Raw genomic sequence first — 122,590 nt, forward strand, 5'->3', positions numbered from 1 at the left:
TTTTCCATGTAGGAATGTTAATAGTTCAACTTTGATAAGTTCCTTATGATTTCTTTTCCCTGTTTACTTTCTCATGCTTCTCTTGCTTCTTGTATCTGAATGTCACATTTTCTATTCAACTCTGGTTTCTTCATCAGGAATGCTTGAAAGTCCTCTATTCCACCGAATGACCATCTTTTCCGCTGAAACATGGTACTCAGTTTTGCTTGGTAGGTGATTCTTGGTTTTAATCCCAGCTCCTTTGCCCTCCAGAATATCATATTCCAAGCCCTTCGATCCCTCAGTGTAGAAGCTGCCAGATCCTGAATTATCCTGATTGTGTTTCCACAATATTCAAATTGTTTCTTCCTGACTGCTTGTAATATTCTCTCCTTGATCTGGGAATTCCAGAACCTGGCTATAATATTCCTAGGAGTTTTCTTTTTGGGATCTTTTTCAGGAGGAGATCTGTGGATTCTCTCAACCTCTATTTTGGCCTCTGGTTCTAAAACATCAGGGCAGTTTTCCTTGAGAATTTCTTGGAGGATGATTTCTAGGTTCTTTCTTTGATCATGGCTTTCAGGTAGTCCAATAATTTTTAAATGATCTCTCCTGGATCTATTTTCCAGGTCAGTGGATTTTCCCATGAGATATTTCACATTGCCTTCTATTCTTTCATTTGTTTGGATCTGTTTAACAGCATCTTGATTTCTCATAAAGTCATTAGCTTTCATTTGCTCCATTCTAATTCTGAAGGAATGATTCTCCTCAGTGAGCTTTTGAGATTCTTTTTCCATCTGGCAAATTTGGCTTTTTAAGGCATTCTTCTCCTCATTGCCTTTTTGAGCCTCTTCTGCCATTTGAGTTAGTCTGTTTTGTAAGGTGTTATTTTCCTCAGTCAGGCTGTTGACTCTCATTTTGTAGTTTTCTTGCATCGTTCTCATTTTTCTTCCCAATTTTTCCTCCACTTCTCTTATCTGCTTCTTAAAGTCCTCTATGGCCTGTAACCAGCTCGTATTTTCCTTTGAAGCTTTTGGTGCAGGAGTTCTGACTTCACTGTCTTCCTCCTGTTCCATGCTTTGATCCTTTTTGTCCCCAAAATAGGAGTCTAATGTTTTATTCTTCTGTTTGCTTTGCTTCCTTTGCCTGGTCATGTTGCCACTCAATTACTTGCCTTTTGGGCTTTTTGCCACAGTAGGACTCTGCCACCAGACAGGGGAGCTTTCATACCAAACGTTGGGGTTTTCTCAGCTGCTGGAGGTATTAGTTGGGTGCCCTCTCTGAAACCTCCACATGCTCTGGCAAGCTGGTCACATACCCCAGGACCTCTACCCTAGACTGCAATCCAGATCCAAGCAATTTAAAGCAAGAGCGATTACCCCTCAGACTGGTGCTTGGTCCCCCTACATTCTGCAGGCTAGGAGCTGAAGCTGCCAGGCAGCGGCTGGGCCCCCTGAGCGGCTTCTCTCCCTGGGGGCAAAAGCCAACACTCTCCCAACTACTGGATCCCAAAGTCCACACTGCACTTACCTCTCACTCTGTCCTTAGCATCTATGTGTTGATAATTCTGGACCGCCACAGCAGCTGGTGATCTGGAGTCCCTCCAACTGGTGGTTGGTCAGACCCTCCCTGGGGCTAAAACCTCTGGCTTCCTGGGCTTGGCTCCCAGAGTGCTGCGCTGGCTGATTCCTGCCGGCCTGTTGGTCTGTCCTCAGCAGGAGGTTAGCTTCTCTGTGTCATTTTGTGGGTTCTGTAGCTCCAAAGTTTGTTCAGAATCCTGTTTTACATGGATTGGAGGTGGTGAGAGCTGGAGCCACGTGGAGATCCTGTTTCTACTCTGCCATCTTGACTCTGCCCCAGGGAGGAATATATTTAGAAGGGATGAAAGAAAATATTATTTATGACTCATTCTTTGAGTCTATGAGATAGAAGTTTTGTACAGTGAACATTTATGAAGTACCCAAAACGTGTTATTTGAACAAGATACTCATCCTCATTTTCTCTGGCTGTCCCCAATGCCTAGAATGTTTTCTCTTCTCATCTCTGCCTCTTGGCTCCCTTCAAGTCTTGGCTTCTCACCTTCTACTAGAAGCCTTTCCTAATCCCCCTTAATTTTTGCACCTTTTCTCTGTTGATATCTCCAATTTATATAGATTGTATATACCTAGTTGTTTGCATGGTATCTCCACTATTAGACTGTGAATGGACTATACTGTCCATAGGGCTTTCTTGGCAGAGACACTGGAGTGGTTTGCCATTTTCTGTCATGTAGTAGACCCTAAATATTAATGTTTATTGACTGACTGACTGATAGGGTTCTGTGCTAGGTTCTGGGGGAGATACAAAACCCAGTCCCTGCCCTAATGAAGCTTAAAGTAGACAGAAGCAAGGAAGGGAAAAGATGAGGAGATAGAGCTAAATCAGGCTAAACTCCATTGACATTCCCAGAAACATAAGGAGACCTCTCTTTATAAGACTTCTCTTTTCCTCTTAAAACACACACACGCTCACTTATTGATATTTTTGTCTTTCTATCACCGTGATTTCCAACTATATCCCTTCCTCAAGCTCTACTCAGAGAGTTATTTCATGTAACAGACAATGAGAGTGAGAGACAGAGAGAAGGGGAGAGACAGAAAGAAGGGGAGAGACAGAGGTGGGGGAATAGTTGAGCAAAACTAACCAAAAATCTGGGCAGCTAGGTGGTGCAGTGCTCTGGAGTCAGGAGGACCTGAGTTCATATCCAGCCTCAGACACTTGACACACTTACTAGCCATGTGACCTTGGGCAAGTCACTTACCCCCAATTGCCCTGCCTTTCCCCATCTAAAAATAAAAAAAACTAGCCAAAAATTGAACTGAATCTGATAATATTTGCAATTTTCCACAGTAATAGTTCCCCATCTGTAATGGAAATGCAAATTTAAAGATCTTCCCTGCCCCGAGGCTAAAGTGCACCTGGAGCCTGGGGTGGGAGGCTTGTTTTTCAGTAGATACTTCTTGATTGGCCAGTGGGTCCAGAAGGTTGTTACATTCTCTGAGCCAGGAGAAGGCTATATAAGGCCTGATGTGTAGCTTTGTTTTGGGAGCTCACTTTGAGAAGTGTTCTGTGATTTGATCTGAATTCTGGGAAGCCGTTGTTCAGAGTCCCCCAGCTTTGAAAAACCCAGATGTGGAAAGCCAGATGTTTATTTGGTATGGATGTAATGGCTGGACAGTTTGGAAATCTGTCTACTTGATCTGTCTCTGTCTTGATAATTATGCCTGTATACTTTGAGGTTCAGGGTGCTGACCTTTTCTCCTGAACAAGGTAAACGATATATGTCTGACTGATTAAAGTAAGCTTGTTAACCCATTTTGAGTTGCTTTCCTTTAACAAAGCAGATCCAAGAACCTGTGGTGGCGGCCACCCTGGGGACGCGCTCGGGGTGCTCGCCGCCACACCATCGCAGGATAAAAAGAAGAGAGATGAGTTTTTTCATCTTGTATTCAGCGGCTAAGTTTGGTCTTTGTAATTAATGGCGTATTCAGTTTTGTTTTTCAAAGTTATTTTCATTTAAATGTTGGAATCATTTTTTTTAACGCAATCGGGGTTAAGTAACTTGCTCAAGGTGACATGGCCAGGTGTTTCTGGGTGGGTGCTAAGTGTCTGAGCCCGGATTTGATCCCAGGCCATCCCGACGCTGGGGCCTGTGCGCTTACTCGCTGAGCCACCTGGCCACCCCTAAGCAATTGGGGTTAAGTAACTTGCTCAAGGTTACACGGCCAGTTATTTCTGGGTGTGGTGCTGAGTGTCTGAGCCCGGGATTCGATCCCCAGGTCATCCTGACACTGGAGCCGGTGCTCTTACTCACTGAACCACCTGGCCGCCCCTAAGCAATCGGGGTTAAGTAACTTGCTCAAGGCTACACGGCTAGGTGTTTCTGGGTGTGGTGTTGAGTGTCTGAGCCCGGATTTGATCCCAGGCCATCCCGACGCTGGGGCCGGTGAGCTTACTCGCTGTGCTTACTACCCGGCCGCCCCAGGATGTTGGAAGCATTGCATATATTGTTTTTCTGATTCTGCTTATTTCATTTTGCATCAGTTCATATAAGACAAATCTTCCTATATTCCTATTTTTCATAATTGTCTTTGTTTTTAATGGAGCATGATTTGTTCCCCCATTACCCCAACCATATGCTCCAAGGAGGGAACCCACTTTGTGGCCTGCTTTTACACTTGCATATAGGACATTTAAGACCTGGAACTTATAACTTTCCTCAGGGAAGTTACTTGAGCCTGTTTTCTGTTTTTCTGCCTAGCAGTCAGAGGGAGGACTCATGGTGCAAAGGAAAGAATGTTGGCCTTGGAGTCAGCATCCCTGGGCTCAAGTATCCACTCCTCCATGTTTTAAGCACTCATGTAATTCTGGGCAAGTCATTTAATTTCCCTGTTTCCCCATCCATAAAGTAAGGATAATATCACTTGTACTACCTCTTTCCTAGGTTTTAATTAGTCAATCAGCAAACATTTATAAAGTTTCTATTATGTGCCAGATGCTGTGGGAGATGCTGAGGATAAAAATGTGAAGCAGTGCCTGCCCTCATGGAGTTCACTGTTTAGTTTGGGGAAACAACATGTATAATTATACACACAATACACAGAGTTCATATGAAGCAATGAGGGTGGGATGGAAGCACCAGTAGCCAGGGCGATCAGGACAGGCCTCAAGTAGGAGGTGACCCTGGACTTGAACTTTGAAGAAATGTAGGGGGTCTAAGAGCTGAGAGGAGGAGGGGGTGAATTCCAGTCCCAGGAACAGCCTGTGAGGGGCACCAGAAGGGACTGTTACACAGATCCAGTGAGCTAAGGTATCTGAAATCTTAGAATGCGAAAGTACTTGATAGATGTATCATTATTGGGAAAAAGGTGCCAGAATATGAGGTTTTGTAGGGGATTAGACAAGGGGATCAAACTTGCTGGATGCACCCTGGACTCCAGAGTGATTCTGTAAAAGTTTGTACCATTTGGGGGCCCCTGGGGAATCCCCTACAGGGAAACCTGGGTTGCCAGAGGACAGAAGCAGGACCCTGGATGCTAGGAGGGAAAAGAACACCCCAAGTGGAGCAAATGAGCATTTATTAAGCATCTGCTGTACACCAAGCACTGTGCAGACTCTGGGAGTACAAAAGAACCTTAGGAACCCTCAATAGCCTGCATTCCCTTGGTGTGTATAAAAATGACTTGTGCTCAGAAAATAAATATAGAAAATATATACCAAGTGATTGTGGAGGGGGGAGCTATACCCAAGTAAATTAGGTTAGGCTTCCTGTAAAAGGTGACACTTAGTTCAACTATGGAGGAAGCTGGGGATTCTACAAGACAGGGAGGAGGGGGAGGGCATTCTAGCTAGGCACCAGAGCCACCCTATACAAGGCCTAGGAAAGGGGTTGGAGGGGTCTGTCCAGGTGACGACCAACTGCCCAGCATTGTTGGAGCCAAGAGCCAGTAAAGAAGAGTGGGAAGTAATAATTTCCAGGTAGAATGGCAACATATTTCAGAAGGCTTTATAAAAAGGCAGACAGAAGAGTTTTTAGCGTATCCTAAAGACTTGTGGAGTCAGAGTTAGAATGGTTTTGTGACTGATGGATTTACATAATTTGGTCGTTTACAATGGAATTAGAACAACTAGATATAAGGACAGCTGAACAAGTCCAATATGGCCCTTAAAAATTATTTATTTTTAATCGACAAATATTGAATTTTCTGTCCTTTCTGCCTTTAAAAAAGAGAGAGAAAACTCTTGTAACAAATACGCATAAACATGGACACATCAGCCATGTAAAAAAAATGTCCAAAAAAAAGTCAGACAACTTTGAAGGTACAAGATGGCTGAGGTGTGGTTAGATAGCAACTGACCTGAAAAAACATCCTGAGGTTTCAGTGGACCACAAGCAGAATGTGAGTCAGCAAATATGGCAGCCCCAAAAAGGCATATGCTATCTCAAACTGCATTTGGAGAGGCACAGCTTCTAGGAAGAGAGAGGTGATACTCTTGTTTTATTTCTTCCTTGACAGGCCTCCTCTGGAGTATGGTGTTCAGCTTTGGGTCCCCCAGTTTAAGAGGGACATTGAAGAATTGGAAAGTGTCCAGAAGAGGGAAACAAAGATGAGGTAGGGCCTTGAGTCCATGTTGTATGAGGATTAGCTATTACTGTTATTATGGTTATTAATACTCTTGTAATATAAGAAAAAAGAAGGTATAGTTTCAGAGAAACCTGGGAAGATTTTTGTGAACTGATACAGAGTGAAGTGAGCAGACACAGGAGAACAATTTATATAATAATAACATTATAAAGACAGCTTTGGAAAACTTAAGGACTCTGACCAATTCAGTGACCAACTATGATGACAGAGGACAAATAACAAAGCATGTTAGCCACCTCTGGATGGAGAGATGATGGTCTCAGGCTGTCAGCTGTTTGTCTAATATCTCTAGTAGGGAAGAAACCAAAAGAATAGATAAAAATCACAGAAGTCTTTACTACCCCAAAGAGGGAGTTGAGATGATATCAATAATGGCCAATTTATATGCTGCCTTTTTCATTTTTATGAACCTTTATAATAATTGTGTACAAATTTAATGAAAAGATTCTTAATGAAAATATGAGATAGAAGCAGGCCAGTTTTCATAATCCATTTTCTATAGCAGACCACATCTACGTAGCCACACAATTGACTGAAAGGTGCAGAAAATAGATGATCCCGCTGTCTATATTGTTTGTTGATTTTTTAAAAAATGTACCCTAAATGGCTTTATTCCAACAGAGGAGTCTTTTGTACAAGACCAAAGAAGATTCCTTAGTATATGAAGTGCTTAAGATGACTCTATTCAATGACCTTCTGATCTTTTTTTAACTTTTTCTATTTTTTTGCTTTTTGGAGGGGGGGAAGTAGGGCAATTGGGGTTAAGTGACTTGCCCAAGGTCACACAGCTAGTTTTTGTGTTAAGTGTCTGAGGCTGGATTTGAACTCAGGTCCTCCTGACTCCAGGGCCAGTGCTCTATTCATTCCACCACCTAACTGCCCCTATGACCGTCTGATTATTAATGCCAAATGAGTTAAAAACAGTAATGTGTGCTCACCAGAGGTATTGACCACTGTGATGGAGGGTGGCCTGTACAGAATCCAAATCCAAGAGAGATTCTTTATATCTAGGGAAGCTCTCTGGATGTTCCTGTTTGCTGATGATATTATACTGATTCCATGGAGCTCCAGAACATCAAAGGACCTACTCAAGGAGATTCCTGGTCATGACCAAACAATGTCTACAGGAAAAACTAAATGGATGAAAAATGTCTATTTTCTAGACTCTGGCATGCAGGAAGGTCAGTCCATTGAATGTCCACTAGTGTGAAAGCCACAATTGCCAGTCATGCACATTACAAGCTGTCTTGAAACCATCACAGACCACCACAGATGTTCTACAGAAAAAAGCCCTTGTTTTTTTGAGAAACAATATTTATATTATTGAGGCTGTTTTTCATTTTAAACTAAGTTCTCTATTGATGTTGCTATGATTCTCTTTGGCAGATTTTTAATGAGCTGGATGGCAACACTTTCTATGGAGAGTAGCCCAGGTGTCAGCAACAGAAGAGAAGAAGACACATCTGAAGAGATTCTTTCCTCACAAAAGTTGTTTATGTATAATAATTGTTGTTCAAAACCCAAATAAACATGTAGTATATGAAATTGAACTTTAAATATATTTGTCATTTAATACAGTGCTTGTCACTAACCAGTAGAAAAGTAAGTATTTTATATCATAACTAGCTTGCCATTTTCATTCATTGTTTAGGTGGCTAAAAATTTCTAAATGAATTTCTACCTTTCAGCCAGAGCTTATAAAATTCTCCTCTCTTTTTCCATCACATGTTTGTGTAAGCAAGCATTTTCACTTTGTTCTTGTTTTTAATCAAAATACAAGAAGAAATTCAATATGAAACCATATTTAATTCTGTAGTTGATGTTGAGCCAAATTACAAATATTTGTTCAAATAAAAAAGTACAAAATTGAAATTGGTTTTATGTGATTATTATATTATATTAAACATCTTCCAAATTGTATCCTGTTTCATCAAAATGTTATTTATGTTCAACAAAATCTGTAAGATAGGGTTAACTAGGTGGCAGAGTGAATAGAGCACTGGCCCTGTAGTCAGGAGAACCTGAGATCAAATCTGGCCTCAGACGCAACACAAAAACTAGCTGTGTGACCTTGGGCAAGTCACTTAACCCCAATTGCCCTAACTGCCCCCTCCAGAAAACAAAACAAAACAAAAATTTATAAGATATAGAAATGTAATATGAAGACTTGGAGATAATAGTAAACATATGAGGTCTTGCTAGATTGCTTTTTAAAATTCTTACAAAATGTCCCACATAAAATATTCATAATTATTTTATAAGTAGAGTTCTAGAATTTTATAGTTAACAGTTTTAATAATTCTGAGGTAGAATGACATTTTATATTGTATAATTAAAGTTATATAATATAAATTTTAATTCAGGGCTTCTGGAGGCAAAAATTATCATTGTAGTTATTGCAAGTGTAATAGGATTTGCTTTGCTCACGTCCAGAAAACCTAACATGGGAGAAGGCAAGGACCTATTACTCTGAAAGGAGACATACTGTGTTCCCCTTGTGGGTGGGAACCACTTCTTTCTATTGTCTGTGTAGCTGGAGCTAGCTCCATCTTTGAGCTGACCAGACTGGCCCGATTTCTCTTTTTCCAGCTGCATCCGGGGGGTATGAAGGGCCTGTTCACGCACGGACTGAGCGCCTTAAGCTAACCTGGGTGAGGAGGACTAGCTTCCTCTCCCACTGTGTCAGGCCCTGTGACCCTGAGAAGCAGGTCCTGAGTTTTGTTCTTTGTTGTTTGTCCTTCTCAGCACTAGAGGCAGGTAGTAGAGCCCCTGGCCCAAGAGCTTAAGCTGTGGGGACCTTGGAGGCAGAATTCTAGGCCAGCTCCCTGTTGTGGCCAGTCTGTCAGGGAAGTCCTGAGGGACCAGGGTATCTGGGAAATGAGTCTCCTGGGGGCTTTGGACTTGGAACTTGGTGGGAACTATATAGGAAGTGAGCTAAACTGTGAGCCTAACTCTTCTCTCCTTCTAGACATGGAGGAAATGTGGAGGTGGGGAATTAAGCCCCCCAGTTGTTGGGGGATGATCTTTGTATGTTTGTTCTTGCTATATCTTTGAAGTAAACATTCCTTTGTAAGAGCTAATCTGACTGTCAAGTGGTTACATGGGTTGGGGTGCAGTGGACCCCCTAAAAATATGGGAACACAGTTGGTGGGGCCTGGAGTCAATGGTAAAGGGGCTGGTACCAGAGATTCCTGAGGGGGAGGCAAAATGTAGCACACCTGGTCTTCAGGCAGTGGGGACCAGGGTGCCTACTGTTACATAAGGACTTCATGAATAAATCTTCGAGATTATTATGAGTAGCATATTAAATTACCTTGGGGAGTCACAACACCTTTTTTGTTGTTGTTGAAAGAGGTTCTTGGAACAAAAAAATTGGGAACCACTGACCTAGAACGATGCCTGGCACATAGTAGGTACTTTTAAAAATGCTTGATTGATGGACCCTTTCCAGTTTTATTTCCTATTACTCCCATATATACTTTGTACACTTCACCTAACCTACACCACTTTTTGTTCCTTGAATACCACTGTGGCTTCCCACCTCAGCACCTTTGCTCAGGCCATTTCCTATGCCTGGGATGCTCTCCCCCCTCCCTACTGAGTCTCTCCTCATCCTTTAAAACCGAACTTAAAGGCCGTCTCCTCCAGGAAGTCTGCCCTGATCATGCTATAGGTCACTTCCCAGGCTTCCTAGAGCATTCAGTGTTGCTGTCTTAGCCTCCTTCTACATTGCCAGCTCTTGAAGGGCAGGGACCTGTCTTATCTCAATTTTATGTCTTTCCATTCACCACCCACTTTGGTGGTGATTGTTGTTGAGTCATTTCAGTCCAGTCCAACTCTTTGTGACCTCATTTGGGGTTTTCTTGGCATAGATACTGGAGTGCTTAGCCATTTCCTTCTATAGCTCATTTTACAGATGAAGAAATTGAGGCAAATGAGGTTAAGTGACTTGCCCAGGGTCATACAGCTAGTAAGTGTCTGAGGCCAAATTTGAACTCAGTTCTTCTGGTCTCCAGGCCTGGTCTTCTATCCTCTGTACCACCTACTTGCCCCTATATTGACAGTAGGTGAGGATAAGTATTTAAAAGCTAAAGATCCAACTTCATTTATTTCCAGCCATTACTCCTGGTTCTACCTTCGCTGATCAAGTCTGATTCATAGCAGCCCTTCATGCATTTAAAGACCAGGAACAGGTCTCCTTCCTTTTAGTCTTCTTTTTTCAAGATTCAACATGACAGATTGGGGTGGCCAGGTAGCACAGCGAGTAAGAGCACCGGCTCCAGTGTTGGGATGACCTGGAGATCGAATCCCGGGCTCAGACACTTAGCACCCACCCAGAAACACCTGGCCGTGTAACCTTGAGCAAGTTACTTAACCCCAATTGCTTAGGGGCTCAGCGGGTAAGAGCACCAGCTTCAGTGTCAGGATGACCTGGGGATCAAATCTGGGCTCAGATACTCAGTACCACACCCAGAAATAACTGGCCATGTAACCTTGAGCAAGTTACTTAACCCCGATTGCTTTAAAAAAAAAAAAAACATGACAGATTCACATTATCTGAGAGAATAGATCTGGGAGGGACCATAAAGATCATGTCCTTCAATGCTCGATTTTGCAGATGAGAGCATTGAGGCCCCTAGAGATGAAGGAACTTGCCCAAGGGTCTCACAAGCAAGTAAGTGGCAAATTTCAAACCCAGCTCCTCTGACTTCCAGTCCAGAACTATTCCTCTTCACCACTGAAAGTGTGACTTCTTTGGTGGGACCTTAATTCTCTGAGGCTCAGATTCCTTGGAAATAATCAGTCAATAAGCCTTTCTTAAGTGCCTGCTGTGTGTCTCTGTGCACTAAGCACTGGACTACCTCCCTCCCAAGGATATTAGCAGAAGAGCTTTAGAGAAGTGTGAGCAAGGAACTGGGGACTTCACTGGGGAGGGGACATAGGAGGGAGGTGGAGGAGTATTTGTGTTTGTAAGATGTACTACGGCTTTATGGTGAAGGCTGGAATGCCAGCTGAAGCTTGACCTTCTGTCTCTTCCTCCATCCCTTAACCCACTTCTTCCCAGGGTGTCTGACTCCTTCTAAGTGATTATCAAAATTCCCCTTAGACATATTAAAGAGAAGCCTGGGAGGGTCAATACCAAAAAATTAATCCCTAATAGTAGATTTTCAGACATGGGAATTCTTTGAGGGCAGGGGATCCTTAAAGGTTCCCTGCAATCACATCATCTAGGCTGTTGTCTAAGGAACCACTAGTAGATGAGTGGACCCCATGCCTCTCCCCAAGCCCAATCTCCCTCCTCCTCCTCAGGGCATCTGAACTTGGTGTGAGCATAAACCACAGATCTGTGGGACGCAAGTGGAAGGCTGGTAGAAGGGGAAACCCCCTCCTTTTGTTTTAAAGTTTCAGACTGAATCGAAAACATGAAAGGTGACCGAATAAGTAGGTGTTGGGGAAGACCAAGAGGTCCCCACCTTTTAGTTCATGGAAATCCCTTAGTGTCTTCTCAACATCCTCCTCCCCTTCCCTGATCTCACTCCCACCCCTGCCCTCCCATTCTTCACTCCCCATAGGTATTCTGCCCCATAAAGGTGCTTGGTAAAAATTGGGATGCTGCTTTCAATCTATTATTCAACCAATCAGGAATCAATCTATTATTCAATCAAATAGTAAGCACCTACTATGGGTCAGGTGAATCGCTGGGGGGGTGAGTACAAAGAAGGAAACAATCCCTACCTGAAAAGAGCTTACATTCAAATGCCCTGAAGAGAGGCATCTCTCAAGGCTTTTGGATGGAGGAGGGGGACCAGCTAAGAAGGAGTCATCCCTGTCAGGGAGCAATGTGAAGAAAAGCATGGGGAACAGTGAAGCAGGGTGCAGGATCAGCCTGTGGGCTCCACGAAGTCAGGAACCATGCCTCCCTCCATACTCTCTGCACCTGGCAAGAGAGCCTACGGCCTGGGGACACCCGGGTGCACACAAGCCACAGGCACAGCAGGAACTCAATGACATTCGGTGAGTAAAGGACAGCAGGCCCGGATGAGTGGGAGGAGGCCCTTTCGCACTTCGTTTCATCAGTCGTGTTTCTGTTCTGTAGGGGAAGACTCTCATTCAGAGTCTCCCTGCACTGTGGTCTGCAGACTTTTAGGGTAAGACAGAAAGGCCAAGTCGAGTCAGCCAGCCTTTCTTTCCTTTTCTTTTTAACTCACAGAGGTCTTATTTCTCGATTTTAGTTGCTGCTGCCTCCTGGAAGACTCTAGTACTTTCTTCTGATTCCTCTGAGTCAGGGGGAACTCCCAACAACAGCGGAGTTAGTTACAGGGGAGGGAGATCTCAGCTCGGCCCAAGTAAAGAATTTCCCAACGACAGCGTTGTCACCCACAGAGCAGTCTACCAGAGCGGGCCACCAGAAGCTCCTTAAGTGTTTAAGCCTGTGTGGCTGGTTGTAGGGTGAGGGAGGGGATGTTTGGAGGGTGGGCTAGGGGACCTCTGAGCCCCCTTTCAGTTCTCAGATTCTACAGTTGTTTGAAAGGAGAACAAACTATCAGGCATGTTTGGACACGTGGGCTGGCCAAGACTGGATGGGTTGATTAGTCTCTTCCCTCAGGAGGCTGGGGGTAAGACGAGGGGTGTGGTGATCACTGGGTAATAGACTGAGAGTTGGAAGGGTCCTTAGAGGTCCTGGATGAGGCTTCTAGACCAACCCCTTCCTTTTACACATGAGAACTGAGTCACGGGGTGTTTAAGTGATTTGCCCAAGGTCACACAAGTGGAAAATGTCAGATACAACACCTCGGATTCTTCCCATCAGAACATGCTGACACTTGAGTGAGAAGCAAATGGACCTGATGCTCAATAAGTCAATCAACAAGCATTTATTAATCACATCCTCTGTGCTGGGCCCTGGAGATACAAAGTTACAGCCCCTGTGGACAAGTGTAGACTTCTCGAGGGCAGGGCTAAGTCACTTCACTCAGCTGGGCCTCCTATCATGCGTTAGGAACAAAGACAGGACTGCATCTCCGAAATGGGGGAAATAAGACAAGAGGAGTGAGTGAGCATTCATGCTCCAACCCAGATTCTTAGGAAACTGACTCACGACAGGGAGGCACTGGGGAGAACTGGCCTCGGGCTCGTTTTTCCCAGTGAGTTTCTGCATATATTCTGTATATAGTGGGGAACAAAGCCTAAACTCCCTGAGTCTCTGCTATCTGAGGCCAGTGCTCCTGCCAAGAGAGCAGAACTCCTGACCCAACTGAACAAAAATCTCTTGTCCTAGTGATAATCCCTATGTGCTCTCCTGGGTAGGGTAGTTGGAAAGCTCTGTCAGAGGTAGGAAGAATGTCAGGACCTGTAGTATTGGAATACAGGATGTCAGAGCTGGGAGGGCCCTCGGAACCCAGGATGTCAGAGCTGGGAGGGCCCTCGGAACCCAGGATGTCAGAGCTGGCACACAGGAAGCACTTAATTAATGCTTGATCTGTCTGTTTTTCTATCTGTCTTGTCTATCCAGTCCATCTCTCTCTATCTCTCTATCTGGTGTCTATTGCTTAGATGTATTATGCATGCTGACATGGGACATCTGAATTCAATCTGAGGCAGGCATGAACATCTCTGTAATCTTGCCCACCCCTGTCTAAGGAAAACCGTAATCCCTAGTTGCTCTGTTCTTCTTCTAAAGAGAGGATTCAGGACAAGAAGTACTGAATCTCTCAGACCCCTCCCCCATCCTGCTGATTTAGAGGCATGGGGTTTCTTTTAGATTCATGATGTTTTCCTAACTGATATCCCTCAGAGGGAGAAGGGGTGACTCTGAGTATGTACTCCTTCCCACTAAATGCTAGTTACACAAAAGACTTGTTGCTCAGTCATGTCTGACTCTTCGTGACCCTGTTTAGGGTTTTCTTGGCAAAGATACTGGAGTGGTTCACCATTTCCTTCTCCGGTTCATTTTGCAGATGAGGAAACTGAGGCAAATGGGTAAAGTGACTGACCCAGGGTCACCCAGTTAGTAAGTATCTGAGACTGGATTTGAACACAGGTTTTCCTGACTCCAGGCCCTACCCTCTGTCCACTGCACCACCTAGTTGCCCTCATAAGATGCCATATGACAAATAGTAACCAAATCTATTTATCTAAGATGGTAGCAAACAGAAATCAGAAAAATGACATAGAATACACCGGAAACTACACCAGGTGAATGAGATCTGGGAATGAACCATTTCAGCTCAACCAGGAGATACTTACTCCCTGATCTCACCCAAGGAGAAATTCTTCAGCGTCTCCAGGGGAGCATGACAAGGTGCCAACTCCTCTTCCCAAAGTCCTTTTTCAGTTTCCATGGGTATCTTTCTCCCTGAAGAAAGCAGGAACCACATGTGTCTCTGGAGACAGGAATGAGCAGTGGCTTTTCTCTCCAAAGCACCAGCTCCTCCCCTCATGAATTCCGGCACGATGTCATGTGTTTGAAGAAGAGCTTTGTGCTTGAAGCTCGGGTTGCATGACTTGGAACAGAGAGTGTCAGTCTGGAGGAACCTTACAACATGGAATGTGGAGCTAGGAAGGGTCTTAGGACAGAGAATGTTGGTGCTGGGAGGGACCTTTGAGCATAGTGAGGGTGTCTGCTGGCAACCTCTCCTGTACAGCCTTGTCAACTTTGGTGACCCTCATGTCTCTGCCCATTATGGCCTCCAGCTTCTTTCAAGGCTTGGCTCAAGTGCTGCCTCCTCCAGGAAACCTTTCGATTTCCCCCAGTCATTAGTGTTCTTCCCCCACAAAATCAGAATTGAGGGGGTTCTGAGAACATAGAGCATGAAGAAAATACGTCTCCAGACTTTTTTCTCCACCACATCCTCTTCCTCTTCAAGCTTTGGTTTCTAAGCCATCTTCATTCATTAGAATGTAAGCCTCTTGGGACAGCTAAGTGGTGAAGTAAATAGAGCACTGGCCCTGGAGTCAGGAGGACTTGAGTTTAAATTGGGCCTCAGACACTTGACAAACTTACTAACTCTGTGACCTTGGGCAAGTCACTTAACCCCAATTGCCTTGCCCTCCCTCCTCAAAAAAAAAATGTAAGCCCCTTGAGGGCAGGGACTGCCTTTCTTTTGCCTTCTATTTGCATCCTCAGCATCAGTGCTTGGCACATAGTAAAGCACTTGATAAATGCTTCTTGATGATGATGAACTGGGAGGGACCTTAAAGGTTGTTGTGTCCATGCCCCTCATTTTACAGAAATGGAAACTGAGCCTGAGAGAGGTGACTCATTTGAAAGAGTGAAGCCAGTTTGTGGACGAATCAAGACTAGACTCTAGCTCTCCAAACTCACAGTCCAGGGGACTCTCCATGGCCCCTCAGCTCCCTTTTAAATGGTCCGAGTAACTCACGTAGTCCTCCCTCTGCAATAGAGGACAGATGGTCAGGACAGCTGGGAGAGCAAAGAAGATCTCTGCTTATTGTTTGCACAGCAAAAACCTGTGAGTCCTGCCAGCTAATGACAACTCACACATTTCTGCAGACTTATGTGGTTAGACAAGGGCTGGGCCTGTGATTTCACCAGTGTAGGGAAGTCCCATGTGAGGAAACCCCTTCTCCCTGGGCACAAAGGGACCGTCTCTAGGGTTTGTAGTCTTGGAGCTAGTCTGGATGCCCTCAGATGTTGTGACTTGCCCAAGGTCACACAGCCACTAGAGGCTGCAACCCAGGTCTTGGTTTTGAGACTGATACTCTGTCCTCTACAGCTAGGCGGCACAGAGGATAGAGTGCTAGGCTGGGAGCCAGGATAGTGATATGTATTAGCTCTGTGGCCAGGGGCAGGCCACTTCACTTCTCAGACTCAGTCTCCTCATCGGTAAAATGGAGACTACAATGGCAACTGTCTCACAGAGGAGTGAGAATTGTGTGAGAGGACATAGAAAGTGCCCTGCAGGCCTTAATGCACCATATAAATGCTGGATGTTATTATTATTCTTGGAGCAGGAAGCTGTAGCATGTGCAGTGGCCATACCTCAATAAACCATGGGGGCAGATGGGCTAAACTAAGTTGAGGGTAACCAGCAGGCCTCCAGCCCTTGGTGAGTGAGAGGGATGTCTACCCCAAGCATGGGAAGACTTTTCCTGGTAGAAGGAAAGCAATTTGTTCTAAGGGCTACAAAGGGGCTGCAGCAGGTGCTGTGAAGAGCTCAGAGCTTGGTCAGGGCCATCCCTGAACCCCGGGCCATCCCAGTCCTCCTGACTTTTGTCCTGCCGCTGGACTTCCATGACTCTGGAGGAGACAGTGAGGCTGACGCCCTTGTGCCTCTCTGCCTCACTTAAATCCATTTCACAAACAAGTCAAGACATCACCCCATGATGTCATTAGTCCTTTTCAAAAACGAAGGACAAACAACAATTATTATTATTACATCATGCTGCTCCTCCTGTGGTTGCCAAGCACATCTCCATTATCTTCCCTGATCCCCAAACCGGTGTGTTTGAGGTAGCTGTGCCAATGTTTTTATTACCGTCTTGTAGATGAGGGACCTGAAACTCAGACGCTGTGATGTGCCTGGTCCCAGAACTAGTAAATGGTGTAGCAGGCGCTCCCCTGACTCCAAGTCTGGTGCTCTTTCCTTCTATCAGATCACTTTGACTCTTGATGAAGGTTTGGGACCAATCAGTATCTTATTCACTTGTTTTCCCGTGGCCAAAACAAAACAAAAAGCTGGAGTAAGACTAAAAAGAGAATTTTATTTATTTTTATTTTATTTATTTTATATTACTTTTATTTTATTTATTATATTTATTTTATATTCTTTTTAAGGGCTAGTATCTTGGGTGGGAATTTCCTGGGTTACCTCCCCAGTGTAGACTACTTAGAGCTTTTGCAAGCCCTTCCACATCTAGTCTTACTTTCAATCTTCACAACAGCAGGTATATTATCCTCCTTTGACAGATGGAGAAACTGAGGCCTTTCAGCAGCACCCTTAAAAACATCTCTACCTCTTTCCTACATTGGTGCACTGCTTTTTCCCACTCAAGGCCCTTACCTAATCACTCTGGGAGGGACTCAGAGTAGGGATTTTTACTTCATTTCCCCAATGAAGAAACAGACACAGTTTGGGTCATATACTTTAGGAGCTTGCAAAGAGGAGTGGTTATTTGGGATGAGGGAAGAGGACATGGGACAGGGCTCTCTCCTTTCCTGCAGGAGTTGGGGCCCTTCATAAATTCTCTGTAAACCTTCACTGGATGCTTTTCCTCTAGCAATGACTACAGAAATGGAATTATAATATATGGAGGACAAGGAGGGGAGTGGGAAGGAGAAGAGCAGCTCCCTGGCCCCATAGTGCACAGAGCGCTGGACGTGGAGTCAGGAAGACTCATCTTTCTGAGTTCAAATCTGGCCCCCATACACTTGATGTAAGGTGTGTGACTCTGGGCAAGTCACTTCACCCTCTTTGCCTCGGTTTCATCTGTAAAATGAGCTGGAGAAGGAAACAGCAAACCACTCCAGTATCTGTGCCAAGAAAACCCCAAATGGGGTCATGAAGAGTCAGACACAACTGAAAAACTACCGAACAACAATGCATCTAATAAATGCTTGTTGACTGACTGATATCCAGTCTAAATCTTATGAGACTCATTGGCCATGTGACTATGGACAAGTCATTTCCTAAAGTGCAGATCTGACCATCCCCCTACTCAACAAACTTCGGGATCATTTCTAAAGCCCTCCTGGCTTGCACTCAAAGCCCTTTACAACCCTCCTCCCCATCTTTTCAGTCTTCTCACACCTCACACCCTCCCTCACTCTCCAGTCTAGTGATAGCTGACTGATCCACAAACAAGACCTCCCGTCTCCGGACTCCAGGCATTTTCCCTGTCTGCCTCCCATACTTGGAATGCTCTCCCTCCTCATCTCTGCCTCCCAGCTCCCCTAGTCTCCTTCAAGTCCCAGCTAACATCCCACAGCCTTTCCCCAGTCTCTCCTGATTCTAGCCTTCTTTCTGTTGTTTATTTCCAATCCATTCTGTCTGTAGAGCATTTTTACCTACTTGTTTGCATGTGTCCCCCGTGAGATTGTCAGCTCCTTGGGGGCAGGGCCTGTCTTTTGCTTTTCTTCTTCTTCTTTTTATTTTTGGAGGAGAGAAGGCAAAACAATTGGAGTTAAGTGACTTGCCCAAGGTCACACAGCCAGTGTGTCAAGTGTCTGAGGCTGAATTTGAACTCAGGTCCTTCTGATTCCAGGGCCAGTTCACTATTCACTATGCCCTGTTGTCTTTTACTTTTCTTCGTCTCCTCAGCCCTTAGCATAATTCCTGATCCATAGTAGGCATTTAATAAATGTTTATGAACTGACCAAGTGACCCCTCAGCAAACTCCAATGGTTCCTTATGGCCTCCAGGATCAAATAGAAGCTTCCCTGTTTAGCTTTTAAAGCCCTTTACAACTTGTCCCATAGTCTGCCTTTCTATCTTGATTATATAGGGTTTGTTGTTTTTTTTTAAAGCAATTGGGGTTAAGTAACTTGCTCAAGGTTACATGGCCAGCTATTTCTGGGTGTGGTGCTAAGTATCTGAGCCCAGATTCGATCCCCAGGTCATCCCGACACTGGGGCCAGTGCTTTTACTCGCTGAGCCACCTGGCCGCCCCTATATAGGGTTTTAAACTTGGGGATACCCCATACATTACTTCTCTGCCTGCACCCTGTTTATGACTAAACTCCTTGTTTATTGTTATCATTCTTCATACACAACCTTCCACCTTCCCCTCCCTGGGCTTTCCATCTGGCTGTGTCAGGGGTGGGGAACCTGCAGCCTCGAAGCCATATGTGGCCTTCTAGGTCCTCAAGTGTGGCCCTTTGACTGAATCCTAACTTCATGGAACAAATCCCCTTAATAAAAGGATTTGTTCTGTGAAACTTGGACTCGGTCAAAGTGCCACACCCAAGGACCTAGAAGTCTACATGTGGCCTTGAGGTTGAAGGCTCCCCACCCCTGCATCTAACCTCTGTCTCTTAAGAAGAACTCTGCTCAAATGGTTCCTTCTATGAGGAGCTATTGCAGTCTTCCCTTCTCCCTGAATTTACCTCATATTTATTTTGCATATAACTCATATACATGAGGCCTCTTCTAATAGAATAGAAGCTCTCCCGGCATACAGGAGACATTTAATAAATGCTTGTGGTTTTGGGTTTTGGGGGGAGGCACTCGGGGTTAAGTGACTTGCCCAAGGTCACACAGCTTGTAAGTGTCTGAGGCCAGATTTGAACTCAGGAAGATAAGTCTTCCCGACTCCAGGTCCAGCACTATGACACCGCCTAGCAGCACTGCTTATCACAGGTCCTCTGGAATTGTGGTTCATCATTGTGTTGATTAGAGTTCCTAAGTCTTTTGAAGTTGTTTGTCTTCAAAATAATGCTGCTGTTTTATACATTGTTCTCCTTGTTCTGCTCACTTCACTTTGCATCAGTTCATACAAGTCTTCCCAGGTTTCTCTGAAACCATCCCCTTTATTACTTCATACAGCACAAAAGTATCCTGTCACATTCATACATCTTAACGTTTTAAGCCATTATTCAATGCTGTACACTTTTTTGATTTCCAGTTCTTTGTCACCATGAAAATAGACACTAGAAATACATGTGTCCTTTCCCTCTTTCTTTGATTTCTTGGGAGTGCAGACATAGTAGCAGTATCACTGGGTCAAAGGTTTTGCACAATTTGTTTTGAGGGTATAATTCCAAATTGCTTCCCAGAATGGTTGGACCAGTTTACAACTCCACCAACAATGCATTAATGTATCTGCTTTCCCACAGCTCTTCCAGTATTTGCTATTAATCAAAAGGTCAATTTTGCCAATATGATGGGTAAGAAGTGGTACCTTAGAGTTGTTTCAATTTGCACTTCCCTAATTACTAATGATTTAGAGCATTTTAAAAATATGATTTCTTGGTCATTTGAATTTCTTCCTCTGAAAACTATCAAGTCGTATTTCTGACACACACACACACAAAGCCTAGACATCCTATTTCAAGAAATCTTAAAAGATGGGGAGGCTAGGTGGTGCAGTGAATAGAGCACCAGCCCTGGAGTCAGGAGGACCTAAGTTCAAATCCGGCCTCAGACACTTGACATACTTAATAGCTGTGTGACTTTGGGCAAGTCACTTAACCCCAATTGCCCTCCAAAAAAAAAATCTTAAAAGAAAACTACCTAGATATCTTTAAAAACAGAAGTCACTGGAAATAGAATCCTCTGGTTTCCTGTTGACATAAACCCCAAAGCGAAAACTCCCAGGAACATCATAGGTAAACTCTAGAGCTTCTGAATCAAAGAAAAAATATTGCAAGCAGTCAGAAAGAGAGAATTCATGGTTAGGATCACACCCGATTTACCTCCCTCTCCATTCTTGAGATCATCAAGATGTAACAGAACCACTCCCAGGCCTTGTCTCAGTCTCCCTCTATGATGGCCAATGATAATGGGAATAATAGGGGACACATGTATCATTTCTCCATATTTGAATGGAAGCGGTTTATTCCTGTTTAGACCCCAATGATGATTTATTCATCTTTACATTATTATGTTTCTCTTAACTCCTGTTTTTGAATTTTAAAGTTTCTATTTAGCTCTGGTTAGGAGAAGGCTCGGAAATTCTATTCATTAAATATCCATCTTTTCCCCCTGCAGGATTATACTTGGTTTTGCTGGGTAAGTTATTCTTGGCCTTGAGCCTAGATCCCTTGCCTTCCAGAATACTGTATTCCTGGCTCTGTTTCTTCATAATAATAGTACTTTAAGGTTTGAAAAGTATCTTATATGTGTTCTCTCATCTGACCCTCATAACAATCCTGCAAAGTACGTGGTAGTATTATCTTCATTTTACAGTTGAGAAAACTGAGGGAGAAAGAGGTTAAGTGACTTGCCCGGGGTAATACAACTAGTGTTTGTGGCAGGTTGAACTCAGGTTTTCCTGACTTCAAGTCCAATATTCTTTATCAATTGTGCCTTTTCTCTTCTTCCTTTCACCCAATGGGGATAGGGGAGGTGAGAGGGAAAAAAAAATACTTGTTAAATGAAAAATAATTTTTAAAAAAGCACCACCACAGGGGCAGCTAGGTGGCACAGTGAATAGAGCACTGGCCCTGGAGTCAGAAGGACCCAAGTTCAAATTTGACCTCAGACACTTAACACTTAATAGCTGTGTGACCTTGGGCAAGTCACTTAACCCCAATTGCCCTGCCTTCCCCCCCTCCAAAAAAATAAAAAAGCACCTCCACAGAACACCAGTTACTTTAGATACCACACCTCAGGCTCATTTCTAAAAGCATCACTGGTATAGAGAATTCAAAATCTAATGACATTCATGAAGAGAATGAAGTTGTTGGCTAGCACAGAAGAGGGACCTGTTTGTGGAGTCATGGGAGGAAGTGTCAGAGAGAGATTCTCTCAATTCAGAAATAAGTTTATTAGAAAGCTTACAGACAGTTGAACCCTGAGTAACCAGCCAAGGAACAAATTTTTAAAAACAAAGGCAAAAACAAACCCCAAACTTTCTCTCTCCCCCCTTCCATAAGCTCAATATATACTCAAAATTACATTCGGCTCTAGGGAGTTCTGTCCAGTGATGAATCTCAAGTCATTCAAAAAGTGCTTTCATGACCCTGGCACCCCTGGTCTAGCAGGTGGTGGGGCGGGGCGGGTGGAGGGCTTAAGCCTTCGTTTTAATTGTTCAGCTGGGATAAAGCCAGCCATAAGCCGAGTTGCTTCTGGCTCCACTGGCCACAGAAAGCAGCTCAGTAACCTTTCTTGAAGCTAGGCCCAAGAGGATCCTGGGGAAAGAATCCCTTTATTGCAAGGCCAAGGGCACTGAAGTGAAGACGGGCAGCTGAAAGCCCTTTGCCTCTGGAGTGGAGGCGGAGTCTGGAAGGGGCATCCAGGGAGCAGGGACCCTCAAATCTCAGAAGCACCAGAGACAGACGTCCATGCCCCAGTCTAGTCTGACAAGTCTGAGACCCAGAAACAGAGCCCAAGCCCTCCCTAGAGATGAAGGGTCCCTTCGTCTTGTTTTGTGGCCTTCTGTCTGTTGTTAAGATTTCTCCTTTTGACAAACAGAGCCTAGAAAAAAGAATTGATCACCCCCCCTCCCCCTTTCTTTCTTTTTAAAAAAAGAAGAGTTTGTACAGTGATTGATTCCAGTCAGGAAAGTCCCTGCCAAGAATGGTCCGTGCTTTGGGAGCAGAAAGGCACTTTGCAATCCTCCCTCCCCCATCCTCCAGGGGAGCCCATCCAAGCTGGCTGCTTGCCGGGAGCTCCCACCTGGCTGGCTCCCGGTTCCCTGCCCAGGCGGATTAAGTGCAGATTTCCCCAGGGAAACATGCAGAGTCTGTGGTGATGGCGCAGCCCCGTGGCCTGTGACATGCTCCCGAACCCTTCACAGTGTGGTGGAAGGCAGCTTCTTCACACGTCGCTGGGCCAGGATAGATGTCTCGATAGGCTTGAGCTGTGGGGTGGGCTTGGAACTGCTCAGTGCCGAGTAGGTGGCAGCCATAGCGCCCTGAGGGGGGAAGGACCAGGAGACAACGTTAATCCAGATCCATTAATCGATTAATAATCAATTATCAAGCCTTTAGAATGTGCGGGACACTGCAGATACAATAACAGAAATGAAAGTGCCTGCCCTCAGGGGGCTTACATTCTATCAAGGGATGGCTCTAACTCCTCATGACAAGGCCATCTCAGATGAGCTTGTACCAGGACTCAGGGCTCCATGCAATCCTGCTTCACTCTGAGACCCTTGGCCTCCCAGAGTGAGAATGTCCCTGGTGGATCAACGTGTCCTCTATGACTGATCAGACATGTACTATGTAGGATGACGTGTCCAAAGTCATCTGGGCAGGGTCAGAGGCTGGATCTGAATTCAGGTCTTCCTGGCCTTCACTAGCCACTGTACTACACTGCCCCTATGGCCCCCTCTTCTCATGGCTGGAGGTGGGAGGCCCCAGTCAGCCCTTGGAGTCTGGGCTGTAGAGCTGGGCCCACTCTTGAGAGGCACCAAAAACCTGGGTTCAAATGCTGACTCAGCCACTTACAGTCAACTCTTTCTTCCTCCCCTGCACAATGAAAGAACTGGACCAGGCCACCTTGGAGGCCTATCATGCTCTGACCGCATGTTTTCTGGCTGTAATTCATGCAGCACTTCAGAGGCAGCTAGGTGGCGCCATAGTGCACAGCATGCACAATTTGGAGTTAGGAAGACCTGAGTTCAAATTTCCCTTCAGATACTTATCAACTATATGACCCTGGGCAAGTCACTTAACCCTGTTTGCCTCAGTTTTTCCCCACTGCAAAGTGGGGATAATAACAGCACCTACTCCCCAGGGTTGTTGTGGGGATCAAATAATATTTGTAAAGTCCTTAGCACAGAACTCAGCACTAGGCTAAATAAATCCTCCCTTCCTTTTCCGTCTTGTCTAATATTTAAATTCCCCTTTATATCCTTAGACGAGGCACCCTCAAGGGCAGAGCTACACCTCTCCTTCAATTGGAAACTCCTCAAAGATGGAGGTGGTAATCTTCTATTTCTCCTGTATCCTACCCACGGCCTGGTATAGGAGATATGGAGTCAGCCTCATGGTTGGGAAGGCCTGGGTTCAAGCCCTGCTTCTGACTCCAACTGTGTGACCCTGGAGAAGTCACTTACACTCTCATAGCCCTAGACAGCTCTTTCAGACAAAGCTTCAGGTGACTGCACGTGTAAAATTGATAGTATATTGCTTCCTTCTTAAGGGGTTTGGGAGGGGAGGAAGGGAGGGAGAGAATGTGGAACTCAAAATGTTTAAAAATGAATGTTAAGAATTTTTTACATGTAATTGGGAAATAGTCAACAAAGTAAATTAAAATATATATATATATTTTTTAAAGACTTAAGTTGGAGAGAAAATGCCAAACCGAACTGGCTGAGGGATTTTCCCTGGGAGGCTGGAGAGCTGGCCTGGTTGGGGGAAGGCAGTTCCCAGGCTGACAAGCACGTGTGAGAACACAGCACTGTTTGCTGTCATCCAGGCTGGGGGCACTGTGGGGGAGCCAGGACTGAATAGAAAAGTGGCAGTAGCAGAAGCTCATTTCTCTGCATTGATGGGATCACAGGCCCAGCTCCCATGCTTGCCCACAATGCTCAGGTCTTTGTACCGACCAGGGACCAGGGATGAGGTGGGCTCTGCCCCTACCCCTCGGGCTCTCTGGTGCCCCAGATCAGGGAGGAGGATACAGATGCAGGAGCATCTTGGGACGCAGCCTCACCTTCACTAGCTGCACATCCTGATGGGACAGCTGGCTCTGGGGAAGCTTGTCCCTCTGCATGACCCACGGGTGCCGGAGAACCTGCTTGGCAGTCAGGCGCCGGTGGGGGTCCACATGGAGCATCTTGGACACCAGATCCTGGAGGGGACAGAAGGAGAAAGAGCTGGTGTGAGCAGGGAAAGTCTAGCAGCCACACCCAGGACTAGCTCCCCCAAGGGAGGCAGGGTCAGGGACTAAGCATAACAGGGGGAACAATTGGGAATGACTTGGAAACTCCCCCAATCCAAGGGGCAGCTGCTGCCACATAGCCACAATTTCAGCAGGGCAGCCCTGAAAGGAAGAGGGGGGACAGAAATGGGATGTCTGGCTTGTCACCGTGATGGGAGAAATAAGATAGGCAAGGCTCTTCCTGAAAAGACCCTGCTGCTAGGGCCTTCCCCTCTGAGACCACCTTCCATCTACTCAGAATATATTGTGTATGAACCTAATTATTTACACGTTGTTTCAACCGTTAGAATGGGGACTCTAAGTGAAGAGACCTGCTTTGCCTTTCTTTGTATTTCCAGGGACTGGCACTATGCCTGGCACTGAGGAGGGCTTAATACATGCTTTTCAGCTGATGCCTGATTGACTAGCACCATGCCTCCCCTAGGTCATAGTGAATGCTGCTTCGGGCCCCACAGCCTCACCTTGGCTGTTTCTGAAATCATGTTCCAGTTTCCACCACTGAGAGTGAATTTTCCTCCTCCGATCCGGGACAGGATCTCCTCCGGTGTATCACTGGGCCCATTTGCAAAGGGAGTGTATCTGGAGGAAAAAAGGTCAGTATTCTCTTATCATTCTGTCTCTTGTTTCTAAGACAGAAGGTCCTGAGACCCCTGTGGTCTAGGGAGAAAAGGCCCTTGTAGACCAAGGGCCAGACCTGCTGGGAAGATCTGGCTGATGGACTTGGTTCCAAGAAGCCTAGGCAGACTTGAGGGTTGGCTCAAGGGGAGAGGGGAAGGAAGGGTGGGGTAGAGCACAAGGATGTCCAGAGAAGGGGGAGGAAGAGTCAAGGCCTGAAATCCCAGAGACAAGAATTCTAAGCACCAGCTAGGCAAGGAGAGTCTTTCTCTAGGTACTAGGGTAGGGAGGAAAGTGTGAGCAGCAGATAGGTTCCCTTAAGAAGGCAAGCAATAAGATATCAATTATACACATGAACTCCTCTGCAGCTTAGTCTGAAAGAACTGCCCAGGACACTGAGAATGTGTGTGACTTTCCCAGGGTCGTACACTCCAGTCTGTGTCAGAGGAGGGGATGCAATCTTGAGAATAATCTCAGGAGAGGGAGGGAAGGGGCAGGATTTTGAAGATGGAAGGATTTGTCCTCCCTTCCAACTAACTTGGAATCATTTTGTATATACTGTACACACACACACACACACACACACACACACACACACACACACACACAAAAGCCTTTGTTCTAAAAGCCTTTGTGAAGTTTTAAGATACTAAAGCTTAATATGTACATGTAATATTAATACATATGATCTAAGCTATTAAAGAATAATATTTAAACTTTTAAAACTGCACTAAGACTTTTGGGACTCTGTGTGTGTGTGTGTGTGTGTGTGTGTGTGTGTGTGTGTGTGTGTGGTGTTGTAAACACACACATAAGCATAAACATGTGTTTTATGTTAGAATGTAAGCACCTTGGGGGCAGGTTCTGTTCCACCTTTGCCTCTGTACCCCCAGCACTAAGCCCAGTGCCTGGCACACAACAGAAACTTCATAAATGGTTGATCGATTGAGACTTGTGTTCCCCAAGAATAAGTATAAGTGAATTTTTCCTTGAAGTGATAAAAATCATTTACCTAAAACCATCAGCAAGCATTATTTGCAATAGGGATAAGCTAGAAGCCTTCCCAGTAAGATCAGGTGTGAAAAAAGGATGCCCACTGTCACCAGTATTATTCAATATTGCATTGGAAATCCTAGCAATAGCAGTAAGAGAAGAAAGAGAATAGAGGAATCAGAATAGGGAATAAGGTAATAAGACTTATCTCTTTTTGCTGATGATACACTTTGAAAATCCTAAAGATTCAACTAAGAAGTTAGTTGAAACAATTAATTTTAACAAAGTAGCAGGATATAAAGTAAAACCACAGAGTTTTCCTATATATCACCAACAAAACCCTGCAAGAAGAGATACCTCATAAGTCTAGTCTAGATGGCCTAAAATATCTGCTAAAACAAACCCAGGAACTATACGAACAAAATTATAAAAACTTTTTGTACAAATAAAATCAGATCCAAATAGCTGAAGAAATGTGAATTGTTCAAGGGTAGGCAAGGCCAATAGAATGAAGATAATCTTACCTAAATTCACGGGCTTATTCATCAATGCAATCCCAATCAAATTACCAGAAAAATTATTTTAGTGAGTTGGAGAAAAATAATAAAATTAATTTGGAAGAACAAAAGATCAAGAACGTCAAAGGAACTAATAAAAAATGTAAAGGAAGGAGGTTTAGCAGTATCAGACCTTAAACTATATCATAAGGCAGTCATTATCAAAATTATCTGCTACTGGATAAGAAATAGAAAGATAGATCAGTAGAACAGAGTAGACATACAATATATAGCAGTAAATTATTATTAGTAATCTTGAATCTGACAAGTATAAAGACAGGTTTTGGGGATAAGAATTCATTACTTGGTAAAAATGGTCAGGTAAGCAGGAAGGCAGCCTTTCAAAAAGTGAGCATAGAACAATATTTTACACCATTTACCAAGATAAGGTCAAAATGGATACAAGACTTAGATATAAAAGGAGTTATTAGAAGAAAATTAGAAAAACATGGAACATATTACATATCAGACTTAATGGATGGGTGAGCAACTTATGAATAAACAAGAGATAGAGAACATTAGGAAGTACAAAATGGATAATTTTGATTACATTAAATTAAAAAGATTTTATATAAAACCAATGTAGCCAAGATCAAAAGGAAGCAGAAAATTTGGGGAAACAATTTTATAGACAAATTCCCAGCTAAATATACCTCAAATATATAAAATGTATATTTCACTATATCTCAATATATATATCTCAAATACATAAAAAACTCTGTCAAGTCTATAAGAATACGAGTCATTGCCCAACTGACAAATGGTCAAAGGATATGAACAGTTTTCCAGTGAAGAAATCAAAACAATTTGTAGTCATATAAAAAAATGCTCTAGATCATTATTGATTAGAGAAATACAAATTAAAACAACTCTGAGGAATCACTTCATACCTATCAGAGTGGCTAAAATGATAGTAGGGAAAACGGCAAATGTCAGAGGAGATGTGGATAAATTGGGACACTAGTTCACTGTTGATGGAACTATGAGCTAATCCAACAATTTTGGAGAGCAATCTGGAATCATGCCCAAAGAGTTATTAAACTGTGCATGTGCTTTTACCTACCAAAACCTCTATTAGATTTGTTTCCCAAGATGATACAACCTCTGTGTTGTAAAATATTTATTGCAGCTCTTTGTGGTGGCAAAGAATTGGAAATCAAGGGGATGCCCATCAATTGGGGAACGGCGAAATAAGCTGTGGAATAAGATTGTGATGGAATCCTACTGTGCTATAAGAAATGGGGAGCAAGGTGATTTTAGAAAAAAACATGGAAAGACTTGCATGGAATAATGAAGAGTGAAATGAGTAGAACCAAGAGAATGCTGTATACAGTAATAGCAATGTTATTTTAAGAACAACTGAGTGGCTAAATCATTTTGAGTACTGTAAATACCCAAATTAACTACAAAGGACCTTCCTACAAAGGAAGATGCTCTCTGCCTCCAGAGAGAGAAGTGTGTATAGTATGGTTTTCTATATATACATATTTGTGTCTAATGATAACCATCTCTAGGGCAGAGGGTGGGGGGAGGAAAGGAAAAATTATAATAAGCGCATAGCAGAGGAGAAAAGAAAATGTAGAAGGAAGCATAGTAGCTTTGAAAATGACAAGAACTACTTACATAGCTTTTTTTTTAAAAGTAAACAGTGGGGCAGGTAGGTGGTGCAGTGAATAGAGCAGAATAGGAGAAGGACCTGGGTTCAAATCTAGCCTCAGACACTTGACACTTAACTAGCTGTGTGACCTTGGGCAAGTTACTTAACCCCAATTGCCTTGCCTTCTCCCCTCAAAAAAAAAAATCAAAACTGTGAAACGTAAATTTAACATTTAACATTAAACCTCTTTCTAGGTTGTGCTGTGTAAATGGAATCTTTTTTTATCTTTATGTATTTGTGAGAAATGATGAATACCCAATATCTTGGGGGAGATTCAGAGCTGTCCCCTTCTTCCAAATTGCTGATTTTAAAAATTCCACTCTCTTTGGGCGGCTAGGTGGCGCAGTGAATAAAGCTCACTGGAGTCAGGAGGACCTGAGTTTGGTTCCAGCCTCAGACACTTGACACCCACACAAAAAACTAGCAGTGTAACCTTGGGCAAGTTACTTAACCCCAACTGCCCTCCAAAAAATAAAAAGGCATACCACACAAAAAATTTCACTCTCTTGAAGGACCTTACTGATAATGAGATTGAATTAACTCTCCTGGTCTCATCAGACCCCACCTAACTTTAATCTAAGGTGGGGGAAACCCATTGTGTTCTACTCAAGCTTGGGTGGAGGCAGAACCTTTCTGTCCAAGGGTGACTGATGTCCCTCTCAGCCCCTCATCGAACACCTACAATATAAACTGTGAATCCTGCCGCAATGATGATCTTTGCTTTAAGAGAGATGGACGAATGACCATCCTTTTATTAATAACTTGCTGGCCTTATCAGAAACTATGTCTCTTGAACCTTTTTAATCATTATATGTTTAAGTTCAAAATGAATTAAATAAAAAAAAAAAAGACAGGCTCCCATACCCTTAACTACAGGACTGAGTTGAAGCAGCGCATTTTCCCCAAGGGCTGAGACAAGAGCAAGTCCATAGCAAGATAACTGAGTGAATACGGAGGGCAGGTCCAGGTTGGTGCAATCACCAACGGCCCAAAGACCAAGGACTGCTGAAAGGCTGGGAGAGCGAGATAAGGGCCAGGATCAAGTTAAAAAGACATTTGCAACTTGTGAAGATCAGAGACCTTTAGAGCCAAAGGGACCTTTGGAGTGTCTGGTCCAATCCCCTAATTTTACAGATGAGGAAACTGAGGCTAAGGGACCAGACATGGCATGCCCAAGTGGTAAGTGTCAGAACGGAGAGCTGCCCCCCGGCTTCCCCTGATGCCAAATCCAGGCCTCCTCACACCTCTCTTGCCTGGATCATTTCAACAATCCAACAAATTATCCCATCTCCACTCCTTGCCCCCTTTGATCCATTCTGTGTGTTGCTGCCCATGTAAGTTTTCTTATTCTTACCATCTCTGGAAAGATGACAACGGCGATAGCTAACATTTTAACATGTATACACATTATTTATATGTGCGTGTATCCGTGTGTGTGTGTGTGTGTGTGTGTGTGTATGTATGGCAGCTGGGTAGCTCAGTGGATGGAGCACTGAGCCTGGAGTCAGGAAGATCTCAGTTCAAATCTGCCTTGAGACACATACTAGCTGTGTGACCCTGGACAAGTCACTTAATCCTGTTTGCCTTAATACAGTGGAGAAGGAAATGCCAAACCACTCCAAGAAAACCCCATGGATAGTATGGTCCACAGGGTTACAAAGAATCAGACACTACTGAACATATACATACACACACACAGACACTCTCTCTATATACACACACATACATACATTATATACATATATACATACACACATACTATATATACATGTGCACACTATGCCTACTATTTCTTTTGGAGGCTTTCATGTGGGGCTTTTTGAGTTCACAAAGACCTTCTATTCCTAGCAGACTCACTGGGTTGTTGTAAGGATTTCTATCCCCATTTTACAGATGAGGAAACTGAGGCCTAGAGAGAGCTGTAACAGTCCCATGAGTTTTAACTGGCAGAGAGAGAACTTCAACCTTGCCCTTCTGAGTCCTGATCCTGGGCTCTGCCCACTCTACTACCTCTCCAGCGATCAAAGAACCTGCTCCTTTCCATTACCTACATTTCCCCGGGGGTAAATAAACACTTGAAAGGTCCATGGGCCCTTCTGAGGGAGAAGCTGCTGGGAGCTCAGCCCCTCAGGGGTCTTGGGAAGAGGGAATCCAGGAGAGATCCCACCCCGTCCTCTAGGGTAGTGACAGGCCACTTACCCAGCCAGCATGGTATAGAGAAGGATGCCCAGGCTCCAGATGTCACAGCCTTCATCATATCCCTGGCGCCTCAGGACCTGGGGAGAAGAGTAATATTCACAAATGATCACTGGCATCTGGGAGGTGTGTGAAGCAGTGTAGAGGCATAATTTCATTTGCTTCTCATTACAACCCTGTGAGGCAGCAAGAGGAGTCCTCTTGGAGCCTGGGATACCATGCCCTATGCTGCTGTGCTTGCTTCCAGCTGACGTGGGGCTCCTGCCTCCTGGTGTCACAGGGCATGTGGCCCAGTGCATGATGGGGGAGGAAGGATTCCCTCTTTGGGGGATGTCAGGTACAAGCAGGGGCATCAGCCTGCCTTTTCCTGGGTTTAATTCATAGCATCATAGATTTAGAGCCAGAACAGACCTTTAGCCATGAAACTCAATCCTCTCATTCCACATTTGAGGAAACTGGGCCAAGAGGCTAAAGGACTAGCCCAAAGTCACACAGCTAGTCAGCGTCTGAGACATAACTTGAACCCATGTCATGGGATCAGACTTAGAGCTGGAAGGAGGAACCTTAGAGGCCATCCAGTCCAAACCCCTCATTTTACAGATGGAGGAACTGAGGCTTAGAGAGGAAAAGGGTCCTGTCCAAAGTCATAGGATCATAGTGTCATAGCTTCAGAGACCATCCAGTATAACCCCCTCATTTTGCAGATGGGGCAACTGAGTTTAATTCCATTCAGTTTAATAAGCATTTATTGAGCACTTCACTAGGTGCTAACGATGCAAAGACAAAGTTAAATAGCCCCTGTTTTCAAGGTGCTTCCATTCTATCTGGGCAAACACTGACACAGATGCCTATGTACAGGTTACCTGACCTGGCTTAATATCCACCTGAAATAAGTAAAAAGCAAATGCAAAATCTATATAACCATTTGTTAGTCACAGAAGAGTTCCAGTGACACCATGGAAGGGACAGGAAGAACCGGACAGGGACACAGGGGATCTATAGGGGAGTGCTCAGTGGAAGTTCCTCGTCCTTTTAAATTAAACAGATACTGCTTCTTATCCCATGCCACCCACCCCCTCAGTGGCCACTCAGGAGCCCTGGGAGGGGGACAGGCCAGACTGGGCCTCAGTTCCAGGACCCAGACCCAGGGCAGAAGGGGAAAGGGGATGGGGACTCTGCTCACCTCTGGGGCCACGAAGTTGGCAGTATAGCAGGGGGTCATGAGGAGCCCGTTCTCTGCTCGAAGCTGCTTGGCAAAGCCGAAGTCACAGATTCGGATGCTCTCAGGGTTCCCAGACTCGTCCACATAAAGGATGTTGCTGGGTTTCAGGTCCCTGTGCACTACCTGGGGAACAAACAAAGACCCTGAGGTGAGCCCCTGGGGAGGCAGGATTGGGAAAAGGAACAAAGCATTTTGGTGCCAGCTACCTGAGGGGGCTAGCAAGAACCCCCAAGGGTCTGAGAATGGGAAAGTCCAGATGTTAGGAGGGCAGGCAATCAACAAACATTTATTAAGTACCTACTGTGTGCCAGATGGGGAGAATACAATGTCGATGAGCTAAGGAAAATCCATCCTGGAGTCAGAGGTTAAAGGGAAACCCTTGGGGTCCATGGTATTAGAAGTAGAGAGGGAGGGGAAAATGTATCTTAGCTCTGGAGGTAGGAAGGGGAGGAAGATAGGATCAGGGTTACTCAGCGACATGGTAGAGAGAACAGTGCCTGGAAATTAGAGGCAGAAGTAGAATGAATGTTCCAGGGTCCACTGCAGGGGGAGTGGGAGGAGGGAAGCGGAGAGATGACCCTGCTGGGGTCGGCCACTGGAGGGCAGGCCAAGGGGGGCTGGGGCAGCGTGCCAGAGGGGCGGCCACTGGTAACAAGAAGAGGACAAAGATGCCTCCTTGGTCTTTTAACTGGATAGAATGTAAGCCCCTAGAGGGAAGGGACTGTTTCCACTTTTCTCTTAGGAGGTAACTAATGGCACAGTGATACAGTGTAGGACCTGGAGTCAAGAAGACCTGAGTTCAAATCTAACCACAGACACTTATCATCTATGCGATCCTATATAAATCATTTAACTTCAATCTGCTTTGGTTTCCCCATCCATAAAATGGGGAAGATAACAGAACCTACCTCCCAGGATAAAATGATGCCATATTTGTAAAGCTCTTTGTAAACCTTAAAGCGCTATATAAATAAATGCTAGCTGGCGTTATTATCCCTTGTGACTACCATAGTGCTTGGCATACAGTAAGTGCCTAATAAATGCTTGTTGCTTGACTGGTTAGTCAATAAACATTTATTTAGGGCCTTGTAGATGCCAGGAACAGTGCTCAGGTCTGACCATGCTTGCTGCTAACTCTTGGATTGTGGCTTACACAGAGGAGAGCCTGCAGGGTGAAGGGCGGGAAGAAGGGAGAGGAGGCAATCATTGGAAAGTTTTCTTTAAAAGGATCATGGAGATGAATACAACATTAAAAAGAGAATTTAAAATTAGATCAGGGCTCAATAATCCCTTTGGTCTGGAGGGCCCCAAGGGGCCATGGCAGGGCCAGGGTGAGGGAAAAGTAAGGGTGTGGCTGAGGCCTCCCATCCCACACTGTCTGCACCAAACAATTCAGCAATTCACTGGCCTCTGTTTCATGTACCTGTGAGTTCATTGAGGGCAAGTGCTGTGTCTTACACCTGTGTCTCCCTTTCTGAAACCTAGCACACTCACTAGGTGCCAAGTAAATATTTATTAAGTTAACAGAGAAGGAGAAGCCAAAGGGCATAGAAGGGAGAACCAGAGAGACAGATCTCCAAAGCTATTAGACTGTGTGCAAATATACAGATATGGCTATTGGATCTATCCCCCAAAGAGATCAAAGAAAGAGGAAAAGGGTCCATATGCACAAAAATATTTACAACAGCTCTTTTTGTGGTAGCAAAGAATTGGAAACTGAGGAAATGCCCATCAGTTTGGGAATGGCTGACCAAGCTTATGGTGGACTAACATTGTGCTGTAAGAGATGATGAAAGGGATAGTTTCAGAAAAACCTGGAAAGACTTGTATGAACTGAGACAAAGCAAAGCAGGCAGGACAAGGAGAACAATTTACACAGTAACAGAAATATTGCAAAGATAATAAACTGTGAAAGACTTAGAAACTCTAATCAACACAATGACCAACCACAATTCCAAGGAATTAGTGATGAGAGCCTTAGAGTACAGATTGAAGCATTTTTCTTCTATTTTTTCTTTCTCTTGTTTTTGTTTTTTTGGGGGTGGAGGGGATATGGCTAATGCAGAAATTTGTTTTACATGTCTATACGTATTTGTAATGGGTTTTATTTCTCCTGCCTTCTCAATGGGTGGGGAAGGGGTGGAGAGAGAGAATTTAAAACTAAAAATAAAATCGAATTTCTTTTTTAAAAAAATTAATCTTAGCAGATCCTTTTCCCTGGTCAATCTCTGGCCAATCAGTTTTCCTAAAACAGCTCTCTTTACATCACTCCCCTGCTCTAATATCTTCAATTGCTTTCTATTGCCTCTAGGAAAAAATACAGAATTCTTAGCCCAGCATTTAAAGTCCTCCACAATCTAGGTCCTATATACCTTTTTAGTCTTAGTTTCTGCTACACAATAACTGTCTGACCTTGGGCAGACTCTGGGTCACAGCACCCATTCATAGGATAAGTCTCTAAGGTCTAAATTCCCACTTCTAAATTCTATGACCCTATAAACTATGCCTGACCACTTCCGGGATCAAGGGGAGCCACCAGCAGACAACAAACCTGTGCATCTCGGAAGCTAAGAAGGCCTTCCAAGTGACCACCTTTCCACCTCCCTTTGGGGGGGAGGGGAAAGGGGGTTAGTTTTGAGAAGTGTCTACTCTAAGATGACTAGAGACTTACCAGATCACATTATCTCAGAGCTAGGAGGGACCTACGAGGTAATTAAGCCTAAACACTTCTTAAAACAGGAATTTCCATTATCTGTAACATCTCCAACAATCTAATCTCTGCTTGTAGAAGAAGGAAGGGAGGGAGGGAGGGAGGGAGGGAGGAAGGAAGGAAGGAAGGAAGGAAGGGAGGGAGGGAGGGAGGGAGGGAGGGAGGAGGGAAGAAAGGAAGAGGAAGGGAAGAAGAAAGGGAGTGAGGGAGGAAGGAGGAAGGGAAGGAGGGAGGAAGGAAGGAAGGAAGGAAGGAAGGAAGGGAGAAAGGGAGGGAGGAAGGAAGAAAGGAAGGAAGGGTGTTTACTCTGTGCAAGGCATTCTGCAAAACACTTTACAAATATTGTCTCATTTGATCCTTACAACAACCCTGGGAGACAGGTGCTATTATTATCCCCATTTCAGGGGGTTTTGGAGGAATTTGAGGAAACTGAGGCAGGCAGAGGTTGATGTTCCAATAGCTGGTAAGTGTCTGAGGCTAGATGCACTGAACCACCTAGTTGCCTCTAGAGACTGAGAAATCACTATCTCCTGAGGCAGCCCATGCTACTTTTGGAGAGCTACAGACATTAAATAATAAGTCCTCATACAAGCCCCAAATCTGCCTTTTTCTGTAAGTTCTACCCCACTGCTCCTCATTCTGCCCTCTGGGGTGATGGAAAGCAAATCTTCCACCAAGGAAACTAACTACTTAGCCTGGAATTCGAGGCCTGCTCCTGACTATCCAGCCTTATTCTTTATGTCATTCTTGACAGAGAACAAATCCTTTCCAACAAGCTATCCTTTTGAATACCAAAGATCAGTAACGCCCAAGTGTTCTCTGCTTCAGGTTAAACATTCCCAGTGCCTTCACCCGTTCTGCCTGCGGTCTCTGCTGATCACTCCATGACCTCTGAGAAGTCGCTTTACTTTTTTCCAGGTCTAATTTTGTCTTCTGTAAAATGAAGGCCTGATGGGCAGTAGTCATGTAGGTCCCTAGAGGTCCTAGCCTAAAAACCACTGGCTCCAACCCAGGGAGATCTTCCTGGATCTCAACTCTGTCCTCTGAAACTTTGGCCCCTTTTGCAGACTGCTTCCAAAAGATCAGCACTGGACACACCAACAGGGCGGGGTTTGACACAACCCCAGGAGGGCTCACTCAGCCTGGTGCTGCCCTCCCTGAAAGGACTGAGACTCTGTGGCCCCTTCTTATGTTCTGACATTCACCATCCACATTGGTCTCTATGATTCGATTTGAAGCTCAGTCTTGTGTCTCCTCTGCCAGCCTCCCTTGGCTTAGGAGGCTCTGAGCTGCCCGGGGCACAAAGGAACTCCAGAGGCCATGCTGTTTGGTGATTATTTGACCCAACCTATATAGGTCCTTCGAATCCACCCCACCTACTCATGCATTTAAGGCAGACGATCATTCTTCCTCTGGCATCTGGCAGCCTCCAACTGCCCCCTGCATAGAAAGACCAGTCCAGGGGCCCAACGCACCACTGGGATCACCTCACGCCCCTTCTCAGAAACCTCTGATGACTCCCCATTGCCTGCAGAGGTTCATGGGAAAGAGGAAAGCATGTTACATATGGAGTCACGAGGACCTGAGATCAAATTCTGCGCTGCTACTCACTAGCTGTAACATTCTGGACAAGCCATTTAACTTCCAAAGCCTCAGTTTTCTCATCTCTAAAAGGAGGAGGTCTAAATGGCCTCTATGGTTCTTTTAAACCTATAGTCTCTGAATAATGTCTTAGTGATATGTGGGACCCTGTTTTGATTATCTACCCTTAGCTTTGACTACTTTCTTATTCAGAGCCTTCCCGTATACTCTGGTTTTAATTTCCCAAGACCACTCCTGCTTCCAGGCCTCAGCTCACTCCTTTTTAAATACTCCCTGACCTCATTCCTTCCCATTATATTTAAATTCCTCCCAGCCACAGAATCTACAGCTGGAAAGAGCTTAAGGAAAGTCACTCCCCTCAATGTCAGAGAGTAAATGACTTGTCCAAGGTAACATAATCAGTCCCCACCATTTGTTCCCATCCTCGTTGACTGTCCTTTTCTCTGAACTATCATCCTACCAAGGTAGTTAAGTAGTGCCATGGTGCACAGAGTGCTGGGCCTGGAGTCAGGAAGACTCATTTTCCCCAACTTCAAATCCAGCCTCAGACACTTACTAGCTGTGTGACCCTGGGCAGGTCACTTTACCCTGTCTGCCTCAGTTTGCTCATCTGTAAAATGAACTAGAGAAGGAGATGGCAAACCACTCCAGTATCTTTGCCAAGAAATCCCCAAATGGAGTCATGAAGAATCAAACATGACTGGAACGAAACAGGAACAAAATCATTTTACTAACATTTATTGAGAGCCTGCGATGAGCCGGGTTAAGTGGCTGCCCCTGGGATATAAAGAGATGTAAATCATTGCTGTGGCCTTCAAGAACTCAAAGGGGTTAGGGAGACCGGACAGACAGAGCTAAAGTATATAAAACCTAGGGGCTTGATAAGGAATGCAGACTAGAAGCATTCCAAGAGTTCAAAGGAAAGAGAGAAGATTGTGGGCTGGTGTGGTCAGGGGGGCCTATGGAAGGACAACAGGCTTGAGCTAGGCCTTAAAGGAGGGAAGGATTTCCAGAGGCATTCCAAGTAGAGAGAACGATGTATACATCAGGTTCATAAAACCCAGTGCCAGAAAGTACCTTAGAAGATAATCTCATTTTACAGATGAGGAAACTAAGACCCAGAGATATTAAATCACACAGGCAGAAATTAAGTTCAAGTTGAATGGGATATACTCTCTGTGGAGACTCCTCAGAGAGAGGAAAGAGAGAGAGATTACATTGAAAACCAGAGGCAGACCTTTTGGGAGACTGGACAGACCTGAGTCCTGGGTTTCCTATGAAATGACACAACTCAGGACCCTTCCCCTTCCCCTGCTGCCACAATACATTAAGCCCTTTGGAAGTCTCCTAGGACCCTCCCATTTCCTTGTCTTAGCATTTGTCAAATAAAGGCATGTACATTTGGACTGGCTATACCTGGCTTCTCTGTTCTTTGTCCTTTTCACACCCAGACGTAAGACTCCCAGTCAATGGGAATGAGGTGGGCTGTCTTCTTGTTCTTTGTTTATTTTCATGCCTAGATTGTAAACCCGCCTTCCAACCAATCAATGGGAATGAGGGATAGTGATGGGAGGGGATTTGTTTATGCTAAAGTATATAATCTTGGTTTATCTTCTGTAACAGGCCTCATTCCACTGGTCCATACTGGTGGAAGAGATGCCCTCTTCTCCCAAGAACTGAATAAAAACTTCCTGTTCTTACCTTGAGACACCTCTGACTTTTAATTTTTGCATAGGGGATTTTTGGGGTCCCCATACCCCACACAAGGTATACCAGACTCTGAGTACCATACATTCCTTATGACTAAGATGTGATAAGGTTCCCCCCTCCCCCCACCTCCCTCACTGGCCCCCTGGGAATGACTCACCCCCTGTGAGTGCAGGTACTCCATGGTCCGGCAGAGCGTGTGCAGGACAGAGCTGGCCTCACGTTCCGAGAAGAACTTCTGTCGAAGGATTTTGTCCAGGAGCTCCCCACCCCGCATCAACTCTGTCACCAGGTACACGTGCTTGCCATCATCATACACCTGAGGTGGCAGAAGAGGAAGATGTAGGTTCTGCTGCCTTTCAGTTGGTGGGTGTAGAAACCCACCTCGGACCCTCCCCCATGTCACCAGATCACAGAGCTAAAGCTGGTCCTCCCAGGTCGCTGAGGAAGCTGAGACCCAGGGAGGTTTAGTAATCAAAGATCACAGAGATAAGAAGTGGCACAGCTAGAAACATCAGAGCACAGATTCAAAGCTAGAAGGGACCCTAGGGGCCACCCTAGGAAGAAACTGAGGCAAGGGGAAGTCAACATTCAGGTAGTTCTTTGTTAGGCAACCCTCACTCTTCTTCAGATTGGGAGGTAAAGTGGTAATGGCACCAGCCCCGGAGTCAGCAGATTCAGGTTCCAAACCCTACCTCCGAGGCTTCTATTACTTGTGTGACTTTGGGCAAGTCATTCATTTCCTTCCTGAAGCCTCAGTTTCCCCTGAAAAATGAGTGGGTCAGACTAGCTGGTCTCTGAGGATTCTTTTGGATCTGGACATAAGACCCCATGTATCATTATAAGGCCCAGTGTTGTGAATTGGGGATAAGATGAAAGACAACGTGGTTCCTGGCCTCAAAGACAAATAGAAGTGATGTAGCCAACGCACAATCAAGTGTGATCACAAGGCAGAGCAAAGGAGAGGTCCAGACAAAGGGCTTTAGAAAATGCAAAGCGCAGAGGCTGCTCTCTTGGGGGGAGGGGGGAGAAACCAGGGGAAGCTTCTGAGCCTTGAAGGAGGAGCAGGATTTCAGCAGCAACAGAGGAGAAAGGAGTGTGCTCCCAGCATGTGGCAAAAGGCAGAAAGAGGTGAAAGAGCAGGATGAGACCAAGAAACCAAGAAGTGGCCAGGTGGGCTGGGCTATATAGCAAGTGTGTGGAAGAGTCTTGAGAAACCTGGCTGGAAAGGGAAAGAGGGGTCACACCACGATGGGCCTTAAATGTCAAGCTGACCTTCTTGGGTCAGAAACTAGAAACAATAGAGATATAATAGAATATTACTGTGCTGTAAGAAACAATGATGAGAAATTCTAAGAATCCTGGGAAGACTTCTATGAACGGAGGAAGAGTAAAGTAAGCAGAACCAAGAAAACCACATAAACAATGACTACACTGATGCAAAAAGAGAGAAAACGAAGAATCCCCGAACTGAACCATAAGTATGGTGATCACACCTGGTTCTCAGGAAGAGCTGAGGAAATGCACCTTGCCCTCTCTGGTGGGGGATGGGGGGCTATGCTTGTGGAATACTGTGGATACCATCGGGCATGGTCAGTGTGGCTGGCTGGCTTTGCCAAACTGTTTGTTTTATAATATGATATGATACGATAATGAAATAATTATAACTATAAAATAAGATTTTATAACCTTGATTATGTGGGTGGGCGTTATAGGTGGGTTGGTGAGGGAGAGATTTAGAAACAAATTAATATAAAAACAATAAGGTACTGAGAAAAATGAGAGGGAGTGTGGCATAATGGATAGAGAATTGACCATGACACCAGGAAGATCTGGGTTCAAGATCTGCTTCTGAGACATGCTGCTTTTCTCAGTGTTCTAGGCCACTCTCTAAGATTCCAAGTTAGAGAGGTGTTGACTTGCATTGGGAGAGGGAGGCTCCTCATTCATGAATTCCCTTTACCCATGAGATAACAGTCCAATTCCTATCTCTATCCTATCAATAAAAATCAGATTACAGCCCATGGAGTCTAAATGAAAGAAATATTAAGGTTATAAATCCCCTATACAAAACTTTAATATCTGCTAAAATTAACTTCATAGGCATGGATTTTTTTCTTATTGTTTAAATAAAGTAGTTAGAATTTTGTAAAATGAATAAATAAAAAAAATCGGATTATTTTTTTTTTAAACCCCAGGCTGAAGAAGTTGTGAAGTTGTATTTTGTCTTGGATGCAATGAGGACTGTAAGTTCATTTGGGAGAGAGGGAATTGCTTACTCTTTTTTTTTTTGTCTTTGTACCCCCAGCACCTCCAGCCTATTAAAACACAACCAAGTTAATCAAACAGAAAATCCACTATATGCAGCCACATTCGAGGCCTTGCAGATCCTGTGCTTGCACATGGCCTAGGAGAAAACTCCAACGGCCGCCACCTTCACAGTGCAATCCCAGTAGTAGGTGCTTGACAAAGTTTTGTTTAAATATTAAATCTCTGTATCAGGAGGACTGTTTTGGTATCTGGGCGCTGGAATAGAGAGAGGCTGGGAGCAGGGAAGCCAGGTAGGAGATGATTTTAATAATCCAGGCAAGAGGTGATGAAAGCCTGAATGAAGATTGTGATGACAGCATGGGGGATGGGAAGGGGACACTTATTCGATAAACATTTATTAAGCGTCTACTATGTACCAGGAACTGTGCTAAGTTCTGGGGATATGCAAAAAAGAAGTAAAAGACAGTCCCTGCCCTCAAGGAGCTTAGGGTCTAATGGAGGGGACAAATGTGTACATAGCACCTGTTTGGACAGTGTGAGATGGGTCAGGAAAGTGAAGGAAAGGAAGAGACAACATTGACTGAGATCGTGGCAGGCCTAGGAAGGGGATTTGGAGGGACCTGGGAAGGGGGTTGGGTAGATTTAGATAATAGGTGGATGTTAGGCAGTAAGGAACCATTCCTGACCTGCCCCAGACCCTGTTCAAAGGCAGGCTGTGTGACCCTAGGGGCAAAGGGCTCTAGGCTGGTAGCTGGTGACTGGGGTTTTCTCTGAGCTCCACCTTTCATTACTGTGACTGTGTGACCTTGGATATATCACAGCCTCTTAGAGACTCAATTTCCTCATCTGTAAAATGGAGGCCATGACTTAAGAGAAACCCTTAACCAAGCCAGTGTGGGAGCTGGGGTGCTGCTGAGGCTCTCCCCTTGCTCACAGATAGCCAGCCTTTTCTGTTCTAGGGCTTCTTCTCCTTGAATCTCCCTGCTTTCCTTTCCCCCAACTCACATCTTTCAGGGTGATGATATTGGGGTGTTGGCCATAGCGCAGAAGGATCTCTATCTCCTCCGAGGGGTCCCTCTTGCTCTTGTCGATGACCTGGGAGAGAAGAAAGAGGGGATATTGGGAGGAAATAAGGACAGAAGCTAGGCCACCAGGAGGGGTAATGGGGAGCAGCAAAGGTACAAGGTTCATGTATTCCTTAGGGGGCTGAGCCTGTGCCCTGGGGGCTGGTGCTTTTAACGGAGGAGCTAATCCCAGGGCTAACTAACTGCCTCCCCCCTCCCAACTGTAGCCTCCTTGGCCATATTCATCCTCATCCCTGGGATACTGAGAGCCCCACCTTGACCGCATACTCCATGTTGGTGGCCTTGTGGATACAGCGCTTACACACGGAGTAAGAGCCAACTCCGATGGTCTCCTTTACGATGTAGCCATCGCTGAAAACCAAGCTCTTCCCATGAAGTTGCTGGAGGGTGGGTGGGGAGGAGATAAGGAGAGAAGTTTCAGAGTGTGGCCCCTTCACACTTTCCCCTTCCAGGCCCATCCTTCAGATGGTTCTCTCTCAAAGCCTTGGCAGGGAGGAGGGAGTCTAGAACTATCAGTGGTACCACTAAAGATTCGCACTCAAGAACTGCGGATCCATCCCCAGAATAGAAAGTGCTAAGTCAGGTGCTGGGTGAGAGCATCAGGGCGCTAAGTGTTTGGGGCATGTGCCAAGGGGTAGAGGCTGTCTTCAGCACAGTGCCCTCTCATCCAGGAGTGAGACTGATATCCCAGTGAGGGGCAGAGCAGAAAGACCAATGAAGCAGGAATCATGAGACTTAGCCTTTAGTCCCTGATTCTCCTGCTCATTCCCCGTGTGATCTCAGTTCCTTCATCTGTCAAATGGGGACAATAATCCTTGCCCTGTCTACCTCAGAGGAATGAGGTGAGCCTCGGAGATACTAGATAGACATGAAACGACTCTGAATAATACAAAGTCCTATACAGATACAATAATAAGTATTATTATTAGATTTTTACCTTGGCCAGAAGGAAGGACTAATACCTAGGATGGTCTAGAAGTAGACTGGGCTGCCTCTGTAGAAGGAGCGAGCTCTCCTTGAGTGGACATATTTAAGCTCCTGGATGACTCCCTGTCAGGTCTCCGGCTCACAAAGTTCACTGTGATGTTGTTAGTAAGGGGAACTCCCAGAGAGGAGACTCCCTCCACCCATGCAGGTTGGCATCTTCTCTATGACTTGAGGGCTGCTTAGAGCCCTGAGAGGCTGACTTGCCCAAACTCAAGCAGCCAGCAGAGGTCAGAGGTGGTCAGCCTCTAAGTCCAGTCACTACACTTTCCTGTTCACATACAGGATGTACTTGATGACCCCTCTGTCTCTGTCTCTCTCTTTCTCTGTGTCCTCCAGCTCTGAGGCTATAATTAGGCCTACCACTCATGGTGCTCACCCTGAGAGACCCTGATACCACTTATGTCCTATGTATGCCCCAGCAACAAGCTTTGGCCGAGTTCTGGCCAAACTCCCCTGAGGACCCAGCAACATGTTCTTCAGAGGCTGGGAGGAAAGCTTCCATCCAAGGCCTTTGGCCTCTTACCTGGACGACCGAGTGCAGTGGGGCCTGTGGGGCCCGGACCTTGCCGTCATCCTCCATCAAGCCTGTAGCCACAAAGCTGAAACCCCGGAAGAGCTGGTGGGCCCCAGCACTGGGGGGGATGCCTGGGGAGTCTGGGAGAGAAAGAAAGGAATGTTGAATGGCCAAAACTACAAACTAGGTAGGGCCCAGCTGCTTCTTTCCTTCTCTCCAATGGGGCCAAATGCCACAGTCCCCTGGACCCATAGAAGTAACATGGAATAAGAGCCAGCTTTTATGAGCTGTGTGACCTTAGGCAAATTACTGAAGGTCTCTGAGCCTGCTTCCTTAAGTGGAAAATAGAGATAATATTTGTCACAAGATAATCATGAGGATTAAATGAGAGAATGCAAAGCCTCATGGTGTGAGAGTTGTAAGGATTCAGTCCTCAGTGCAACAATCCCAAGGACATAGCCACAGTGCAGAAATAAGGCTGGGGAATTGTGACTGCAGAACACTGATGGTGAACACAGGTCTCCTACCTCTCATGGGAAAGGTGGTAGAATACAGGTGTGGAATGAGGCATACATGAACAGACATGCACAAAGTTTCAGTTTACTTTGCTTAACTGCTATTCCGTTACCAGGAAGGGTTCTATGTGGGGTAAGGGTGGGGAAAGGAGTCATTGGGAAATTACCTTGATTTTTTTTTTAATAGGCAGCAAAACATTTTTAAAATGTTTTTTGATTTTTATGTTTTAAAAAATGTTTTAAGATTGTTTTTAAAAAGAAATGAGATGACTAAAATGGAAACGTTTTATATGATTGCACATATACAACCTATATCAAATTATCATCTTAGGGAGGAGGGAGGGAAAAAATTTGGAATTCAAAATTAAAAAAAAAAGAATGTTAAAAATTGTCTTTGCATGTAGCTGGAAAAAAAATAAAATATTTTTATTTAAAAAAGAGAAAAAGAAATAAGAACATTAACAAAACATTTTTTTAAATACACAAAAGAAATAAGTCCAGACAGGGGCACAGAGGAACAGCTCCATTACTATGTTGTAAAGTTTACTATTTCTTTAAAAACAAAGCTCTATATAACACTTCATAATTTCTTATTCATTCTCTTCTTTTTAAAAATGAAATGCTTGTGTTTGTTGATGGGTAAGTTCACAAAAAAAGGCAAAATTTTCTTTTAAAAGGGATATTAATCTGGGCTTAGGAGAAAGCAGGCCTTGGGCTCTTCAGGAAGGGAAGCTACATCCCCCATCAGCAGACCACTGCCCCGCTGTTACCTGGGAGCTGGGATGGTGTAGACATGCCCAAGCCCACTCATGTCCCTCCTCCTCCAAAATACACCAGGCCCAGAAAGCCTGCCCTGACAGGGATCACTCCTTCCCCGTGCAGCTCCACTCTCAGAATCATAGAATCTGGGCTTGGGGTTGGGGGTGGGGTCTTAGAGCACAGGCAATGGTGGAAGGTGAAAGAAGCTGTGGAACTGCAACACAGAGGAACAAAAAAGCTGGACTTTGGCTTTTTTGCTTGTTAGCCGTGTGACTCTGGGCAAGTCACTTTTCCTTGGGCTTCAGTATCCTCATTTGTAAAATGGGGGAAGGGCTAGGCCTGGGATCCACCAACTTGGTATTTTTAAAAGACGTTTTGATAACTCTTCCACCAGAATTTCTTTTTTTTGTTATCCTGTGTATTTCATCTTGTGCATTTTGGCCAAAGGGATCCAGGACACAAAAAAAAGTCAAGAGTTCCTGATCTATGTGATCCTGAAGGGCCTTCCCAGATCTAAATCTATGCTCATTTTACAGATGAGGAAACTGAGTCACAGAGATTCAATCACTTCACACAGCTAATAGGTTCCAGGATCATAGATATAGAGTGAAGAGGAACCTTAGAGACCATCTGGCCCAACCTCTTCCTTTTATGGGTGAGAAAACTGAGGCCCTCAGTGACTTGACCAAGGTCACACAGCTAATACATGGCAGAGGTGCTATTCGACTCCAGAGACTGGTGCTCTCTCCCCTCTCCAGGCCTCATGTGCTTCATCTCATAAAAAGCAGACTGTAACATACACAACGTGGCCTCCCCAGGGCTTCCAGCTCTCACCTCCTCCTTCCCTTCCCTCCCCTTCCAGCTCTATGGCTCAGGGCCTGCAGGGGAGAAGGAACTTGGTACAAGGGCCACCTTCTGCATGATCCCCTACGGCTGGTACCTCCCCCACTCAACTCACCTTGTTTGTGTGTCACTCTGTGCTAGGCACATAGGAGGTTCCTGGTAATTATGTGCTGACTGACCAACATCATGTTAATTTACTTACCCTTGGGTGTTCGGGAAGTGAATTCTGCATCAAAGTAGAAGGTGTCATCGGGCTGGGCGACAGCAGGCTTGAAGGGAGGTTTGATTTCACGACGAAACAGTTTCTGGAAATACAGTCCCAGTCTGATAGGTGGCCTTGGACACCCCCACGCCCCAAAGCAGAGGAAGGGACAAGGGGGAGAGGGAAATGACTCGGTCAGGGCAGCTGCTCCACAGCCCCAGGGAGGTCTGGGGACTTGGCAACATCTGCCACTCCCAGATGAACTGAGAGGCATCATTTTTTCTCCCTAACCCAGGCTATGCCCATGGCTGAAGGGCGGGGATCTGCAGGGCAGTGGAAAGAGAAGCCAGAGTCAAATCCTGGCTCTTGCTTCTTCTAACCCGTGGGGCCACGGACAAGTTACTTCTCTGGGCTTCAGTTTCCTGCTCTGTAAAAGGAGGGAGGGAGACCAGACAGTTTCCAATTTAAACTCTGATCATGGGGTTCAAAGCCCAAGGGATACTTCCTGCTGCCCTATAACATGGCTATGATTCTGTAGCTCAGAGGGGTCAAGGAGGCCAGGCTCCTGCAGCACCTTGGTCTGACCATGGGGATGCCAAGTCCCTACCCTCTGGGCTGCCAAAGACCCATCTTCACACTGCCCCAGAGCAAGGCAGGGTCTCAGGAGCTGCTGAGACCACTCCCCTGTCCCCTGTTCTCTACCTCTTCTACCAAGCTCCAGGGCCCCTGTCAGGAGAGGGAGGACATCCTAGGCCCAGCTGGGGGTTGCTGGTTGTTGCTGGAACATATGTTCTTCCCTAGAGCCTCCCCACCAAGGGCCCCCAGACTCTTGGACAAAGAGGGCAGGAAGTAGCCCAAGAGGAAATGGCTTCATGTCTATCGATTGTGGGAGGGCGAGGAATGGGAGGAAGGCATTGGGGGAGGCACTTGGAGCCCCACAGGGACTTCACTGGATAGAAATTTTCTTCTTCCCTGCCTTACCTCCCACCCTCAAATTTTCCTAGGGCAATCCAGGGAAGGTGAAGTCAGGGGTGGAGGGGTGCACCATGGGGGAGGGGGAGAGGGAAAGCAGCTGGGGGTGGGGGGGGAAGGATAACTCACATTCCAGTCTATGGTAGAGTAGAAGATGTGCCTCTTAATCTCTTCGGCCCCATCAGTACCAGAGCCTGAAATATTAACATCGTTTACTCTGCTGTGCCTGTGAGCACTTTATCTCCTTAATCCTGGGCCAATGTCCTCACTTCGGCATGGAGGTAAACCCAGCCCCCCAAAGGCTACATGATTTCTCATAAGTCCTATGGAGCAGTCAGAGCTTCAAGTACGGGCCCACCCAGTCACAGGCCCCCAGGTCTGCCCTCTAAGGATCAGCTGGGCTGAGTGCTGCCACAGTCAGAAGGCTGGTATTCAGGGCCTTTTGCAGTCTGGCTCTGGCCTCCCCTTCCAGGCTGATTGCACATTACGTAAGCTCTCTACTTCAACCAAACCGACCTTCTCAAGGTTCCCTGAACACAGTACTTGATCTCCTGCCTCTGCACCTTTAACTGGTGGCCCCCCATGCCTGGAATGCACTCCCTGCTCACCCCTATCTCTTAGTATCTGACAGGGCTTAGCTCATGGGCCACCTCCTATGGGGAAGCCTTTTGCGGTCCCCTTAGTGGTTGGCCCTATCTCCTGCCTCCTTAGATTATTACGTCTATATCTATCTGCTTTATCCACTTCCCATCGTCCCCTGATTCAAGCAAGGATGGTTTTTCATCTTGCCTTTATGTGCTCAGAGCTTGATATACAGCAAGCACTTAATAAATATTTGTGGGACTGGATAAGGTATAGGGACAGACAATGAATAAAAGGAAGTCCTGAAGTATGGTCTTAATGGGCTTTTCCAGTGGCCCTTTGGCTATCCAGGACTTGTGGAGAGCAGGTGGTATTTATCATCTCGGATTTTTTTAAACAGGGAAACTGAGGACCAGAGACGTTAAGTGACTGCCTCCAAATTGCACAGCCGAGGTAAGTGGCTGAGCCTGTGCACGGACTCAGGACGTCCTGGGCTCACTGTCCAGGGGGTCTCTCCTCTCTGCTCCAGTCACCCTGGCTGCCATTCTTTGGCCTTGGTGAGACAGCGGCTTTTATGGCCACCCCTGACCCCAGACAAGAGTTGAATCTGGTAGAGTAAAAAAAGACCTGGGTTCAAGTCCCATCCTAACAAGGTGACCTTGAGCAAGTCATTTCCCTTTTAGTGTGGTTTCTACTGACTCAGCCAGCAAATTAGGGAGTGTGACCTCACGGACAGAATACTAGACTTGGAATAAGGAAAACCTGAGTTCGAATCTTGCCTCAGACACTGGCTAGTTGCATAACCCTATGCAAGTCAATGAACATCTCTGAGCCTCAGTTTTCTTATCTATAAAATGGGGACAGTGATAGCACCGCCATCCCCATCCTGGGGTTGTACATATCAAGTGCTCTGCAAACCCTAAAGTACCATGTAAAGTGTTATTCATCTCATCTTTCTCATCTTTTTTTGCTGGAGTTCAAATTGAAATGGCCTTATTGTTGTTATGGATATTCTCATGCCTTGCTGTGATCCCGGAACTGGCAGAGCTGCTGCAGGAACCAAAGGTCTTGGTCTTGCAGGCTCTAGCCAGGACACGAGGAGTGGGGATGACACAGCATCACAATCCCCACTGCCAGCAAACTGAACCCAAAGTGTGCTAACAGGCATCTGAGAATCGTGGCCACCTTTACATGGCTGCCATTGTCTCCCCCTGGCACAGAGGACAATGCCCGCCTCTCAGGCTCAGCTGGGAGGACAGGGAGCGGCAGGGCTCTGACCTGGCCTGGCCTGCACAGGAGCCACCTCCCCACAGCTGCACAGCACCCTCCCTCCACTGCCCCGGGGACAGGACGTTACCCAGCCTGTTGGCAGGATTCCTCTTGAACAGGGCTCGAAGGAGGCTTTGTGCTTCAGCGCTCAGAAACTGGGGCATGCCCAGCTTTGCCCTGAAAAAACAATGGCAGGGGGCATGGTCAGGGCTGGGGCAGGAGGAGCCCCTGCTCCCTGGGCTGGCCAGCCTGGGCTTCCTGTGCTGTCCCTACTTATCTGGGCTGACACCATCTCACTCTCTGTGTGTCTATGTCCACTGGGCCCCACAGAGAGCAAGAGAAGGGAGTGGTGGAAGGGAAGGGCTGGGAGGCAGCATGGCTTAGGGGACGAAGCATGGACAGGGAGGCAGGAGGCTTGGCCATTAACTCATCATGGGATCATGGGCAGAAGCTACTTAACCTATTTCCTTATCTATCTAGAAAAAGAGTTGGACTAAGTAACCTGTAAAATTCCCTTCCAGGCCTAACATTCTGTGTTCTAAAGGCCCTCCCAGTCATGACATCCTGTGTTCTAGGATCTCTCTCAGCTCTGGCATTCTCTGTTCTAAGGTTTCTCCCAGCGCTGACATTCTGTGTTCTAGGATCCCTCCCAGCTCTGACATTCTGTGTTCTATGATCCCTCCCAGCTCTGACATTCTGTATTCTAGGATCCCTCCCAGCTCTGGCATTCTCTGTTCTGAGGGTCCTCCCAGCTCCCAACATTCCGAGTTTTAATGTCCTCCCAGCACTGACATCCTGTGTTCTAAAGCTCCTAGCTTGGACAGTCTATATCGCCTGGGGGAGGCTCACTTGAGAATCAATGTCATGGTCTCCTTCCGGTCTTTCCCCTGGAAGGGCAGGGAGCCCGTTAGCATCTCAAACTGCAGAGAACAAGAGGCACATTCAGACTGGTGCCATACCCTGGGTTCCTGCCTTCATATCCACCCACCCTGGTCATTCTCTGGATTCAATAAATTCTTTCCCTCCTTGGTGGTCCTCCCCCAGAGCCCACCACCACACCCTTCACTCCAGGCCTCTGGACTCAGTGTCTGAGGAGGGTTCAGGCTTCTCCTGTTCCCCCCCACCCCCCATTCTGGGTGGCCACTGAGATAGGGCCCAAGCACTCCTGGGACCCCTGCCTGGGGCTGGACTTACCAACTCCTCCCCCTCCTTCCTCCCAGTCTCCACTCTGGAAGGCCAGCTCCCAGAGACCACCAGGTGGCAGCACCAGAGCTGCCTGGTGGGGCTGTCCCAGGATAGCAATAGTCACCTCTTCCTTTGCCTTACTGTTTGACTTTGGGAAAGTCATCCCTGCTCCCTGACCCTTGTTTTTCTCCTTTCCATAAGGAGGAGATGTGAGATGAGAAGATGCATCTTTCTCCTTTCATTTATGAAAGAGAGTGGGGGGTGGGAGGACTTGGGGCTCTGGGTGCAAATCACAACATAAAACTCTTGGCCTTGGCTGACTTGTTGGTTAGTTCTGCTGAATAGTTTCACTGCTTGCCCCTTCTCTTTCTGCTTAATTTTTTGTTAGAAGGGATGGCTAAATTAGGCAGGGGAGGAAAGAGGGATGGATTTAAAAAATAGAAGTGGTGTAAAAAAAAAATCCCAAAAGATATCAGAGCAAACTAAGCCTGCGCTGCACAGTGGGCAGGCTGCTGGAGGGGAAGGCGAGCTCTGGCTCAGACACTTCCAGAGTGTGCGATCCTGGGCCAGTCATAGCCTCTTTGGGCCTCAGCTTTCTCATCTGTAAAATGGGGATAACAACCCTCACCAACACTTAGAGCTTACTATGCACCGGGCATTGTGTTAATCACTTTACGATTATCATCTCATTTAATAACCCTGGGAGGTAGGGGCTATTATTATCCTCATGTTACAGATGAGGAAACTGAGGCAAACGGAGGTGGCCACACAGCTAGTAAGTGTCTGAAACCAGATTTGAACTCAAGCCTTCTCTAATTCCAGACCCGGCGCTCTATCCAAATAGCACCTGCCTCCCACGGGACATGAGGATCAAATGAATGAATGCATGTTGCAAACATCACTGTGCTGTATAAATGCTAGCTATTATCATTACTATTTCAAAAAGTAAGATGAGGGGGCAGCCAGGTAGCACAGTGAGTAAGAGCACCGGCTCCAGTGTCAGAACAACCTGGAGTTAGAATCCCGGGCTCAGACACTTAGCACCCACCCAGAAACACCTGGCCGTGTAACCTTGAGCAAGTTACTTAACCCCAATTGCTTAGGGGCGGCCAGGTGGCTCAGCGAGTAAGAGCACCGGCTCCAGTGTCGGGATGACCTGGATCAAATCCGGGCTCAGATACTCAGCACCACACCCAGAAATAACTGGCCGTGTAACCTTGAGCAAGTTACTTAACCCCGATTGCTTTAAAAAAAAAAAAAGTAAGATGAGTTTAGAACTTCCTGGTCTTTTTTTTCCCCTGTTTCTCATGCCCCCTGGCTTTCAGTAATCCTTCCTATACCTCCTAGCCAATAGGGTAATGGAGGAAATAAATCCTAGAGCTTTTTCTGCGCTTAAGAAATAAAATGAAGCTATTAACTGGATTCTTGTTTAAACATCGCAGCATGAGGTTGCATAAATCGATTTAAACAGAATTTTGTAATTCAAAATATGAAATAAAAATATTCCCTCTGCCCCTGGGGACGTGGTCCAGGCTGGGCACCTGGGGGGGTCAGGTAGTCAGTTAGGGTACTCAGCTGATGCTCAGAGGCCCTTGCCAGACCCCACATTCTATTAAGGCATACCTCCCCTCCATCCTCCCTGCCCGGTGCTCTCACCATCAGCACCCCGTAGGACCACCAGTCAGCGCTGTGGGTGTGCCCTTGGCGGTTGACGACCTCAGGGGCCATGTACTCCACGGTCCCACAAAAGGAGTAGGCTTTCTTTTCATGGTCGATGGCCTCCTTGCTCAGGCCAAAATCTGCAGCCAGGAGAGGCAGGAGGGCTGAATTGGCATCACTAGCCCAAGACTCAGTGATGCTTTCCCATCACCCCTGAGAGGCATCCCCGGACGGGGCCAAGACTGGGGCCACTCACCTGTGAGCTTGATGTGCCCTTCTTCATCCAGAAGGATGCTGTAGGGATGGGTGAGAGAAGGAGGAAGACAAGTCAGTACTGGAGGAGGCAGGAACCCTGAATTCTGCCAGCTGTGCTGCCCCCCCCAAACCCTAGCTATATCTCCAACTAAAAGAGTATCTCAGACGCCACTGAGTCATTTTGATTTTTTTTAATGCTATTTTTGGAGTAGTTAGGTGGCACAGTGGATAGAGCACCAGCCCTGGAGTCAAGGAGGATCTAAGTTCAAATTTGACTTCAGATACTTACCAGCTGTATGACCCTGGGCAAGTCACTTAAACCTGATTGCTTCCAAAAAAATTAGTTTTATTAAAAGTTTTTGTTTTTAAATTATTTTCATTTTTTCCAGGCTCTAAATTCAACTTTATTATATCTTCAGTTCCTAAATCTCTCCCTCCTCCACTCTTTGAGAAGGCAGAAAAACAAACCCATGATAAATACATATATTTGTACAAAATAAATATCGGCATTAGCCATCCTCCTCCTTTTACAGATAAGGAAACTGAGGCCCAGGGAGGCAAGAAGAGCTCCAGAAACCCACAGTAAGCATCAGAGGGGGGACTGGAACCCAGGTGCTCTGACTCAAGCATCAGTGATCTTTCTCTGTCTCAAACACGGCTTCTTGATCTCTTCTGTGCTTCCAGCTGGACTGGACTACTCAGGGCTCCCCATCCAGGGGATTTTGTTCAAGCTGCTCCCTGGGTCAAACTGCCCTCACCCCTCCTGTTGCCTCTCTACCCGTCCTTAACAGCCTAGGCTGATCCCTCTGGGCAGCACCAGCTCCTTCCCATCCTGGATTTAATCATCAAGCACTTTGCTTGTAGCTTGTGGCTTCTCTACAGGATTTATATCTGGTTAATGTTCATATTGACCAGTGATACAGCTCTTTGGAGTCCGAGGAGGGAAAAAGGGAGAAGCATCTTGTTCAGTTCCGGCATAAAGATGAAAATTAAGCATACTGTGCCTTGAGACTCAAAGACATGAGGAGCATATATGGCCATCTTCAGAATTCACTCTAGAACTGCAGGGGTGATGGGGTTGGAGGGGCATCAGTCACTTGCCCTGACCTCCCAATGGGAATAAACTAGCTGCTAGGCTCCCCCTGGCTTCCTGCCCTTCTCAGCCAGTCTCTCTGGATCCCACCTTTCCTCCTCACTTCCCAAATCAGATATCTTCCTCTGAGGGACTTAGATTAGCATGCATGGTACAGATTTGGGTTCAGGGATAGTGAGGTGGTACAGTAGATCTGAGTGCTGGACCTGGAGACCAGAAGACCTGAGTTCAAATCTAGCCTTACTGGACATTTCTTAGTTGGACGATCTTGGGCAAGTGGCTCCACCCTGTCTGCCTCAGTTTCCTCATCTGTAAAATGAGATGGAGGAGGAAATGGCAAACCACTCCAGTATCTTTGCCAAGAAAACCCTTAATGGGGTCATGAAGAATTGGACACAAGACTCAGGTTCAAATCTCACTTCTACCTTTTACCACCTGTGTTGACTCAGTTTCCTTGCCTGTAAAATGAGGGAGTTAGACTAGACAGACTTGGAGATCCTTTCCAGTTATCAATCTATGCTCCTCTGGGGCTTTTTTGCCCCATTAACTGAGAAAATACACTAATTCAAACTAAGGTGTCCCATTTATCATCAACAATCCTTTATTAAGTGCCTAAAGTGTTCCATGACATATCCCTCCCAGAGGTACATCTTGAATACATTAAATAATTATAGAATGCAAAATATTGGACAAAGGTTAGAACTAGGCTGGACCTTAGAGTTTGGCTCACTTTAATTTTAACAAGAAGAAAACTTAGATCCAAAAAGGTTATGACCCTTGCTTGAGGTCCAATGGTAAATTAGTGACAGAACTAAATAAGAATTCAGGCCACTTATTATTATTATCCAGGTTCTTTTTATTACCTCACAATGACTCTTCCTATATAAAAAAAGGGAAATTTTTTTTGGAGGGGGAAGGCAGGGCAATTGGGGTTAAGTGACTTGCCCAAGGTCACACGGCTAGTAAGAGTTAAGTGTCTGAGGCCAGGTTTGAAGTCCCATCCTCCTGACTCCAGAGCCAGTGCTCTATTCATTGCACCACCGAGCCTCCCCAGAAATTGTTTTTAATAAATTTAAAAAAAAATGAGTCCGGAGAGAGCAATGAATGGCTCCTTAACGGTGGAATTTCAGGCACTGTGCTGGTGACAAGCTGAGGAAGAGGCTTTTTGGGGATCATTCTGGAAACCCTAAGACCAAATTCTGGCTCAGGTGTGGGGCTGATCTGCTTACAGGAGGCGCCCTCCCCCTTCCTTGGCCATCTCACACTTACTTCTCAGGCTTGAGGTCTCGGTAAATGATCCCCAGTTTGTGAAGATGATCCAGGCCCAGAGCCAGCTCAGCCAAGTAAAACTTCACATCTTCTTCTGTGAACATGACCTGGGGATGGACAGGATCAGTAAGCTCCATCGCCTACAATGCTCAGCTTCTCTGAGCCCACCCCCTCAAGTCCAAGAGCAAAATCAGGCAAGCTCCAGGGGCAGAAGGAGGCTCAGTCATCAATAGGGCCATTTCCCTCCTTAGCCTCCTGGCCTCTGGGACTCCATCATTCCTGGGAGAGGCAGTGGCTTCTTAGGTACACATCAGCCCCGTCTTCTAGAGTGCATCTGGATTCCCCAACCCTTCTTGGCTCCCCTAAAGGCCTGGCCATTTAGGCCCACAGCTGAGGCTCCCCTAGGGATTTCCTTAACTTCTTTCCTCTTCATGCTCCTGTACAAGGCACAGGATCTCAGACCGGCAGAATTGCCAGGAACCCCGGGGCCAGACAGGAAGAAACTCACCTCTTTGGAGAGGCGTGTGAAGAGGTCTCCTCCCCGGAGAAAATCCAGGATGAGATAGAGCTTCCCCTCTGTCTGGAAGGCTGAGGCAGAGGGAACAGGGGTCATAGGCTGCAGGTCACTGTGCCTGGGGCTGACAACTTGGAAGGACTTGAAGATGGGCATACGTAGCCTCCCTCTGGCCAGTAGAGTTGGGGCCTGGGGGGTGGGAGGAATGGGCAGTGCCCACTAGGGCAGGCTGGGTGTTGTGACAACCAAGAAAACCTCCGTGGAGGCAGGCAGACAGGCAGTCAATAAACATTTATTATGTGTAGGCACTATGCTAAGCTCTGGGGATACAAAAAGAGGCAAAAACCTGTCCCTACCCTCAAGAAACTTACAATTTAATGAGGCAGTGGGGGATGTGGCTGATTTTTTGTTATTAAGCGGAGGAGGCTGCCTGGCCCCCTAAGACAGAGAGACATACACATGGGACAGTGTGCCACTGCATTGCTGGCCCGATTCCCCACCCTCACTCCCCAGGACACACACACACACACACACACACACACACACCAGAGTCAATCTACCCAATCTACCCCCAATGGGGCACCCAAGAGTTTGCCCTGGGAGAGGATCCTGGGATGGCTCTTTGTCTACAGTGGAGATAGGGAAGGAGTCAGGGGCTGCTCACCATAGTGAAGCTTTACCACGAATGGGTGGTTAACGTCAGCTAGGATGTCTCTCTCCATCTTGGTCCTGACTCGATCCCGAACTTTCAGGGATGGGTAAAGAGAAGCCAAATTACTAGATGTTCCCCTCCCAGGGCCTAGGAGGTCGACGTTCAGGGCAGCCTCTCCTCCAGCCTCACACCCTTTTCCTCTGACCTATCCCATCCTTCCTCTCAGCTTTGATCCCATTTCTTCCCTTCTCTCTCCACCCTCCAACTCAGATACCAAGAGCCTGATCACAGCTCCCAAGCCCGATGGCCTCAATTGGAAGGACTCTCTACCTGGAGTCCTTGCTGACTAACTCCACCTCCCTTTGCCTCCCTTCAGCACTGTTGTCAGCCTCTTCTCCAGTACCCCCCCACCCCCATCCATTTGACTTTCCAGCCAAATGGGCCAACTTTCTATTCTCAGAGTTCCATTTCCCACCCCTATACCCATCTCCCTCCTCACCTCAGACTCTAGCTTCCTCCAGGGGCCAGCTCAGGGGTCACCGCTTCTACCAACCCTTTCCTGATCCTGCCCAACCCTGACCCTCCAGAAATGACTCACTCTACATGCTGTATTCAATGATCTATGTACAATACTTCCTCCCAAAGGAACATCAGCTCCTTGAGGGCAGGGACCTTTTTGTCTTGTCTCCCTGGCACCGAGCACAGGAGGCACTCTGTGCATTTGCTGAACGAATGTATGCCTCAGCTCCAGGCTCACTCCTTCCCTCTGATGCTGCCTCCATTGCCTCATCACCCACTTAAGCCCCTGCTGTCTGACTTCTCTTACCATCTCTAGTGACATCCCAAGTGACAAATCCGACAGCCTCTGCTTGTCTCCTTGACCTCTCTCAGTCCTGTCAGCAACAGACTGCTAGGTATCCAGCCCTGTCCTCTTGGGCTTCGCCCTCCCTTGGCTTCTGCCACACTGCCTTCTCCTCCATCTCTGACCACTCCTTTGTTTCTTTCTCTAGAAATCTTCCTCCTTTTCCTCTTCTTCTCCTTCCTCTTCCTCTCCTCCTCTTCCTCCTTCTTCCTGTCCTCTCCCCACCCTTCAAACTATGGCCATCCACAGAATTACAGAGAGATCAGAGAGTGGGAGAGGAGTCAGGCCAGGTCTCCAAGGCCTCCCCTCCCTCTAAGTTCTAGCCTCACATTCACTACAGCCTGCAGGTAATGTCCTCCTGGATATCCCTAACCCCTCCAGCCTCCCATATCCCAAACCAAGCTCAGGATTTCTCTTCCTAAGCCAGATGCCCTTCCCAATTTTCTTGTCTATGAAATCACTCCATTTGACCTAGGTTTAAAACCCAGAGCCATCCTGCAGACCTCCAACCTCCCCAGAGCGGGAGTTCTTAACTTTTTGTATTCTATGGAGCTCTCTGGCAGCCTGCTGAAGCCTAAAGACCCTTCATCATGTTCTTAAAATGACTGAAGGAAATACTGAATTTCAGTTAGAGGCTAGTGAAAACAAAGTTGCCATTTTTTCCCATCCTGGTTCTTGGCACCCCTGAAATCTACCTATGCCCCTCTTGGAATTTCTCACATTCATCCTTCTTCCCAGTCCTATGGTCATCAGCTTTCAGCACATCTCGCCTGAACAACACGATGAACCGGAAATGTTCCCCTTCATCCATTCTCACAGACCATCAGACTCATTCTTTTAACACACAGCTCAGAATGCAACATGAAGGGACTGGACTAAACTGTGTCTACGATCCTTTCAGCTGTAACACTATATACAGTGTACTATGCAACAGTATTCTCTGTTGTAAAGTTCCTCCCATATCGGACATCTGATGTTCTGAGGACCCCTTGGCCCCTGACATTCCATGTTCTCCCACCTCAGGCATCCTAAGTTCTAAGGTCCCTTCCAGCTCTGACATTCTGTGTTCTAAGTTCCCTCCCAGTTTCAACATCCCAGATTCTAAGGTCTCTCTCAGTTCTGACATCCCATAATCTAAGGTCTCTCCCAGCTCTGATATTCCATGTTCCAAGGTTCCTCCTACCTCTACTAACATTCTATACTCTAAGGTGTCTTCTAATTCTGACATTCTATGTTCAAAGCTTCCTTCTAGCTCTTATATTCTGTGTTCTAAGGTCTCTTCCCACTCTGACAGTCCACATTCTAATGTTCCTCCCAGCTCTAACCTTCCAGTTTCTAACATTTTATGCTCTAAGCTGTCTTAATTCTGACATTCTACGTTCTAAGGTCCCTTTCAGCTCTAACATTCCATGTTCTAATGTTCCTTCCAGCTCTAACCTTCCATATTCTGACATTCTTTGTTCTAAGATCTCTTCCAGCTCTGACATTCTACCTTCTTATATGTTATCAATCACTCAACAAGTATTTACTAAATATCATCTGTGTCTAGGCTCTGTGCTAGATACTAGGGATTTACAAAGCCAGATGGCCCCTGCCCTCAGGGAGCTTACAGTCTACTGGGCGAATGGAAGAGGAGATACAATATGTTTACAGAAAAATAAATACAGGATATGTACAATATAATTACAAATTTCAGGGCTGGGGGAATAGGGAAAAGGTCCTCTGTAGGAGCTGGTCTGTGAGCTGAGCTTTGAAGGAAGCCAATGGTAGCAAGAGACAGGGCTGAGGGGGCTGAGCATTCTGGGAATGAGGACGAGCCACTGGGAAGGTACTGAGATGAGAGATGGCCTGGTGGTCACTGCAGAGGGAATGGCAAACAGGCCGTTTTGGCTGAAGCCCGGAGTTCATGAAAGATATGAAAGATAGCGAGTGTGTAATGAGTTTAGGGAAAGGTGCTCCTTGGCTGGGGAACTGCAAACATCAGGTTAGCCCCTGTGAGGAGTGTGGAAGGGAAAGACTGGATGCAGGGAGACAAAAAAGGCTGCTACAACAGTCCAGCCAAGAGGCAGTAAGGAACTCAATTAGGATAGGATGCTTGGGCTGTGACCAGCGAGAAGTGGATGGATATAAAGGGAGGTCCAGGCAGAACTGACGAAACAATTAACTAATGAGTTAATTTGAAAAATATCTCTTTCAGCTCTACCATTTTGGGATCTTATGTTACTTTTCTTATTAAGAACCTGAAATGGCTGCTTGCTGCCTATTTGATGAAGGTCCAACTTCTGGTCCTGGCATTCAAAGCCCCACCCTACCATGCTCAGCCTTATCTCTCTGCTCACTCACATACATCCCCTAAACATAAGAGTCCTTAAGTCCATCTACAGAGATGGGCCCTATCTCTTCAGACTGAGGACTCTTCTGGGGTGGAGTTTTGTCTCTCCCATCAGCTTCCCAAGCTTTTGCCCTGGGTACACAGAGCTAGCAGCCAGCCCACCAGCCCCCTTACCTTTCAAGGTTGCTTTCTTTAGCACCTTCATGGCATAGAGGTGCCCATTGTCTGGGCGGGTGATCTTCCTCACCAGAAAGACCTAGGGAACATGGGAGAAGAGAGTGTCAAGGACAGGAAAGGGAGGGGAAAATGGAGCTTGAGGGTAAAAGAGAGATTAGAAGAACCATAATGAGGGAGAGACATTGGAAGCAGGAGGTTTTGAGGTGGGGGAGGTTGGTGGAGAGAGGGCCTGGAAGGGCCAAAGCCAGGCCTAGAACAATTTGAGAATTCTACCTTTCTGCCAAGGTAGGAACCTGGTGCATCCTTCCTCCCTCCCAGCCTCTCCTTTAGCACTCAGTCGCCATCAGCAATTGCCTGGCCACAGCTCCCAAGCCACTGACCCAGCAACAATGCCACGTCCTCCTAACAGCCAGAACACTCACTTTGCCAAAGGAACCCTGGCCCAGGACCTTCAGCAGCTCAAACTGGGATGGGTCAGCTTTTTCTGAGCCCTCCTTGACATGGTGCGTAATAGAGATCTCTTTGACGATGCCTTCATCCTGGTGGGGGGTGAGAGAAAACACAGTGATAGCTGCTGAATAGAGCTGGTAGGAGGTGTGTGAATGAGGCAGGGCTGGGAGGATGGGGGGTGGTGGGCCAGAGGGGAAAGAGGAGTGCTCTGGGAATACACAATGAGCAGGGTTCTGTCATAGACTCAGCTAACATGAGCCCTCATCCTAAGCCCATTTCTATAAGGTGGAACCTTTAGGCAGGCCAGGTATCCCCATCGAACCACAGAATGACACAGAATGTCAGGAAAACCGAGTGTCAGAGCTGGTAGGGCTCTTAGAACACAGAATGTCAGAGCTGGGAGGGCCTTTAGAATAGAGGATGTCAGAGCTAGAAGGGAGCCTAGAACACAGAATGTCAGAGTTGGGAACGCCCTTAGAACACAGGATGTCAGAGCTGGGAGGGATGACTATTTAGGATCATAGAATTACAGATTTAGAACTGGAAGGGAGTTCATAGAACACTTAGTCCAATTCCCTAATTTTACATATAAGGAAACTGAGGCCCAGAGAAGGGCAGTGACCTCCTCAAGGTCACACATTATTTCAGTGGCAGAACCAATTCTCCTGACTCCCAGGGAAGCTTTTTTCCATTACAACATGCCCAGGGCTGCTCCCAGGAGCTCAGGTAGGCACTGCCAGGTGGTTGCCTGGCAGAGCACTCCTGTTCAGCAATACTAACTACCAGAAGGAAAAGATGCCAAAGAGGGGGTGTCGGCATCTTTCACTACCCCCTCCCCCACCAAGCTTGGGCACCAGCAAAGGTAACAGTTGGGCACCCTTGTTTCATTGGCACAACAAGTGGAGGCTGCTGGCCAACATGGGCATCACCCATCTGCCAAGCCGCCTGGGCCCCTCGTGCATAGCCGGTACCCATCCCCGAAGCTTCAGCGCCCTGGCACAGAGTCAGCTCCCCAGCTGGAGCTTGAGGGGGGGCCCGAGGCAGGGTGGGGACCCCTGTGCTGGGTCACAGATGTGACCGCCCTGCCCCCCAAGCAGCTCTGCTCCTCTCCTCTCCCCACAAGGGCTTGGAGGGGGGTGGGGAGAGGAAGGTGTGGGGCAGCTTTTGTTTTGGCCATAGTAGGAAGTGAGGTTCCTTCTCTCTGTCCTCCTTCCCTCACACCCACTCTATCTGCCTCAAGAGGCCTCTGTCTGCCTCTGAGCCAAGAGCCCCAAGTCTTGGCTGTGTTAACATCTGCTCTCCCCAGTCCTACAAATCCAGAAAGCTTTTAGGGGTAATGCCAATAGCATTGAGGGCCCTCCTGAAATGGGGGGGTACACTTACATACTACCAGCTTCCATATGGGAAGGAAGCACTCAGAGAGCACTTGGGGTAAGTGCCAACAACCCCAGGGCTCTGCCTTAGATGGGAGACACATTAAGTAAGCCACAGTCATACTGCCTAGCCATGCCCATCCCCTACCATGATTTCTTAGAGTTTCTAACCACAGTGTGCTTCAATTCCCCCATAAACATGCTCCCTTCCAAGGCCAAAGATCTCCCAGACTCCCCTGCAGCTCCTGTAAGTCCCCTCATGTACACATATTGTCAGTCTCCCTCCTGCGTCCCTGTCTATCCCTAGGCTGCTTGCCCCAGCCTCTTTGTCATCCACACCTGGCACTGGTTGGCTCCATGGGTCCCTGGGATGTCAGCTGCAGGCATCATCCCTGGAGGTCTAGACCTAGGCTGGAGTAGGAGACCTGAGGAGCTCAGATGCTCCTTCAGACCCTGCTGGGACTGAATCCAAGCCACAGTGAGATGCACTGAGGATGGGAATAGGCCACTTCCCCCATGCCCTGGTCCACACACACACACACACACACACACACACACACACACACACAGAGTTGTCCTAAGAACACCTGTTCTAGAAGAGGGATGACAAATTAGAGACCAAAAAGAAAGGAAGTCCTTCCTCCTGGCCTTTCTTCCCCCAGAAGCTTCCCTTCCCTCCTTGGCCTCTCCTTCCTGAGCATCTCCCCCACCCCTACCCTTCACTGGGCCTCTCCTCCTTCTTCCTGGCTGCTCCTACACCTCTCCCTCCTAGCCATCACTAACCGTGTCTTGGCTCAGGCTGGGGCCCAGGGTGGGCACTGGTGCCTCACTGGGCCTTGCCCGCTGTTTCCTGGGCAGCCAGAGGCTGAATAAGGCCCGGAAGCGGGGCGGCTTCGGATCCCGTTCCATCCTCCCATCCCATAGGCTCCGCTCCATCCACCTGTTGGGGCTGCCCGCTGCCCCGGCACCATGGCAGGTGGTGGGCCTGGCAGGCCACCGCTCTCGAGGAGGCCCGGCTGGCGGGCGGATGTTCAGGGCGGGGGCCGGACCAGCCTAAGCTGAGCCCAGCACCAATCACTCACAGCCTGTGGTTTCCCCACTCTGAGCTTTGCTTAATCGCCTCACTTACCCTTCGAAATACAGGAAGCGCTGCCTGCCTGATCTCGTGCCCCTCCCCGTGGCCCAAAGCTGATGTTGCCTCGCACAGATCGAAGGGAAGCCCCATACCAGCCCCAGGAAAAGGTTAGCCAGGAGAGGCTGGCTGAGCTGCCTGAGGGAACCATTCCAGAACCAAGAATCAGGATGCCTGGGACCCTGGAGCTGTTCCAGATCCCCAGGTTTGGGAGTCCAAGGAGCTGGGTTCAAATCCCCTCACTGCAACTTGGTATTTCTGGCAAGTTCTGTCACCTCTGGTTCTCTGAGTGTCCTACTCTGGTGACTAGAGTGCTGGCCGTGGAGTCAGTTCAGATCCTACCTGAGAGACTTACTAGAGGTGTGACCCTGTGCAAATCAGCTAACCTCTAAAATGAGAATAATAACAGCACATACCTCCCCGGGCTATTAGAAGGATCAAAAGAAATCCTATTTGTAAAGGGCTTTGCCAACCTTAAATAAAGCGCTATGTAAATGATGGCTGTTAATATTAGCTATTATGCTCTCCACAGGTAACTCAAGTAGACTACAAGAAGAAAAATGGACCTGCCTTCAGGTCCTCGGTAGTCAATCACTACCTGTGCGCCCGTGGGCCCTTGTTTCTCAGCCTCAGTTTCCTTCTCTAGGGCATGAGAAGGCTGGACCCGATGGCCTCTGAGGTCCATATCTATGACCCTTCGAAATTGGTCACAACATAAGGGAGGAGTGAGGAGGGAAGAGAAGTGAAGAATGTGGTGGGTTCTGAGCCAGTTCTAGGGGAGTCTGTTGAGGCTGATGCTGAGAGAAGGCCTCAGACCAAGCTTCAGGGTCCAAAAAGGGCCAAGCTTCCCTGGAGCTGGGCCAGCCACTCACCCCTTCCATTGGGAACAAGATGAGATCTTCCCTGAGATGCAGGCCCCTCCTCTGCTCCACCTCCAGCCAGGGTCTCTGCTCTCCTTCAGGGAGTGCCTACCCCCCTTGTGATGCCTCCATGGCCCTGGGGATGCCCAGTCTGGCTGGCTACCTAGCTGCGCTAATGGTGAGAAAGATGGGGCTCCCATTGGCAGGCACCTGGTACCACCAAACTAGATGGAGTCGAGTGAGCTACATCTGGAATCAGAGGGCCTGGGTTCTGTTGCTTACTGTCTATGTCACCTCAAACAAATCATTTAACCTCAGGGCCTCAGTTTCCTCATGTGTAAAATGAAGGGACTGGCCTCAGACCTCTGAGGGCCCTTCCAGTTCAGACACATGACCAATGGGCCTCTGGACACTCAGCAGCACTATTCTCTCATCTAACTTGGTTTTCCAAACTTAGCTTCCAGGGTTTCCCAGACCTAAGCCTCATTCTTTTCTCCTCCCCGATGCTGACTGGTGGAATAGTTTAGGGTGGGACTGGGATCCGGGGATAGGGAGGAGGGGGACCAGGGACACAGGGCGATCTGGGTTTGAGGCCGGGGCAAATGACCCAAGCCTCTGGGGGCCAACATCGAGGCTGGCTTGGGGGCAGGGAAACAGGGCTCCAGGTGCCAGGAAGACAGCTTGGGCTGTGGGCTCTGGGGGAAGCAGGTGGGGGAAAGATTACAGGCCGATGTGGGAGCCACATCCTGTCCAGCTTACAGCTCTCTCTCCCCTGGGGAAGGTTTAGGGGCTTCCTACTCCGGTAGCCCAGAGCTCTTCTATAATTCCTCCCCTGTCAGGCATGGGGGCAAGAGGGACCCCTTCCCCCCAACCCCCAGCCAGGTTAGGGCAGGCAGTGGGATTCACAGTAAGCAGCGACTTGAGGAATGTCTGCTGACAGTGCCACTTATACCATCCCCCTGGAGATCCACCCCCAGGATGCAGATGAGGGAGATGACCCAGCCCCCACTCTCCCAGGGGACACGGGGCCAGACTCCCCCTCTGAAACACCAGCCACTCCCCCGCTGGGCTCTTACCTTCTGGGCACAGGAGGCTGAGTCTCTCTCTGTCCAGGGGACATCTGTGGAGGCCTGCATAGTGGAGGAGTGTGTCAGTACAGAGGGAGCTGGAGGGCCCCACTTACTTCTGCTTTTTCAGTCTCCTCAGCTTGAGGAAGGAAGGGGGGGCGTGTAGCATGGGGTCTTGGGTCCCTCCCCACCTTTCACACTTCCCCCTTTGGGAAAGAGAAGGGAAAGGGAGTAGAGTCCTGGAACTGTATCTAGCTGTGTGACTTTGGGTAAGTCATTAACCTCTCTAGGTCTGTCTTCTCTTCTTTTAAAGTGAGAGGGTTGGGGATGATGATCTAAGGTCTTCCATCCCCAACATTCTGTTTCAGGATCCCTCCCAGCTGTGACATTCTGTGTTCTAAGGGCCCTCCCAGCTGTGACACTCTGTGTTCTAAGGGCCCTCCCAGCTCTGACACTGTGTTCTAAGGGCCCTCCCAGCCCTGACACTCTGTGTTCCAAGGGCCCTCCCAGCTTTGACATCCTGTGTTCCAGGGGCCCTCCCAACTCTGACATCCTGTGTTCCAAGGGCCCTCCCAGCTCTGACTTTCTGTGTTCTAAGGGCCCTCCCAGCTCTGACTTTCTGTGGTCTAAGGGCCCTTCTAGCTCTGACTTCCTATGATCCTCTGAAGATGTTCTGTTCCCTAAAGGCCAAGGCTAGGAATAAGAGAGAGAAGTGGCCCCAATCTGTCTCTGTCCATTAGAAGAAGAAAGAGTGAACATTTCCACTTCTGGCCACTTCTCTGTGCCCTAGGAACAGGAGAATGGAGTAGACTGACTAATCCAAGGTTATGCAGAGCTTTGCAGGAGAGCAAACACAGGAACCCTACTGCTCTACATGCTTCCCCTAAACCTAGGTGTCTATAAATTCAGCCCTCCATCTGTCACACTTTGCTGCCTTCTCATGAGGATGACCTAACCAAACATCAGGCGAGGGTCTAGGCATGGGACATATGACTGGGCCTAGGGGTTCAGGCCACAGCTGCTCTTTCCTTCACAGAAGGATAGCCCAGGGAAAGGGGTAGCTCTGGACCTAAGCTCACTTAGCTGGTGAGACTCAACCATAAAACCTTCCCAGATACATCAAAAGAATAACTCTGGGGCCCAAGCTTCCAAAGAGAGGTGGTGTGGTGGCTGCAGGCCAGGGTGGGACTTTTGGCAAGGATCAGTCAATCAATAAGCATTAATTAAGCAGTTACTATGTACCAGGCACTATGCTGGCTCTTCTGGATACAATGACAAAAATGAAACGATCTCTATTCACTAAGGAAGAAGCCAGGAGAGAGGGAAGGGGGAGCTTCAAAGAGCTCCCGGCCTTTGAGAGAATGCTCTGCTTGTCTGCCTAAGGGATGCTGAAGGGGAGGAATGAGCTTCCCTATACCCTCACTCCTATCTAGCTTCAGCCCCTTTGGGGCCTGACACCCACAGGTGACACAGTAAAAATACAATCAGTTGGGGCGGCTAGGTGGCACAATGAATAGAGCACCAACCCTGGAGTCAGGAGGACCTGAGTTCAAATCCAGCCTCAGACACTAAACACTTGCTAGCCTTGTGACCTTGGACAAGTCACTTAATCCAACTGCCCTCCAAGAAGCAAAAAAAAAAAAAAATACAATCAGTCCAGCCTCTGACGCTTGTTAGCTGTGCTCCTGAGCAAATCTTCCCAGTACCCCCAACTGCTAATGCCTTCCCTCTGAGATTACCTCCCATTGACACAGAACCTCTTCTGTACATACAAGGTTTTCTAGCTGCTGTCTCTCCCATTACATCAGAAGCTCTATGAAGGCAGTGGCTGATTTTACCTTTTCTCATATCTCAGTACTTAGCACACAGTAGGCACTTAAATGCTTGTTGATGATGAAGTCACTTTAAACCTCTCTGAACTTCAGTTTTATCTTCTGTAAAATGGGGATAATATGTCAGTACACTACCTCTCAGGGTTACCATGAAGGAATATTCCACATCAGTAAGCCAATGAACATTGATTAGGCTCCTGTTGTGTGTCAAGCACTGTGCCGGGAGGAGGGGGGGGCACGAAGAGAAATAGAAGAGTTCCCTGCCCTCAAAGAGCTTACATTCCAGCAAGAGAAACAACATATATATATATATTATTAAGTATACCCAAAACAGGCAAAGGAAATACAAGATAATTATGGGGATGGGGAGACTGGCTGCTGGGGCAGGAGAGGAGGTTCAGAGGGAACTTGGCAAGTCTGGAAGTTCGAGTAAGATGAGGCATCATTACAATCAAAGGACTGAGCCAGAAGAGACCTGCTTAAGGTCTGGGGTGGAAAGGACTTGGCTGTATGTTCATGCCTAAGTCAGCAACCAATGGCTTGGGGGCTGAATCTTGACATGGAGACCATGTGCCATGTGCCCAGATAACCTTCCCTGAGAGAGGGAGAGAGGAGAGAGAGAGAGAGAGAGAGAGAGAGAGAAGAAAAGACAGAGAAAAGAGAGAGGGAGACACAGAGAGAGAGATGTCTTCTGGTCAACAAGTGAAGGCCTAAGGAATTCTGAAGAATGGAGATATTTCTACACCCTGATCCCCCCTCCTTCCCCCCCTCCCCCACAACTCTAATGGACTTCAGCAGAAGCTGAGGCAAGACAGAGCGATGCCCACAGGCTCCACTGACTAGAGAGAGGAAGGCAGGACCCTGAGAGAAGGGCCAACCATTTTGACCTGTGGTCCTCAGATCCCCACTCCAACCCTGAGGGATGTAACATCTCTTCCCCATTGGAGATATAGTGTCTGGATCTTCCCCAATCCCACCATACCCACGTATCCTGAGGAGCCATACTAGCTGGCGCCATCTTTTGCAAGGACCACAGAATCACAGAGTTCGAAAGGATTCTAGAGGTCACTGGGTCTAACCACTAAATCTAACAGATGAAGAAACTGAGGCACAGACAATGAAATGACTTGCCCAGGGTCACACAGCCAGTAAGCATCTGAGGCAGGACTGATGCCCTGATTTTCCTGGCTCTAAGCTCAGAGCCCTCTTCACTTTATCACACTGCCCAGAGGACAAATCTTTGGGGCCTTCACAGGACGCAGAACTGAGGGTGGGAAAGATCAATTCAAGGACACTTGTCCCTGAAGGATTCCTGTGCAACCCTGTCACTTCCCAGCTCCAGAACCTCCAGGGCTGCCCTCTTAGGCTGGTGTGAAATACAGACTCCTTTGTTCAGCTCTGAAGGCCCTTTCCAGTCCGGCCTCTGCCTCTTTTTCCAGGCTCAGGCCCATTTAACCCCCTTTGCCCACTCTATGTTTCAGTCAAACCCACCCACATACAATACTTTCTCTCTAGTCTCCCATCTCCACATCTTTGCACAGGCTGTTCCCCATGCCTGGAATGCCTTCCCTCTTCATCTTCACTTCATACTATATAAGCTTCTGGAGGGGAGGGATTGCTTCACTGTTGTTTTTGTATCCCCAGTGCCTGGCACTCAGTAGGAACATAATAAGTGCTTGTCAACCGACTGATTGATTGATTGAATCTCTGGTCCTTCAAACCTCAGTTCCAGTGCCCTCCTCTCAGAAATTAAATATTCACACACACACACACACACACACACACACACACACACACGTTTTAATTTCTAGGCCATTTCCCGCCTCCCCCAACTTCCATCCAATGTACTCTCCTGGAGTGTAGGTCTCTGTATCTCTAGTGCCTGGGCCACACACAGTAGGTGCAGAGGAAATATTGGTTGGCTTGAACTTCATCGAATCACAGGCATGCAAGGCAGACATACCACACCCTCGTCCCAAGTTCTGGGGTCTCACAGAGCTACAGAATGTCAAGAGTTGGAAGGGGCCTTAGGGGACCAGTTAGTCCAAAATTCTCCTTGTACAGATAGGATAACTGAAGTGACTGACTCCAGGGCTCGTCACATGGCCAAACTCTCTATAAGGCTTTGAGGCTCATGGAGGAGAGTTACCACAAATCCGTGGGTTCGATCCTCCTTGTGAGACCACATGGCCTTGGGCACGACTCCTAACCTCTCAGTGCTCTGAGACCACACAAGTGGCAAACAAGGTGCTAACCTGCTTTGGTAGAGGGGGATTTCCCCTCTACCAATGAAATCACACACCCAAAGCCTGCCCTGTTCCTGTATGAGGTTTGCAAAATGCTTTACAAGGTATCTTGTTTGACCCTTACAGACACTCAGTATGAGAGGTGGTTTTATTGTTCCCATTTTACAGATGAGGAAACTGAGGCTTGGAAAGGTCCAAGGGTAAGTGCCAGCTTGTAAGTGCATGAAGCAGGATTTGAACCAGATGTTCCCATCTCCAAGTCCACTACACCATTCATAATGAGTTAGTGGCAGAGTCCAGTCTAGAACATGGGACCCTGACTTAATCAAGTTTTGGAGGAAAGGAGATCTCAGTTTAGTGGCAGTGAATTTTTTGCCCTCCTGCTGAAGAACATTGGCTCAGCCCCCTCCTCAGTGTTACTACCCTCTCCTGCATTATACAATGAAGGTCACCAGTCAGCAGTGGGTTGCAGGAGTCACCTACCTCTGCCCTCCTTTCCCTGGCAATGTCAATGCCAGAAGGAGGTTTGGAGATGCCCGGCCAGTAGGAGGGGCCTCTTCAAGGGCACCAGGGCTGGATGTGTGCCTGGGGGGAGCCAGTCCTATTGGCCCTTCCCTAGAAAGGGGAGGAGGGCAGAGGGGGAAGGGAACAGCTGCAGCAGCAGACCCCAGATACTCTGCCAGGACCCGACCCAGGGGGGATGGGGCCAACCAGGCTAGCTCCCTGGGCCCCTCCAGCACCTGAGAGGAGATGCCTGCTGTCACATTATGCTGAGAGTGGGAATAGGAGGGATAAGAGTTTCATAAACAGGAAGAGAAAGAGTGGGGGGTTGGGAGAAGAGAATGATTCTGAAAATAGACAGCTGCAGCCAACTTCAAAGAGGGATTGGGCCAGGGGATGGAGGGAACCACGTGTTGGCCCCTGTCTGGGGTTAAATGTCTATATCCCAGAGGAGACTGGGGCATTCCAGGCCCCTGACCCAGGGGGCTCAATACCTCCTGCTCACATGCAGATGCATTTTAAGGCAGTCCCACTTTAAGAGAGGGCCGGGGTGGCCAAGAAAGCCCCTGCCCCAATTCCTGTGGTCAATGTCACCCAAGGAGCCTTGGTTTCTGACCCACCTTTTTCTGCCTGGAAGGTCCTTTCCCTGTCTCTGCCAATCAAAACCCCATCTATCCATCAAGACATAGCTCTAATGCCATTCTTGGTAATGCCAACCCCCCCCCAACCAATTCAATTGCCCAGAACATTGGTCAAGGGCCTGGGTGCCAGGCACTGTGCTAGGTGGTCAAGATCCAAAGACAAAAATAACAGCCCTTGCCCTCCAGGAAATTACATTCTATGGTCAGGCTTGGAGGGAGAACACATGTGTGCAAATAAAAGACAATGTGCAGAAGTACAGACCACTAATGACTTTGAATCACAGAGGAAGAATATCTAAGAAGGCTTCATTGAAATGGCCCCTGAGTTGAACTGTGGGCAAAAATAATAAATAATCTCTATTTCCTCTGAGGGCAGCTAGGTGGCACCGTAGTGCACAGAGCCACTGGGCCTAGAGTTCAAATTTAAGGGCAATAAGTTTATTAGCTGAGTGACCTTAGGCAAGTCACTTCACCTGGTTGCCTCACTTTCCTCAAATCTGTAAACGAACTGGAGAAGGAAATAGCCAACCCAGTATCTCTGCCAAGAAAACCCCAAATTCGGTCACAAAGAGTTGGATATGACTGGAAAATGACTGAACAACAACATTCTCTGAACTCCAACACTGGAAAACGGATTATTGGATTTGGAGTCATAAGACCCAGGTTCAAATCCTATCTCCATCACACTCGTGGGATGGTAGACAATTTAGTGTCCTCTTCTGTACAACGAGTGGGGTCTCTGAGGCCCCTTCCACTCTCCAACTCTGATCCCAAGGAACTTACCCAACCCCAGTGTGGGCCCTTATGAGCTGTGTCACCATGAACAATCAATCATTATTTAATAAAAAAAATCTGCTCTGGGCCAGGCCCCAATGAAGCAACGCCTGCCCTCAGGGAGCTGACATTCTAACAGGGGAGATTACAGCTTATTGTGGATAGATGCTGTATATAAGGATCTACAAGGTCAGGTGGGGTGGGTGCAGGAGGGGCACACGGAGGAAAGGCCTTGGAGAAGGTGGGATTTGAGTTGACCCTTGAGAGAAAATAGGGATTCTAAGAGGTAAAGGGGGAGTCCCTTCTAGGCATGGAGGACAGTCAGTGGGAGGGTAAAGTGCTGCGCATGAGGAGCCACAGGCTAGCTGGGTTGGATTACAGTGTTTCCAGAGGGGGTAAATGGAAGAAGAGGGGGAGAGGAAGAAAGTGGAAAAGGGAAGGAAGGAGACAGGAAGAAGTAGGGAGCAGATAGAGAAGGGAGGGAGGGGAGAAATTTGCTCCTGTATAAGGGGGCAGTTTGGCATGATACAATAGGCAATTTTCTCCTTAAAGCCTCAGTTTCCTTATCTGTAAAATGGGTATAATGGTATACTGCCTTGACTACTTTCTTCTCTACCTCACAGGGGCCTTGTCTGATCCTATTTTACGTGAGTATTGATTTGCATTCATTCCTTCTTTTCTTTACCCACCTATTCCCTCCCCCAGGAGCCTCTAAGCCTAGCAGGACAGGGGGCTGGCTGGTCTCCTGTATTTCAGCTGGCACTGGAGAGTGGGCTCTCCAGAAGTGACTGTAGACTGAATGAACTTTCTGCATTTCAGATCTGCACCCTCATCTCACCCCACCCCATGAAAAGAAGAGGAAGAAAAACCTGACAGAGAGGAAGTCATATTACAGTGAAAAATGGGGACTCTGGAAGCAGGGAAGACCCCTGAAGGAAGGAGATGGGGTGGGGGAGGCAAAGGGCAGGCGGCTCCAACATCTGATATTCCCCTTCTGAGAATCCCAGCACCTACACAAGGCCCACCTAAACTGGGACTTCCTGAGCCTCTGCCACTGGCCCCTCACAGCTTCTCCCCCATTCCACTCCCATCCACCTTCCCCAGCAGACAGGTAGGGAGCTCACAGGTGTGAAGGCAGTGGCCCCCAGTGGTAGCAGAACTAAGCAATGGGGAAGAAGAGACAAAGGGACCTGGGAAGAGCCGTAGAGTCCAGTCCCACCTCCTTTACCCCCTGGAATTTTACAGAGGAGAAAACTGAGGCAGAGGAGGTAAAGGGAGTTTCTCAAAGTCTCACTGGTCGAGGGAGCTAGGAAAGATCTGAACTCGGGTCTTGTGACTAGATTCTTCCCTCCAAGATCTCTTATAACAGTTGTGTCAAACTCAAATAGCAATGGAGTCTAAACTTTACATCAAGAGCCCTGCCCATTGCATGGTGACGCAGAAAACCAGTCCCTTCATTTGTAAAATGCAAAGACCAAAGCCCAAAGAGAAACAACGGGGCCTACTTCTGCCAGTCAATCAACATCCCTGTTACCCCTATTCCAGGCCTCTGTTTTCTCATCCACAGATAAATAGTCGGCCAGACAGGTGCTTGGCTGTATGTCAGAGCCTGACAGATAGGTGGCACAGCAAATTGAGAGATGGGCCTGGAGTCAGGAAAAGGTATTTCTGAGTTCAAACCTGGCCTCAGACACTTACTGGCTGTGTGACCTTGGGTGAGTCACTTCACCCTGCTTGCCTCAGTTTCCTCATCTGTCAAATGGGATAAGAGTACCTACTTAGCTGGGTGGCTGTGAAGGTCAAATGAGGTGATAACTGTAAAACAATTAGCACAGTGTCTCCTACATTGTTGTTCAGTCATTTGGTTACAACCAAGGCTTGGTGACCCCAAATGGGGTTTTCTTGGCAGAAATATGGAGTGGTTTGCCATTTCCTTCTCCAGCAGATTAAGGCAAACAGAAGTTAAGCCCAGGGTCACACAGTTAGTAAGTGTCTGGGGCTGGATTTGAACTCGGGTCTTCCTGACTGAACCACTTAATGTCTGACACATAGTAAGCCCTCTACAAAAGTTAGCCATTATCATTATAATAATTACTACTACTTCTGCTACTCTTACTGTTACTACTGCTGCTCGCCTTCGTACACACTACACTACAGCCAAACGGTTCTAATTGTTCCTTATAGATAACACTCTATCTCCCACCTCCATGCCTTTGCACAGGCTGGAAAAGCCCTCTGTCCTCACCTCTGCCTTACAGAACCCCTAGTTTGCTTGAAGGCTTAGCTCAAACCCATTTTGCAGAAGGTCTTTTCTGACTGCCCCCATTCTCCCACCCCATATTTCTCCCCAGATTTCCTTGTATCTGTTTTCTCTGCCTTTATGCATGTACTTCCTGAAGGTAAGCTCTGTAAAGTCAGGGACTGGTGTGATCCTGTCTTTGTATCTCCTGTGCCTAGCATAGTACGAGGCACATACCCTCATGGGATGAGTCCCCAGAGAGAGACAGAGAAAAACTCATTTAAGAAAAGTGGTACCAAGGAAGATGGAGACCAAAAGACAAGACCAAGCTGAGATAGGACAGATTATCTATGCTGGAAACAGCAGATCTGCAGGTATTGAAGCATCTGGCTTGAGATGTCTGAAACAACTGGTGGGAAAGATCAGAGATGGTGTTACTGCCCAAAGGAGGTGCTCAGGAAGACCTCCATAACTGCAGAGGAATGCAGGGACAGCACCAGGAGTACACAGAGAAACGACTTTGGCAGACGCAAGTACTCTGATCAATGTGATGACTGACCCTAGGACTGATGACCCGCCACAGGATCTACAGGGAAGTGCGCCACCCCGCCTCCTGACAGAGGGGTGGTGGACTCAAGGTGCAGAATGAGACATACATTTTTCAGACCTGACCAATGCGGGGAATTTGATTTATTAGGTAAAACATGTTCATTACAAAGATTTCTCTCTCTCTGTGGGCAGGGGACCCCCTTACCCCTGGGGATCTAGGGGACTCCACATACCCCTGGGAATCCAAGAATTCTATATTATGTCAACAAGTCAGCAACTATTTATTAAGCACCTACTATGTCCAGGCAAAAAATAGTCCCTTCCCTTAAGAAGCTCACAACGTAGTGAGTGACAAAATGCAAACAACTGTGTACAAATAAGATATATGCAGGAAAGATTGAGGATAGTCTCAGAGGAAGGACTAGTATTTAGGGGGATCTAGCAGAAAGAAGATTTTACCTGGGACCTGAACAAAGCCAGGAGGGGAGGGAGAGAATTCCAGGCAATAAAAATGGCCTCTTAAGAACCCCCAACACAGAGCTTTAAAGTCTGCAAAATATTCCTCATTTAAGCCTTTGTCTAGCCCCTGAACGGAGATGCCACCATTATTCCCAACTGGGAGATGAGGAAACTTTAGGTGTGAGGAAAAGAAAATTGCCTTTGGTTCATTGAAAAAAAAAAATCAAACTTTTGAAAAAGACATTGGGAACTTCTAACTCACAGCCTTATTACAAAACAATCTTCGTGAGAAAGACCACCCCACAGAACAAAGCTGTGCATGGTCAAAACTGCAGACAGGAAGAGGCAGGCCTTCCCAAATAGTGCTCTGTGGGCTTCATGGTCACAACTGACAGAAGGGGGCAGGGAATATTAAGTCCACTTTGCCTTCTGTGTGTTATAAAAAAGACATTTGACCCAATGTTGCGAATTCAGCCGTAAAGGCTCTCGGCCAACAGGGTGTCTCCCATGCGCATATTAAGGTGGGCGAGATTCTGAGAGAAATGGCACCTCTACTCAATGACTGATAATATCAAGTGAAGCATGAAGCAAGGAGGTGTATGTTTGCCAAAGGCACTTGTCACTTGTAGAAAACGTTTGGCATGCGATGGGAATGAAAGAGGGATTCCCTAGATATGGGGAGGTCTCGTCTAGGAGCTCCTATCTGTGGGGGACATTTCTATGGAAGTCCTGCTGTATGACCACCCCCTCTGGCAAGAGGGAGGCCCAACATTCCACCCAGGGAACGACCAAGTGCATGAAAAACGTCTGCCATTCAGATGATGAGATGTCTCTGGTTGGATGACGGTCTGTTGGGCTGGTTCTACTTGGGGCACCTCTTAGACAGAAATGAATAGGAGGAAGAAAGGGAGTTAAATACAATTTGGGGAAATGCCCAGCACATCCAGTGAGCCTGAGCTGCTCCCTGAAAACAAAACAAAAAAAATTCCAATATCTGCAATCTCAGTGTTCTGCTGATGATGCTATAAGTCTTAGATCTCCATCATTCCTGAAGAATCAAAACTGCAAGACACCAAGGGGAAAAAATGGTGCCCACGAGAGGGTGCCAGAAATGACTTGTTTATGAGAAGTGACACAAACAATACAATCTAGGAGATAGAGCATTGGAGGAGGCATCAGGGGAGGCAGGATTGGCAAGGAAAGGGCAACCCATGGACAGTCCACGTGCTGAGGTGCCACATGATTGATGATAAAGACAGCAAAGAAAAGCACTTATTAAGCACCCACTGTATACCAGGCACTGTGCTAAGTGCTCTATAACTATGATCTCATTTGATCTTGGGATCAACCTTGGGAGGTGGGGACTATTATAATCCCTATTTCACCACTGAGAAAACTGGGGCAGACAGAGGTAAACTGATTTGCCCAAGGTCACACAGCTAGGCAGTGTCTGAGGCTGGATTTGAACTCATGCTTCCTGACTCCAGGCCCAATGCCCCCCATCACTGTGCCCTAGTGAGGGTGATATAAACAGACGAAGCATAAATCAAGGATGTATATATTTGCCAAAGGAAGGCCTCCAGAACATGGGTAGACCTCCATATGAGGATAATACTGAACATTCATACACAGCAGGAGTTCTTAACTTTTTTTGTTTCATGGACCCCTTGGGCAGTCTGGTGAAGCCTATGGATCTCTTCTCAGAATAATGCTTTTTATTTTTTGCTTTTTGGAGGGGAGAGGGCAGGGCAATTGGGGTTAAGTGACTTACCCAAGGTCACACGGCTAGTAAGTGTTAAGTGTCTGAGGCCAGATTTAAACTCAGGTCCTCCTGACTACAGGGTTGGTGTTCTATTTACTGGGCTAGCCGCCCCAAAATAATGCTTTAAAAAAAAAGAAAATAGAGAGTGTTCCAAAAGTCTTAGGTAAGTTTTGAATTGACTGAAAACTACTGAGACTTTGGGGACATCCTGTATATGGGATTACAAAGGTAATCAATACTGTTAGAGAATAGTTATCAAAATATTAAAAACAGATTCATAGAGCCCTCAGAAATACATCCAAGGATGCCTTAGGGATTGGTGGACCCCAAATCAAGAACCCCTAATATAGGGCTGGCACAATGCATAGAACTCTGGACCTGGAGTTAGGAAGACTCATCTTCCTGGGTTCAAATCCGGCCTCAGACACTCACTAGCTATGTGACCTTGGGCAAGTTACTTAACCCTGTTTTGCCTCCATTTCCTCATCTGTAAAATGAGCTGTAGAAGGAAATAGCAAAGCTTTCCATTATCTCTGCCAAGAAAACCCCAAATGGGGTCACAAAGAGTCAGACATGACTGAAAAGTGACTAAACAACAAAAGTTTGCAGAGTTACAAACATTGTCTCATCTGAGTTCACAACAGTCCTAGCGGGCAGTGACCATTGTTAGTCCAGAGATCAGAAAACTTTAAGACTCCAAGAGGCTGGCCATCCTAAGGTCACGAAGCTGGTGCACGTGAGGGTGGGGACTGGAAGCTGGGTCTTCCCGCTTCTGAGCCTACCAGTCTGGATGTTACGGTGGGGAACCCCAAGGGAGGGTGACAGGCAGGGAGAGACAAAAGGAGCAAAGGCTAAGCCTGGCTGTACCCGTGGCCCCTCTGCAGAGAGATCCTGCATCCAGAAGGTCACCCGTCCACTCCAGGATGGGCAGAACACCCCAATCCCAGCCTGCAATCAGGAACCTGCCCATGACAGCAAGGATTATGGCATATGCCCAGGACCTCGGGCAGACGTGTCCGGAGGGGCCGCCTGGAGCTGGGGGGGAGGGGAGGGCAAGTGTGTCTAAGGACAAGGACGCCCACTCCCCACACGAGAAAGAAATGCAAGAATAACGATAGTGAGCTAGCATTTCTACCACTTTACGGCTCGCAAGGCTCTGTACAAACAACAGTAACAAGAAGGGCTAATGTTTATTCAGTGTCCACCATGTGCCAAGCATTGTGCTAAGTGCTTTACAGACAGGATTTCATCTGATCCTCACAGTCACTGTGGGAGGTGGAGGCTATTACTATTCCCTTTTTACAGATGAGGAAACTGAGCCAGAAGTTAAGTGACTTGCCCAGGGTCACACGGCTTCTACGTGTCTAAGGTAAGATTCAAACTCCTATTTTCCCAACTCTGGCTCTGTAGCCTAGCCCAAAGAGAATTATGGACCCAGTGAGTCCTGGAAAGAGCTACGGAGACTAGCTGGGCCCTAGTTTTACTTATCCTTCTCTCCCATGACATATACTTGGCTGTTCTTTGTTTGTTTGTCACCTTTGTGATCAACCCTGTGTGATACAACATAGGATGGGCAGGTACGGATAGGTGGGGATTTGCATCATTGAAAATAACTGACAATGATAATGATAATAACATTTATATCACACCTACTGTGTGCCAGGAATTAACAACTATTATCTCATTTGAGCCTTACAATGAGCCTGGGCTATTATGATGCCCATTTTACAGATGAGGAAACTAAGGACAAGAGGTAAAGTGACTTGCCCAGGGTAACATGGCTAATAAATGTCCAAGGCCACATTTGAACTCAGGTCTTCCTGATTCCAGAGCCGATACTCTATCCACTGAGTCCCTGGTCACCTCAGACATAGAATGCCCATGGCATGAAGTGCCAGCAGAGGACAGTGGAGAGAGTTTTGGATTTGATGTCAGAGGACCTGGGTTTGACTGCCACTTTGGACAAATGATTTTGTTATTTGGGCCTCAGGAGGAAAATAAGGCAGTTGAGCCTGGATGGCCTCTAAGATCCCTTCCAGTCCTACGTACCAAATCCTGTGAAATCACCATCAAACGGACATTTACATATTGACAAGAGAAAGGAGAATATACAAATTCTGCTCTTAGCAGGCAGTTACGGTCTCATCTTCAGCAGCCCAGGAGAAAGGGTCATGGACAGAAGGCCCAGCTAGGCAACATCTGTCAGGATTCAAACTCAGGACTTCTGACTTTGAATCCAGACAACCTCTCTGCCCTGGGTGGGAAGTGGTTGCTAGTGCTTTCTCTCCTTACTTAAATAATCAGGTATCTGGCTGCCTGTTATAACCCCGCAAGACACTGGGGACACCCTGAGAGCAGGGTCAGCTCTCTACGCTGGTACCTTGCACATACAATGGTAGGCACTTAATAAATGCTCCATGGACTAGACTGGGGGGAGGGCACCCTCTCTAAACACCTTGGGCAGGAGAGGCCTGCCGAGAAACAGTTCTGTGGGCCCTCCTGACACACCCAGGCCACGCCTCCCATCTGGGTAACAGGAGAAGCAAAGTCCATCTGAGACTGTTCATATACAGCCAGGAAGCTCCATCCTTGGGACTGGGGCAAAAACCCTGAGCTGGGCAAGAGCAGACAGCTGGGCAAAGGGAAAGAGGAGGGTGTGGACAGGTGATAACTGACACAGAAGGGTATGGCTCCCCAAAGTGACGGTGACATTTTCCTAGTACTGCCCTATTCACAAAGCACTTCTCTCTCCATATCCCTAAGAATATCTTTATCCCCATTTTACAGCTAGGGAAACTGAGGCTCAGAACCAAGGAAGTGACTCACCCGTAGTTTTCTCCTTAGTTAAGCTGTAGGGACTTGTACCCAGGTCTTTCTTCTGACTCAGAACCCAGGGGATCACCCTGTTTCTCACTCTGGGTAGGCTCAATAACCCCCAGACCACGTACTCTCAACTCTTGCCACCACTTGTAGGAGACATCTCCCCCTAGGGATGCTTAGCTATGCTAGATCCTAGGAGGCTTCTCTCAGGTTTGGCCCCCACCCATTCCTCATCTGCCCTCTAGGAGAAGTCTGAATATACTATTCCTGAAGGGTGAGGAGGCCAGCTTGTTCCTGGAGGTGCAGGCACTGGGGTAGACAAACACTTAGTGTCTTCAGTCCCAATCTTTCCTCCCCATAGAAGGGGCCTGGTTCTCCCCAGCTCTAAGAAAAAGAAAGTCTGGGGACAGCTAGGTGGCACAATGAATAGAGCACCAGCCCTGGAGTCAGGAGGATCAGAGTTCAAATCCGGCCTCAGACACTTAACACTTACTAGCTATGTGACCTTGGGCAAGTCACTTAACCCCAATTGCCCTCCAAAAAAAAAAAAACCCTGATTCTCAATTGGTTCAAATATTGTGAACATCACAGTATCCTAAATCTAGAAATCTGGGCAAGTCACTTCACCCTGTTTGCCTCAGTTTCCTCATTTGTAAAATGAGCTGGAGAAGGAAATGGCAAACACTCCAGCATCTCTGCCAAGAAAACCCCAAATGGGGTCACGGAGAGTTGGACATGGCTGAAATGATTCAATAACTACAAAAGTTGCTTCATTCATCATCTCTGAAACTTTCCAGACCACCTAGTCTCTATGACCCTGGATGTGTTGTTCTCTTCCCTGATTACAATGTAAGCTTACTGAGGTCAGGCACTATCTCTTAAAAAAAATTTAAAAAGGGAAGCTATCTGGTCCGTCTGGTCATTTTAGAGATGAGGGAGCTGAGGAACAGGGAGATTCAGTGCCTTGCCCAGAGTCCCACAGGTAATAAGCATGAGTGGGATCTGAACCTGCCTCCAAAGCCAGAGCTCTTTCCATTGTACCAGGGGCAGTTTCCTCATCTGTAAAATGGGGGCAATACTAACAAAGATCTGACACCTCTCTCTGTGGAATCAAAGTGGGTGCCCCCTGCTGGGAGGGATGGCTGGACAAATGGCGGCAGTGGGATGTGTGTGTGGTGAGGTTTGAATGTGCTGCTAAAAATCGGACAAATATGAGGAATTCTGGAAACATAGGAAGATCTCTAATCACAATGACCACAACTGTGGAAACAAAAGGATTCCTAAAAAAAGAGCCAAATTCTGAGTAAGCAAATAAGCCCTGTGGGTATATGTCTCTCCCTCCCTTCCCCTGTCCTCCATAGCAGGGAGGTGGGGGACTGCTTGGGCAGAGTGCTGAATACACCACCAGAGTAGATGTGGCACTCTATTGGGGTGGAGGGCTGGGGCCATGGGGCATCAGGCCTCACAGATGCCACACTGTGAACCTCAGCTGCTCCATTCTTTGGGGCCTTGTTTTTTCCAGGACAGTGAAGCACTCAGAGCTAGGCCATGTCCTCCCCCCCCCTCCCTGGGACCCAGACCCCATCTCCCTCACCCTCACCCAGCACCTCCTGTTCCTCAATTGGCAGTCAGATGGTGGTGGGCAGTTTACTGGCTAATGGATCCCCCCAACCCCATCCATGGCTGCAGCCCAGTAGGAGACATTGATGCCCCATGGGGGCAGAGGCATCATTTCTTTTGCTCCCATCTGCTCCTATTTCCTGCTCTGCTCTGGCCTTCCCCAGCTGCCCGCTACTCCCATTCCAGGCCTCAGTGACTACCACGGAGTTAGCCCAGCAGCCACCAGCCCCTCTGGAGAGAGCTGGGCCTGCCACTGACTGGGAGGTCTCCATCCCTATTTCAGGGCAGCATCACCTCTCATACAAGGGCCATCACTAATGAGCCTCTCCTTTTTCCCAGCGAACTCTCCCTATCACCCTCCTCCCCCAGCAGGGGAACTGGGGCCAGGCCCTCGGTTCCAAAGGTTTCCTTCATGATCCAGCCTGTGGGGACAGAAGAAGGAGGGGTAGCAGAAACAGAGAGAGGGTCACTTCAGGTTGTCAAATCCCAGAGGGGAGGGCAATGTGTGAAGGTGGGTCTCTGGGGGCTCAGAGCACTGACTGATTCAAAGGCAGAACCCCTGGGTTCAAGTATCAACTATGATGATGCTTCCTAGCTGCGTGACCTTGGTCAAATGATTTCCCTTCCTCTGGGCCTCAGGTTTTCTGAGGGGAGTAAAATGAGGGGAGTACACTAGTGAACAACAAGTTCTAATATCTGGTGAGGTCAGGTCCAAGCCTGCAGCAAGGATTCTGCCTCCTCAAGCCCACAACATAGGAGTGACCACAGTGAGCTCAGCAAGCCATGGAAGAGGCCTGATCCTCCACCCTCAGACCAGTCCCAGTGACTGATCAGAAGCCCATCCCTCACCCCTCTGTGCCTCAGTTTCCCCATCTGTCTAATGTGGACAGTCTCCTCTCCCTATGCCCTCATGGAGAAAGATCATGGGCCCCCATCCAGACTGGAAAGCTATTGATCCAGACCCTCTGAGCATGAAAGGACAAGAACCTTGAACTGGTGGGGTTGGGGGCAGGAGAGGAGCTGTCAGAGTACCTGGTTCCTAATAGCAGCTTGGCCCTGACTGATGAGACACAGGACTTTAAATAGGTTACTTCCTCTCGACTGCTGGATCTGTAAAATGAAGGGCTTGCCCAGAGTGCAAGTGTGAGCTGCCCGGACCTCACACTCTGTTCTAACGTCTTTGCCAACACTGACATTCTTAGTCCTAACACACCTTCTGGCTTTGACGTATGTTCTAATGCCCTGCTCACCTCGCATATCTAAGCAGCTAGGTGGCACAGCAGATATCCAACTCAGGAAAACCCAAGTTCAAATCTGTGTGAGTCTGGCCAAGCCATTTAATCTGTTTGCCTCAGTTTCCCTCACACTGCAAAATGGAAATAATGATAGCACCTTCCTTGTTTACCTTCCTTCCATGTCTTCCTTCCTTCCTTTCTTCTTTTCCTTCCTTCCTCCCTCCCTCCTTTCCTTCCTTCCTTCCTTCCTTCCTTCCTTCCTTCCTTCCTTCCTTCCTTCCTTCCTTCCTTCCTTCCTCCCTGCTTCCATTCCATCTTTCCTTCCTTCCTTCCTTCCTTCCTCTCCTAGGGGAGATCCTACTTTCAGGGTGGAACACAGGTGTGAGTGAGCACAGCCTCAGATTCTGCCTAGGAGGCTTGAGACCCTCCCCCACCTCACTTGAGCCTAAAGTCTTCCCTCCCCCACATTCCAGCACTCCAAAAACAGTCCCCTTGATTCTTACCTTGGAGGAATGTCTTCCAGTGTCTTCTCCGGGAATTTGACCATTCTAGAAAAAAAAAAAACAGATGGAGGAGGACCTGTCAGATCTGACTGGGATGCACAGCTCAATGATAAAGGCATGCCAAGATAGAACAAGGGGAACCCTTGGAGTTAATCTGTCTCTTCTGACATGTGGAAGTGGCCCCCTGGGACCCTGAGCACAGAGGATGAGAAGAGGCACCATGGGGTGGGGTGAGGGGGATCCCAGTTTTTTTATCTAACCTGATGCCTTCATTTTACAAACAAGGAAACTGAGGCACCCTGAAGGGATGGGACTTTCCCCAAAGTCACTGTCAACGAGTGGCAGAGACCATGCCTGACCAGAAGAAGGAGAGGGCCCTCTGGTATCCTCTTCCTCTACGGGAAGGATGAGGCAGGCCTGGCCCATGGATCCACCAAGATACTGCTGTGTGATCCAGTAAACAGAAGATCAGTGAGCAGAGTCAGGAGACCCTGGTCAAAGCCCAGCGCCAGCCTGTCCTAGTGACCATGGGCAAATGTCCAACTCTAAGTTTCAGTCTCCTTGTCTATATAATAGGAATAGTACTTACTTACACTGCCTGCCTCCTGTGATTGTGGTCAGAAAGGAAGGTACTTTCCATGCCTTACAGAACCACACAAACAATTATGAGAGCTCTTAGCCTTCTTAAGAACCCTGCTGGGAAGCCACATCTTCGGGTTCTATGCCTTGGAGGAGCTATGAGGTCCTGGGCAGATCACTTTCCTTCCTTGGGGTCACAGAAAGCTGGAAGGGACCTCAGAAGCCATTCAGTCCAACCTGTGAAGTGACTTATCTATGACCACAGAGTCAGGATTTGAACCCAGATCCTCTGACCCCAGAGCCAGGGCCTTTCCATAGCCTTCTCTGTTTCATGGTGGTGGTGTAGGTTGGGGGTGGGAGGTTGGACTAAATGATTTCCAAGGGTCTCCCAGTTCTGCCAATCTCTGTTCTGAGGCCCCTCCCAAGTTCCAACACTCCAAGTTCTAAGGGCCCTTCCAGTGTCAACATTCTGGGCCTTTAAATCTCCTTCCAGTTCTAATACTTTGTGTTCTTTTTTTTTGGAGAGCAATTGGGGTTAAGTGACTTGCCCAAGATCACACGACTAGTTTTTGTGTTAAGTGTCTGAGGCCAGATTTGAACTCAGGTCCTCCTGACTCCAGGGCAGGTGCTCTACTCACTGCACCACCTAGCCACCCCAAATACTTTGTGTTCTAATGGCCCTTCTAGTTCTAGCATTCCATATTCTAAGGCCTTTCCTAGCTCTGTTCTAAAGTCCCTCCCAATTCTGAGCCGTGAGGGAAATGTGGCTCAGTCGAGTTAGTCCCTTCGGTCCCAGGATTCAGGATCTTCCAGTAGGCCTCAGACTATCACAGATGCTGGGTCAAAGATAGAAATCCAGCCCAGCCTGGGCCAAGGGTACCAATTCATCCATCGCTTCTCATCGACCCAGGAAATCTGGGCCATTCTCAGAAGCAACAGACAGGGAGTCCTCAATACCCTCCCAGATTCAAAGATCAGTCCCCAAATCTCGTCTCAGGTACAGACAGGTAGCACAGTTGATAGAGCACTGAGCCTGGAATCAGGAAGACTCATTTTCCTGAGTTCAAATCCTGCCTCAGACACTTACTAGATGAGTGAAGCTGGGCAAGTCACTTAACCCTATTCGCCTCAGTTTCCTCACCTATAAAATGAGCTGGAAAAGAAAATGGCAAACCACTCTAGTATCTCTGCCAAAAACAAAACAAAACCAAATGGGGTCATAGAAAGTCAGACAGGGTTGAACAACAAATTTAGTCTCACCTACCCCCTATGTGGCTTGGTAGAGCTGATGGCCCCACGTTCCCTGCCTTAGGAAGCTGGATAAGACCATAAGTCTTTGAGGCAGAGACCAGGGTTCGTGGCACTTCAGTGGCCTGGCCTGTATCTTCCTCCACCCACCTTCCTCCCCAGTCCCAGGCAGCAGCCAGCAGAGCCATGCCCCATTACATAACCCCTCCCTTCCTCGTCTCCCCTGGGACATCCCTCCTTCCAAGTCTTTTAATTCTCCCAAATCCTCCCCAGAACAGAGTTCAACTGTCTATTCCCCTCCCCCTCTGAATCTCTGGCTTGGTCCAAGTCCTCACACTCCATGCTGAGGCCCAGGAGAGAGCTTGTCCCCTCGCCAGGCCTGGTTTCTCCTTCTGGAACAATGCATAATGGGAAGGACAGGCCGACACGCTCATGACAATAACATGATAATAAGAGCGCTTTAAGGTCTGCAAACTGTTAGCAACTATGATCTCATCTGAGTCTCACAACAGCCCGGTGAGGCAGGTGCTATTATTATCCCCATTTTACAGATGAGCAAACTAAAGGAGACAGAGGTTAAGGGGACTTGCTCACCCAGGGATGTAGGGAAGGAATAGGAGGGGCACAAGAAAGATGCTCACTTGGATAATCCCAAAGCCATTCCCCTGAAATAAATTGGCTGAACTGGACCTAGCAAAACTTTGAAGTAACCTCCTCACTCCACCTGTGTCCAGTTTCTGCCTGCCTCCCTCTTAATAAGGGCCCAGATTCGTTACGTCCCTGCCTGCTGGCACTCACGCCGTCTGGGACAGAGACCCTTGGTCTATGTCTAAGCCAGAGCTTTCTCTAGCAAAATGAATCAAGTCTCCTCTGACTTAAGGAGATGCCACAGTACAAATGGAATCAAACAGTTTGGGTCCCAATCCTGCCTTGTGTGACTTTGGGAAAGTCACTGAACCTCCTTAGGCCTCAACTCCCTCATCTTTAACATGAGGGGGTTGGACTGAGGTCCCCCAGAATTCTGGACTGGTGACCTCCCGGAAGCAGGTTTGGCCCAAAGGCAGCCCCCAGAACAAAAGGACAGGGAAAGCGGTCTGGCAAGGATGAACAAGCTGGGGAGTGGAGTCCTGCAGCCCCCCAGAGTAGGCAGAGTGAACGCCAGTCTCCTGGGTGGACTCGATATTGGTTTCTGATGGATGTCTCAGTTCCACCCCTTCCTTCCCCCACCAAAGCACAAGAACTGGTTTGGGGGAGGGGGAGGGGCAAAAGTTTGACTTCCCGTGAAACTGAGGAGCAGATGGAGGAAGAAAACACTGGCCACCACAGAGACAGGAAGCGGCCGGCCTCAGGCACCAGGTTCAGATGCCAGCCTTGGCATCCAGCAACCCTGCTCCCTGCTGGTCACCCTGGGGCTGCATGCCAGGGCTGATCACTATGCCCACCCCTTGGCTGAGGCCTAGACACAAGAAGAGGGGAAGAAGGTGTTTAAACAGAGACTGTTGCCTTTCTTGGGGACTCCTCTGTTTGGCATTTAAAGCCCTCCACACTATGCCTTCTGGCGACCTTTTCAGGTTTACTGTACATTACTCTTCCTCATGGGGGTCATAGTCTGGCCAAACTGGCCTGCTTGCTGTTTGCCTTATGGTTCAACTGTTTCTATCTCCTACCTCCATGCCTTTGCACGGGCAGTTTCACATGCCTGGAGTGCTCTCTCCTCAACTGACTCAAGTGCCACTTCCTAAACAAGGCCCCCTGGATCCCGCTGTTGAGAGTGCCCACCCTCCCAGAAGTTACTTTGTATCTATCTCCTCAGATTGTATACATGTGGTTCCCCCTACATAGAATATAAATTCTGTGAAGACAGGGCCTGTTTCTTTGTATCGCTGGCATATAGAAGGGACTGAGAATTATAGATTTAGGAACCTTAGGGATTACCTGGTCTAACCTCTTTATCTTACAGTTGAGGAAACTCCTCTCAGAAGAGCTGATTAAGGTCCCTAAGCTAGTAAGTGGCAGAGCTAGTTCTGGCCAAGCTAACTCAGGTCTCCAGACTCTCCCTTAATTCCTTGGTCTACGGCTTGGCTGCGCTGCACTGCCCCCCACCCCCCACCCCAGGTTCTATGAAGACACAGTAAGAACTCACATATCTCAGAAACCTGGAGGTTTACAAAGCACTTTCTTCACAAGAGTCTTATGAAAATAATCAGCCCCATTTTACAGAGGAGGGAAGTGAGGCCAAGAGAGCCTGAGATACATAGCAAGTTCGTAGCACACCTGGGACCAGCCTGAGCCTCCTGCTATGAACATCCCCTGTAACAGTTGTGGCTTTTCCCATCTTAGGGAGGAAGGGATGGGGTGGGGGGCAGTTATGCTGGGCTCCTTGTGGCCCCACTCTGCTCCTCCCCCAGGCTGATTCAGCCTAGGAGCCTCAGTGGCGGGAGCACCCATACCTGGAGGTCAGGCTGACTATCGGTTACATGTCACCGGGGCTGAAAGCAGACACGGTGTTCTGGGGAGAACAGCAGGGCCCCTGTTTTCTCGTGAGAACAGCCCAACCCACTGGGGCCGGCTTCAGCCACCTGCCCAGACCCACAGCTCCTGTTACCCAAACAATAACATGTACTCAGTTGTCTGGCACCTTCTATGGAGTCAGTGGGCTGGGGCTCCAGGAGCTAGGGGAAGGAGGGCCAGGATGGGTGCCTTGGTCCCAAGGCCAACCCCCATATCTGACTAGGATATCCATCCCTACAGCTCCCTGAGAAGAGGTGAGAAGAAGGGGGGTCCTGGTCTTAGGCACTAAGGCCCCATTCCTCTCAAAAGAAACAGAAACAGAAGCGTGGGGGACTGGTTTGAGATTACCTTGTGCATTGAAGAGAAGGTGAGAAATAGAACCCAAGTTATGAAACTGCTGTAACAAAACTGGCAGGGCCCAACCCCTAGATTCCACACAGGGGGAAACTGAGGCCCAGAAAAATGACTTAGTAGTGGGATCATGAACTGAGAGCTGCAAGAGGCCTTGGAGGTCAGCTAGTCCAATGCTCTCATTTTATAGATGAGGAAGCGAAATTTGAATCAAGGTCCTGTGTTACGTCCATTGCCTCCAAACAGCGAGGTAATCTAGCTTTTGGCAGAGATGACATTAGAACCCAGGTTTACTAACTCACTGTAGGATTATTTCCTCCCCCCTCCCCCCATTCCACATGAATTCTCTACTCTGTTTTTCCCCACCCCCACTCAATATATGGGGATGCAGGGAGAGGGTCCCTGCACCCAAAGGGAGTGCTAACTCTGCTATTGTTTTGCCCATTTGCTTCCCCTTTCAGACCAAGCCATCCCCAAGCTGGGACCCTAATGTGAAGTCTCTGGCAAGAGGCTGATCTCTGAACAGGATTCCTTAAAGTAGTCAGGGTCGGGGATAGGGGTGGAAAGCTTGAGCCCCCTGCTAAGACCAGGAGCCCTTCCCTGCCAGCATGACCCCAGGGCTAGACACTGTGCCATCTCCCCCTCTTAGCCTGTCCTTGTCCTTCCCCTTTTCCTGAAAGGGAAGTAAAGGGCTTCCCTATAGCCAGGGCGCCAGGACTCCTGGGTCCTTAGGAGAAGTCCAAAGATCGATCAGAGGCAGGAGCCTTATCCATCTCCCTTGGCCTGGCCTGCCCCACCCTGGCACCTCTGCTTCCCGGGATCTGTTCCCCTCCCCCCCGCCCCAGCATGGTGAGGTAAAAGGAGCAGAAACAAGGCCAGCCTCAGCTCCTCACCTCTCCTCGGGTGAGTGAGCTAGGGAGCCGGTGAGTCAGCGGGACGGTGATACTAGGCCTGTAAAACTTCATGGCAAGAATCCCAGGACAATTTACTTCAAATTGCTCCTTCAGGGCTGTTACCTAATCCCCCCACAGGGCCCACCCCCAAATATCCTGCCACCTCCTTTAAAGGCCCAGCAGCAGCCAGTCACACTCGGGGCTGAGGGGCCCCTCTGGATGACCCAAGGAGTGGAGGGGGGGGCCTCAGCACCTTCCTCAGGCCTAGACCTGAACTCAGGATCGTACCTGCTAAGGTGTCCACTGAAGCACATGGAGAGATGGGCAAGTGATCTGGGCCCCAGGGCCCTGCGTGCCAGGGCAGCAGCCAGGAGGATATCTCCTCCTGCTCCGCTCTGATGGGAATTAGGGCCCAGGGCCTGCTCACCCAGGTTCCCCAGAGTACCAAGCTTGGTGGTGATCCAGTTCTTACCCTAAGCCCAGCTAGGCAACAGCACCTGGGGACTAAGGCTTTGGTGCCCAAGCCCTCTCCAAGTTTGGCTAACATCTAGCAAAGGGACTGGGCCAAAAGCTGCCTCTTAAGTTGGGAAGGGGGGAAGAAGAGATTCCCCAGGAGAGACTGGAAGGAGGGATAGGAGTCAATATTGTGTCCTCAGGTAGAGGTGGTGAAGTAGAAAGGCTATATTCCCAGTTCCAGACCTATGCTCTTACTAGCTCTTGGCATTCTCCTCACTTCTCCCCAGCCCTAGAGAAGCACAGATCTTGTCCCGTTTGAGCTCTTCAAAAATCACCCTAAAGGGGTCCAAGAACCTCACCTCCCCAACTATGGAAGACACAGTAATTGGAGATAAAACTTAGAAACAAGGTGTCCTCCTCCCTGAGCTGACAGGTCTCTGAATCCAGCCCCTGCAGGGAGGGTCATAGGAACCACTGGCCAAAAACATGCACTGGCAGTGTTACTGGGACCCATAAGGACATCCCCTGGTTCAGGGGGGACTTAGTTGGCCCAGTCTTGCCAAGCAGAGTAGCCTGATATGGCAGAGATCAGTCAACTCCCCAGCATGGAGAGAGAACAAGCCCTCGGGCAGCCAGTGGTAGCTGGGGACAGCAAGAATAGAGACCTGTTTGGGAACAGGCTAAAGCGAGAAGGGGAAAACTACTGGACAGACCATTCCATAGCTCATGCCATCACCCTGGCATCCGGGCATTCCTACTCCTACCTGGTGGTACTGAGGGAGTTCAGGAGAGCTCCTGCCGGAGCGACACCCCCCCCCTCCCCCCCCCCGCCCAAGGTGTGTGAGTATGAGGGGTGGGGCAGCTGCTCTCCCGGGACGTGTGTGTACAGGGAGGGGGAACAGCACTCTCACAGCCCTCCCCACCCCAACACACATAGAGGGCTCATCTGGAAACAAAACTCTAGCTCTGGGCTCCCCCTTCTCTCCTTCTCCACCTGGCCCCAGGGAGCCGCCCAGACGGACTCTCCTCTGGCCGCTCGTTCCGGGGGAGTCACACGGGATGGAGGGGCGTGCTTAAGGGCAGATTTTCCCCTCTAGCCCTGGGTTCTCCCGGGAGAGGGCAGCCCGGGGTGGCGGGTGAGGTGAGGGAAGAGCGATGCTGCTTGACTGGGGGGGGGGAGGGGGGTCAGGGGGAGATCCAGCTGTTTCCCCCCCTACCGCCAGCTGCAGCGCTGTCTTTGTCTCCCCCCAACCGGGGGCTCCCATTGTCCCGGGCCCAGCACAGGCCGGATCCCAGGAGGTCCCGCCCGCCTCAGCCCCGGGACCCGAGAGTCCCGGACACTCAGCCCCGCTCACCTCGGGATCCAGCGGAAGCAGCTCGGTGAGCGGCCAGGGCTCCCCAAGCTGGGCGAGCGGCATCGTGCCGGCGGCCCCCCGGGCTGGCGCGGCTCAGGCTCCCGCTCCCGCGCCCCGAGCCCGGAGCCCAGTACCCCACGCACAGCTCCTGCACTACTCACTCCCTCCGTCCGCGCTGCCCCAGGGGGCGGGGCCCCGCCACCGCCGCCGCCGCCGCCGCCGGACCCGCAGCTCCATTGGCTACCTGCGGCCTCGGGGAGGTTGGACCACGCCCCCGCCCCTCCCCCTCCTCAGCTTCCCCCCATTCCCACCCGGGCGCCTCATTCCCGGAGTAATCTCCTCCCACTTCAGCCCCCCACTCCCATGCACATTCCCGGTCCCTCTCGGCCCTGGCCCCTGCTCCCTTGGGGGACCCTGAATCACCACCCCCAACCCCACCCCGGCAGCCCCTTTAACCCTTGCACTGCCCCGCCTCTGGGGCCATTCTCTCCCCTCCCCCATTCAGCACATCTGGGGATCTGCTCCAGATGTTGGCGCTTTTCTGTTAGGGACGCCGGTCAAGAGGCTCTCAGGCCAAGAGTGAGGTTGGGAGACCCAAATGAGAGTCCGAGACTCTTGGGTGTCATTCCTCCTTTCACCCCATCCTATCCCTGAAATGACTCCTTTCCTTGGAGAGGTATCCACAAGTTGTCCTGTTCAGAGAAGTCTGTGGCCTCTATGGCAGAGGAGCAGTAGGGACTCAGGGCTCACCCCTGCCCCCACCATTCCTACTTCCCACTGAGTCCTGGTATATAACCTCTCCTCTCATTTCCCAGGTAAAAAAATAGCAGGACCCGCGTCTTTCCTCAAGCCTGGGTGAGGTAAAGGGTGGGAGAGAGGAGGGCCCTTATTTCAGGTCTTAAAACATCCACCATTAAAACACAGCCCGTTACAGCTGGATGAGATCTTAGACAAAGAATGTTCTAGCTGTAAGGGACATTAGAACATGGAACTTTCCAGCAGGAAAGAACCTTAGAACATAGATTAGCCCAAAGATTGCTTGACTTGGAAGGGACCTTGATTGAAAGTTAAAGTGGACAGAGTACTGGTTTTGGAGTCAGAAGCCTGAACTTGGAATTGCAGCTCTTTTGCACAAGTCATTTGATCTCTTTGGGGTTTAATTTCCTCATCTGTAAAATGAAGGGGGTTGAGCCAGATCCCCTCTGAGCCCCCTTCCAGCTCTAAACCTACTCCCCTCTGGAATGTGAGAGCAGGAAGTAGAACCTTAGCACATACAGAGGTCAGAAAGGATGGTTAGCACTAAGCCATCATCCAGCCCTGTGTATTGCACACAGAGCACCATTCATAAATATCTAGCTGAATTAAAGGGACCTTAAAATATGAAATGTCAGGGCTGGAAGAGTTATTGAAAACAGTTATTCCCACACTCTCATCTTACAGATAAACTGAAGCCCAGAGCATTGAAACAATTTGATCAAGGTCATACAACAAGGCGAGGAGAAAGGTGGGACTGGAATCCAGATCTCTGGATTCTCTGCCCAAAGCCCTCACCACTCACTGTATCACATCACACAGCTCCAAAGGCCAGAGACAAAAGCTACATCTTAGTCATCTTCCCAGGAGTCTCCTCCCCTCCCTAAAATGATTCGTTGTCTCCTCACAGTGATTACCTAAGATGCATTTTTTTTAAGCTACAGGAAGCTGTGATTTCTCTTTCTGACTTAGAAGATGAGGTCTAGGAGGGAAGAGGGAGGATTCTGATCTTAATCTGGCATAAATTGACAGCATTCTCACTTCTGCCATTCTGTGTTCTAATGATCTGTGTTCTAAGTGTCCTTCCAGTTCCAACACTTCTAAAGTCCCTCCCAGCTCTGACATTGTAGGTTCTAAAGTCCCTTCTAGTTTTGACATTCTATATTCTAATGTTCTATGTTCTAAGGGTACTTTTAGTTCTGATATTTTGTTTTCTAAGGTCTCTCCCTGCACAAACATTCTATGTTCCATTGTCTATGTTCAAAGTTCCCTGTGAACTTGGATATACTGTATCCTGAGGTCCATTCCTCAGGATTGACATTCTATTTTTTTTTTTTTATTAAGCAATCAGGGTTAAGTAACTTGCTCAAGGTTACACGGCCAGTTATTTCTGGGTGTGGTGCTGAGTGTCTGAGCCCGGGATTCAATCTCCAGGTCATCCCAACACTGGAGCCGGTGCTCTTACTCGCTGAGCCACCTGGCCGCCCCTGTCGACATTCTATTCTAAGAGCCCCTCTAATTCTAGAATCATTAGGGCCTAATGGGTAGAGTTCTGGATTTTGGAAATCCTGGATCCAAATCTTATCTCAGATACTGGGGAACCCTGGGTAAGTCAGTTTGCTCATCTGAGGATCAGATCAGATAATGTCTGCCAAGCACTATATAAATATCAGCTATTATTATTATTACTCAGTATTCTAAGATCCCTTTCAACTCTGACATGCTGTGTTTAAAGTCCCTTCTAACTCTGACAGTCTGCATTCTAAAGTCCCTGTCAGGTATGACATTCTAGAATTCTCCTCTTCATCCTCCTTTTCCTTCCTCTCTTCCTCCTTCTTGCTAATGAGATGAGGGGAGAATAGAGACTTTCAGTTCTTTAGCCAGCTCCCCTAATATCTCTATGCTAGCTCTGCCAAGCATCTGGGACCGTGATTGCTTTTGCCCATGGCACACCAAGGAACTTTGGGAGGTACCTGATTAGATTTTTCCTGACTTGACTTTAAGTGAAGAGGCCATGTTGCTGGGGGAAAGGAAAAGAGGAAGTATGGAACTTCTTTGTGGGACCATACTGGCTTTCTCCTAAAGTACACTTGAAGCAGTCACTTATCCGCTAATCAGGACCAGACATATATATTCTTAGGGTCAAGGTAGTTCCCCTGATAAGAAGGATATGGGTACTATTTCCAGGGGTTTTCCAAATGCAGTTTCTCTGGCTTGTGTCCCCTTCAGAGAAACCCTGAAAATGTCAGTCTCTGGCTCATTTTGATTTCCCCCAAAGGCCCTCAGCTCCTCTGCAAACACTTAGGCTAACAGAACATCAAACCCTGGAAAGATTTTGTTTTCACATAAAATATATAGAAAAGGATAATACCTATACTCAAAAATAAGCAAGCATCTCTCCCAGGTGGAAAGAATTTGATGCTGGGGAGTCTTCCTTCCCACTTACCTCCAAATCTATATAGTTAAAATGATTGGGATAGATCTGGATTGCTCCCCAAGCACATATATTTCTTGGCTGTGGTACTCTTTCTACTCTGATTCCCTGCCACACCGCTTTCATCAAGGCTTCATCTCTCCAGGGTCTATAGGATGCAGTACCCTACAGGACTCTATCTCCCCATGTGACTCCACTGGGGTCTCAGGGTCTCGGTCTCATGCTGGCTCCTCAAGGCGCATGACTGTCTGTAGGGGACACCTGAATGTGCAGGCTTTTCTGCAGGTCTCCATGCAACCCTAGTATTTCTAATTCCTCTCTGCAGGGTCCATGTATTCCCCCTTATATCTGGAACCAGCTTCTGGGAATCCCCTATGAATGAATTGAAAGGGGTAAGACCTGCCATGCATACATTCTCCTCAAGCTGGGGGAAGGAACGCTAGATTTGGAATCAGAGGACACAAGTTCTAATTATGAATTTGTGACTTATTTCCTGCATGACTTTAAGCAATCCACTCGACCCCTGAGAGTCTTGAGTTTGAGGAGGAGTGGGAGCCAACAAGGGAAAAAGAAAGGCAGATCATTGATGGAAGAAGCTTCAGGAGAGGTTGATGGATGAGACTGACAAATTCCAGTCTTTGGGATATAAAGTGCAAATGACCAGATAGAGAGGCAGGGGAGCGTGAGCAGACTCCCACCCCACAAAAGGAGAGAAGAGATTGACATCTTTTTTTCCTCCATCTGGCCCAAAGTTTATCAGAATCCTGTGGTGTCGTGTTTAGAGCATTAGATTTGGCAGCAAAGTGAGTTCAAAATATCAGCTCTACTATGTAGCAAGTACTAATGCCCTACTCCACCCCCACCCCCACCTCAATTATCTCATATATGTTTTGTATAGAGGCATCATGGTAGAGTGGATAGAGAGTTGACCTCGGAGTTTGGAGGACCTGAGTTCAAATCCTGCCTCCGATACATATTGCCTGTGTGATCCTGGGCAAGTCAGTCAATAAACATTTAAGTACCTACTGTTGCCAGGCATTGTGCTAAGTGCCTGGGGATACAAAAAAAAAAAGCAAAATGCCCACATTCTGCCACAATCTCATGAGGAAGACAACAAGCAAACAAATGCGTGCAAACCAGCTCTACGCAGGATAGAGAGATCGCGCTTTTGTTGTTTGTCCTTCCAAGAGGACCATGGCTTTCCAGACCAGGAAGGTGATGCCTGGACTTGCAAGTGAATTGGATTTAAGGGATCCAGGGCTGTGCACAGCCATCAGTCTCACTCTCTCCTCCAGAGCCATCTGGGTCTAGTGGCCAGATATAGATCAGGATGACTGGTGATGGCCCCGGAATAGATAAGAAATAATTAACAGAAAGGAACTAGAATTAAGAGGGGTTAGGAAAGACCTCCTGTAAAAAATGAGATTTTAGTTGAGATTTAAGGGAAGCCAGTGGAGCCAATAGGCAGAGTTGAGGAGGGAAAGCAGTGTCGGTATGGGAGCCAGCCAGAGAAAATGCTCAGAGTCTAGAGATGGGGTGTCTTGTTCATAGAACAGTAGAGACCAATGTCACTGGATTGAAAGGTACATGACAGGAAGTAAGGTGTTAAAGAAGACTGGAAAGGAAGGGCTGGGGGGAGGTTGTAAAAGGGTTCTAGATACCTCTGAATAGAAGATTTATATTTGATCCTAGAGGTGATAGGAAGTCACTGGAGTTTATTGAGTAGGGGGTTGAGGGTGTGTAACATGGTCAGACCTGAGCTTCAGGAAAATCACTCTAGTGGCTGAATGGAGGGTGAGTTGGAGTGGGGAGAGGCTTGAGGCAGGCTGACCCAATAGCAACTATTTCAATAGTCCAAGTGTGTGAGGATGAGGACCTGCCCAGTGGGGTGGCAGAATCAGAGGCAAAAAGATTATACATTGCATTGAAGGTGCCGATCTGCATGTGTAGAAGGAGTTCCTGGATCATTGCAATGGATGCCAGAAGTCTGTCCCCACTCCAGTCCACCATCTGTGCCGCTGCCAAAATAACTGGCAACCTCCTCAGTTTAGCTTTTAAAGCCCTTCACAACCTGGCCATTTTTCCAACCTTAATGAATGTGACTCCTGTTACAACACTCTGCAATCAAGCCAGGCTGGCCTTTTCTCTGATTCTCTTCCAGGACACCCCATCTCCAGGTACTGCACCTTGGCACTGCCTGTCCTTTATGCCTGGAAACCCCTCTGCTCATGTCGGCCTCAGAGACTGGCTCTCTCTCTTCTCTCTCTGAGCAGAAACTCAGACCTTCTGCTGAAGCCTTTCCTAATTCCCTTAACTACTACAGCCCACAGCCCCAAACCATCTTGCATTCAACTAGTTTGTATTTACAGTTATCCCTTCCACATCTCAACTTTCACCATACCAACTTCAATGTATCCAGGGTTGGCATAAGAAAATAAATGGGAATTTTTGGAATTTTGTGGAAGCCACAGACAACATGTAAAGACAAGCAGATAACATAGAGCCTATGACCAAATACTTAACCCAAATTTTACAATCAGGTATGTAAACACTCCATAAAAGAAAAAAAATCAGACTTCTTCTCTGGTACGATATTTTACTTGGATTTTCCAGATCTTGGGGGCACCATGTCCTTAACCCCCATGATGTGGAAGGGATAACTGTATTTTCTTCTTAATTATTCTATATGTACACAAACACACTTTTTGTATATCTTCACTTGTCTCCCCTCTTTGAATGTAAGGTACTTGTGAATAGGGATTATTTCATTCACTGTATTTGTTCAGCTGGGGCAGGTAAATGGCTCAGTGGATAGAGTGCTGGCCATGGGGTCAGGAAGACCTGAGTTCAAAGACCCTGAGACACTTACTGGCTGTGTGACTCTAGGTACTCAATCCTGTTTGCCTTAGTTTCCACATCTGTAAAATGAGAAGGCGAAGGAAATGGCAAACCACTTCAGTATCCCTGTCAAGAAAACCCCAAATGGGGCCATAATGGAAATGAATGAACAACAAAATTTGTTTACATTCTCTGTTACTCTCGAGTCCTTTTGTCTCCTTGCCTTAATGCTACTAATTGCCTTGGTATGTTGTGTCACCTTCCCTGCCATATGTGCTCTTGCCTATCACACAGGTGTTTAATAATTGTGTTATTGATTAATTATTTGAATCCAAAGTGCTGAGCACAGTGCTGGACACATAGTAGGTGCTTAACAAATACTTGCTGATTGATTGGTTGTATGTACATATGTTGTCTCTCCCAATAGAGTGTAAGCTCCTTAAGGTCAGGAACTATCTGAAATTTGTTTTTGTATCCACAGCCCTTAGTACAGTGCCTAGCATACAGTTGGTGCTTAACAAATTGATGATCGATTATTTGTGTGACCTTGGGCAAGTCAATTCACTTTCCTCCTCTGTAAAATGAGGGGGATTGGATGAAGTGATTTCTAAATCATCTTCCTTATGAAGTGATCCAACCATTCCCAGAGAGCAATTTGAACTATGCCCAAAAGGCAATCAAAATGTGCATACTCTTTGACCCAACAATATCACTTCTAGGTCTGTATCCCAAAGAGATCATAAAAAAGGGAAACGAATCCACATGTACAAAAATATTTATAGCAGCTCTTTCTGTGGTTGCAATGAATTGGAAATTGAAGGGATGACCTTCAATTGAGGAATGGCTGAACCAGTTGTGGTATATGAATGTAATGGAATACTGTTGTGCTAAATCATCTTCCAACCCCAAATCTCTGTTGATAGGCCAAGAACTGGTCCTTTCCCCCAAGAATGCTATACACCTATGAAGAAAAAAGCTTAGTGAAGAGTGGTGGCTGAATATACCAGAAAAAGGATTCCACATGGTAGGGTCTGAATGACATGTGGCCCAGCCTCAAAATGGCACCCCTGCCTCTAGGGCTTGGAGAAGCAGGTTTGTGCCTCCCAGTGCAGCAAGCCAGGGAGCGAAGTAGACCCTCTCCTTGCCCCTCATTACTACTTCCAGCCCCTCCCTCAGCCTGTGTCATTCAGCACCTGCCACTCCTCCTTTGGAGTATGTACCATCCAACTGGATCACCCCATCCAGATCCTGGTGGAGTCACTCACTGGCCCCCAAGGCATTTTCCTTTATTATTCAGGAGTTTGGTACTTGACACACAATCTTCCTTGCCACCTCAAGCCCAACTTTTATACCTTGGACTTCAATGGACAAACTGCTGTCCCCTCAAATCCCCTGTTGAAATTCATCAACTTACTCTGCTCCTATGACTTTTACTTTGATGCCACCTCAGCCTCACACCATAGAGCAGGAGTTCTTAACCCAAAGTCCATGAACTTGCTTTGTTTTTAATATTTTGATTACTTTATTTCAATGTAATTGATTGACTTTGGAATCCTATTGATTTTATTTTGTATATTTAGAAACATGATTCTGAGAAGGGGTCTATAAGCTTCACAAGACTTGCCAGAAGAGTCCAGTATGATTAGAAAGGTTAAGAACCCCTGCCCTAGAGGCAGCCTAGAGGTTGGGATAGTGAATAGAAGTGGATAGAAGACTGGAGTTGGAATTGGGAGGACCCGAGTTCAAAATCTGACTCTAACGCTTCCTAGCTGTGTGATTTCAGGGCAACTCAACCTCTTTCTTCCAGCCTCATTTGTAAAATAAAGACAATAATAGCATCTATTTGACAAGGCTGTTGCAGGCTCAAATGAGACAGTTAGGTGGTGCAATAGATACAATGCTGGGCCTGGAGTTAGGAAGACCAGAGTGCAAATCCTACCTCAGATAATTACTAGCTGTGTGACCCTGGGCAACTCACTTGTTTGCCTCAGTTTCCTTACCTGTAAAACAGGGATAAGAAGAGCACTTACCCCGTAGGGGTGTTGTGAGGATCAAATAATATTTGTAAAGCACTTTGCACACCTTGAAGTGCTATATAAAATGATAATTATGCTACTCTCATTAACCTTGGTCCTATCCCAAGTGCTTTACCTTCACGATCAGGAGCTCTCAAATTCCTTTGATCACAATTCTACATCCTTCCATTTTTCCCTAGACCTCACTCCTTCTAAATATATTCTTCTCATTCAATGAGATACCCACTCGCTCTATCCCTTCCTGTTTCCTTGGTCCATCACCTCTGCCCTGGCTTCACATTATCTTCTCAAGAAGAAAATAACATATATATATATATATATATATATATATATATATATTTTTTTTTTTTTTTTTTTTTTTTTTTTTTTTTTTTTGCTGTTATTCAGTCATGTCAGCAGTGTCTGACTCTTCATGACCCCATTTGGGGTTTTCTTGGCAGAGATACTGGAGTAGTTTGCCATTTCCTTCTCCAGTTCATTTTACAGATGAGTAAACTGAGGCAAACAGGGTGAAGTGACTTGCCCAGGGTCACACAACTAGGATGTGTCTGAGGGTGGATTTGAACTCAGGAAGATGAGTCTTCCTGACTCCAGGCTCAGCACTTAGTTGCATTTTGAAAACTCAAATTTGTTCCAATGTGACTGATACATTATGGATCATTTTTGAGCAGGATTTCAATTATGAATTTGTTTTTGTTTGCTTTTTTTCCTCCATGAACAGCAAGAATGCAGAAAACGGTACCACTTCACAGCAACCCACAGTTTGCAGTTGCTCCTCACCTCAGCTGGGCCCTCCCTCCTGTATGGTGACCCTCTTGTTCTTCCCTAACAGTGACTGCTCTATGCTTTCTCTTCTCTCCTAAAGCCTATTCCAGCACCCCTTCTCCTCTTCCTCTCAGCAGAGGACTTAGCTTGCTACTTTACTGAGAAAATAGAGGCCACCTATTATTAGTTCTGCCCCTTAAAATCCCTCTCCTCATACCTCATTTTCTCTGGCAAACCCATACCTACCTTATCCAAACTTGCCTATTTCTATTAAGGACACTTTAAGGCATAGTGAATGTAATGCTGGGCTTGGAGTCAGGAGTTCAAATCCAGCCTCAGACTCTTACTGGCTGTGTGACCCTAGGAAGATCACTTAACTCTGTCTGCCTCAATTTCCCCCTTTGTAAAAAAGGGAGCATAATAGTGCCTACCTGCCAGTGTTGTTTTGAGAATGAGCTGATATTTGTAAAGTATATTGCAAACCTTAAAGTTCAATGTACATACTAGCTACTATTAGTCAACTGGGTTTGATACTTTGACATTGTCCTCGATCCTTGCTTTTCTCATATCTGCCCTCTCAATCAGTCTCAAAGTCTTGTTAATTCTTCCTTCACAATATCTCCTGCATCTGTGCCCTTCTCCCCACTCACATAACCATCATGGCAGTGCAGATGTGTTTATTATTACCTTTTGCTTGGCCTCTTGTAATAACTCTCCTGATTGGACTCTGGACTTTGTCTCCCTTCCTGTCTACACAGTCATTGAAATAATCTTTCTTTTTTTTAATAATTTAAAAAATGTTAAACTTAAATACAAAACAAGAAAAGAAAAAAATTGCCATGCACACAGTAGATGATAAGAGAAGATTTAATATAAAACAACAAATTTCCATTTCAAGAAAACCTATATAATAAATACTACACATTGTTTTCAAAGCTGCCCAGCTTGTCTTCACTTCCTTGTTGGTTTTCTTTTGCTCTCTGATGTGCACTTTTTACTTTATTTTTCTCCCCTTTCTCCCCCCACTACCCTAAAGAAGGCTACAATTAAGCATGGGCATATATATATATATGCACATACGTATACATACAGATGTCTATAAGCATACACAACTACATTCATATGTAAGACCGTACTATGCTTAATTCCACCTGTCACCTGTTTCTCTATAGATAGACAGCATTTTCCTTCATAGGTCTAAGTCTTTCATGTTTTTCTCAATCAACCAGCTCTCATTTCCTATGCCACAGCAATATTCCAACCCAATCACATCTTATCTGAGAAATTGTTTATGAAAGTTTTTTTTTCCCCAATTTTCTGCATTCTTCTATTCTTGGCTGCATTGGTTTTATTTATACAAGAAAATTTCAATTTAAATTAATTGAAATTATCCTTCTTACATTTCAACAATGCTCTCCCTTATGATAAAGTTTAAAGTCTGATGCTTCTGAATCAATTTCCTTTACATTTTTTCCTGTGGTTTCTTTGAAGTTCCTGAACTTTTGCTCTTCCAAATGAACTATTATTATTTTTTCTAACTCAGTAAAATAATTTTTAGTAATTTAATTGGGATGACATTAAATACACAGATTAATTAGGTAAAACTGTCATTTCAAAAAATATAGTGGCTTTACCTACCCATGAACAATAAATATTATTCCAATTATTTAGATCTGAGTTTATTTGTATAAAAAATGCTTTATATTTATGTTCACACAGTTCCTGTGTCTGTTTTGCCATGCATACAATCAGGTATTTTATACCATCTAAGTATTTTAAATGGTCTAAAACAATATTGGAACATATTGCTGACACATAGAGTAGTTTCTCTATTTTTCACTTTTGATTAAATCTATTTTAACTTTAACTTTGTCTGAGATCATGATTACTATTCCTGATTGTTTTTTACATAATAAATCCTACTGTTGCCCTTTATTTTATCTTTGTGTGTATCTCTCATTTTTATAACGTTTTCAGGAAGCAACATATTGTTGAATTAAAATTTTAATCTGCTATTCATTTCTGTTTTATGGGTAAATTCGTCCCATTAACATTCTAAGCTACAATTACTTGATGTGTATTTTCCTCCTTCCTATTCTTCCTCACTATCCTTCTCACCCTATTTGCCCTATCCCTCCTTACTCCTCTGCTTTACTTCTCCCTGCTACCTTGCTTTCCCATTCCTTAACCTACCCACCCCTCTAAAGTCCCCACCTTGTCCTCTCCCCCACCCTATCCCCTTGTCCTCTTATTTCTTTCTGAATTTAGAAGACTTTTAGACCTTTCACATTTCTGATGAGAGCAGGGTGCCAGCATTATTCACTCTTCCCATTACTAGCTTCTTCTATATAAATTTTTCCTTTTATGCCTCATATGTATGAGATAATTACTCCTTTTTATCTCTCTTCACAGTTTTATTTTTTTAGAATCATCCCATCATATTTAACTCAGCTCAAGCCTTTCTTTCAAATTACCTAAATAATGATGACAATCATAAGTGTACTGATAATATTTTCATATGTACAGAGTATACAATTTGACCTTATTGAGTGCCTTAAAATGGGTATTTAATGTTTACCTTATATTTACCTTATATTTCTGTGTGAAGTTTTCCCTTAAATTCTGGGGATTTTGTCACAAAAACCTAAAAGTCTTTCAGTTTGTTAAATGTCCTTTTTTTTTTTCCCATTCAGGATTATATTAAACTTTTCTGGGTAAGTTACCCTTGGTTGTAAGCCCAGCTCTTTTTTTTTTCTTTTTTGGAGGGGAGAAGGCAGGGCAGTTGGGGTGAAGTGACTTGCCCAAGGTCACACAGCTAGTAAGTGTCAAGTGTCTTCCTGACTCCAGGGTCAGTGCTCTATTCACTGTGCCACCTAGCTGCTCCCACGCCAGCTCTTTTGTTCTGTGGAATACAGTTTTCCAAGATCTACGGTTCTTCAATATAGTAGCTGCTACATCTTGTGTAATCTTTATTGTAGCTCCATGATATTTAAATTGGTTTCATTATTGTTGTTTCTTACATTTTCTCCTTAACCTGGGAGCTTTGAAACTGGGCTATGATATTCCGATAAGTTTTCCTCCTGGGATCTCTTTCAAGTGGTGATCAGTGAATTGTTATTTTCTATTTCTGTTTTGCCTTCTTGTTCTAGAACTTCAGGGCACTTTTCCTTGATAATTTCCTGTAATATTTTATCAAGATTCTTATTTTAATTGTAATTTTTAGGTAGTCTGACAATTCTTATATTATTTTTCCTTGATCTGTTCTCCATATCAGTTGTTTTTCTGATGAAACATTTTACTTTCTCTTCTATTTTTTCCATTCTTTTGATTTTGTTTTATGTTTTCTTGGTGTTTTAGAATGTCATTAGCTTCCTCTAGCCCAATTCTAGTTTTCAAGGAATTATTTTCTTCCTTAAGTTTTAGGTTCTCTATTTCTTTTCTCTGACTTTCTTTTCATAATTTTCTTGAACTGTTCTTATTTTTTCCCCTAATTTTCCCAAAGTTTTTGGTTTTATTTGGTTTTTAAAGACATTTTTAAGGTCTTCCAAGAACTCTTTTTGTGCTTGGGACCATTTAATATTTCTTATTGAAAAAAAAGTGGCTATTTTTAAGCTCCATTATCTTCCTCTGAATAGAACCCCGATCTTCTCTATGCCCATAGTAACTATTTATGGTTGGTTCTTTCTCTTTTACTTACTCAATTTTATTTATTTATTTTTTGTTTTATGTTATTTTTAGCAGCTATTAGTATAATCAAGTTGTAGTCCTGAAGAATGGGGAATAATGCCCAAGTCTCGGGTCATTCTTACTGTTATTTTCTAAGGTCTATCTCTTGGACCCAACTTTGAGCCCTCCTCTCCAAACTAGGGCCCCCAGCCACAATGTCCTACAAATGATCTTGCCCCCTGTGGTCCCTCAGGTGGCTACAAACTACAGCTGTCCTCTTTGCCCTAGAACTGAAACCAGGGACTCTGCTTTCTTCTAGATGCCCACAGCCAACAGGGTCCCCACCCTTCAGTACTGCACTCACCAGATGTGGGCTAGCTCCCTCTCCCTGCAACTGTAGCCCGGGGCATGTCTGGTTAGCACAGCTGTGCTTGGCATCCCTTGACAGTGGAAGGTCCTTCAGTCTTCTCCACTGACAGACACCCCACTGCCACCACTGTCTGCAAAATGAAAGTTTCTAAGGCAGACCCATCTGCTCCTAGGGCTTGGTTGTAGATTCTGCAGTTGGCCTGGAGATATTGGTCTGTCACTCAGGCTGAACCTCTGCTCCTGGAGGCCTGGTCTTTCCTGGTATCTTCTCAAATTGTCTTAGGAGGACAACAGCTTTACCTTGTGTTTATTTCTGCTGCTCTGAGGTGATGTTCTGTCTCTTTCTGGAAGAAATTTGTAGAGCTGGAAGTTTTCTGACCTACTCCAGCATCTTCCCAGAATCCTCTCTCCTGAAATCATCTTCCTAAAGCAAAGTCGTGACCGCATCACTCCCTTGCTCAAGAATCTTCCCTCTAGGATGAAATACAACCTCCTTACCTGGCATTCAAAGCCCCTCAGAATCGGGCTCCAACCTCCCTTTCCAGGCTTCTCCAGCTAAACAAGCCTGCTAGCCATTCCTCGTTTTGGGTATTTAATCTTCCCCTTCCTTGCCTTTGCCCATGCCTGGGACTGACTCCTTCCTCAACAATACCTCTCAGGATCCCTGGCTTCCCAGGGTCAGCTCATGGGCTTCCTCTTAAGGGAAGCCTTCCTGAGCCTCTCCCTTCCCCCACCAGTTGTTGGTAGTCAGTTCCATTATAATACACCTGGAAAACTCGACATTGTTTCAACTCACCTGATATATTAAGGAACATTGTGAGCTGAACTCAATTTCTTCCTGCAGAAACATCGAGAATGCAGAAAAACGGTTCCACTTCACAGTAAATCACAAGCTGCAACCCTTCCCACAAATAAACTTCCACAAGTCTTTGTTAAAAAAGAATGCCATGTAGATTGCATATCTTCTGGTAAAGTTGGTGAGTAGAGAAGGACTGGTCTACACCATCCCGCCCTCTGCCACACTCTTCACCCAACCCCACCTGCTCATGAAGCCCAGGGTGCTGAAGAAGCAATGGCCAAGGCTATTGCTGTGACTGGCCACTGTTTCCCATAGGATTTATGAATTTCTTAACCATTTAATGTGAAGAAAGCTGTGCTACCCTTTTTTATTGGGTTCCTATCTTTTTTTTTTCTATAATTATTTTTATTTATTTATTTGCTTTTTTTTTTTGCAGGGGAAGGCAGGGCAATTGGGGTTAAGTGACTTGCCCAAGGTCACAGGGCTAGTATGCGCTAAGTGTCTGAGGCCGGATTTGAACTCAAGTCCTCCTGATTCCAGGGCCAGTGCTCTCTATTCACTGCCCCACCTATCTTTTTTTCTAACGTATCATTAATGCAGGTTCTGAATGTTGGGCCCTTAATCCCACATTTTCCTTGAGGCCTGTGGTTTTTGTTGTGCCATCTTGCATAACTTAGTGATTTCTGGTAAACACATATGTTGCCCTACAGCAGAACCGTCTGTACTCTCTTTCTTTTCAAATTTCAATGGATATATTAATGGTACAGTGACTGGAACTCTGGAGTTGGAGTCAGGAAGACCTGAGTTCAAATCCGAACTCTGACACTTACTAGTTGTATGACCTTGTTGTAGCAAGTCACTTAACTGCTGTCTACCTCAGTTTCCTTATCTGTAAAATGAGGTGACAGGATTCAGTGATCTACAAGGTCCCTTTCTGCTCTACATCAGTGACCTATGTTACATTCCCCCAGGTAGAATGGAAGCTCTTTGAGGGCAAAGATAGTATTTTATTTTGTCTTTGAAGATCCAATGCCTAGCACAGTGCCTTGAATTCGGCAGGTGCTTGATAAATGCTTACTGGATCAGAATAGATTCCATTCCTGACATTCCACCTTTAGAGTTTTATTCCTTTGGATCTGAAAGTGTACATATCCTTGGAAGAAGAATTAACATGAGACTGAGGTGGGAGCACCCATAGAGGGAACTCTATATAGATATCTCAGAATTCAGTTTTAGGGATACCATAAGAAGGGTTTGGATGAGACCCAAGAAAGACCTTTGGGGTCAACAGGTCTGGGGAGATTGATATTTATTCCTAATAATTATCATGGAAGGGCCTATCCACTGGGTGAGAGTTAGTTTTTAAAGTAGATAGTACATCTGTAAATTCATTTAACCAGGCACATGGAAAAGCCAGTATGTCCCAAGACGCTGAATGAAGGAGTGAAGTCTTTATTATCAGCCCCCCTAGCCCCTCATTTTGTGGACCTTTCACTATTTCCTCAGAGGTCACTTTCCATTCTAGAACAAAAATATTTTTGGAGGCAGGGGTCTGGACAGGATGACCTTGAGGGACCCCTTCTGCTGACCTCATCTGGGGCCTCTTTCCATAAACACTTCCTGAGCTTTTACTATGTGCCTGAGAGACCATGAGCTCTAAGCCATAACCCTCTTGCAGCCCACTGTATTTGTGCGAAACAGGAGACCAGTATGTAAAAAGTGAATGACAAGAATTACTATCAAATTGCATGTGATTAAAGCAAAACTCTCCACGTACTCTATGGGATGGCAGGAAAAGTCTATTATAGTGAGAGAATAGACTATTAGAATATTTATATTCATTTTTATCTTTAAAAGAAAGAAATCAAGCTTTTCTAATAATTAATATGTGGATCGACACTGGCCCATCTCTCTTCTGTATGTCAGAAAGGCAAATGTCAAATGTCCACAAAGTAGAGGGGCTGACAGCGAAACCTTCACTCCAGTTAATCAGATTTATATATTATACCTTCTAGTTTTAGCTAAAATAACTTTCACCAAATGGACAAGCCATGTGATTCTATTAACAGAGTGAGGAAAGCAGGCCATAATTGTTTTCTGTGTGAATTTCAAGGAAAGAAGTGATAGATGTGAAATACCGTGGACAGGAAGGCTTCCTGGAGGAGGGGATATTTATGGTGGACTATATAGTCATTCAACATATGTAGGGACATAGATCTAGAAGGAACTTCAGAGGCCATCTAGTCCAACCTGTTCATTGTACAGATGTGGAAACTGAGATCCAAGGAGGTTAAGAAACTTGTCCAAGGTCACACAGGTAATAAGAATCAGAGATAGAATTTGAACCCAGGTTTTCTGACTGCAGGGCTAATATTCTTCCCATTATTTTGAGTGAGGTACTCAAGCATAGAGAAGAAGAAAAGGCATTTTAAGTGGAGGAAAATGATGACATCAGAAGTATGGAGGCAGGAATGAGCATGAGTGGGTTGGGGTAAAAATCAAGTTCCATCTGCTTGGGTCACCGAGGGTAGAATAGCTGGAAGGGGCCAAATCACACAGGGCCTTTTATACTAGGCTTAGACTTTATCCTATAGGTCATGGCAAGCCACTCCAACTTTTGAGCAGAGGTTTGATGTGTACAAGATTTTACGAAGATGAACTAATCGTGTCATTCAAAGCTCCTCACAATATGGTTCTATCCTAGAATGTGAGAGATCAAAGGAGAACCAGACAAAGTGAAGTATGGTGAAGGAAAGATATCTCTTACCTGAGTAGGTCAGGGAAGGCTTCACAGGGGAGGTGGCATTGGAATTGGGGCATTAGATCATTGAAAGCCGACATTAACCTCAGAAGTCATCTTATCTCATACCACACCCTTTCACAGACTTGATGTTCCAGCCAAATGGGACTATCTTCCATCACCCATTCTTGCTCTTTCCTCTTCCATCTCCCAGCTTTTGCTCATGCTGTCCTACATGTTTGGAACAGACACCTCTCTCCTCCATCTGCTGAAATCTCTCTCTTCCTTCAAGGGAAGCAGTGTGGTACAATAGGAAGGGCACTGGCCCTGGAGTCTTAGGACCTGAATTCAATTCATGGCTAAGAATTGGAAACTGAGTAACCATCAATTGGACAAGTTATGGCATATGAATGTGATGTCTGCAAGATATGAAGAACGGGATGGTTTCAGAGAAACCTTAGAAGACTTATATGAGCTGATGCAAGTGATGTGAAGTGAGCTGAACCAAGAGAACAAGTTATACCATAACAGCAACATCACAAAGACAAACAACTTTGAAAAACTTAGGAAGTCTGATCAATATGATGCCCAATCACAATTCCAAAGGACTCATGATGAAACATGTCACTCAGTGCATGATAGAGAGCTGGTGTGTACACAAAGGTAGATTAGGAATATTTTCTTTTTTGGTCATGGCTAATGCAGGAATTTGTTTTGCTCAGCTATATATAATTGTAACAGGTTTTGTTTTTCTTGCCTTTTTAGTTGGGGGGGGGACAGGGAAGTGAGAGGGAGAGAATTTAGAAGTGAAAATAAAATTAAACTGAATTTTAAAAAAAAGAGAAAAAGAAAAAAATGCCTGTTGAAGGGGCGGCTAGGTGGTACAGTGAATAAAGTACTGGCTTTGGAGTCAGGAAGACCTGAGTTCAAATCCGGCCTCAGACATTTAACACAAAAAACTAGCCATGTGACTTTGGGCAAGTCACTTAACTCCAATTTCCCTACTTTCTCCCCTTAAAAAAGCAAAAACATAAAAAAATTTTTAAAATACCTGTTGACTTGACTTCTCCAAGATTTCCTACCCTCCTGGTCCCTCAACCTCTTCATTTCCCATGATCTAAAGAGTCACTGACCTCAGCCACCTGAATGGGGAAGGAAATGAACATTTATTAAGCACCTTCTGTGTATCAGGCACTGTTCCAAGCACTTTACAAATATTATCTTATTTGATCCTGCCAACTCTGGGAGGTAGATACTATTATTATCTTCTTAAAGGCAGTTGGTGGTGTGGTGGATAGAGTGCTGGGCCTGGAGTCAAGAAGTTCTGAGTTCAAATCTGACCTTGTAAGTGTAAAGTGTAAAATGAAGATATTACAAGTACTTACCTTGCAAGGTTGTTGTGAGAATCGAAGGAGATAATATTTGTAAAAAAGCACTTAGTACAGGGCCTGGTGACTCATATGCACTATATAAATGCTTATTCCCTTCTTCTTCTCATTTTACAGTTTAGGAAAGTGAGGCAAACAGAAGTTAAGTGTCTTGCTCAGGGTCACATAGCTTGTAAGTGTCTGAGGTCAGATTTGAAATCAGGGCCTCCTGATTTCCAGGCCTGGTGCTTTATCCACTTCAGACATTCAGATTTCAATATGACCCATAATTGTGTTCCCACCATGATCTTTAATGCTTAAATTCCTCTTCCTTATGGTAATCTCCTGTCCTTCCATATTTCCCTCTGTCTGAACCTTCAGACTCTTTATCTCTCCTTGTTCTCCAAATCTATCGTCCCCTGTTCTGGCCTCACACTATGGTTGACCAGTCCAGCTATATTCTTACCTCTTGCCCTGTTGTCTTGTTACAGCTCATGCCTTGCCAAAGTCCAACCCTGGTGTGCCCCCTGGCACCCCTTTTCCTTTTTCCATTTGTATGTTGCTGAATGCTTCTCAAGAAAACCATACAACCATGTGTTCATTACAAATCTATGTTTGCTTATTTCAGCTGGACCCTACTGCTGCACGGCCATTCTTCTGGTCTTCTTTGATCTGCTTTCTCTTATATGCACTATAACACTCCTAGCCTTCTCTGCTCCCCTCATGGTCCTTCTACACTACTCATTCCCTCCACACAGAAGACCTCACTCTCTATTTTACTGAGAAAACAGATGTCCCTGCCATGAGTTCTCTCCCTTCTCATCTCTATATCTCTAGACCCTGCCTATTCTCTCTTCTTTTACTCCAGTTTCTTATAAGAAAATAACCCTTCTTCTTACTAAAACCAAGGCTTTGACTGGGCTTTTGATTTCATCCTCTCCTGAACTTGTGGGAATCTTCCCCTGAAACCATTCCTTCTCACTTATATCTTCAATCTCTTTTCATTTACCAGTTCCTCCAAATGTGCTCAGGTTTCTCCTGTTTTAAAAAAAATAACAAAAAAAAAACCCTCAAAGACCAAAAAAACCCGATTATTTGATCTTGATGTCTCCTCCAAATATCATCCTAGATCTGTTTTCTCATTCAAAGTCAACCTCCTAGAAGAAAATTAGTTTTTTCTCCTTACCTCCATTTCCTCACCTGCCACTCTTTGATTTTGACCCCACACTGCTCAACTGAAACTGCTCTTCCCAAGGTATAAATTATCTCTTAACTGATAAATCCAATAGCTTCTTTTTTTTCTTTGAGGGGGAAAGGTAAGGCAATTGGGGTTAAGTGACTTGCTGTAATGGGAATGCAGATTTGGAAGATCTTCCCTGCCCCTAGGCTAAAACGCACCTGAAGCCTGGGGAGGGAGGCTTGTTTTTCAGTAGATACTTCTTGATTGGCCAGTGAGTCAATAAGGTTGTTACATTCTCTGAGCCAGGAGAAGGCTATATAAGCCCTGATGTGTAGCTTTGTTTTGGAGCTCACTTTGAGAAGTGTTTTGTGATTTGATCTGAATTCTGGGAAGCCGTTGTTGAGAGTCCCCCGGCTTTGAAAAACCCAGATGTGGAAACCCAGATGTTGACTGGGTATGGATGTAATGGTTGGACAGTTTGGAAATCTGTCTACTTGATCTGTTTCTGTCTTGATAATTCTGCTTGTATGCTTTGAAGTTCGGGGTGCTGACCTTTTTCCCCTGAACAAGGTAAACGATATATGTCTGACTGATTAAAGTAAGCTCGTTAACCCATTTTGAGTTGCTTTCCTTTATCAAAGCAGATCCAAGAACCTGTGTTGGCAGACACCCTGGGGAAGCCGGGGTGCTTGCTGTTACACTTGCCCAAGGTCACATAGTTAGTGAATGTGTCAAGTGTCTGAGGCCACATTTGAACTCAGGTCCTCCTGATTCCAGGGCCAGTGTTCTATTCACTGCACCACCTAGCTGCCCCAAGAAAGTGCATTTCTTTAACCATTTCGCTTTGTCAGTCACCAAGTGTCAAAGCTGGTCAATTATCACCTCTTAAGGACAATTCCGAAGTTTGTTCATTCAGGCAGCTAGGTGGCACAGCAGATAAACAGGAGGAAGGAAGACCAAAGCTCAACTACAGCCTCGGAGATTTATTAGGTTTATGACCCTGGGCAAATCACTTGGGTTCTGTCAGCCTCGGTTTCCACATCTGTAAAATGGGGATAATCATAATACCCACAGTTTAGGGTTGTTGTGAGAATAAAATGAGATAATATTTGTAAAGTCCTTTGTAAACGGAGCAGCTAGGTGGCGCAGTGAATAGAGCAACGGCCCTGGAGTCAGGAGGTCCTGAGTTCAAATTCAGCCTCAGATACTTAACACTTACTAGCTGTGTAACCTTGGGCAAATCACTTAACCCCAATTGCTCTGCCTTCCCCCCTCCAAAATGCAAAAAAAAAAGTCCTTCATAAACCTTAAAGTGATATATAAAAGCTAGTTATTGTTATATCTATCTACCCATCTATTCATCCCTCCCTCATTCGTCTCTTGAATTCCAGTCCCATATCACCTTTTTTTCCATTGTCCTATCAGCATCTAAACATGTACCAAACCAAACTACATTGCCTCCCCCCTCCAAACTTTTCTGTTTTTGCTTGAAGGCACCACCATCCGCTGAATCACCCAGAGCCAGTTTTGACTCTTCTCTTTCCCTTATCCTCCACATCTAATCAGTTCCTCCAACAACCTCTTAATAGGCTTCCCTGATTTGAATATCTCTGCTTTCCAATCCATCCTCTGCTTAGCTGCCAAAAGAGCAGTACTGCACAGTCTATGGTACTCCCCTGTTCAACAATCTTCAGTGGCTCCCCATTCCTTTAGCATACAATGTGAATGTCTCATCTTGGCACATAGCCCTTTCTCCACAATCCTCCTCTTGTGTGTCTTTCCAGAATAATTTGGGGGCCAGGGTTTTGGCCCTGAAGCTCTGGGGAGTTCTCCAGTGGGAAAAGTTTGAGAAGCCCTGATCCTAGACAATTTGCTGTTCTTAATTTGACGTGGTGTCTCCTGCCTCCATACCTTTGCATAGGCTGTAACCCATGCCTAGAGTACACTTGCCTTTCACCTCTGCCTCTTAGAATCTTTATCTTCATTCAAGGCTCAGGTCAGGTACCACCTCCCAAGAGAAGCCTTTCCTGATTCCTTGGCACCTACTACAGTACTTTAGCAAGAGCAGAAATCTAGTACATGTTTATTAAGTTGAATTATTGTTAGTATTCATGGTAGAGGATACTGGCTTTCTCTACTGGGACTTTGCTTTAACTATGCTCACCTTCTGCTAGGGCCAACCCCACCTCATCCTACCCTGCCCCACACACCTAGGAAGGTGCTACATTCAGCTGTGATAATCACGTCAGTGTAAGAGAGAACTAGGGCAGGACACATTGGGTCCCTTCTTGGCTGGAGCCCATCAGCCTAGCAAGCGGAAGTACCCCCAAGGAAGATTGCATTTTGAGTGGTCAAGTGCCCATTTTGCATTTATTTTGGGGCCTCTAGGTGACCAGGGCTCTCCAACGGTCATTATAATTACACTTACCCTGGGTTAATACGTTGTATCTTCTCCCTGAAAGAGATTTCAGACCAGGGGACTGCCAGGGCCTGGGTTTAGGGACTGGGTTCACTCTCCTGGGATCCACCAGTTGACTCCACTATTATTAACAGCTATCCCATGCAATGCCAAATCCCAGTGACCTCAGCCTATGCTCTATGAGCCTATGAGGAATCAGCTGAGTGGAGGTGGGGTGGGGAAGTGATGCCCTAGAATTAGAGAGAGTAGAAAGATGCACTTAGGACCAAGAGACCCAGGTTTGGGCCCTCCTGGCCTTTTGCTGCATGGCTGTAGTCCGGCCCTACATTCTCCGTTCTAACTTTCTGTTGGAATCCATGACCCAGGACTGCCCCAAACTCTGAACTCACATAAACAATCCATTCTTGGGGACTTATCCCAAGAGATCATCTCTTTTTAGGTCAGTGCCCCTGGAGTTACTTCAAGGAATCTCCAAAATACTGCTCAATACACAGTTTCACCAAAGTTAGATAAAGGAGGTTGCCAGATCCTATATAAGTATTCAAGGTAATACACACAAACTGGGTATAGGACAGCTTTGATTTTATCCTACAGAAAAAGCAAGAAGACAAAAAGACTCACAGGAACCCATAAACAGACGCAGAAACACCTAAAGCGCTCAAATAACGTATCAGCTCCCCCCAGAAGGGAAATGAACTTGGAGGGTCTATCAAGGCAACCCTTTGGTATTCTGCTGAGTCCCTCTTTCTCACAAAGTTCTGCTTAGCCCCCCCAAATACATGCTACCACCCTGTGGCTTAGACTTGACCTAAAAGGCAAGCATACTTCGTGTATAGCTGAACAGTCTCTTTCCATCGATGTACATTGACTCATAGGAATAGTATAAGTGACTTCCAGAGAACCAGGAAAAGCAAAGGCAAAAAGAAAATCCCATGTATGAGGCATTTTCCCTCTTGCAAAGAACTCTAGCAAAGATCTGGAAGAACAGTAGACCAATTGAGGAACAGCCCCAATCATATGATATGAGAATGCAATGGATTATAAACTGTGTGACATGATTAACATGAACAATACAGAGGACCATGGAAGACATATGGACTCATGGGAAATGAAAGAAGCAAGACCAAGAAAGCAATAGCTGTGATACTCACAACAATGGAAAAGGGAAGAACAACAAAAAAGGGAAACTGAGCAATGGGTAATTAATTATAAGCATTACTCTTGGCCCCAGAGAAGAAACGAGAGAATTCAAATACCTCTATTTCCTTGCAAAGGTTGGGTACCATGGCTATGGAGATGGCCTATACTATCAGACTCGGTTGATATGTTGGTTGGTTTTGACTTTTATTCTTTGTTACAAAGGATATCTCTGTGAAGGCAATGTGGTATAGTGGAAAGATTGTGCCTTCTGGAGTCAGAGGAACTTGGTTCAAATCCTGCTTCTGACCCCAAGGAAAGTCACATAATCACCTCAGTCTCAGTTGTTTTATATATAAAATGGGTGTACGTTGGACTAGATGTTTTCTGAAGTGGTTGGGGGGGGTTATATCTATAAATGAAGGCAATATAAAAGGAAAAGATGCCAATACTTTTTTTCAGTTGTGGGGGTAATGGTGGCAAGGTTCAGACATTCCCCCCACAATCATGCCACGGCTTTGGTTCTTGAACTTTAGAGACTGCACTGGTGATCCAGTGATCCAGAAAGACCTCAGGAAGCATGCTGCTGGGGGAGTCTTCCCTCCCTAGAAGGCTGGGGCCTAAATGCTCAAACTTAGGGACTCTTGAACCTGGGATCACGCACATGACAGCTCCCAAGACAGTTGCCTTCCTTTCTAGGGCCAAGCAGGTCTGCATATATCCCTTCCTACTAGATGTAGTATTCCTCAGCAAGAAATTTTTCACTGTCCTGGCTGCTACTGTCTTTTGAGCTCTCAGGACCTCTTTTCTCAGACCATAGTAAGCATGTGAACCTCTCAATCAATAAGTATTCTGACTGCAACCATATCTTGGGATGGGAACGTCCCCTCTCTGACTTGTGCATTGGACTAGCCTGTGGTCCAAACCAAAGGCAGCCATTACTGGAGGATGGGGACAGGGAAAGGTGAGATAGGAACAGAATTTCCTCTTCCACTCCATTATGCCCTCAGAAGAAAGACTAAAGCAAAGGGTGAAAAAGTCCAGGAGACACAGTTCATGTCTGCCAGTTTGCTTTTAGAGATCCAGAGAGGGGCAGCTCCCCAGAAGAGGCCATTCTCTCCAGTCCCAGGCAGTGTCCTCTCTGCAAGGTGCTGCTGGGCATTTATTTGCCTAAGCTATGGACAAGTATCTTGTAGAGGTCTCCAAATGAAAACTAGAGATCTGAAATCTCATCAAATTAATCGGGGAGCTCCTCAAATTGATCAGACTCCCATGATTATGTTCTAAGGCCTTTCCCAGCTCTGACATTCTGTGTTCTGACGCCCTCCTCAGCTCTGACATTCTGTGTTCTAAACCCTTCTCAGCTCTGACATCCTGGGCTCTAAGGGCCCTTCCAGCTCTGACATCCTATGTTCTAAAGTCCCTCCAACTTTGACATTCTATGTACTTTTATTCAGATTCTCTAAGTTCCTTAGCCTAATAAATAAGGAGAAAGGGAGATGGCAGAGGAAAAGAAAATCCCCAAAACACCCCTCAAAAAATTTTGAGGAGCAATGATATACAAAGAAAAATTGAATTAGGTCCTTGGATTGCAAGGAATTAACCAATAGGTCTCTGACTTAGATTGAAATCTATCCCTCTTCCCCCCCACACACACTATAAACTTCCCCATCTGCTCCCCAAACCGCATTTCCTTTCTCAATCAAGTCCCAGGATGGTTAGGGATGAAAGTCAGCTGGGTTGGGCCCCTTCTTCCTCCTTCCCCACTGACCCCTCCTTTGTCCTGGGCAGGGCCCAGCAGGGAACAGGAGCCAGTGTCTCCAGGGGTTACCAACCTCAGCCAGGGCTTCCTAGTTGATAACAAGGTTACAAAGGCAGTGGGGAGTGAGAGAGAAAATGCGAAAAGTGGTGTCCCCATAGCAGCTGCAAAGAAGGTCCTTACATTTTGGAGTCTGACCAGGTTTACCTGCCATGGCCCAGCACAGAGCTCCCTGGGATAACCTTGCCTCTCCCTTGCCCCCTCATCTTACCTGAAGGAAAGAGGGAGGGCGGGGCAGGGGATGGCGGCCCTCAGGCTGAACTGCTCAGTTTCTTTTGGCCTATCTCTCCTTTCCTTCCTCTGCCCCATGAGATGGAAGGGGGGGGGGAGGCTGTGCAGAGCCAAGTGCCAGATGGTTTTTCCATCCTGGGCAGGCCTGGGCAGTCCCTGGAATGTTGGTGGAGGTGGGGCAAGGGGAGAAGAGAGGAAGGCAGTCCCCAGCCTGTGGGGTATGACATATAGGGCCCCCTATCAGCTGGTTGCTATGGGAACCATCGTCCTCGTCCCCCTTCCAATCTACCCCCAGATCAGTACCCTTGATTTCCTGGCTGTTTCCAGGAATCCCTGGGGGTGTGTAAGGAACAGGTGTGGGGGTGGGGAGGAAGGTACAGATCCCACAATCTGCAGGTCCCTCTTCCCCCAGCTTCTGACTACTTGACCCTTTTGACCCCAGAGTCTCCTGGCCCCCTGCCTACCCATACTGTGCTCCTCTGGCTGGTAGTGCTTCAGGTGCTGTCCCAGCCAGGTACCTGTGCCCACCTGAGGCCTCACAGGGGTGGGTTGGGAGGGGTAGTACTGAAGGGAGAACAACATGGCCTGTCTTATGGAGCAGGGAAAAAAATCACTGGATTTGGAATCAAGAGACTTGGCTCTGATTCTAGACTGGCACTTAACCAGCTGAGTAACCTTGGGACCATACCTGGCATTCAGTTCCGCCTCCGTGAAATCAGGGTGCAGGACTAGATGTTCTTCCTGCTCAAAGTTGGGACCTGCCATTTTCCTGCCCGTCTCAGAACCTACCTTAACCCTGACCTGACCTTTGCTCTTTCCCAGCACTGACGGGCTCCCACCCCTACCCAAGGCAGACCCAGGGGCAGTCAGACCCAGGCCCCTGACAGCCAGGCCCTGAACACTGCTCCCTGTCCCCTCAACAGACCCAGGGGCAGTCAGACCCAGCCCCCTGACAGCCAGGCCCTGAACACTGCTCCCTGTCCCCCCAACAGACCCAGGGGCAGTCAGTCCCAACCCCCTGACAGCTAGTTCCTGAACACTGCTCCCTATCCCCCCAACACACCCAGGGCCCATTAGATTTCTTCTAGGAATTCTCCCTGCTGAAATCAGTTCACCCTGAGACTGGGACCAGTCTCTCTTCCAGAACTCTCTTCTAGCCCAGTCCCAAGGAGCTGTGCCTCCATGAGCCTCGAAGAAGTCACCCAGATGCCTTATAGATGGGAATGGAGGGATAGAGAAAAGCCCAAGGAGACAGAGGGAAAGATAACCAGATCTCCTCCCACCCTGGGTGATGGGATCTTGCTCTGAGAAATAGCACAATGCAGCCGAATGAGAGCTGACTTGTGGGACAGAGTAGCTGAGTTCAAATCTCACCTAGTATATACATATAATATGGTGCCTACAATGTGTCTTGTAACCACTCTGGGAGGTACCTCCCTCTATCTGATCTAGTCTGTATATTGATTACCTTTCCTGAAGGGCTGATGAATCCTTCTGGGGGAGATTCTAAGCATAAGCCAAACTGAAAGCTGTGTTACAGGCTTTGAGCCCAGAACCCTACTCTGGGGGTAGGGAGGTGGTGAGCTGGAGAGTACGAAAATAAGTTCCCTCTTCTTTCAAGGGTTAGACTCCCCCAGGGTGTCAGAGGTGGAAACCCTTAGACAAGACAGGTCACCAACACCAACACCCAGGCGTGTTAAGGCTTATAGAAGAAGGAGTTCTGCACATACAAACCTTTCCAGTTCCTGAAAGAGGGTCCATGCCTGGGTACAGCCCTAGCTTAGGGAACTAAGGATGAGGTTGGGAGAGGGTGTCTGACTGAGAAAAGTTGGGTCCCTTACCTAGAGTGAGTGTTCAGGAGCTCCTCTACCATACCATCTTCCAAAAGGCCAATGGGCCGTCCTCAGAAATAGGTAGGTGGTGTAGTCTATAGAGCACTAGGCCTGAGTTCAAATCTGGCCCCAGAAATTTACTAGCTGTGTGACCCTGTGCAAGCCATTTAACTGCTGCCTGCCTCAGTTTCCCAATCTGTAAAGTGAGGGGAAAAGTAGCCATTACCTTCCAGAGTTGTTAAAATGAGTTAATATTTGTAAAGTGCTTGGTAAATTTTAAGATGTCATATAAATAACAATAATAATAATTATTATTGGTATTATCAAAACCTCAGTTGGGAAGGGATATGAGGAGATTATCTTTTCATGTAGAGGAAAGAAGGCACATTATATAATCACAGAATGTCTGAGCTGGACAGTGTTTACCCTCACATGTGCTAACTAGTATGATGTTAACACTACCTAGATCTCCATTTCTTAATGCACGCAAAAAACCTTTATTAATTGAAGTATGTAAACAATACCCTCAAAGAAAAATCATCAACCCGCCATCTTAGATGTCCAATAGGTTTCTTTTGTACCTAAGTCAACAAGGTTCCCTCTTGGCTCAGACAGACACAAGCAGCCGTCCAGCGAGCCTCTGAAATTTCCATCAACCAATCAGAGCTTCCTTTAGCCAACAAGTGTGTAGGGAGGAAATGTAAGGGCCAGCCATAGGGGAGACCTAGGAGCTAGCTGATGTATGTCTGGGTCTCCAGAGGGGTTTTTTATGTTTTTAGCGATAGTTGTTTACTACCTAATTTAATCAGTAGCTTACTCCAAAAGCGGTCAGTTAGGTGGCACAGTGAATAGACTACAACCCAGGGGAACTTGAGTTCAAATCTGCCCTCACATACTTCCTAGCTGTGTGAGGGAAGTCAGATTTGAACTCGTCTTCCTGACTCTAGGCCCCCCACTCTGCTGTGCCACCTGCTAAGGTGATAAACCATCTTATTATGGTAATAACTCATTCTCAATAAATGATCAGCTATACTAAACTGATGAATTTATTCCTCATGTCTTATTGAGATAGTGAAACTTCATTGCCCTACAGACAGTGCCTCAAACATCCTCTAAACAGGGCCTTGCACACAGTGTGCATGTTTGGAGGGTTGAACGGACATCCTTCCACATCCTGGATGGTAAATCAGCCTCTGCTTGGAGAGCTAAGGGGCAGGGGGCTCCCTCTTTGCAGAGGCGGTCCACCATCACCCCTGGCTGCTCTCTGGCCTCTGCTCCAGATGGCTCCCCATAAACCCCCAATCTTCAGAGGGTGGCAGAGAGGGCAGCTGTGAGGTCACAGCTCTGGCCTTCAGAATGAAAGAACAGGCTTCTGTGTAAATGTCCTTGGGGAAACTGGGCTGAGAATCAGAAGGCCTGGAGTCCAACCCTGGCTCTCTCTCTGATTTGCTATGCAGCTTGGGGTAAAACTTCACTCTCTGGGTCTGCCTCTGTCTCTAGCAAATGAGGGGGCTGGAAGAAATGGTTTCTAACGTGCCTTCTGACATGCTCTAAGGTGCCAGTCTTGCTCTGACATTTGGTGTATCTGTGCCTCAGAGTTCTGAGGGAAAAGCCTTGGGGTGCAGGAGGAGTTACATAAGAACAGGGGTGGGGCCCAGGCGAGGCTGGGCTTGGAGCCCCAGGTGTGCAGTCAGGACCAAACTGGCAAAGCAGTGGGCGGGGCTTCTGGCCAGCCTGAGCCCTTGGGGTGTGAGTCACGTGGTGGGGGAAGGGCAGAGAGGACTCCAAACCTGGGAGGAGATTGGCTAAGGCACCAACTGGGAGAGGGGACAGAGCCCCAGGGAAAAGAATCTGGGCTCATTGAATGTCAGAGCCCCAGGGGCTGTAGAATAAGGATTTGTTAGAACGTGGAATGGTAAAAACTGGAAAGGATATAGAATGTGAAATGTCTGAGCTAAGAGGGAACTTAGAACAGAGAATGTCAGAACTGGATTGACCCTTAGGACACGGAATGTCAGATCTGGGAGGGGCCTTAGAAAACAGGAGGTCAGAGCTGGGAGGGCCCTTAGAGCACAGAATGTCAGAACTGGGAGGGGCCTTAGAACAATGAATGTCAGAACTGGGGTGGGGGGATCTTAGAACACAAAATGTCAGAGATGGAGGGCCCTTAGGACACAGAATGTCAGAGGTGGGAGGTCTCTTAGCACACAGAATGTCAAAGCTGGGAGGGCCCTTAGAACACAGGATGTTAGAGCTGGGAGGGCCCTTAAGACATAGAATGTCAGAGCTAGGAGGAAGCTTGGAGATCATTTTACATATGACAAAACTGAGATTCAGAGAGGGGTAATGTCTTGTCCATAGTCCCTAAGTGAGTTAGTGGCAGACATGGAACTGGACCCCAGTCCTTTGCCTTCTAGACCATGAGCTAGACTGAAGGAAGGACTGAAGAGAGCCAAGAAGACTTTAGAAATGGGCCCTGCTTGGGAAGGGGTGGGGCTGGGTGTGGGTGGATACACTAAATGCTGTCTTGTTTTTAGTACCTGAAGGGCTGTATGGAAATCACTTAGGCACCTAGGTTCTGGCTGCATGGCCAGCCTTCACCTCCTTCCTTTCCCGAGAGGGTAGTGTGACTTTGGGCCCCCACCTCGTGGCCAAAATCGGAACAGCACCTTGGATCAGGGGCTGGGGAGATCCCAGTTAGAGAAATCCTGCACTGGTTAATTGAGAAACTCAAGTGAGTAAAGGCATTTAGAGTACTGGACTTGGAACCAGGAATACGTGGGTTCAAATCCCTCCTTAGACACTTACTAATTCTGTGATCTTGGGCAAGTCCCATAATCTCCTCTGAGCCCCAGTTTCCTCATCTGTAAAATGAGAATGTTGGACTCAATGACCTCTCTCTAAGGGTTCTTCCAGTTCCAAATCTATGTCCATATAATTAATCCTATGATCTGGTGAGTCAGGGCAAAAGGAGAGGTAGAGATAGAATTGTCCCATGACTTCAAAGGTCGTCTCCGATTTAGATTCCAGGATTCTTTGAACTGGCAATACCAGTCTGTAGGTGCTCACTCCCCAGTTGGGGACATGGAATAGAAGTGTTACAGGATTTCAGAGGTCAGAGTATTCACTGTGGACTGGCTAGGTGGGAGGTAGGTGGAGGAGATGAGAGAAGGCTTCTTGGAGGAGAAAAGATCTGCATTGGGCCTTGGAGGATGACAGAACAGTTATGTTGGCAGCTAGGTTTAGAGTATTAGACCTAGAGAGTTATAATCCTGCTATAGAAATCTCCACTATCTGGGGCGGCTAGGTGGCACAGTGAATAGAGCACCGGTCCTGGAGTCAGGAGGACCTGAGTTCAAATTCAGCCTCAGACACTTAACACAAAAACTAGCTGTGTGACCTTGGGCAAGTCACTTAACCCCAACTGCCCTCCCCCCACCAAAAGAAATCTTCACTATCATTTCCTTTTAGATCTGAGTTCAAATCCTGTCTTAGACAGGAGACAGTAGCTGTGTGACCCTGGGCAAGTCACTTAACCTGTATCTGCATCGGTTCCCTTATCTTACCATTTCTATCTAACTCCACTGACCAAGATGAGAAAGAGATCATCATCATCCTCATCCTCATCCTCATCCTCATCGTATCATGCAACTTGGTGATATCCAATCAACATTATCAAACTTTTTTTATGAGTGGGGACTAATATAGCACCAACCTCCCAAGATTGTTGTGAGAATCAAATAATATATTTCTAAAGGGCTTTGGAAATTTTAAAATGCTATAAAGGTGCTAGCTATAATGATAATTATTGCTGCGGAAACAAAGGAAGGAAAGAGTATTAAGATGTCTGGAATGATCTACAGCATCCAGTGAGACACGGAGGTACAAGGAGAAGGCCCACAGAATGAGGAGAAAGTCACTAGTGAGCCGGGGGAGAGCAGCGGAAGAGTGGGACCGCAGAGAATGGAGGAATGAGTACAAGTGGGGGCGGGGTGGGAAGCGGAAGGAGCCATGAGACATGGCTGTAAAAAGGAGCAGAGAGATGGATCAGTAACCTGAGGGAGTCTCAGGGTAAAGAGAAGACTCCTTAGGACTGGGAGCCCAGAGCTAATTGTAGGCTTACAGTAGGGAGCTGGTACATAAGAAGAGGTGGAAAGTAACAGAGATAGATGGATGATACAAGAATGTCACAGAAGAGAGGAGGGCACAGATAGGAGGGTTAGCTTTGGCCAGCTGAGGGTGTTGGTTAATAACACACAATATCTAGACAGTTGTTATCAGGAGTCTGTTATCAAGAAGGTTTGAGTTCAAATCCAGTCTTAGCTTTGTGGCCCTGGGCAAGTAAGTTGACCTCACTTTGCCTCAGTTTCCTCACCTGTAAAATGGAGATAATAATAGCACCTGCCTTGCAAGGTTGCTGTGAGCATCACATCATGAGAGGATAATTGTAAAGGGAATAACATCCATACCAATGCTAACTATTAATAATACAAATAATAATAATAGCAAGCATTTACTAAGTGTTTCACTGTGTCAGGCACTGTGCTAAGTGCTAGGGATACAAAGGGAGGCAAAAACATGGTCCCTGCCCTCAAGAAGCTTACATTCTAATGGTGGAGGTAACATTCAGATAACAAAGGAAATATAAGATCTATACAGAGTAGATGAAAGGCCATTTCAGAGGGAAGGTTCTAGCAGTGGGAGAGACCAGAAATTTTCCTGCAGAAGGTAGGATCGAGCTGAGCTTTCTAGGAAACTGGGGTGTGACACAATAAGGTAGAGAGTTCCAGGAAAGGGGCCTAAACCAGGCAGGAACAGAAAGAAGGCCTTGGGCATCTCCCAGCTCACTGACAGTGGGCAGACAACTAGGGAGGGGTGGCTGAGACTCAGTTGCTTTCTAGCTGTGTCCCCTCAATCCCCTTTCTGCTACATTTCCATTTCCTGAACTTCTTTCTATCAGCCATTTCAGAAGGATTTACCTGGTGCCAGACATTGTGCTAAAAATCTACGAAGAAAGATAAAAACACAGTCCCTGCCCTCAAGGAACTTATGATGGAATAGGGGAAACAACATGCAAATAACTCAGGGCATCCAAGATAAATTCAGCAAAAATGGAACACAAGATTCCCGGACTCGACGTTCCCCTTGTCCCTTTCCCCCAACCCCACCCTTGGGTGCTGACGTTACTATGCCCAATTCTTTCAGTGACTTCCAGTGTCCTGGGTGTGAATTGGAGAAAAGAAGAGGGACTTGGATCCCTAGGCTGAGGCCTAGGAAGTCAGTGAAGATATATTTTTTGGTAGGGGGAGGTGCCTTTGGGAAAGGGTGTAAGCAGCAGAATAGGGACAGCTAGACTCCTGAGTTCCCAGCCCATCACAGAGCAGCCCTTGGTCAAGGGGAGGCATCTTGGTGTGGAATATCATCAGTCTCCATCATAATCATCAGCCCAGATACAGCTTCTCTCCTTAGAGTGTAAGCTCCCTGGGGACAGGGCCTGTCTTTCTACCTGTATTTGTATTCCTATAACATAGAGTAGAACATAGTAAGCACTTAATAAATACTGACTGATTGACAAAGATCCATAAACACTTAAGAACAATGCTTTCAATTTGATGTTGCTGAGTCATGTCTGATTCCTCGTGATCCCATTCGGGTTTTCTTGGCAGAGATACTGGAGTGGTTTGCCATTTCCTTCTCCAGCTCATTTGACAGCTGATGAAACTGAAGCAAACAGGGTGAAGTGTCTTGCCCAGGATCACTCAGCTAGTGAGTCTGAGGTCATATTTGAACTCAGGTTTTCCTGACTCTAAGCCTAGTGCTCTACCCACTAAGTCCCCTAGCTTGCCCCTAATGCTTTCAATAGAAGTTGTTATAATGGGTATTTCTGTTCTTCAAACCCCTTGGAATGGAAAGTCATCACAGTATAAAGACCTTTTGGAAGAAATTAAAGCCTTGTAGGAACAGGATGAAGTGTGTCCCAACCTGTCTGCTCCCTGAGGTTTTCCAGAGATGCTTCTCAGTGACTCTAGAGGTGAACTTGTATTCCAATATTTTTATTCAATTACAAAAAGTAATTATTTTATAGTAATCACTTAAAGCATTTATAATAGTTTGCAAAACATTCAGAATAATGACTTGTCCCAGGATCATTTCTAACTCCATTGACCAAGATAAGAAAGAAATGATAATAACAATGATAATATCATTTAATATTATCATGCAACTTGGTAATATCCAAGCAACTGCCAAGTCCTATCAATTCCTCCTCTCCCATCCATCCATACACCCAACCATCCACCCACTCATCCATCCATCCATCTATCCATCCATCCATCCATCCATCTATCCATCCATCCATCCATCCATCCATCCATCCATCCATCCATCCATCCATCCATCCATCCCCTTCTTTCTAGTCAATCCACAGCCACCCAAGGTGGAGTGGCTTCATTACCGGGCTTATTGAAACAGTATCATAACTGGTCTCCCAGCACCCTGCTTCTTTCTCCCAGCTGCTTTCCATATCACTGCCAAATTGTCATTCCCAAAGAACAAGTCTGACCATGTCACTGCCTTGCTCAAGAAACCTCAGTGGCTCCTAATTGCCTCTAAGATGAGCTACCAACTTCTGTATTTAGCATTTAAAACCCCTGATTCCAACTTTTCTTTCCAAACTGATTACATATAATTCCCCAATAATTGTACTCTACCCTCCAGCCAAACTGGCCTGCCTGTTGTTCTGAGTGCCAGATAGTTCATTTTCTGCCCTAACTTTTACCAGGCTGGACCTGTGCCTGGACTGCTCTCCTTTCTCACCTCTGCCCCGCTCAAGGGCTCTCTGCTTCCAGACCTTTAATTTCCTGAGTCCCCAGTGACCGTGTGTTGATCTTATTTATATCCTGTATTGGCTTCTCTGTGAATATGTAGATATGTATGTGTAGATGTGTACATGTGTATGTGTGTATATATGTCTAGTGTGGATGTACATACATATGTGGGTATATGTCTATGTGTGTGTGTATTGCATATACAGGTATATGAACGTATGCATGCATATATTTGCATATATGTGAATGTGTATATGTGTGTACATGTATGTGTACGTGTATGTGTGTATATAAATGCTCCATCTCTGTTTGGTATTTCTACCCCCAGTAATGTGGGATGGCACACATGCCTATTAATTGATAAAACATTGAATTAAGAAGAAGTGTGGCACAGTGGAGAGCCATTATTCCAGCCTCACATTAACAGCCAATAATAACACTAGCTAGTGTTTATATAGTACCTACTATGTGCCAAGTGCCTTTTGTTTCTAATAAATGTTATCTTATTTAATCCTCACAACAACCCCAGGCTGTGGGAGCTGTTATTGGCCCCATTTTCCAGTTGGGGAAACTGAGACCAACAGATGTTAATTGACTCCCTGAGGTTACATAACTAGTAAGTGTCTGAAGTCATGCTTGTAGTCAGTCTTGCTGACGCCAGCCCAGTGCTCTATGCACTGCACATCCCAGCTATCCTAAATTCACCATCATGGTCTCCCCTTCTGCAACAGTAATAATAATAGAGAAGCTGCATGGTGTGAAGGATAGAAGGGATGGTCTATATGAGCTGGGAAGACGAGAGCCTACCTTTGACAATTTTTGGTTCTCTGACCATGGACAAGTCAGTTAACCTCTAAGTGCTCCCAGGAAACTCTGAGCCACAAAGTCACAGAATTGCTTCCTGCTTTGGTGGAGGAAGTTTTCACACTGGGAGTTCCCTATATTGATGGAATCCAATGCTTAAACCACAAACAAAACCAAAACTTCCCATACTAGGCCAAAGAATCCATTGCTAGTCTACTGCTCCAACCTTCCTGCTACACACATTCAACCACCCAGATATTCCATTCCCCCAGTCTTCATCAATCCTCCCCCCACCCCCATGACCTTATCACCTTTCTCCCATTTTAGGCAGCAAAAAGTAGTAAAGCCTGCATTTTCCTTTGGGTCTCCCGATATACCCTGCTAGATCTGTTTGCGTTTATTATTTGACCTCAGGACCTGGGTTGATGATACTTTGAGGACAAAGAGACAAGACTAGCCTAGCCTTGCTTAAGCTCACCATGGCCCTGCCTGCCCCTCTCCCTCCCCAGGACAGCCCCAGAGGTTGCTCACCAGGGGACGAAGGCCAGATGAAGACTGGGAGGAGACCTCCCCCGTCCTGGCCCCCAAGGAATTAACGCCACTGGCCTGATGGGTGAGGGTCTCAAAGGGGCCAACCAACCACAGCCATGCTTGGCTTCCCTCCCAGAGCATCTTCTCATCAGGCCAGGTCTCTGTCTGACCCGGAAGCGGGATTAACTCAGTCCTGCCAGGACCACTGGAAGGGGCATAGCTGTGTTAAACCCTCTGGCTCCACTGGCCATTTCAGTTAACTTTCCAAAGGAAAACAGCTAATATATATTAGAATGTTAAACTCCTTAAGGGCCGTGATTATCTGTGCTTCTGTACTTGTAGCCCCAGGTACCCACCAAAGTGTTTGGAACATAGTAAGCATTTAATAAATACTTTTTCATTCATGCCCACCTTCCTCCCCTCCTCCTCCCTCCCTCCCTCCCTCCTTTCCTTCCTTCCTTCTTTCCCTCCTCATTCCCTTCCTCTACCTTTTGCTCCCTTCCTTCTTCTGTCTCTTCCTCCCTCCTTCCCTTTCTTCCTCCCTCCCTCCCCCTTTCTCCCTCCCTTCTTCCTTCCTTCCTTCCTTCCTTCCTTCCTTCCTTCCTTCCTTCCTTCCTTCTTTCCTTCCTTCCTTCCTTCCTTCCTTCCTTACTTCCTC

General features: G+C 46.7%; 1 protein-coding gene and 2 long non-coding RNA genes across 4 annotated transcripts in view; 1 reads left to right on the top strand and 2 right to left on the bottom strand.

The window, feature by feature from the left end:
* The window catches only part of LOC138154566 (uncharacterized), a 39,453-nt gene extending 31,423 nt beyond the window's left edge, over positions 1–8,030 (top strand). Inside the window, exons 2-3 of the long non-coding RNA XR_011166637.1 lie at positions 6,036–6,131; positions 7,551–8,030. This is a non-coding gene — a long non-coding RNA (uncharacterized lncRNA). The remainder of the gene's footprint in view (positions 1–6,035; positions 6,132–7,550) is intronic.
* Positions 8,031–21,592: 13,562 nt separating this feature from the next.
* On the bottom strand, positions 21,593–87,561 carry RPS6KA1 (ribosomal protein S6 kinase A1). Of its 2 annotated transcripts, XM_069079354.1 has the most exons (23): positions 87,386–87,561; positions 79,993–80,037; positions 62,821–62,874; positions 58,352–58,468; positions 57,927–58,008; positions 54,571–54,651; positions 53,901–53,980; positions 53,393–53,499; positions 51,032–51,069; positions 50,773–50,915; positions 48,781–48,851; positions 48,020–48,108; positions 46,210–46,274; positions 45,109–45,211; positions 42,799–42,929; positions 41,543–41,668; positions 41,209–41,298; positions 38,093–38,251; positions 31,875–32,036; positions 30,695–30,771; positions 25,135–25,252; positions 24,446–24,583; positions 21,593–22,700 (listed from the first exon to the last, which is right to left on the bottom strand). In XM_069079354.1, the coding sequence occupies exons 1-23, from the start codon at positions 87,446–87,448 to the stop codon at positions 22,578–22,580; spliced, it is 2,262 nt and encodes a 753-aa protein (XP_068935455.1). In that variant the 5' UTR covers positions 87,449–87,561; the 3' UTR covers positions 21,593–22,577. The 2 variants fall into 2 exon arrangements, with proteins under 2 accessions (XP_068935455.1, XP_068935456.1); XM_069079355.1 differs by lacking the exons at positions 62,821–62,874; positions 79,993–80,037; positions 87,386–87,561 and adding an exon at positions 60,536–60,703.
* Positions 87,562–98,734: 11,173 nt separating this feature from the next.
* Positions 98,735–112,027, bottom strand: LOC138154008 (uncharacterized). Its single transcript, XR_011166530.1, has 4 exons — positions 111,919–112,027; positions 104,837–104,927; positions 101,043–101,084; positions 98,735–100,719 (listed from the first exon to the last, which is right to left on the bottom strand). It is a non-coding gene; the product is annotated as an uncharacterized lncRNA (long non-coding RNA).
* Between the last annotated feature and the right edge of the window lie 10,563 nt (positions 112,028–122,590).

The sequence above is a fragment of the Petaurus breviceps genome, unplaced genomic scaffold, assembly GCF_028583685.1.
Source record: "Petaurus breviceps papuanus isolate PSGF00001 unplaced genomic scaffold, PetGlider_PUasm1.0 91041, whole genome shotgun sequence".
Taxonomy (NCBI): domain Eukaryota; kingdom Metazoa; phylum Chordata; class Mammalia; order Diprotodontia; family Petauridae; genus Petaurus; species Petaurus breviceps.

What these genes read in the sequence shown, in the direction of transcription:
- RPS6KA1 (XM_069079354.1), bottom strand. Translation starts at nt 87,448, where the DNA reads ATGCCGCTCGCCCAGCTTGGGGAGCCCTGGCCGCTCACCGAGCTGCTT. An exon ending in AGTACCTGCACTCACAGGGG is followed by an intron (nt 32,037 to 38,092) that starts GTGAGTCATTCC and finishes TTTGTTCCCCAG; the next exon opens with GTAGTGCACAGGGACCTGAA. An exon ending in CCAACTTCGTGGCCCCAGAG is followed by an intron (nt 30,772 to 31,874) that starts GTGAGCAGAGTC and finishes TCTTCTCCCCAG; the next exon opens with GTCCTGAGGCGCCAGGGATA.